Source organism: Elephas maximus, chromosome 8, assembly GCF_024166365.1.
Source record: "Elephas maximus indicus isolate mEleMax1 chromosome 8, mEleMax1 primary haplotype, whole genome shotgun sequence".
Classification (NCBI taxonomy): Eukaryota; Metazoa; Chordata; class Mammalia; order Proboscidea; family Elephantidae; genus Elephas; species Elephas maximus.
The window spans coordinates 92453651-92597829 of record NC_064826.1 but is presented as its reverse complement, the minus strand read 5'-3'; the positions used below and the strand labels follow the sequence as shown (position 1 = coordinate 92597829).

General features: G+C 46.2%; 1 protein-coding gene across 8 annotated transcripts; it reads right to left on the bottom strand.

Annotated features, from left to right (window-relative positions):
• Positions 1 to 57543: 57543 nt before the first annotated feature.
• ADCYAP1R1 (ADCYAP receptor type I) lies at positions 57544 to 127421 on the bottom strand. Of its 8 annotated transcripts, XM_049893774.1 has the most exons (19): positions 126998 to 127421; positions 113949 to 114073; positions 112675 to 112780; positions 98104 to 98211; positions 95132 to 95152; positions 94027 to 94068; positions 90732 to 90841; positions 89917 to 90014; positions 89262 to 89394; positions 87926 to 88079; positions 87510 to 87570; positions 86772 to 86841; positions 82641 to 82732; positions 79245 to 79328; positions 74913 to 74996; positions 74409 to 74489; positions 71304 to 71433; positions 69745 to 69786; positions 57544 to 68096 (listed from the first exon to the last, which is right to left on the bottom strand). In XM_049893774.1, the coding sequence occupies exons 2-19, from the start codon at positions 114000 to 114002 to the stop codon at positions 67908 to 67910; spliced, it is 1659 nt and encodes a 552-aa protein (XP_049749731.1). In that variant the 5' UTR covers positions 114003 to 114073; positions 126998 to 127421; the 3' UTR covers positions 57544 to 67907. The 8 variants fall into 8 exon arrangements, with proteins under 8 accessions (XP_049749731.1, XP_049749732.1, XP_049749734.1 ...); XM_049893775.1 differs by lacking the exon at positions 74409 to 74489; XM_049893777.1 differs by lacking the exon at positions 79245 to 79328.
• Positions 127422 to 144179: the final 16758 nt, after the last annotated feature.

Below are 144179 nucleotides of genomic sequence, written 5' to 3'. Positions count from 1 at the left end.
TAGATGTTCCTTTGAGTGGTGTTCTTAGACTCAACCTCATCTTCCTCAAGAATGGGAAGAGTAAAATACCTGTCACAAAGTTCTTGTGAAATTGTTGTTGGTTGCCGTTGAGTAGATTCTGACTTGTGGCAACTCCGTGTGTTACAGAGGAGAACTGTTCCTTAGGGTTTTCTCGGCTGTGATCTTAAGAGAAGCAGATCCTCAGATCTTTCTTTCGCAGTGCCGCTGGGTGGGTTCAAACTTTAGGTTAGCAGTCGAGCATAAAGCACTTGTGCCACCTGGAGAACAATTACATGACAGAATCCACATGAAGTGTTTAGCACAGCGCATGGTACAGGGTAAGCCCTCAGAAGAGGTACATGATTTTTTTACTGTGGTTGTTATCATTGTTAGTTTTGTGAAACCTGGCAGGATCAGGGTGGTGGAGGAAAAGAAGTTTAGGATGTTGATTTAGACATGGACTGTTCTCTCAGGAAGCCCAGTACAGACAAAAGGGGAAGGAAGACCCACATCTAAAAGGCTCTGGGGGAGGGGAGGGAGGAGTAGGAGGGATTCACCCTCTAGATAGCAGACACTTGTTTTTTTTTTGGTGGTGGGAAAGGTAACACTGAATGAGAGTCAACTGTGAACAGCTTGACAAGGTAAACAATGCTACTAAAATGTACACAAGAAAAAGACTATTTGATATTGCTATGGCATATGTGGCCTAGTGGTTAAGAGTCCAGCTGCAAACCAAAATGTCAGCAGTTTGAATCCAGTAGCCACTCCTTGGAAACCTTACGGGGCAGTTCTACTCTGTCCTATAGGGTTGCTATGAGTTGAAATGGACTCAATGGCAAAGGGTATGGCATAAGTAATTTTGAAACAACATCAACAACAACCAAAAAATACATGTGTGGGTGTATATGCATGTATGTAGGCATACATGTGTGTAAGTATGTATATGTGAGTATATCCCACTGCTGTTGAGTCAATTCCGACTCACAGCAACCCAATAGGATTCCCAAGGCTATAAATCCCTATGGCAGCATACTGCCACATCTTCCTCCCATGGAGCAACTCATGGTTTCAAACCACATGCATGTGACTTATGCATATATAGTCATATATGTAATAAAGCATGCAGGGGGCACCGTTACGGGTACTTCTTAGACATAACCAAACACCTCACAGGACTGGTTTTCTGGGTTTGGAGGATTGGGACCACAGTCTCAAATTTTTTTTAATTTAAATCTTGTCAAGATACTTGATATTGAAGAATGGTTGCTCCTTTTTCTTAGGTTTGATAATGGTATCCTGGTTATGTTTTTACAAAGATTGCTTATCTTTTAGAGTTATTTACTGAAGTACTTATGGATGAAATGATATGATGCCTGGGATCTGCATCTGGAAAAGGTTGAATATTAAGACGCTGTGGTCTGCTGGGATGTCTCCAAAATGTGAAGGAAAGGCACAGCAGTGTGCCTTGTAGCAGTGATCAATTATACCAGTAGGAGGCAGTGTGACTCCCACCACGTTGGCAGAGAAGGAGTTTTGCTACACTGAAGCCACCCATGTACAGTGCAGTAGCACCAGACCGAGAAGAGCAGATTGTGATGTGGAAGAATTCGGTCATAAAATTGGAGTGATAGTTGATCAAGGTGCATTGTAGATGACAAATCTTCGTTGCCACTGAGATCTAAGAATGAAGAGGACTTAGGTCCCTATCCTTGAAAACTTAATGATCTAGTAAATGGTAGAAACAGATAAACACTTATATACGATAGGGTCTACAATAGAAGTATGAAAAAGTTTAGTGGGGTTCAGGGGAGAAAGCAACTAACTCCATCTTAAGGAGAAGGATGGTCAAAGGAGGCTGCACACTCGAAGTGACACCTGAGTAGATTTCACATGAGATAAATTTACCAGGTTGGAGAAATATCATTCCCAGGAGTAGGAAAACGTACGGCAAGTTTGAAGACAGCAGGAAAGAATCCTCAGCTTCTTGTGGCTTCGCATAGCAGATGGCTCATAGCTCTGATTGTTGTCACTCCCAAAGGAAGGATTTAGGACACTCACATGACTACTTGTGTTAGTACTGACTCTTAAAATTGTTCAGTTATGGGCCAGTTACTGAATGAGCAAGATGGTAGAAAAATAAGCCTTCCTTTTGCCTTACAAAAGTACAAGGAAGTAAACTTTCAATATATGGAGCTAAAATGAACCAAACCAAACGAGTTGTCATGGAGCCAATTCTGATTCATGGTGACCCCGTGTGTGTCAGACTAGAACTGTGCTCTCCATACGATTTTCAATGGCTGATTTTTCAGAAGTAGATTTCCAGGCCTTTTTTCCAAGGTACCTCCAGATGGACTCAAACTTCCAACCTTTGGGTTAACAACAGCCAAGTGTGTCAGCTGCTTGCACTACCCAGGGGCTCCATGGAGCTAAAATAGCCACAATTAAATAACTTACTCCCACTCAGCTCCTTAGACATACAAGAACTTAAGAGGTGTTTGTAGCCAAGCATGTAACTTGCTGACCATCTCTATCAGTATTGCAAGAGCAAGGAGGTTATTGGTCACTAGAGTGTTTGAGTTTTCCACACAAATTTCCAGTCACCTTGGGCAACCACCTTGGATTGTTCTGTCATGCCATTTTTCAGAAAAGGCTCTTTGCTTGCATCTCCCTTCTTGCAATGAAAGGTGTTATGCTCCCTGAAAAATTCTGTTTTTACTTTAAATGCTCAGTTGGGAACTTTAAACTTTGTTTTTGATAACTCATTTGTAACTGAAGCTGAACAAATAGCATATGATCTCAATTCTATAAATTTTTCTCCTAGCTTCAAAGACTTCCGCTCCCAAGAGCTTGAATTCTGGCATTTTACACGACCACATGATTTGAAGGTGTTGGACGGCTGAGGGTAAAAATTTCCATAAGAATAGCATTCGGGGTGAAAATAGTTCCACAGTCATGATTGGTGCATAGCTTTCCACATTTCTGTCTGCAGTTTGGCTGCCCTCACCAGCCATTCTGGTGTTCACAGCCACCCAGCAGGAAAGAAGCTCAGGGCAGAAAGGAAAACAGTAAGAGGGGCTCCCCAGAATACAGAAATACCATGGAAATTCCCTCATGGTACCCCTGTAGAGTCTGCCAAATAATAGCATTTACTGGCCATTCACCATGTGCCAAGCACTAGGACCACCGCCCGTCTGTCAGTTTGTTGTACTGTGGTGGCTCGAGTGTTTCTGTGATGCTGGAAGCTATGCTCCTGGTATTTCAAATACCAGCAAGGTCACCCATGGTGGACAGGTTTCAGCAGAACTTCCAGACTAAGACAGACTACGAAGAAAGCCTCAGTGATCTATTTACAAAAATTAGCCAGTGAAAACCCTAAGGATCACAACAGAATATTGTTCAATATAGCACCGGAAGATGAGTCCCCTAGGTTGAAAGGCACTCAAAACACACAGTGGCCATAACAGGGGCTTAAGCGTATCAAACACCATGAAGATGCATGACTGGACAGCATTTCATCCCGTTGTACACGGGGTTGTCAGGGGTCAGAACCGACTCTATGGCAGCTACCACCACCAATCCACCCTCTATTTGGGAACGTGGGGGGCATTTTTAGTTGTTGCGATGAGTGGGAAATCTTTGGGACTAGAATTTATTGAGAGGGCTCAGGGATGTCAAATAATTCAGAATACATGGGACTGTTCTACATAATAAAGATTTACCTAATACAAATGCCAGAAGTGCCTCCATTGAGAAACTGCTAGACAGATTTTCGGTTAAATGCTCTCCTCTCTCAGCACTGTTGCCAGCTTTACTCATCACTCACCCCAACTCCTTAACACATAGACTTCTCATCCTGGAAGTCAAGAGATAATAAATTGGCCTCCATCCAACACCATGTTTCTTTGCTTTGTTCCATCAACATGTCAGTATCTTAAAAAAACAAAAAACAAAACCCACTGTAGTCAAATCAATTCTGAATCATAGTGATCCTATAGGTCGGAGTAGAACTGCCCCATAGGATTTCCAAAGAACTGCTGTTAGGTTTGAACTGCCAACCTTTTGGTTAGCAGCCAAACGCTTAACCACTGCACCACAGGTCAGTATCTTAATTCCTTCTAAATACAAAGAGGGCATTAGCACACTTTCCATTCCTTCTAACGCCCTCCTCTCTCAGCCTCCACGTAAGTAATTTGCTCTTGACCACTGTTGATTCTGCTGCCATTTACATTGTTTCTTTTTCTACTTTTCCTTCCTTCATTTCTTCTTTCCTTTCCTTTCTTCATTTCTTCCTTCCTTTCTTTTTTTCAGACTTCTCTCCACTGCTTGCTTCTAACCATACCACATTCCTGTTTGCTTATTGTTTGGAACACATATTTCTTCTGTAGCTTTTAATTTATCTTAGAGTTTGTCCTTATAGCTCTTTTTTATTCATGAATAATGAGCTGTTATCATTGCCTCAAGCTTTCCTTCCTCTCCTTTATACTGTCTTTTGCATGGAGTTCCATTTGCCCCCCAGAGATGTTCCTGGGCCCTCCATCAACTGTACAGCTCTTGTCCAAGGACTTCTTTCACTATCTTTCTCCTGTACTGTTTTTTTGTTTTGTTTGTTTGCTCTTATTTTTCCTTTGCATAAATTTCTATGAAAGGCCTGTGAGAGGCAATCATTCCTAACCCCTGCATGTTCAGCTTTCATTTCTGATAGGTAATTTCACTAGATATGAAATCCTGGGATCAAAGTCATTTTCTCTCAGAATTTTGAATGTAGTTCTCATTTTCTTTTAGCAGCTAGTGTTACTAATGAGATGTCTGATGCAATTCTGATTCTCATTCCTTTGAAGGTGATCTGTTTTGTTTTGTTTTTCTCTTTTGAAACTCTTGTTTTATCTCTGGACTTCTGAAATGTCACTATTTTCTATCCACATCCTATTTTCTCACATTTGATTGTGTGCTAAGGGAAGCAATAAGACTCATGTCTTTCTTAATTCTGAGAAATACTTTTCTGTAATTCCTTAGAAAGCTGTACCCATCTGCTGCTTCTCTTCTCTCTGTACCTTCTATTAAATGGATGTTGAACCTCATGTATAGATTCACTGCATCTCTTATCTTTTATCTTGTGTTTTCCACTTTCTGCCTTTGTTTTATATTCTAAGAGATCATTTCAATTTCATTTTCAAACCATTCTAGTGAATGTTTTACTTAAGCAGTCATGCTTTTAGCCTTTAATAATTCTTTCTTGTTCTCTGATTCTTATTCATGATAATAATAATGATAAGAATAGAAGCTTATTCTTATCATTATTATTATTATTGGTTTATTTTTTGTTTTTGCTTTGATTTTTACTATAATCCTCTCTAAGAATTATAATAGTATTTTTTACAGTTCTTTTTTTTTAACTTTCTTGAACGATAGGCATGCTCTCTGGGGTAAGCTGTTCCATTGTGCTCTCTTAGCCCTTTTTTATGCTACCAGTTTTTTTCTCAAAAATGTGATGGTCCTTGATTTTTTACATTGAAGAATAAAGGGCTGAATCGGTGGCTAGATGGATTCCCTTGGGTCTTGGGAAGATATATTTTCCTAACAGACGTCTCCTTTGAATGGGACCTCGGTAACATGGACAGGCTGTGTCCAGTAGCAGACTCTTCTCCAGGTAGGCTAGTGAGGTAGGCAGTTAGAAAAGGCCAGGCTATACCTGCCTCCACTTTTCCCCTGACAAAACCAGAAGCCCTAAAGAGCTTCTAGGAATCCAGTTCCTCCAGTAGGAACCAATGCCCTTCCTACACAGATAGTTCAATTTCGTTTCAGAGCTGACTTTTAGTTTTAGCCTGGGGCTGAAATCATTGTAGCCAGGCCCTCTGTAAACACAGGGGGTGGGGGAGGGAACTAGGAGAATTGGCTCAGCTGCTGCTCCAAATATAGTCCTTTAATTAATTATTCCCATTACTCCCCACAGCCAGATTTGCTCTTCATCTTGGCCGGTTCCAAACTTGGAACCCCTGAGGGCTGAACATAACCATGTAATACTTTATTTTTGGTTTTAAGTAAAATTGGGTACTTTTATTTCTCAGGACCCAGGACATTTAATTATAAAAATGTGCATGTTTTTTTTATACATACACATATACAAACATATATACATATACATATATAATTAATATATACATAATATGAATGTATATGTATGGTTAAATGAAATACATAGTTCAAGTTTATGTATCTAGATAGATTATATATGCAAAGTTACAAATACGTAAGTATAGCTATATGTGTGTATGTATAGGTAGATAGATAGCTAGATAGATGTATATATAAACCTACAGCCATCAACTCATAGTGACTCCATAGGACAGAGTAGAACTGCCCCATAGAGTTTCTAAGCAGCAGCTGGTGGATTTCAACTCCGACCTTTTAGTTAGCAGCCGAACTCTTAACCACTGCACTACCAGGGCAAGGATGGCAAGACTACATCTCACATACTTTGGACATGTTATCAGGAGGGACCAGTCCCTGGAGAAGGACATGATGCTTGGTAAAGTAGAGGGTCAGCAAATGAGAGGAAGACACTTAACGAGATGGATTGACACAGAGGCTGCAACAATGGGCTCAAGCATAACAACAATTGTGAGGATGGTGCAGGACCAGGCACTGTTTTGTTCTGTTGTAGATGGGGTCACTATGAGTCAGTATCGACTCGACAGCACCTAACAACAACAACATATATGTGTCAAGTTGATTCTAACTCTAATGACCCTATAAGACAGAGTAGAACTGCCCATAGTATTTCCTTCCATAGTGGAAGGAACCCTGGAGCCCTGATGGTGCACTGGCTAAAGCGCTCAGCCACTAATCAAAAGTCAGCAGTTCGAACCCACCAACCATTCTGCAGGAGAAAGATGTGGCAGTTTGCTTCCGTAAAAATTACAGCCAATGAAACCCTATTGGGCAGTTCTCTTCTGCCCTATAAGGTTGATGGCATCAAGTTTGTTTGTTTGGTTGGTTTTTTTTTTTTGGTTTTCATCTTTACAGAAGCAGACTGCCACTCCACATCTTTTTCCTGTAGAGTGGCTGGTGGATTCAAACTACTTACCTTTCTGTTAGCAGCTGAGCACTTAATCACTGCACCACCAGGGATCCTTTATGTATATACCAAAAGCAAACCCAGTGTTGTGGAGTCTATTCCAACTCATAGTGACCCTATAGGACAGAGTAGAACTGCCTACAAGGTTTCCAAGGAGCAGCTGGTAGATTCAAACTGTAACACCAGGGCTCCTTTATATATATATATATAAAACAGTATATGAAATGCCCCACAGGGTGTATATATATAGTGTGTATAAAATATGTTTGCATGTGACAGAAACTAAATTTTACCACATAAAGAATTACCATAAAATGAAACAATGGTTATTATTTCAAGAGTTTTAGAGCTCATCTGAAAGAACTAAAGAAAAAAGTCAAACCTTGAGTCACAATATTGAAAGATTCCATGGGCAAAATATTGAACAAAGCAGGAAGCATCAAAAGAAGATAGAAGAAATATACACAGTTACTGAACCAAAAATAATTCTCAACGATCAATCATTTCAGGAGACAGCATATGATGAAGAACTAATGATACTGAAAGAAGGATTCCAAGATGCACTGAAAAACAAGGCTCCAGGAACTGACAGAATACCAATTGAGATGTTTCAACAAACAGATGCAACACTGGAAGCGCTCCCTCAGCTATGCCAAGAAATTTGGAAGACAGATACCTGGCCAACTGACTGGAAGAGATTCATATTTGTTCCCATTCCAAAGAAAGGTGATCCAACAGAATGTGGAAACTATCTAATAACATCATTAATACCACACATAAGTAAAATTTTGCTGAAGATAATTCAAAAACAGTTGTAGTGGTACATCAACAGAGAACTGCCAGAAATTCAAGCTGGATTCAGAAGAGGATGTGGAACCAGGAGTATCAATGCTGATGTCAAATGGGTCCTGGCTGAAAGCAGAGAATATCAGAAAGGTGTTTCCCCATAAAAAGGTGTTTACTTGTGTTTTATTGACTATGCAAAGGCATTCGACTGTGTGGATCATAACAAATTATAGATAACATTGAGAAGAATGGGAATTCCAGAACACTCACTTGTGCTCATAAGGAACCTGTACTTAGATCAAGAAGCAGTCATTCGAACAGAATAAGGAGATAACCCAAAAAAAAACAAACCTGGTGCTGTCAAGTCAATTCAGACTCATAGCATCCACCAAGCGGTTTAAAGTCAGGAAAGGTGTATGCCAGGGTTGTATCCTTTCATCACACTTATTCAATCTGTATGCTGAGGAAATAATCTGAGAAGCTGGACTATACTAAGAAGAACGCAGCTTCAGGATTGGAGGAAGACTCACTAACAACCTGCATTATGCAGATGACACAACCTTGCTTGCTGAAAGCGAAGAGGACTTGAAGCACTTACTGATGAAGATCAAAGACCATGGCCTTCAGCATGGATTACACCTCAACATCAACATTCGACGGCACCTAACAACAAAAAAATTCACTCTTGTCTTTTCTCTTCCTTTTAGCCACTAGAACTGTTCCAAAAACTGTTGGAATTCCTGGACTTCTCTTGCTATATTAAAAATAATTGTTTTATTTCTATCTAAGTGAGTACCTTTAGAAGAAGGGTCATTTATATCAATAAACACCATTGTAATTTATAGGTCCATGATGCTAGGGCCACCTTTATGGATGCTGCCTCAGGAATTCAATTTCGTCAAGGGAGCTCAGAAGCCAGACATTGTACCACGCACAGAAATTTAGAAGTGACAGGTATTAGCCACTAGAATGCAAGTTGATCCATCAACAGTGAGAAATACAGTGGACCAGGAGGCTCATATTTGTGCAAAGTCAGGTTAAAATAAAAGCGTATTCTGCAGTGAGTATACAGCCAGATCATAACAATTCGGGTGATTCTTGGAAAAGTCTATGGGTAATATCGCGCAACATCTTTTCATCTACTTGTAGGGATAGCATTGCCAACAAATCTGCGGTATTCAGCTGCTAGCTTTCTCTATGCTTTGTACAGGTCATCTTCCTTTATTGTAACCTGCAGGGTATGCATACACCGAATACAGCCTGGGTAATCTAAGGGGTGACGATTGTCAGTGCTCTCTAGCTTGTGTTTGCACACAGCTGCAGACACGGTATACAGAGTCTTTGTGAAACTCGAATGACAGAGACAAATGCTGCTCGACAGCATTTACACACACCCCATTTCAAGAGAAGTGCTACATATCGATCAAGAAGGAGAAAAAATTCAGCTGTTGTCCTAGGCAATGGAGTTTCCAGTGAGAGAAGTGAAGGGTTAAGTTTTCCTTCTTTAGGCACCTCTCTCTTCTCTCTCTCTCTTCTTCTTCTCCCTCTCTGTCTTTCTCTGTCTCTCTCTCCCACATACACATACACACCTCCTCTCTTGGGGATTGATTACATCTCCCTTGCACTAATGCAGTAAACTGGCTGGGTCGTCTTTTCCATTGGGAAGACTCACTTCACACACCCACTAGAGATTTGGGGACTTCCTAGTTCTGATGCTGCTCCACTATCTCTGAGCCAGGGATCAACTTGTCTCCTCAGCACCTATTTCCTGATGCTTCCTTAGGTTTCCTTAGGTAATAGCTGAGTGACCTTATTCATTACACATAGGTTTAACTAGTTGCACATCCGGGGGATGAGGGGCAGCACCTGGTTTGCTCCAAAGGGCTATCGATGCTAATAATAACTGCAAACACATAAGCTACTTCTCTTACAATATCAGAAATCACTTTTTTATTTCATTTATTTTTCAGACTTTATTTTTTATAGTAGTTTAAATTAACATAAAAATTGAGAAGGTAAAAGATTTCCCATATACTCTGCCCTCAGCTTCCCTTACTATTTAACTCCAGCATTAGTATGGTACATTTGTTACAACCAATGAACCAATATTGCTGCTTTATTATTAACCAAAATTCATGTTATTCAGATTTCCTTAGTTTTTAGTATCTACCTAATGTCCTTTTTCTGTTCCAGGATCCCACCCTGGATTTCACATTGTATTTAGTTGTTATGTCTCTATAGGCTCTTCTTTGCTATGATAATTTCTCAGACTTTCCTCATTTTTGATGGCTTTGACAGTTTTGAGGAGTACTGGTTGGGTATTCTGTAGGGTGTCCCTCTATTGGAATTTGTCTGAATTTTTTTTTTTTTCTCATGATAAGCCCAGAGTTATGGGTTTCCGGAAGGAAGATCACAGAGGTAAAGTGTCATGCTTATCACATTACATCAAGAGTACCTACTATCACATGATTTATGACTGCTGATGTTGACCTTGGTCAGCGGGCAGGCGTAGTGTTTGTCAGTTTTCTCCACAGAAAAGCTACTCTTTTTTCCCCCTTTCCATGCTATACGCTCTGGAAAGTAGTCACTATGCACAGCCCACACCTAAAGATTAAGGAATTACAGTCCCCAGAGTCTTTACATAAATTATTTGGAATTCTTTGGCATGGGAGATTTGTCTCTTAACCCTCAAAAATCCCTTTTCAAAATATATTAAACAAGACAATATAAAGTTTTTTTTAAAGGAAGATATAATGCCGTTTCTCCACAATGTTACTGATCTGTCCATCTGAGACATATATATTTGAATCATTCAATCCATAAACCTAAAATTCAATTATGCTTATAGATATGCCAGGCATTGTGCAAAAAAGCTCAAAGATAAGCAGTAATATGCAGTTCCCAATTACTGGGAGACAGCTACCACGTGAAGGTCACCAAGGAACCAAGGAATGCCAGGACTACAGAAGCTGAAACAAACGAGGATCTTCCCCCAGAGCCAATAGAGACAGCCTTCCCCTAGAGCCGGTGCCCTGAATTCAGATTTTTATACTCCCGAGCTAGGAGAACATAAACTTCTGTTCTGTAAAGCCACCCACATGAGGTATTTGTGTTACAGCTGCACTAGGAAACTAAGACATCCCCCTCACTCCTCAGGTCAGTAAATGGGAAATCTACGTTTTCAGTTTCAATGTCAAAATCCTTGAGCACCTGTGATTCCTCTCATGTTCTCACGCTCTACATCCAATCTGTTAGCAAAGCCTGTCAGCTCTGCTTTCAAATACACCCCAGCCCACCCACTTCTCACCATCTCACTGCCCTAATGAGTCATCATAATTCCTTCCCAGAGCCATTCAATAGTCCCTAATGTCTCTTTGCTCCCTCTTGTCCCATTCCAGTCCATTTCTCACACAGTAGCCAGAATGTTTCTGCTAAAATGTAAGTCAGATAATGTGACTTCTCTGCTCAAAACTCACCAATGGTTTTCAGCTCAAAAAAGAGTGAAATCAAATCCTTTATTATGGTTACAGTATCCGACAGGTATATACCCTACAGAGTGACTCTTGATAGCCACTCTGCCCTCATTTCCAACTTTTCCTACCATTCCCCTGTTTACACTTTTCTAGCCATACTGACCCCCTTGCAAATCCTCTGGTATGTCAACACAGTCCCCTTCTCTTCAGAAGGCCTAGGACTTGCTGTTTCCTCTGCCACTTTGTATTTATAGGACAAACCCAACACCATCATAATCCATCATTTTAAGAAAAATGGTCTGTCAGATGGCGATAATGGTAGGGCAAACAATGGTCAATGGTCATCGAAGGGCAACATGGGGGGAGAGACCCTCTCTGCAGGTCCTGCCCTTCTGTGGTCTCTGGCCTTTGCTGCTGTCTCTCTGTCACCAGAAAAAAAAAAAAAAAAAAAAACCCACTGTCATCGATTTTTTATTGGACTCACAGTAACCCTATAGGACAGACTGGAATTGCCCCATAGGGTTTCCAAGGCTGTAAATATTTACGGAAGCAGATTGCCACATCCTTCTCCTGCAGAGCTGCTGGTGGGTTTGAACCACCAACCTTTCAGTTAACACCCAAGTGCTTTAATCACGTACTACTAGGACACCCTGTGCCACCACAGCTCCCTCTGCCCATCACACCATGGCCTAAACTCCTTCTGCCTACCCTTATCTCCCCACCCCGAAGGGTTTTTCATGGGGTTTGATTCGAGTGCTGATGGTGGCAATGGACTCCTTTAGTTAGGCTCTCTGTTTTTCCCACGGCAGGTGCAGGGTTGGGTTCAGGGAGGGATCTGGAAACATTCTGATTAATCATATTATCCAGATGAGTATGGACCTGTCTGCTCGTTTTTCCCACATTTTTGCAAGACAACAACATAATGTAATGTTTTGCTGAGAAAATGAGTTTTTTTTTTCCCTAAGAAAACATACAATTCATTAGGACTAGAAGAAAATCTGAATATCAAAACAGTTTAGAAACTGTGACATATTTATATCAGTTATATTATTCTACCTTATTAGCACTTTGAGGTAATCAATCAAACCAATACATGGCTAACAGATCAGCAAATATTGCTGTTGTCAACTAAGAAAACTCAATTTATAAAAGCTAAACTGAGAAGCCCAAAGCAGATTACATAAGGGAGGTTTTAGCTAGTTAATGTGGAGTGGGGATGTACACGTAAGCAAAAGGCCCATCCTTCCAAAGCGAATGTGAGGATTAAGCAAGGAAAAAGAAAGCTAACTCAAAATAGAAGTGGATTTTTTTTTCCCCCATTAATTAAAGCTATTTGATTTTTTTTTTTTTTATTCCTTTATTCTCTGGGTGGTTCCCTGCAAGACAATCAACTGTTAATAAAAAGGCAAGATGGTATTGGTATTTTATGTAATGGTAACATAAATACAGAAATTTAATCAGTAAATGCTTGATATAAAACTAGTTAATAAAACCAAACCCTCTCTTCTCCCAATAGCTTCTGCACAAGCTTTTCTGCCAAAGAACAATCTCGACAGAAAGTGCAAATGAGCATGTGGTTATCATGTAAGGAGCATGTTGTCCTCTGGCAGTTATCTGGCATCAAAAGAATTCAGCAAGAATGTTGAGAGTCTTCTTCTCTGGAAGCTCAGAAACAAGGATGCATTTTTTCCACTTGGAAATATGACTGATTTTGACCTATCCCTTTCATGACCAAATTATTTTCTGTTTGTAAATTTTTCGTGATGTAATGTTTTTTCATTAATAGAATGCATGATGAATCATTGAGTGATAAATTTTTGTTACGTGAGACGGATTTTTATAAATCTTACGTGGCACACATAGGTACCAATGGATTCTGGAGGTAGGATAGGTGGAATGAGGCAGGGAAAAACAGTTTTATTGTAGCAATTTTATTTTGAGTTGAAAATGTAAGTGGTACTTATTTGTACCAGTGGTCATGGAGTACATCGAAGACATGTGAGTCAAAAATATAAGTGGTACTTATCTGTACCAGTGCTCATGGAGTATGTCAAGAATGCATGCTTACACTTATTCACTCGAATATTACCTTCCCAATAAAACACGGGAAACAGTAAATACACTTAGAAGCCTTATTTCACCGTACAGAAGCCTAAAGAGAAAAAGTTTTGCACAATCACTCCACCAGGATGCATCACCTCTTACAATACCCTCTCACCACAGCAACATGGTGCTGACAACTTCCTTCTGTTTTACACGGTAACAAAAGTCCCTACCCCAAGGCCAGCAAATACTGTAAGTGGTACAGAAGCCTGCCAATAAACCTTCAGAGGTGGAAAATGTAAAGGGTACTTTTTTGTACCAGTGGTCATGGAAGGGCTAGGTGGTTTCCATTTTGTTGTTCGTGTGTGTGCTGGCATGGAAAGCTTGACAATGTTAGGCCAGAACCAAAGGCAGGAAAAATGAAGTTTTGTGGGTAGAAAATGATTGCTCAGAGACTCCACTGTTGAATATTGCAAAAGCCTACGGGAGGGATGCTTAAGAAAACCAGTGAGAAATCTTCATTTCTTCCTCAGAGTCAGTTCCTGTGTGCTTCCTGCATTTTCCAACTTCCTTTAAGGAAGAAAAAAAAATCCATTAAATGCCTCCTAGCACAGGGTCTAAAATACCCAGTAAAGTGAATCCCAACAGGTTCAGTTGAGATGTCTAGATGGCTCCTATAATCAGAACGAATTGGTTTAATAACCTCAAGTGCTGTTCTTCTTGCTTTGTTTTGTTTTTCTTTTTTAAACTAGCTGATTTCTGTTTGTGAATACAAGTTTATATCTGGGAAAACCCTCTTCTCTGCCCAGAGGTTTTGGGTATTTATGGGTAACCCAGACCTAGCCCCATCAAGTCGATTCCAACTCATAGCGACCCCATAGGACAGAGCAGAACTTCCTCATAGAGTTTCCAAGGAGCACCTGGCGGATTCAAACTGCCGACCGTTTGGTTAACAGCCGTAGCACTGAACCACTACGCCACCAGGGTTTCCACTTATATATGGGTAATTAAGAAACGCTGGTGGTGCAGTGGTTAAGAGCTATGGCTGCTAAACAAAAGGTCGGCAGTTCGTATTCACCAGGCGCTCCTTGGAAACTCTAGGGGCAGCTCTACCCTGTCCTATTGGGTCACTATGAGTCGGAATCGACCCTACGGCAACGGGTTACAGGGTATGGGTAATTAGGAAACCCTGGTGGTGTAGTGGTTAAGAGCCATGGCTGCTAACCAAAAGGTCGGCAGTTTGAGTCCACCAGGTGCTCCTTGGAAACCCTACAGAGCAGTTCTACTTTGTCCTACAGGGTCACAATGTATTGGAATCGACTTGATGACAACGGTTTTTTTTTTTTTTTTTTTGATGGGCAATTAAGGAGTCCCTGGTGGTGAAATGGTTAAGCACCAAAAGGTTGGCAGTTTGAACCCACCCAGAGGCACCTCAGACCAAAAGGTCATAGCCTTGAAATCCAGATGGAGCCAGTCTGCTCAGCACACATGTGGTCCTCATGGTCAGAATGGACTCAACGGCAACTAACAACAACAACATGGGTAGCTAAAGCTACAGGATCTCTTTGCGAAGTCATGCACACAGGAGGGCACAAACACACATGCACACCAAACTCATATTAAGAACCCCTGCTGTAGATAACTTTCCACAGTTCCTCACATTCCCACAGTTTTATAATATTTAATATGCATTCACACAAGCTTATACAAGTTGTAGAAAAAATAGAAACATTTCCAAGAATCTTGGAGGCCACATTCCTGAAAGGCACATAATGTAGATTTGAGTTCAGAAATGAAGCAAAGTCTCAGTAAGGGAGGCAGCACACCTGGGGGTGAGAACTCGCACCTAGGTTCATATCCTAATTTACCTGCTGGGTCACTAAGTTACTTTACTTCTGTGTTTAGGGCTGTTAAAAGAGGATAAAATAGCACCACCTCATAGAATAGGTAATGCCCAACTCTGCTGAACTGTATGCTCTCCCTAAAACTTAACAATGATTATTTCTGCTTTAATGATCTCAAGCTATGCACCCTTTGGAAACCCTGGTGATGTAGTGGTTAAGAGCTACGGCTGCTAACCAAAAGGTTGGCAGTACAAATCCACCAGGCGCTCCTTGGAAACTCTGTGGAGTTCCACTCTGTCCTATAGGGTCACCATGAGTCAGAAATGACTTGACAGCAACAGGTTTGGGTTTTTTTTTTTTTTTTGGATGCACCTTTTATTATTTTTACCCTTTACTATTTAGCTACCCTGTACTCTTTCTTTCCCAAACTTTAGGACTCAGGACACACAGATTTGTGAAAGGTGAAAGGGAGCTGAGAATCAAGTCCAGGGATATCACAAACAGGTGATCATCTGGTCTCTACTGAAATAGTTATTACACGACATCTAAGTTACCTGATTATGCTAAAATAACACTCCCCACCACAACAGAAAACCTTGCTGTTTCTTATGAAATGCCTTTCAAATTTGGGACAGGCATGGTTATAAGGACCCTATTCCTTTTATTAACCTGAAATCTTCCTCTCTTATAACTGCCACTACTATCCCTAGTTTGCTCTTCAGAAACGAGCAGAGTAAGTCTCCTTTTCTTTCCCGAATTAGAACCTAGAGGGTAGGAACATATTCATGTTAATTTTTTCATACCCCTGGCACGTGCACAGTGCTTGGCCCTGAGTTGGTGCTCAATTTTTTACTTAATTTTTATGTAATTCATTAAGACTTCAAATATTTAAAGACAGGTATGATGTTCCTCCACAGCCTTAAAGCATCTCCTCTTCAAGGCCAACCTTATTTGCTAAAAGCAAAGAACACTTGAAGGACTTGCCAATGAAGATCAAAGGCCAATGCCTTCAGTATGAATTACACCTCAACATAAAGAAAAAAATCCTCACAACTGGACCAATAAGCAACATCATGACAAACGGAGAAAAGATTGACACTTTCAAGGATTTCATTTTACTTGGATCCACAATCAAAACCCATAAAAACAAAAAAAATAATAAAATAAAAACAGCAGTTAAGAAATCAGACAACTCTTTGCACTGGGCAAATCTGCTGCAAAAGACCTCTTTTGAGTGTTCAAAAGCAAAGATGTCACTTTGAAGACTAAGGTGCACCCGACCCAAGCCATGGTGTTTTCAATTGCTTCATATGCATGGGAAAGCTGGACAATGAATAAGGAAGATGAAAGAAGGATTGATGCCTTTGAATTATGGCGTAGGCAAAGAATATTGAATATACCATGGACTACCAAAAGGACAAACAAATCTGTCTTGGAAGGTAATACAGCCAGAATGCTCCTTAGAAGCAAGGGTGGTGAGACTACATCTCACATACTTTGGACATGTTATCAGGAGGGACCAGTCCCTGGAGAAGGATGTCATGCTTTGGTAAAGTAGAGGGTCAGCGAAAAAGAGGAAGACCACCGGTGAGATGGATTGACACAGTGGCTGCAAAAATGGGCTCAAGCATAATGATTGTGAGGATGGTGTAGAACCAGGCAGTGTTTAGTTCTGTTGTACACAGGACCGTCAAGAGTCGGAACCTACTCAACAGCACCTAACAACAAAAACAACAGTTGCAGAAGAATGTGTCAGTCACTCCCAAAGAAACCCAGGCCTTCAGATGCCAATCATCAGGAATCACAATGGCAGGAGAAAAAAGAAGAAATTTGTTTTACCAAATGGATATCAAAAAAGAAGAAGAGAGACAGAGAGAAAGGAAGAAAGGAGGGAGGGAGGAAAGAAAGCAAGGAAGGAAAAAGAAGAAACTGCTTCTATACTTCTGAAGTCAAGTCACTACACAAATGTCTGAAACTTTGTTATCTTTCCAAGGAATTGCCGACAGGTTTAATTTCAACACAATTCTTGAAATTGCTTAGGGAGCCCAGGATAACTGGTTGTGCTATAAATCCATGATATAACAGGACAGGAGGGTTGTACGTCTCCTACTAAATGCTGATACTGGCTCCCAGATTTTCATATGATTGTTTTCAAAGGAAGTCTTTTATCTGAAGGATCAGATTGACAGGCAAAGATTTGAAAGCTCTTTTATCGACAAAATGGGTGGAGAAATAGAGGCATAATTAACTCCTTTGGCAGCTGATTTTTTTTTTTTTTTTTTAGACCTGTAATTTCACAACTCAGAATTTACTAGCTCTTTTTCTGATATGAGTCTTATTTCCCAGGTGATCAAACACGGTCTACCAACTTCTTCGTGCCATACTATAAATCAGTGAGAGGCTTGAAATTGGGCTGCCTCTGTGCGGATGGGACTCAGTCAGAGAGGACAGCAGCCTGCATCGAGTCTGACCTTCTGTGGGGCAGATGAAGATCTCCCAAGGGAGATAAAAGAATCAGAATGTGGCTGTAGGGAGACTCTGATGAGATCAAATGGCTGCCCCCATATCTACCATCTTCCAACAGCATGTATTTATCCACGTGTGAAAGAGAAACTACCAAAGTACATGAAACCCACAGACTGTTCCTACTTAAACAATTTCACAGAGAACACATATAATGCCAGGGGCAACATGGAGTGTATCCCCAGAGAACTTGGGTAGAAAGCTGAAGGGGTTCAGATAGCGTTTTCACCTCCTATTCCAAGTAGTGGTTTTGACTGGAAGAGAAAAAAGGCCAGGGTAACTGATCACTTGGCTACAGAGAAGATGTTGAAGAACACTTGGATTTCTAAGCTGCATTTTGCAATGCCAACACGGTAACTACTGACAAGAGGCAGAGTGCATCCAATGAGTACTGAGAAGAAAATTTTGGCACTGTATTTCTAAATGGAAACCCTGGTGGCATAGTGTTTAAGAGCTACAGTTGCTAACCAAAAGGTCAGCAGTTCGACACCACCAGGCGTTCCTCCGAAACTCTATGTGGCAGTTCTACTCTGTCCTATAGGGTCACTATGAGTCAAATCAATTTGACAGCAACAGGCAATAATCCTGAATGGAGCTAGAGGGCTTTAAATTGGGCAGGAGAGAAAAGTGCCCACATGAAATGGTAAAAGCAGAGTATGATGGAAGATAAATCAGCATAATACATAAAAAAGAACATCTGGCTTCTGCAGAAAGCACATAGAAACAATCCTAATCTATTAGTATTACTTAAATACAGTAGTGGAACAGAATATATTGTTCATTTCAAATGAACTTCATTTAATTTTTTGATAGGGCCAAATGAGATAATGGATACAAAGGGCCTGTCAATTAACATGCTATTCATTCATGCGTTGATTCCCTGAAGATTTATTGATTTGCAACTCCATGTGAGGTCCCATGCTAGGGGCTGTGGCTATGTAAGTAAACATAACCCCTTCTTGCTCTTAAAACGTTTATTAGCTCGTGAGTCCCCAACAGTATGTGCCATTTCGGAAAGAGATATAACTGAAGTCAGAGTAGAACTGCTCCATGGGGTTTTCTTGCCTGCAACGTCTACAGAAGCAGATTGCCAGGGCTTTCTTCCACAGTGCCCCTGAGTGGGTTCTAACTGATAACCTTCAGATTAGTAGGTAAGCTCAAATGGCTTCTGTCTCCCAGGGACCTTTTGAATGAATAACTGGTTGCTTTCGAGTCTATTCTGACTCATGGCAGCTGATGTGTTCCAAAGTAGAACTGCTCCAGAGGGTTTTCTTGGCAGTAATTTTAACAGATGCGTATCACCAGGTCTTTCTTACTCCTGAGTGGGTTCAAATAATCAACCTTTTGGTTAGTAGTTGAACACAAAGCATTCGCACCATGGAATGAATAGAAATCCTGTATGAGTTGGAATCAACTCAAGGCAGTGAGTTTGGTTTTTGGTTATTCTCGTTCTAGCTTTGTGAATCTATCAGAGGCTAAGGAAGCCTTGTTAAACTATCCAGATACAACAGTGTAATTGTCAATTTGTCCTCATACTTTTAACATTATGCTTAATATATATGATACTATGTTATTCTTTTCACAAGTGTTTTCAATCATATATGGTCATCGTGAATGTGTCCTCTTTAATGCGTTGGTTTTCTTAAATTCTGCTTTGTCTAAATTTAATAGAGTTACTCTAGCTTTCTTTTGGAGCCCTGGTGATGCAGTGGTTAAGAGTTGGGCTGCCAACCAAAAGTTCAGCATTTGGAATCTACCAGCTGTTCCCGGGAAACCGTATGGGACAATTCTACTCTGTCCTATAGGGTTGCTATGAGTCGGAATCGACTCAATGGCAACAGATAGCTGTCTTTTGGTTAGTGTTGCAGGGTGTACATTTTTCTATCCTTTAACTTTTAACCTTTCCAGGTTTTCTGTTTACTTTCTTATGAATCAGATAAACAGCTTTTTTTTTTTAATCCAATCTGACAAATTTCATCTTTTAACTGGTGAATTTAATCTATTATTTTGATCCTTGGTATTTTTTACTGATTTCTACAATCTGAATACTTGATCTATATTTGTCCCACCTTTCCTATGCTTCTCTCTCGCTCTTTTCTCTTTTTCTTTTTACAATTAATCAGCTTTTTGCCCCTTTCTTTTCTTATTGCATTTTGCTCCTTTACTGGTTTGGAATTTTTATACTTCTATTTATTCTGTTTTAGTGGTTACTCATGAAAATTCAGCATTCATGTTTAAGTCTAAACCTAAATAATATTTTAACCACCCTCCAGATATTTATAAGGACTTTAGATTATGCACATACTGACCTACATGCTAATGTTGCCCAGTATTTTGATTTTTTGTCTTTATTTTAACTTCACAAACTATAGGTTATTATTTAAACAATTTTTTTTAGATTTATAAACTTTATTTTATTTTCTCACCTTCCTTCTTGCATCTTAGACCAAAGACCTTCTGGGATATTTTCTTTCTACCTGAGCCAATGTTCCTCTAAAGAAGGTCTTCCAAAGGTAAATTATTTTTGGTTTTGTTTAACTGAAAATGTCTTTCAAGACAATTTTCTAGGTTGATGTTTTCTATCAGCAAACTGAAAATATTATTCCATTTCCTTCTGCCTTCTATTGTTGCTGCTGACATCTGCTGTCAATCCAACTGTGCTTTCGTAAGTCATGTCTTCCCTTTCTAGCTACTGTAGCAGTAAAAGAAATAGACAAATTCCTTGACCTCATGTAAGTTACCACCTACAGTCTGCTAGGAATATATAGATAATATACATCACAAGATTTAAGCTTATGAAAAACAAAACAAACAAAAAAAAACCCAATAAAGCCAGGTAAGAAGGAAAAGAAAATGATAGTGAGTTCTATTTTCTATACGATGGTCAGAAAAAGACCTCATTGGCAAGGAGCTATTTGACCAGGGATCTTACTAAAGTAAAGGATTTAACTATGTGGCTATCTGAAGGCAAAGTGTCCTGGGGACAGAGAACAGCCACTATAAGGGACCTGAAGTGGGAGCATGCTTGGTGTCAGAAGTACAGTAAGAAAGCCAATGTGGATGGAGTAGAGTAACAAAGGTGAAGAGTGTTAGGAGAAAATCCTGGAGAGGGAACACTGAGCCAGATCATGTTGGGTCTTGTAGGCCATTCGAAGGACTTCAAGAGTTTTAAGGACAGTAATAACACGCCTTGGCTTTCATTTTTCCCCATAGCCAATAGTTCTTTCCCAGTCTCTCTCCTCCAATTTAGGATATCTTACAACGATTCTGCCAGAACCATCATTTCTTACATCCCAGAACCTTGAGTTCCTTGGAATGGTCTACCGATAGACTGATTCTTTGTTGTCTTCTTTTAATCTGGCATTTTAAATCATGCATGAAATTGTTTCATGTTTCTCTAGTTCTCAGTACTGCTGTATATTTTATCTTATTTTATATTCACATACCCATTTCACTGAGATCTGCAAAGAAGGTATTACATACGTGTGTTTACGTCTTCATCTCTTTAGGAAATCTGATGAATAGCCTTCTTAAATGAGCACTGGCTCTAGTAAGAGATTCGTTAAAGGTTTCTTGATGTAGAAAGGTTATGCATTTAATAGTCTTTCTAGTTTATGAAAATCTTCTAACCTACCTGGTAATGAAGCAGCAGACAAACAACATCTGGGCAGATATTTATCTTGTTAAGTTAAACATGCAGCTGGCCCCTTAATTATCAACTGTAATTGACAACTTCATCATCTCAGAGCACTTTTCTGTCCGTGCCACAATGGTGCAAGTAATTGGGTAATAATTAATGATTCTTTAAGTGCATTATTTCCTATGAGTTCAATTTTCATTGTATGTTTATTTAAAGAGTAACAACTTTGTTCGTTTAACCCCTATAGGCGAATGTCAGAATGAGTGAATTGCCATGCTCATCACTAGTATATAAAACGTTCATCTATAGTTATTTCTGACTTTTTTTCCACTCCAAATAGTACTTAATTTATTTTCATTCAACCTTGTCAGATAACCATAAAATATTAGAGCCAATTATAGGGACCAAATGTGACATACATTCACAAAGATACTCACTGCCACATAACCAATAAGATGGAAATATGTAAATACATAAATGACCAAAATAGGAGAAAGATTAAGTAAATTATGGTACACAAGCATATGGAAAATTTTAAAATAATGGTTTTGAAGACAATGAAAAATGTTTATAATATTAAGAAAAAATAACATAAAGATCTCTGTGATTATAATTGCATGAAATATGCATGTTAATAAACAAATAATGGAAGGAAATATGTAGTTTACCAGTGCCCAGAAATGAAAATTATTTCACTAAAGTTAGTAAAATGCATGCTATCTTTTAAAAAAATATTTCCTTTACATTTTGAATCCGTAACACATTCCCACAGTACAACATCCGAAAGATTCAGAGGGGTAGGCATTGAAAATGTAACATCTGTCTTGGACCTGCTCCACCAGTGAACTTGTTCCATTTCCTAGAAGTAACTTTTCTGAAAATTAGGAACATTTGCTAGTCTTTTTTTTTTTTTTCAAAAACAGCCTGTGCATTTATAAAGGTAAGTACACATATTCTTTTTCCACGCAAATGCTAGCAGTAGTATTACACACATTGTTTCCCTCCTGGCTTTTTTCACACCATGGTGAATAGTTCCATGTCATTACATAGAAAGCTACTTAATGATTTTTATGGCTGTGAAGTTTTATTATGTAATTGTATCATAATTTATTTAACTGTTCTGTATTCATGTACATTTAGGTTCATTCCAGTCTTCTGCTATTTGCAAATGTACATGATAGCCAGAGTGATCAATTTAAAATGTGAATGAGAGCAGACTTCTGGTTGAAGGTATAGGATTATAAATTAGAGCTTCTCCCTTCATCTTCCTGGAAATCTTCGGAAGGTAAAACGGGAACTATAAACACAGAAGCCATAGACACTTTTCTTTGTAGCAATGGAGAAAAAGAGGAAATTTGCAGAGTGAAAGATCCCACACATGCCTATCCAGTTTATAGAAAAGAAATAAAAAGTAAATGAACTGATACACCAAATTCAGGGTCATAAGGAAAAAAAAAATTATCTAGTTTTATACAAACCTCTGACCATTCTTCTACAGAAACGTCTTGTAAATAGCTACTCCAAGAAAATTGTATACATTTCAAAGTTTAGTAATCATGTGTTTCTGCTTCTGGTAATGACAGAGTAGTTGATTTCAGACCAATTCTCTCACAAAAAGTGACTGGAAATACTTGGGAATATGTTTTTAAAATATGTATTTGAAGATATTGGAGAGTTACAAAGTCAGTGAAAATCTGAAGAACCAGTATTCTGGAGAGAAATAATTTACAAAGAGGTGACCCTGGCATTAATGTGGTACTGTTTTTCTGGTCAAAGAATGTGCTGATTCACAAACGATAGCTAAGAGGCAGAGAGGCTGAGCCATGGATTTACTATAGTCTTCCAAGACTAAAAGAAAACAATTGGAGTAGGGATCATGATGAACTTCCCAGGATTATGGTTGAGTGCCCTAAAGGACAGATACTCTAGGGATAGGGATAAACCGGAAGTAGACCACCTGTACTGGATTGATTTGTGTCTCCCAAAATATGTGTTGTAACTCCTAACCCCTATATCTGTGGATGTTATCCCATTTGGGACTAGGGTTTTCTTTGCCATGTTAGTAAGGCCCTATCAGTGTAGTGTATGTTTTAAGCCACTCTCTTTTGAGACATAAAAGAGCAGATTAGGCACAGAAGAAGGGAGACACAGGGGGAAGACCCACAGTATCTGAAGACAACTGAGGCAGACCAGTCTACAAGCCCAGGAACTCTAAGGATGACCAGCTACGGAAGCTGAGGCAAGGATTTTCCCCTAGGACAGATAGCAAGACAGTCTTCCCCTAGAGCAGATGTCCTGAATTCAGACTTCCAGCCTCCTAAACTGTGAGAAAATAAATTTCTGTTGGTTAAAGCCACCCATTTGTGGCATTTTTGTTACAGCAGCACTAAGTAATGAAAACACCATCCCTTACAAATATTGAAGCCCAGCTTCAAATTCAATCAACATCTGATTGAATTTAGATGATCTAATACCCTGGAAACCCCGGTGGTGTAGTGGTTAAGTGCTACGGCTGCTAACCAAAGGGTCGGCAGTTCGAATTCTCCAGGCGCTCCTTGGAAACTCTATGGGGCAGTTCTACTCTGTCCTATAGGGTCGCTATGAGTCAGAGTCGACTCGATGGCACTGGATTTGGGTAATACTACCCTATCTGCCTTTGTTATTATGTTGTTGTTAGATGTTGCCCAGTTGATATTGTGACTTATGGTCAGCCCATGTGCTACCAAACGCAAAATAAACCCTCTCTAGGCATAGGGTCACTATGAGTAGGAATCCACTTGACAGCATTTTTTTTGGCTTGGTTTTTGGTTAGGCATAGATAACACAATCTTAAGGGCAAACACCAAAAAGATAACATAGGAGAACATATTCATGAACTTGGGGTAGATGAAGATTACTTAAATAAAACTCCAAAATTACTAACCATAAAAGATAAGATTGGTAAGTTGCACTACAACAACAATAACGTCCATTCCTCAAAACATAAGATTAAAAGAGTGAATATGGAAACCATATAATGGGGAAAGGTATTATCAATATATATAATTCTTAAGAGATGTGTATAGAGAAAATACTTTTTATACCACCTCCAAATCAGTATAAAAAAGACTGTCAACTCAATAGAAAAATAGAAATGAGATTTCAATGGCACTTGACAAAAGAGGATACCCAAATATCAAAATAGACATAACAAGGTGCCTAGCATCATTATCCAACAGAGGAATAAATATTAAAACCATAATGAAGTATACCGCTACATACCCACGAGAATAGCTAAAATTAAAAAGACCAACAATACTAAGTGTTGGTGAGGAAATAAAGCAACTAAAAATTTCATATGTTGCTGGTAGGGATGTAAATCTGTACAGCCACTTTGGAAAAGTATTTGGCAGCATTTCCTAAAGCTTAACAAATATGTATACCCTGTGACCTAGAAATTCCATTCTTACATACATACCCAACAGAAACGTATGCATGCATATGTACTAAAAGATGTGTGTATGAGTGTCCATGTTGGCATGATTTGTAGTAACCAAAAACTGAAAACAGCCAAACATCCACAGTGGGATGGGTAAATAATTTGTATATTGATAAGACATGTAATTGATATTACATGTCCATATAAGTGAGCAAACCATTTCTACATGCAGCAACATCGATCTAAGACCTAATGTAGAGTAGAAGCATCCAGACATAAAATATGATTCCAGGCCATCTGATTCTATTTATATAAACTTCCAAAGCAAGAAAAGCTAATCTATGGTATTCAAAGTCACAACAGTAATTTCCTCTGGGGAGGAGAGAAAGAGAAGTGATTGCAAGAGGGCACGGGGGTGGCTTCTGGGTTCTGGTAATATTCTTACTTGATCTGAGTGATCGCTTGATGAAGATGTTTGCCTAACAATGACTCATCAACCTGTATACTTATGATTTATGCATTCTTCTGTTATGTTGGCTATATTTAAATCAATACATTCTTAAAAAATAAGAAAAATATGAGTTATCATAAAAGAAACAACAGAAAAAACTAAGTATCTGAATAGGAAAAAAATGAGCTCCTTCTCATTCTATGTATAAAAATTATTTCAAGTGAGATCAGAGACTTAAACATGAAACCCAGACCATAAAACTTTGAAAAGGAAATCCAAGAGAATATTTTTGTAACTCTAAGTGGGCAAGTATTTCTTGTACAGAACACACGCACACAAAAATGGGGCATGAAAGAAAGCTACAGTCTGATAAATTGGACTTGATCAAAATGTATATTTTTCACTCATTAAAGGACACCATTTAAAAAATGACATGCCACAGACCAGGTAAAATATTTGCCATACATGTATCCGAAAAAGGGCTTGTATCTGGAGTATATGAAAAGCCTTCTACAAATTATAATAAAAAAATAAACTAATCTTAAAATGAGCAAAAAATCAACAAACACTTCTGTTTCTTCTATAGCATTGATCTCTATGCTTTCTAGCTCTTTTAAGATCAGTTTTGGTACTTTGTGTTTTTCTAAATATCAATCAATTTCAAATAGGTGTTCAAATTACTTTCCATAGGGTTGAACAAAAATAGTGTTTTTCTGATTCTTTTAATTTCCTCTGGTTTTACAATGAGTCCCCCTCTACCATTTCTGGAAATCCTGGTGGCATAGTGGTTAAAAACTATGGCTGCTAACCGAAGAGTCGGCAGTTTGAATCACTATGAGTTGGAATCAACTCGACGGCAAAGGGTTTGGGTTTTGTTTTTTTTTTTTTCTGAATCTACTAGGTGCTCCTTGGAAACTATGTGGGGCAGTTCTACTCTGTGCTATACGGTGGCTATGAGTTGGAATTGACTCAATGGCAACGGATTTGGTTTGGTTTTTTAGTTTTATCATTTCTAATATGTGATTTTGGACATTTTCCTTTTCTTCAATTAGATTACCTAATAGTTTATGAGTCAGAATTGGCTCGAGGACAACTAACAACTGCAATTGTTTATCTATTTCTCCAACTTTTCACATAACAAATGTGCAATTTTGAGTTTCTTTAAAAATTTTCTGTTTTCCAATTTATTAATTTCACCTTTTAATTCTTTCCTTCAGCTTTTCTTGGACTCATTTTATTGGTCCTTTTCTAACTTTTGAGTTCAATGCTTAATTTGTTTTCAGTATTTATGTTTATGACCATAAATACTTGAGGTTTTTTTTTAATTCTTTCAAAATATCATTGACTTATACTATTTAAAAATAAATACACATAGATATGCACATGGTAAACTTTTCCAAGAAAGATACGAAGTCCGTATTCTATTTTCAAGACTACTGGAAACATATAAAAGGGAGATGACTGTATTTACCCTGCATTACTCTTTGGAAAATACCACAGAATAGCGTGATATCAGTATACCTTCTGTTTAAAAAATTGGGCTCTGCTACCTGGCAGCTGTCAGTGAAAATCTTGGCCTTTTTACTTAACTGATGTGTGAGCTTTGAGAGGTTACTTATCCTCTCTGAGCTTCTGTTTCCTTATCTGAGGAAAACAAGGATTTTTTTTTTTTTTTTTTAAGGTCCTTATTACATAGAGTCATTGAGAGGTTTAGTCCCTGGTTGGTGCAAAGAGTTAAAGTGCCTGGATACTAACTGAAAGGTTGGTGGTTAGAATCCACCCAATGACACCTTAGAAGATCTACTTCCAAAGGTCACATCCATTGAAAATCCTACGGAGCGCAGTCTGGCTCTGAAACACAGGGTCGCCATGAGTCAGGACTGACTCGAAGGCAACTGGCTTAGCTTTTGGGAGGATTAAAGATGAAAACCTCTGTGAAAGCTTATAACAGTGCTAGGCATAAAGTAAGTTCTGTTTATTTGTTTAATGAAATAAATACATATGATTACTTCTAGTTTATTCCAGAAGAATTTTAACACGCCAATGTTTCTTTTGCACAGAAGTTTGGACAAGAGGAGCTGGTTCAAACCAGTGACTGAAATGGTGCTTATTCATTCACTAAGTATTTGTGAGCCTCCATAGCTCCACCAATGGCTCTCACTGGCCCTTAGAATAAATTCTCCATTGGCTCCAATGGCTTCAAGTACTCTGCATTGGCCTTAGGAGAGAATCTAAACTCCTGAGTGCAACTCCGCACCCTCTGGCTTCTACTTAGATGTCTAACCACATCACCCCCTGACTCCTTTCCACCATAAAAATTACCTCCGGTTCCTCAATAAAGGCTTATTCTCTTGCCTCTCTGCTGTTTCCCCATCACGAGGTCTATCAACCTTAGTACTAACCACTGACCTTTTGTGCCATAGAATTCCTTGTTGTGGATCAATGTTAAGCAACATCCCTGCCTCTACCCACTAAATGCCAGTTGCAACCCTACACCCCCTTCCCCCAGAGTTGTGACAACCAAAACTGTCTCCAAAACTGTGACAACCAAAACATTGGACATTATCAAATGTCCCAGAGGGAGAAAATCACTGCTAACAAGAATTCTTTTACTCTCACTTGCCTGGCTAACTGCAACTCATCTTTGAGTTTTGAGCTTAGATGTCACTGTTGCATCCCCAGTGTCAAGACCAGTGTGCATGCAATCAACAAAGAGATGCTCAAACAAATGGCAGCATCATTCAGTATAAGTGGAGAGGAATTGATGAACCGAAGAGCTAGACATGAAGTGGAGCAGCACTCATTGGTAGCAGATTGGATAGGGGCGTGAGAGTTGTACAAGAAAATAGGACGACTCCTAAATTTATGAACTGACTGGGTAGATGAGACATTATTAATAAGGTTATTAGGAACTATAATAAAGAAGAGTAGATGAGGGTGGGAGAGTATGGAGTGAAGAAAATAATGGAAAGAAGTTTTTGGAAAAGATGATTCCAGATGACCGTCCAACAGGCCACTGGGGATACTCAAAAGGGGCAAGGGCTCAAGATGTGAGAATGGGAAGCAATTGCTCTGCCTTCTTTCTTTCCCAAAGTTAAATTTGTGCCCATAGAGGGGCCATCGCACAAACTTCCTCTCCCTCCCTCACCCTACCCCATACCAAACACACACACACACACACACACACACACACTTGTTTCCTCTAACTTCAAAATTATATAAAATTGTCGCTGAAAGAAATTTAAATTTTTAATGCAGTAGGGGTTGGGGAACAAGTGGGGCACAGAGAATGAGAATGAGAATGAGAATGCCAGTGGCAGAAAGAAGAAGCTGTCTTTAAACACTGCAAAGGCATCATTCTCCAAGAGCTCAGGAACGCACTTGAACCCGAAGAGCTGGTGCCATCTAGTGGCTGATTCTCATAAGCAGTGGAACTGCTACCTGCAGTGAGGACCAAAAGGGGCAAAGGTAGCTGGATGGGGAGGTTGGAGATGTCAGAGAAGCAGGAGAGGAGAGCGGTGGTGATTGGAAGGCGACAGGCATGAGCTGTTCTTCCGGGATCCAGATTCATACATACATCTTAGAAAAGAACACGTCAACTACATCAGGCTGCCTGTTGGCCGTCCTTCATCTGTAGCGGCCCCGCCCCTTGGAAGCTGGCTTCCCAGAGCCGGGCACTGCCCTGAAACCCTGCCCCCAGCCCCTGGCCCCGGCCACCCAGGGGCATTTCATTTGCCTGAACTTGTCTCCTTGATGCCAGCCTTGGCTGAGGCTTTCTCCCGATTATCAAGTCTTTATTACCAGTGCTTGCATATATTATTTCTTATTCGGAAATCCAACGAGCTTTTAATTAGAGAAGCAACAGGAAGAGATATTAAGCTATATTAATGCATCTGAAAACCCAGCACAGCTAAAAGAAAGACAATCTCATAGATAACAGCACTGTTGAAAATTACAGGAACAGCTTCCAGTAAATAACTAAATGGAAAATCCCAGAGAGGGTCAATTGCTGTTGGTTAATATTTGTAGCAAAGTACAGCACTTAATAATGCAGTTGTTTCCTATCCATGTGGGAGGAAACTAACAAGAACTGGGATTTCCACTTTAGATCCTAATTTTGGTTCATTTTTAACATCCTCAGATCCTGCAATAATGAATCTAATGAACGTTCCTCTTAGAAATAATTCCTTCACCATCAGCTCCCAGAAGAACGATTTCTAGGATCCTTTTCTTTCCAAGGAATGCCAGGAAGATGACCTTATCTCAAGACATTGAGATAGCTTGTTTATCAAAAAAATGGCCACAATTATTCCCCTCCTGTATTTGCCCCTGAAATCTGGGCTGGATTTGACCTGTTTTGTCCAATAAAATACAGTGGGAGAGACATTGCCAATTCTGAGACTGCGCCTCAAGAGGCCTCGCATGCTTCCACTCAGTCTCTTAGAACCCTGCCAGCTGCCAGGTGAACCACCCCAGGCTAGCCTGGTGGAGCACAACAGGCCACATGGAGCAGAGATGATCCATTCTAAGCTAAATCACGAAGACATGTGACAGAGTCCCCCCGAGATCAGCGAAGTCACCTACAGAGGCATGACAGGGCCCAGTAGAAACAGAAAAACCACCCAGCTGGTTGGCAGCTCAAGCTGACAATCAAAGAATCATGAGTTTAAAAAATAGTTGTTTTTTTTTTAAGACACAAATTCTGGGGTGATTTGTGATATAACAATAGCTAACTGATATAAAGGAGCCCTGATGGCACAGAAGTTAAGTACTCAGCTGCTAACAAAAAGGTCGGTGGTTTGAACCCACCAGTGGGTTCCACAGGACAAAGGTGAGGCAGTCTGCTTCCATAAAGATTACAGCTTTGGAAACTCTATAGGGCAGTTATACTCTGTCCTACACAGTCGCTATGAGTCAGCATCTACTCGACGGTAACGGATTTTGTGCTTTGGTTTCTTTCTTTTTCTTTTTTTTTTGGTTAACTGATACATTTATAGATAAATTGCATTTTAGAAAACTCATATTCCTGCCAGAGTGGGAATCCACGATATATTAAAAAAAAAAAAGATCAATCACCCCGATGAGACAGGCCAGGTGGGGTTAGGAGAGTACACTCCCTAATGTACCTAGTAAGGGTCTTCTGATTTCCCTTTGGAGTCATTTAACCCTGAGCATAACCAACTCTCTTCCATCTTCCACTAGCTAGTTAGATCAAATTATAGTAAACTATGATTCCTGTTATTACTAAAATATACTTACTGAAATTCTTATTTATTTCGCACCTTTGTAACAGCTAGTTTTGCTTACTCTAGGTTCTTTCTACTTCAATTTATATTGTTGTCTACAATAGGACCAATTCTTTTTGTTTTTTAAATATTTCTTTCAATATGTTTTTCCTCTGCTAAAAATTCTTCAAAATCTCCTTATTTCTACTACATAAAAAAGTCTCTAGAAACAAAATTAGCGAACAATCACATGAGCAAATTCTCAACCATACTTGTGATTGCTTTATCCTGGTGCAGTTCATCCTGTTCTTTTCCCCTCTTCTTTTCTGGAAATTGGTAGCTGGAGCCACAGGCTGGATCAGTTTCAGGTGTGACCCTTTGGCCAGACCAAGTGGTAATGTGTTCTTTCATCAGGAGAAACAGAATGTTTGATCGTGTCTTTTTCTGATGTCAGCACTCATTGATGCTCAATGTCTAAACCAAAAAACCAAGTCTGTTGCCATCGAGTTGATTCTGATTCACAGTGACCCTATAGGACAGAGCAGAACTGCCCCCATAGTGTTCCCAAGGCTATAATCTTTATGGAAGCAGACTGCCACATATTTCCTGTGGAGTGGCCAGTGGGTTCAAACCAACGACCTTTCAGTTAGGAGCTGAGCACTTAACTACAGTGTCACCAGGGCTGCTCAATGTCTAGATCCATTAATTTGGGGTGGGGTGCACAAAAGGTGATATTTGGAATTATTCCAAGTCCTCCAAGAAGCAGGTGTCATGATATGATTAAACATGCAAGTATTTTATTAGGGGAAGCATCTAGGTGAGAGAAAATGGAGAGAGACCAGGAGAAGGTGGAAAGAGCTATGAGACCAGGATGCAACCTTGACCCCGAGTGAAGGAGAGAGGAAGGGAAGGTTGGGCAGAAGCGCCTTAGACCTCTGTGCAGCCTAAAGAAGGTCTAGCAAGGCTGTTGGGGAATCCTCCTCGAACCAAAGCTGGCTGTCAGAGGAGTCCCAAATCTCCCAGGGACAAATCTTCCCATGAGAGGTGCGGCCTCAGTGCAAACAGTACGATGGATTTTGGAGCGCAGAAGCTGGAACCTTTGGTCAATTATGCCCCCGTAGTTAGAGGTCTGCAAGCCATATTCTCACCACTGCTAATACTCTATCATTTCTTTTTCATTTACTAGCTGGAATATTTTTATGAACATAGGCTTCCCATCTCAGAATACTATTTATCCTTTAGTTTCAAAGTGGCATAGTTCATATTAGAAATGCAAGATGAAATTCTTGATTTTTCCCCTTCATTTTCAAAATAGTGAATTTGTTTCTTATCATCTTCTGGAGATAATCATTTTGAACATAGATATATTACTATGAACTCAGAAAACATCAGCAAAGGATGACATCAGCCAGACTGAGGCATCTTTAGAAAGAGGCAGAGTTCAGGGAACTCCATTGTTTTTTGTTTGTTTGTTTGAAGTTTCCTTTATCACCAGTCTTGATTGTTTCTATTGTTGTTGTTGTTAGGTGCTGTACAGTCGGTTCCAACTCATGGCGACCGGATGTACAACAGGATGAAACACTGCCCGATCCTGCGTCATCCTCACAATCATTGTTATGCTTGAGCCCATTGTTGCAGCCACTGTGTCAGTCCATCTTGTTGAGGGTCTTCCTCTTTTTCAGTGACCCTCTGCTTTACCAAGCTTGATGTACTTCTCCAGGGACTGATCCCTCCTGACAACATGTCCAAAGTATGTGAGACTTAGTCTCATCATCCTTGCTTCTAAGAAGCATTCTGTTTGCACTTCTTCCAAGACAGGTTTGTTTGTTCTTTTGGCAGTCCATGGTATGTTCAATATCCTTTGCCAACACCACAATTCAAAGGTGCCAATTCTTCTTCGGTCTTCCTTATTCATTGCCCAGCTTTTGCATGCATAGGAGGCAATTGAAAACACCTTGGCTTGAGTCAGGTGCACCTTAGCCTTCAAGGTGACATCTTTGCTTTTGAACACTTGAAAGAGGTCTTTTGCAGCAGATTTGCCCAATGCAATGTGTCATTTGATTTCTTGACTGCTGTTTCTATAGATGTTGATTGTGGATCCAAGTAAAATGAAATCCTTGACAACTTCATTCTTTTCTCCCTTTATCGTGATGTTGCTTATTGGTCCAGTTGTGAGGATTTTTGTTTTCTTTATGTTGAGGTGTAATCCATACTGAAGGCTATAGTCTTTGATCTTCGTCAGTAAGTGCTTCAAGTTCTCTTCACTTTCAGCAAGCAAGGTTGTTGATGAGTTTCCTCCAATCCCGATGCCCCATACTCCTTCACATAGTCCAGCTTCTAGGATTATTTACTCAGCACACTGATTGAGTAATATGATGAAAGATTACAACCCTGACGCACACCTTTCCTGACTTTAAACCCTGTAATATCTCCTTGTTCTGTCTGAACAACTGTCTCTTGATCTATGTACAGGTTTCTCATGAGCACAATTGTTTTGGAATTCCCATTCTTTGCAATGTTATCCATAATTTGTTATGATCCACACAGTCAAATGCCTTTGCATAGTCAATAAAACACAGGTAAACATCTTTCTGGTATTCTCTGCTTTCCATCAGGACCCATCTGACATCCTCTTCTGAATCTGGCTTGAATTTCTGACAATTCCCTGTCTGTGTGCTGCTGTAGCTACTTTTGAATGATCTTCAGCAAAATTTTACTTGTGTGTGATATTAATGATGTTGTTTGATAATTTCCGCGTTCAGATGGATCACCTTTCTTGGGGATAGGCATAAATATAGATCTCTTACAGTCGGTTGGCCAGGTAGCTATCTTCCAAATTTCTTGGCATAGACGAGTGAGCACTGCCAGCATTGCATCTGTTTGTTGAAACATCTCATTTGGTATTCTGTCAGTTCCTGGAGCCTTGTTTTTCACCAGTGCCTTCAGTGCAGCTTGGACCTTGTCATGGACTGCATTATGTCCCCCCAAAAATGTGTGTATCAACTTGGTTAGGCCATGATTCCCGGTATTGTGTGGTTGTCCTCCATTTTGTGATTGTAATTTTATGTTAAAGAGGATTAGGGTGGAATTATAACACCACCCTTACTCAGGCCACCTCCCTGATCCAATGTAAAGGGAGTTTCCTTGGGGTGTGGCCTACACCATCTTTTATCTCTCAATAGGTAAAAAGAAAGGGAAGCAAGCAGAGAATTGGGGACCTCATACCACCAAAAAAGAAGTACCGGAAGCAGATCACGTCCTTTGGACTCCAGGTCCCTGCGTGAAGAAGCTCCTATTCCAGGGGAACATTGATGAGGAGGCCAACAGAGAGAGAATGTCTTCCCCTGGAGCTGATCCCTGAATTTGGACTTTTAGCCTACTTTACTGCAAGGAAATAAATTGCTCTTTGTTAAAGCCATCCACTTGTGGTATTTCTGTTACAGCAGCACTAGATAACTAAGACAGACCTCTTCTTTCAGTACCATCAGTTCCTGATAATATGCTATCTCCTGAAATGATTGAATGTCGACCAATTCCTTTGGGTATAGTGACTCTGTGTATTCCTTCCATCTCCTTTTGATGCCTCCTGTGTCATTTAATATTTTCCCATAGTAGCCTTCAGTTTTGCAACCTCTGTTTTGCAGGCCTGAATTTTTTATTCAGCTCTTTAATCTTGAGAAATGCTGAGCATATTCTTCTCTTTTTGTTTTCTGTCTCCAGGTCTCTACACATGTCATTATAATACTTTGTCTTTTCCAGCCACCCTTTGAAATCTTCTGTTCAGCTCTTTTACTTCATCATTTCTTCCATTTGTTTTAGCTACTCAATGTTCAAGAGCAAGTTTCAGAGTCTCTTCTGACATCTATTTTGGTCTTTTCTTTCTTTCCTGTCTTTTTAATGACCTTTTGCTTTCTTCATGCATGATATTCTTGATATAATTCCACAACTCGTCTGGTCTTCGGTCATCAGTGTTCAACACTTCAAAACTGTTCTTGAGATGGTTTCTAAATTCAGGTGGGATATACTCAAGGTCATACTTTGGCTCTCACGGACTTGTTCTAATTTTCTTCAGTTTCAACTTGAACTTGCGTATAAGCAACTGATAGTCTGTTCAGAAATTGGCCCCTGGCCTTGTTCTGACTGATAATATTGAGTTTTTCCATCATCTCTTTCCACCAATGTAGCCGATTTGATTCATATATATTCCATCTGGCAAGGTCTACATGTACAGTCATCATTTATGTTGGTGAAAAAGGGTATTTGCAATGAAGAAGTCATTGGCCTTACAAAATTCTATCATGCGATCTCCAGTATTGTTTCTATCACCAGTGTCATATTTTCCAGCTACTGATCCTTCTTCTTTATTTCCAACTTTCAAATTCCAATCACCAGTCATTATTAATGCATCCTGATAGCATGTCCAATTAATTTCAGACTGCAGAAATCTTCAGTTTCTTCAATTTTGGTCTTAGTGGTGGGTGTGTAAATTTGAATAATAGTCTTATTAAGTGGTCTTCCTTGTAGGCATATGAATAGTAGCCTATCACTCACAGCATTATACTCCAGAATAGATGGAGTTCTTTTTGGCAATGAATGCAACACCATTCATTCCTCTTCAAGTTGTCATTCCTGGCATAGTAGACCATATGATTGTCTGATTCAAAATGGCCAATAGCAGTTCATTTCAGCTCTAGGATATCAATTGTTTAGGCATTCCATTCCATTTTTGATGGCTTTCAATTTTCCTGGATTCATACTTCATGCATTCTATGTTCTGATTACTAATGGGTGTTTGTAGCTATTTCTTCTCAATTTCAGTCATGTCACATCAACAAATGAAGGTCCCGAAAGCTTGACTCCATCTTTTTTATTGAAGCCGACTCTACTTTGGGGAGACAGCTCTTCCCCAGTCGTCTTTTGAGCACTTTCCAAACTGAGGGGCTCATCTTCCTGCACTATATCAGACAATGTTCCATTGCTATTCATAAGTTTTTCACTGGATAATTCTTCCCAGAAGTAGACCACCAGGTCCTTCTTCCTAGTCTATCTTACTCTGGAAGCTCAGCTGAAACCTGTCCTACATGGGTGACCCTACTGGTATCTGAATACTGGTGGCATAGCTTCCATCATCAATGATGCTGTTTGTATTACACATATAAAAAAATTAAGAAATAATTTGTCCTATTTATAAATTATATGGGGCACACAACGGGGTAAAATCCTTCAGTAATAAAATAGATTAACTGCTATTATTATCTATACTATGCAGAAACTACTTCCATCAGGCTAGTAGGTAGTACTGCAAGATTTAGCCCCTGAATGTGTGGCTGTAGCCAGACCAGATTAAACCTGGCCTGGATGTTTGCAAGTCTGGTAAATGGCAAATGGAAATGATACAGCTCTTGTAAAGACAGTCGTGACTTAGGTAGGAGTTGGCTTCTGTAAGTAGGAGAATGATTTCAAAGACAGCCTCCCCTAAACAAAAATATCAACTGTGAAAAAGGTGTCTGAAATCCTAAAAACTAAAAAATCAAAAAGTTACAGCTTTGATCGGTTTTAAGGGCATGTCTTTTGGCCATGCTTTCATTATCTGTAGGGATGATAGTCTACTCCTCTGATTTTCTCTTATATCTTTTTTTTTTTTTCTGGGTTTTTTGTTTTTTTTGTTTTTTGTTTTTTTGTACTTTAGATGAAGGTTTACAGAAAAAACTAGCTTCTCATTAAACAGTTAACACACATATTGTTTTATGACATTGGTTAACAACCCTACAACATGTCAACACTATCCCTTCTCAACCCTGGGTTCCCTATTACCAGCTTTCCTGTCCCCTCCTGCCTTCTGGTCCTTGTCCCTGGGCTGGTGTGCCCCTTATAGTCTCATTTTCCTCTTTTTTCTTATAATAACATTGTATCCAATTTGGTCTTGATACTCCTCTATTGTTTAAATTAATAGGAAACTAGTTACCCTGAACATTAGAAAAAAGGGGTAGTTCAGAATAACTCTTCTAACTGCACAGAGCAACTTCTTTCTTTTTTTTTTTTTCTTGTGCAGTGTTCTAGACACTCCAGCTCTGTGCCGCTCCTTGAGTTGTTTGACACTTTCCTTGCCTTTGTTTCAGTTGTCCCTATCCTGGTCGATTTTGATTCCACTCAGCAGTTTCTCCTAGGTGTGGGGCACTGTCCTAGAAGTGTCCTGGCTGAGCAGTTTTGAGACCCCTTTCAGAACTTAACTACCACCCCTTCCCATCACCCACCAGTGGTTGGGGAAAATCCTCACAGTGTCAGGAGTTATCCTCTAGCTGTCCCATCATGCTTTCCAAGAACCTCACCAGTTGCCGTCAAGTTGATTCCAACTCATGGCAAGTTCATGTGTTTCAGAGTAGAACTGAGATCCATAGGGTTTTCAAATGACTATGACCTTTGAGAATCACATCCCCAGGCCTTTCCTCTGAGGCATCTCTGGGGAGGGTTGAACCACCAACCTTTTGGTTAGTAATCATGTGCTTAACAATTTACGCCACCCAGAGACTCCTTCCACAGACTGCCAGTCAGCTATTTGGGGGCTTTCCTGTTCTCAGGTCCATCAGATGCTCCATGGTCCCTTCTACTGCTTCCTGCACAGACATTGATACCACGCAGGGCCTGTGGCTTGGACAGTATGTCCCCATCCACTTCTGTTTTGGGGTTTATCAGGACACTTTGTTATTTGATTTGGTTGTAAAAGTATCCACAGGTTTCATATTTTTCTATCTAGCTGCTCTGTATATACACGTGAGGATTTAGAGAGATTTAAAATCTATGCCGCCACTTCTGCCTATATCCCAGAATCCTCCATGTCTCAGCATTTAAAACCCAATGCACAGTGCTCCCTTTTAATAAACAAAGAAAAAGAGCCACGCCCCTCCATAGAGATCTGATATAACCCATAAAAATCACAACCTTTCTACATATTCCCGTTAGCCAAGATTCCATCATGCACTGTCTTATATAGTTTTTATATCTGCCAAATACAAACGTTGATACTATTGAGCATGCCATTTCATACCACATCCTTCTCGCTACAGAGCCTGCCCCCCTATAGGGGGCTATGTGATAGCTACTGTTTGTTTGTAGCCATCCTGCCTCCCTGCCACAGTCATCTAGTGCTGCTGTAACAGAAATACCACAAGCAGATGGTTTTAACAAACAAGTTTGTTGTCTCACAGTCTAGGAGGCTAGAAGTTCGAATTCAGGCCTCCAGCTCCAGGGGGAGGCTTTTTCCCTCTGTTGGTTCTGGGGGAAGGTCCTTGTCATCAATCTTTCCCTAGCCTAGGAGCTTCTCAGTGCAGGGACCCTAGGTCCAAAGGACACACTTCCCTCCTGGATCTTTATTCTTGGTGGTATGAGGTCCCCCTCTCTCTCTACTCAATTCTTTTATATCTCAAAAGAGATTGACTCAAGATACAACCTAATATTGTAAATGGAGTCCTACCTCATTAACATAACTGGCTCTAATCTTGCCTCTTTAAGATCATTAAAAAAAAAAAATGCCTTCAAGTCTATTCATAGCGACCACATAGGACGGAGTAGAACTGCCCCATAGGGTTTCCAGTGAGTGACTGGTGGATTCAAACTGCTGTCCTTTTGTGTAACAGCCAAGCTCTTAACCACTTTACCACCAGGGCTCCCATTAACATCATAGAGGTAGGATTTATAACACATAGGATGACAAAATGGTGGACAATCACACAATACTGGGTATCATGGCCTAGCCAAGTTGACACACATTTGGGGGGACACAATTCAATCCATAACATTCCCTATCCCCTTCTTCTACTATGACATCCCCTGTCCTCTGAGGTAATCTTGCTGGGGCTGTCAGCCACAGTCCTCTACTTTCTTATTTGACTCTGAATGGGCCAATCATTATGTCCCTCCCTCTGGACACCATGATTGGCCCAAAATATGGGCAGATGACCTAAGTAAGGTCAATCAGATTGCTTCCCCAGAATTTTCCAAGTTGGACACAGTTGAGGTAGCTGTCTCTGCCTCTCAGATCAAAACTTATCAGGATGTAAGCGCTGGACTACTAACCGAAAGGCCGGTGGCTCAAACCCACCCAGAGGCATCTGAGAAGTAAGACCTGGCAATCTGCTTCGGAAAGATCACAGTCTTGAAAACCCTATGAAGCAGTTCTACTCTGCACATGTGGAGTTGCTATGAGTTGGAATCAACTTGACGGCAACTAACAACAACAATGCCTGGAACTTCCAGTGACAATCAGGTCCTTGCCACAAGGAGAAAGTCAGCTGGAATTAGGAAACAATCAGAGCAGAACAAAAATTCCAGAAGCAAGGAGAAGTGAAAAGAGAGCAAGAGAAAACTAGCATTGTTGAGTTTCATGTTTCAATCCCTGCAGCCTTGCTTCCTGAAGCTCATCCTTTGATCCTGGGAATTACTACTGTTAGGTGAGCCAGTAAATTCTTTTGATCCTTCTTAAGCCAATTTCATTTGGGTTTCTGACACTTGATACTGAAAGGAACTTGACTTTTGAGTCTAGTCTTCTGACAGCTAGAGGTGTGTTTCAGCAAACTGCAGACATTGGGTCTTAGTGGAAGGCAAAGGGAATGACAAAGAGAATACCCCCACCTCAGCCAGAAAACTGATGATTCTTTAGCTAAGGAGCAGAGCAGCTGGTGATGCTGCCTGTGATATTTGAGACCCCGCCCTGTGTTGGCTGGGCTGGGGCTTTGGGCTACTTGGTAGGAAAATTGTGGTATATTGGCTGCTTCTTTTGCTTCAGTAAATTTCTTCATGAAAGCAATATGGTTGGTTCAAACTGGCCCATCTGAAAGGAGGATAAAAACAGAATTCAGACTTGTAAAGAAAAGGCCAGAATCAGAGAATCAAACCTCTTGCGGAACTACAAAAGCTAAATGTCTGCTGGGTGCTAAGGCCTGTGTGAACAGAGGCAGAAGGTAGGAATATGGCAGGGAATAAGAAGAAACCAGATAGGAGGGAGGGGCCATCCCCAGCCCCCTCCTGCCCACTGCTGCAGTATGGCTGCCTGAAATAATGCCTGTCGCCACCATGGAGAGCCAGTCCTGGAGACAGGGTCTAGGGCAGGGAACAGATGGATTCTACCATCCCCCGCCAACCACAAGTCCATCGCTTAATCTTCAGAAGCAGAGGCCAAGAAAGTAGCGGTTCGGCTGACACCTAGGCTATAGCAAGAGGCAGTGGTGGTTCAGTGGTAGGATTCTTCCCTTTCATGCAGGAGACCTGGGTTTGATACCCAGCCAGAGAACTTCAAGCACAGCCACCACCCATCTGTCAGTGGAGACTTGAGTGTCACTATGATGCTGAACAGGTTTCAGCAGAGTTTTCAGACTAGAACAGACTAGGAAGAAAAGACCCATGTTGTGCCCGGAGTCACCCTGAGTTGGGGGCTGACTCAATGTCAACTAACAAAAACAAGGATATAGCAAGAGCTCTAAGGTCCTGCTGCTAAGGGACAGGAAGGGCACAGGCAGGATGCAGATTCAAGGGCCACAATGCAACCAAACCCATTGCCATCAAGTTGATTCTGACTCATAGTGACTCTATAAGACAGAACAGAACTGCCCCTTATGGTTCCCAAGAAGTGCCTGGTGGATTTGAATTGCTGGCCTTTTGCTTAGCAGCTGTAGCTGTTAACCACTATGCCACCAGGGTTTCCCACAATGCAACAGGATTCCCAAACTGGACGGTAGAAAACAGAGTTTCCCGGGACAAAGTCTTCAAGCAGATTTGCAGACAATTCCCAAAACTGGCAAAAAAAAAAAAAAAAAACCCTGGTTATCCCCAAGAACACTTCCTAGTTCCCAAACGAATACCAACAGAAAGTAAGCTATTAAACATAGCAGCATGGTCACGGGAAACAGGGAATGAAGGAAACCCGTCCAACAGTCAAACTTAAGAGCAGCCAGGTATGGTGAATGATGGGTTGGGGGAGGGTGGGACACAGAGGACCATAAGAATCTGGCAACCCCAATCTTTCTAGAAGCAGCTAAGAACATGTGCTGCCTGCAATGTGCTTCTGTTCCCATGACACCTATTTCCCACTTGAGCCAGGTCAGCCCAAGTACCAGTATCTCTTGAACCAAAGCTGGGATATCTGAGAGTATGACTAGGAATACTAGGCACTGAGATGTAGTGGAAACCCCAAGGATTATCATAGAAAGTAGGGAAAGACTTGTGTGATAAACTCTAACAGTCGAATAAAGAAAAGTGAGGGATGCTCAGAAAATATCTGGGAATTTGAGGATGCTGAACCAGAGAGTATCTGTATACCCAGCCCTCTGGGAACCCACTGTGTTGCCCTATATAACAGACCCCTGTGCCATCATCAGAGAAAGAGTCCTGGAAAATCAGACTATAGGAGCAATTATTCAGCATGTGTTGACAAGAAAAAATCAACTCAGGACTACCAGCCAACATGGCACCATAGACAGAAGCACCACGCCATCTCTCCACAGCATAGACCAGAAAAACTAAGTAAAACAGACAAATGTCATTCCTGGAACCAGAAGTGCCAAATGAAGAGATAAATAACTCAGCCAAGCACCAAATGGAATAAGAAACTGACAGAGGACAGAGAGCGAGGAGAGATACTGAGACAGATAGGGTTAACTGTGCTGGCTGAACAAAAGAGCTGTTAAAAGATTACCATCTAGAAGCTGGGTAAACAGGAACCACACCCTGTCAACATGAGTTAAGGCTAAAACAACCTGTGAATTACTATCTCCTTCTTAGTGTTTATCTAGTCCCTTCCCCCTTTACAGGCTCCTGCATGCGCAGAAGTACAAAGTGTGACTGCTATTTAACCTTCATTAGCCCTCCAAAGATGGTGATGTAGTGCCAAAGATCAGTGTACTTGTGCTATATCCCATTATAAGTGATGCCAAGGGCTGCGGAGAGGACTCCATCTTGAATATTGGAGGGTTCCATCTTGGATTTCAGATGCGTGTGCAACCCAACCTAATTAACAAGCACCGCCATTCTGAGAAATACCCGCCCCTTGAAAGAAGCCCACTAAATATTCATTACTCTATTGTCTCCACCAAACCCACAAAAGCCCTAGGCTTGCTTCCCTTTTCCAGTCAGTCTTTTGGAGAGGCTTAGATCCTCGCTGACTCCTTTTGCTTGACTCAAGCAAAATAAAGCTTGCTGAAGCTGAAGTTTGTCTTTGGAGTGTATTCTTACTAGGGAAAAGACAAGGAGCCTTTGTGTCAGATTGGCAATTGGTAACAATACCTGCCGAGGGCTCCATCAGCTAATGCAGCATGGATCCGCCATCTTGGACTCCTGTCGGGGATCGGCAGTCAGGGAGCGTGGGAAAGCAGCTTCTCCGAATTCCCAGCAGTAGACAGACCAGCCAGTAACCAGTGATACACACATTCCCACCCCCCATTCTCTCCCGGCTGCTCTACCTTCGAGCTTCCCGGCTGACCTGCGGTGGCTCAGCCACCAGGAAGTGCAGCGTCCATGCCGCTTGGATTCGCCCCACGCACATCGGAGATCCACAGACAGGGAGCGAAAGCAGCTTCAAGAAATTCCTAGTAGGAGACAGAACACCTGGTAAGGAGTGATATATGCTTTCCTAACCCCCGTTCTTCCTACCCCGCTTCGGCCTCCTCTACTTCCCGCCAGCCCCAGTCTCTTTGCTGGGAGGCAACTGCTTTGGCCTCAGGCTGCTTGGATTCACCCTGCCCACACTGGCCGGGCCAGAGGTGGTGTTGGTTCTTTCTGTCTCTTTCGGTTTCTTCTATGCCTCCTACCACCTCCCCCTCCTTTGTCTGGAAGACCTGGCTCCATGTGCCATCTTTGCTTCTTCTTGAAAGGCTCTGAAGCCACGCTCAACTGGGGAACCACTCCCCCGGCCAGCAACAACACACTGGTGGGATCCCTGGGGCTTTTTCCCCCCTTTTTTTTTTTTCACTTCGTTCTGTTTTGTTTGTTTGTTTTCTTTTTCTTTTCACACCTTGGGAGCCCCTTCTAGCCGGACTGCACTGCACGGCTTAGGAGCCACTCCCCCAATATGTGCAGCCCCATGGGTGGGATCCCTGGGGGTATTTCCCTTTTTTTTTTTTCTTTTCTCTCTTTTTCCCTTTCTTTCATTTCTCATTTCTCATCTCACTATACTTACCTTCTTTTCCTGTCTCCTGAATACCTAGTGCTGTGTGACATTTATACCCCTTCTAGCCAGGCTATACTGTGCAGCCTGGGAGCCACTTCCCCAGGCTTAGCAGCCCCACCAGTGGGACTCCTGGTCTCCCAGGGGCTTTTGTTTTCCAAATTTTTATCTAGTTATTTTTTTCTTTCTTTTTCCCTTTTTATTTTTGCTTTTCTCAGTTTCTCATCTCTCCACTCCAACAGCAAGTTCCCTTAACACTCTTTTTTCTTTCTTTCTTTGTTTTTGGCTCCTGTTTCTCTCTCCTCTCTCTCCTCTTACCCATACCCCTATTAGCACCATACATCACAGCCTCCCCTCTCTTTCTTGCCTACCTGCATCATGCATCAAACATCACACCCCCGAGCAGCACAGGCATGGCCTACTAGAACCTGCCCAGCCCTGATCCCTGGCCTGCCCTGTTGGTCCCTAGTACATGCCACAAACAACCCATCCCAGCCCCTCCCCTTCAGGGGACCTGCCCTGTTGCACCACAGCTGAATGACTGGCCCTGCCCATAGGGCAAGGAGGTGAAAAGTATCATGACTACAGATGAGCAAACAGCAAAGAATGCACAGCCTACCTGCTCAGACATAACCAAATAAAACAAATAAGCAGGATGAAACAAACAAATCTACAATCAAGAAACAAAGAAAATAACTGCTGAATGTCCCACGAAGACAGCAGACAATATCAAAATACATGAAAACAAAAATGGGACAGGATGGTTCTAGTAGGCATCCAAAATAAAACACCAGATGACTTCCCAGTAGAAGAAAAAGCATAGAACTACCTGATAGGGAATTCAAATCTCTAATATTCAGAGCAGTCCAAGATTTGAAGCAAAAAGCAGACAAAAATGAGGAAAAAACAGACAAATTTATGGAAAAGGAAGAAAAATTCATGGAAAACACAGACAAAAATATGGAAAAATTCAGGAAAGTAATACAGGAACAAAATGCCAAAATAAATTCACAGCTAGAAATCATACAAAAACAATTAGAAATCCAAAAGATAACAAGATTTCAGAAATAGACAGTGTTATAGAAGGGCTGAGAAACAGGTTTGAAATGATTGAAGGCAGAATCAGCGAAATTTAAGACAAACACTTGTATACAACTCTGTTTCAGGAAAAATCAGAAAAAAGGATGAATTAAAATGAAGAAACCCTGGGATTTATGTGGGATACAATCAAAAGCAAAAATTGGTGAGCGATCAGAGTTCAAGAACAGGGAGAGAAAATGGAAAACACAGAGAGGATCATTGAAGAATTGCTGACAGAAAACTTCCCTAATATCATGAATAATGAAAAGCTGACCATCCGAGAAGCTCAACGAGCCCCATATAGGATAGACCCCAAAAGAAAAACACCAAGGCATATCATAATCACACTCGCTAAAACCAAAGACAAAGTCCTGCAAGCAGCTCGAGAAAAACAATAAGTCACCTACAGAGGAAAAACAATAAGACTAAGCTCTGATTATTCACCAGAAACCATGCAGGCAAGGAGGCAATGGGATAACATATATAAAACCTTGACAGAAAAAAATTGCCAACCAAGAATAATATATCCTGCAAAACTCTCACTCAGATATGATGGAGAAATTAGGACATTTCCAGATAAACAGAAATTAAGGGAATATGTAAAAACCAGACCAACCTTATGAGAATTATTAAAGGGAGTTCTTTGGTCTGATAACAAACAACATCAGACCACAGCCTGAATCTAGGATGCAAGATTGTACTAGCCAGATAAAACCTATGGAATGAATTCCCAAGGACCATCCAAAACCAAAAGAATTGCAACAGGGAACCAGAGAGGTTAATCTGTAAAGGAAAACAATGTCAGAACAATAAAAAGAGGGAATAAATGGTGCAGGTATAGAACTTTCTAAAGGAGAGGAAGGCAAGGCGATACCAAGTAATAATGACTCCTTCAAGTCTAGGAAAATAAGAGTAAATTTCAAGGTAACCACAAAGGAAGTTAACAAACTTACTCATCAAAATATAGAAGAAAAACATAAACTCTCAATAAAAATAAATAAATCCACAAACAAAAGGAACTCAGCACAGGAGAGTAAGAGGAACAAAGAAGTGTTATAACCACAAAAAAAGCACTACAAAATGACAGCAATAAACTCACACCTATCAATAAGTACACTGAAAGTAAATGGCCTAAATGCAACCATAAAGAGACACAGAGTTACAGAATGGATTAAAAAAAAAAAAAAGGATCCATCAATATGCTGTCTACAAGAGACACACCTTAGAAACAAAGATGTAAATTTATTAAAAATCAAAGACTGGAAAAAAATATATCAAGCAAATAATTACCAAAAAAGAGCTGAAGTGGCAATACTAATCTCAGATAAAATAAACTTTAAAACAAAATCCACCATAAAAGACAAACAAGGGCACTATATAATGATTAAAGGGACGATCCATCATGAAGACTTAACCATAATAAACATCTACGCACCCAATGACAGGACTTCAAAATACGTAAAACAAACTCTAATAGCACCAAAAACAGAAATCAACAGTTCCACAATAATAGTAGGAAACTTCAACACACCACTCTCAGTAAAGGACAGAACGTCTAGAAAAAAACTCAACAAAGACACAAAATAGCTAAAGAGTACAATCAGCCAACTTGACCTCATAGACATATATAGAACGCTCCACCCAACAGCTGCAAAATACACATTCTTTTCCAACGCACATGGAACATTCTCCAGAATAGACCACATCTTAGGCCAAAGAGCAACCCTCAACAAAATCCCAAACACTGAGATAATACAAAGTATCTTCACTGAACACAAAGCCATCAAAGTAGAAATTAACAACAGGAAGAGTAAGGAAAAGAAAAATCAATTACATGGAAACTGAATAACACCCTGCTTAAAAACCATCAGGTAACAGAGGAAATCAAAGATGGAATCAGAAAGTTCCTAGAATCAAACAAGAAAGAAAACACATCATACCAAAACCTTTGGGATACAGCAAAGGCAGTCCTCAGAGGTCAAGTTATAGCACCAGATGCACACATCAAAAAAGAAGAAAGGGACAAAATCAAAACATTAGTTACACAACTTGAATAAATAGAAAGAGAACAGCAAAAGAAGCCCGCAGCCACCAGAAGAAAGGAAATAATAAATATCAGAGCAGAAATAAATGAAATAGAGGATAGAAAAACAATAGAAAGAATCAACAAAACCAAAAGTTGGTTCTTTGAAAGGATCAACAAAATCGACAAACCACTGGTCAAAAGAAAAACAGGAGAGGACACAAATAACCCAAATAAGAAATGAAATGGGGACATTACAACAGACCCAACTGAACTAAAAAGGATCATAACAGAGTATTATGAACAACTATACTCCAACAAATTTGAAAACCTAGGGGAAATAGAAAAATTTGTAGAGACACGCTACCTACCCAAAATTACACAAAATGACATTGCAAATCTGAACAGGCCCATAAGAAGAGAAGAGATTGAAAAAGTAATTTAAAAAAAAAAAAAAAACTCCCAACCAGAAAAAACCCTAGCCCAGATGACTTCACTGGAGAATTCTTCCAAACATTCAGAGAAGAGCTTACACCAGTACTACTCAAACTATTTCAGAACATAGAAAAGCAAGTGATACTTCCAAATTCATTCTATGAAGGCAGCATAACCCTGATACCAAAACCAAAGACACTACAAAAAAAGAAAATTACAGACCAATATCTCTCATGAATAGAGATGCAAAAATTCTCAACAAAATTCTAGCCAATAGAATTCAGCATCATATCAAAAAAATAATACATCATGACCAAGCAGGATTCATACCGAGTACACGAGGATGGTTCAACACTAGAAGATCAATCAACGTAATCCACCACATAAATAAAAGAATCACATGATCATCTCAATTGACGCAGAAAAGGCATTCAACAAAGTCTAACACCCATTCCTGATAAAAACTCTCAGTAAAATTTCTCAACATAATAAAGGGCATCTATGCAAAACCAACAGCCAACATCATTCTCAATGGAGAGAGCCTGACAACATTCCGCTTGAGAAGAGGAACAAGACAAGGATGCCCTTTATCACCACTCCTATTTAACATTATGTTGGAAGTCTTTTTTTTTTTTTTGGAAGTCTTAGCTAGAGCAATAAGGCAAGAAACAGAAATAAAGGGCATCCAAACTGGTAATGAAGAAGCTAAACTGCCCCTATTTGCAGATAATATGACACCAAGAAAATACAAAAGACTCCACGAGAAAACTACTGGAACTAATAGAAAGATTCAGCAAAATAGCAAGATACAAGATAAACATACAAAAATCAGTTGCATTCCTATACACCAATAAAGAGAATGATGAAAAGGAAATCAGAAAAATAATACCATTTATAATAGCCCCTAAAAAAAGAAAATACTTGGGAATAAGTCTAACCAGGATTGTAAAAGACCTATACAAAGAAAACTACAAAACAATACTGCAAGAAACCAAAAGAGATCTACATAAATGGAAAAACAAACCATGCTCATGAATAGGTAGACTCAACATTGGGAAAATGACTTCTACCCAAAGCAATTTACAAATACAATGAATGCAATACTGATCCAAATGCCAACAAAATTCTTTAAAGTGATGGAAAAACTTATCATCAACTTTATGTGGAAAGGGAAGAGCCCTCGGATAAGTAAAACACTATTGAAGAAGAAGAATAAAGTAGGAGGACTCACACTACCTGACCTCGGAAGGTACTATACAGCTACAGTAGTCAAAACAGCCTGGTACCGGTACAACGACAGATCCATTGACCAATGGAACAAAATTGAGAACCCAGATGTAAATCCATCCACCTATGGTCACCTGATCTTCGACAAGGGCCCAAAGTCCACCAAATGGGGAAAAGAGAGTCTTTTTAACAAATGATGCTGGCAAAACTGGATGTCCATCTGCAAAAAAAAAAATCAAACAGGACCCATACCTAACACCATGTACAAAAACTAACTCAAAATGGATCAAAGACTTAAATATAAAGCCCAAAACTGTGAAGTTCATAGAAGCAAAAATAGGATCAAGGCGAGAGGCCCTAGTACACGGCATTAACAGGATACAAATCACAACCAACAACGCACAGGCTACAGAGGATAAGCTAGATAACTGGGATCTTCAGAAAATTATACACTTATGCTCATCAAAAGACTTCTCCAAAGAGTAAAAAGAGAACTTACAGACCGGGAAAAAAATTTTAGCTATTACAAATCAGACGAATGTCTAATCTCTAAAATCTACAGGAAAATCCAACACTTCTACAACACAAAGACAAATAACCCAACTAAAAAATGGAGAAAGGAAATGAACAGACACTTCACCAAAGAAGACATTCAAGCGACCAACAGACACATGAGGAAATGCTCACGATCTCTAGCCATCAGAGAAATGCAAATCAAAACCACAGTGAGATACCTTTTCACCCCAGCATTACTGGCACGCATCAATAGAACAGAAAATAACAAATGTTGGAGAGGCTGCAGGGAGATCGGAGCTCTTATGCACTGCTGGTGGGAATGCAAAATGATATGACCATTTTGGAAAACAATATGGTGCTGCCTTAGAAAGTTAGAAATAGAAATACCGTACGATCCAGCAATCCCACTCCTAGGAATATATCGTAGAGAAATAAGAGTTGTCACACGAATAGATATATGTACACCCATGTTCATTGCAACATTGTTCACAATAGCAAAAAGATGGAAGCAACCTAGATGCCCATCAACAGACGAATGGATAAACAAACTGTGGTACACACAATGGAGTATTACGCAAGGACTAAGAACAAGGATGAATCTGAAGTATCTCATAACATGGATGCATCTGGAGGGCATTATGTTGAGTGAAATAATCACAAAAGGACAAATATGAGAGCACTACTGTGAAAACTCAAGAAAAGTTTTACATACAAAAACAATATTTGGTGGTTATGAGGGAGGGGAGTGGTGGGGATGGAAAACAATAGACAATAAAAAAAAAATTTTATAAGTGGTAATTTTGGTGAAGGGTAAGACAGTACACAGTACTGGGGAAGCCAGCGCAACCTGTACAAGGCAAGGCCATGGTAGGTCCATAGGCACATCCAGACTCCCTGAAGGACTGAATTACTGGGCTGAGGGCTACGGGGACCATGGTCTCAGGGAACATCTAGCTCAAGTGGCGTAAGAAAGTTTGTAAAGAAAATGTTCTATATTCTACTTTGGTGAGTAGCATCTGGTGCCTTAAAAGCCTATGAGTGGCCATCTAGGATACTCCACTGGTCTCACCCCTTCGGGAGCAAGGGAGAATGAAGAAAACTAAAGACATAAGGGAAAGATTAGCCCAAAGGACCAATGGACCACATCTACCACGGCCTCCACCAGACTGAGTCCAATACAACTAAATGGTGCCCGGCTACCACCACTGACTGCTCTGACAGGGATCACAATAGAGAGTCCTGGACAGAGCTGGAGAAAAATGCAGAACAAAATTCTAACTCAAAAAGAAAGACCAGACTTGCTGACCTAACAGAGACTGGAGAAACCCTGAGAATATGGCCTCCGGACACCCTTTCAGCTCAGTAATGAGGCCACTCCTGAGGTTCACCCTTCAGCCAAAGATTGAACAGTCCCATGGAAAAAAATAAGACTAAAGGGGAGCACTAGCCCTGGAGCGGGGACTGGAAGGTAGGAGGGAAAAACAAAGCTGGTAGTAGAGAACCCAGGGTTGAGAAGGGAGAATGTTGACATATCGTGGGGTTGTTAACCAATGTTATGCACACAACAACGTGTGTACCATTTGATGAGAAACTAGTTTGTTCTATAAACCTTCATCTAAAGTTCAATTAAAAAAAGAGAAAAACTCAACTGAACAGTCATGAATCTACTCTTAACCTTCTTCTGGATGGATCAGGCATCTGGAAGAAGTATAGGACAGAGCCTCCTTTTGTGAAAGGACAGCAGTGCTTCTTAAGGAGGGAAAAACCTGCCTCTAACAGCCACTTTGGAAATTCGTGAGTGTATTTTTTTTCTAAATTTTATTTATTTTGTTGTTGTCAAGAGTATACACAGCAAAACATACACCAATTCGAGTTTCTACATGCACGATTTAGTGACATTGATTAAATTCTTCAAGTCGTGCAAACATTCTCACCCTCCTTTTCTGAGTTGTTCCTTCTCCATTAATATAAACTCACTGCCCCCTAAGGTTCCTATCTAATCTTTGGAGTTGCTGTTGTCACTTTGATCCCATATAGATAGTTCTTAAAAGAGCATAATGCTCAAGACAGGCCTTTTTTACTAGTAAAGCTAAAGTATTGTTTGGTTTCAAGATGACTTCATAGGACATTTTTGGCTAAAGGTTTAAAGATTATCTCAGGGCAATTGTTTCAGGGATTCATCCACCCTCCATGGCTCTAGAAGGACTAGAATTCATGAGAATTTTAAATTCTGTTCTGCATTTTCCCCCTTTTGATCAGGATTCTTCTATGGAATCTTTGATCAAAATGTTCAGTGTACTTTTGATTGTCACAACATTTGGGGCTGGGATATGATTGGCATTTACTGAGCAAGGGTCAGGGAAGTAGACTTCCTGCAATGTGCAAGGAAGCTCCACACTATAAAGAATTGTCCCACATCCTGCACAACTTTCAAACTTACTAATGGTCCTTCATGTAAGTAAAAACCTGTTTACACTTAAACCTGGGCCAAGAACTCAAATTCTGTTTATACTTAAACAAATATTGTTTGGGGTATAGTTTTGAAACACATTGGATTTTCTCAAGAATGCGACTACTTAGTAAAGCAAGGGAGGATTAAACATTCTCTTGTTGCAATGGAGTTGACTTCCTCAGCGACAACGGCACAGCTAATGGTGTTTGAGTCACCAGTGCCTCTATAAAGCCAGAACCGTTTGTAGCCCTGTTACTTCCAACTCAGGAGACCCCAGGTGTGTCAGAGCAGAGCTGTGCTCCATGCGGTTTTCAACGGCTGGTGTTTCAGCAGCAGAACAGGCCTTTCTTCCGAGGCACCTCTGGGTTGAGTCCAACCTTTCTGTTAGCAGGCGAGTGCTTAACCATTTGCCCAGGGACTCCGGTACCTCTACAAGAGTCTGTAAGAGCCAGCATTTGTAGCTGCTGCATTTATGGCAATAAGATGTTTAGGTTCAGGTGTCTACTGTTTATGCCTTTTAGCGCTGTCAGGTGAGAGCGTTTATATATCAAATACATAATATTACAATTTAGTGCCCTTTCTTTCTCCTTGATATTACAGTTAGAGCAGGGTATTGCTATTTAAAAATTAAATAAATACATATATCATACACTTACATATACCATGAATTTCATTTCAGTAGAGTAAAATGGGTGTACCATCACAATGAGCTCGATTTTGCTGCAGAAATTCACAGCACTACGTTAATTTCTCTGGCTTAAAACAACAAAAGTTTATTTCTGGCTCAAATAACATGTCCACCTGTTCTTTGTCGTGACAGAGGGAACGGAACATGGAAAATGTTAGCTGTCATCTTAGTGCTGACGCTTCAGCAGGAAAGTAGACCAGCTCGCTTCTGTGCATAGTTCTTTGACCAATACAGGTCATACGATCACATCTAACCTCAAGGACCATGGGTGACTGCCCTGCTGCTCTATTTCTAGAAAGTGACAGATCAGAATATTTGTGAAAAGCCTGAACAACCAGAGTGTTATAAAAAAAGAATGTTGAGTTTTCTAGGATCTTTACCACTCTGAGCCCTATGTTAGGAAGATCTTATCACACACAAATTAGAGAACAATAAATTTGACTCTAAAGTCAGCCTATGCCAGGACGATCATTTGAAGAGGAGGTAAGATTTTAAAGTTGGGTGCTACGTAGTTATGGGAACGGAAAAGGACATTTCAAAAGTGAAGTGGGTGGAAAATGGGAGGAGACTTGAGAACTGAACAGGTTGGGTGCCTATTATGTACAGGCAGAAACTGATCACTGCAGGCACGATCTCTTCTGTGTAGAAGCCATTTGCCCTAGGTCATCCACTTTGGGACTCAAACGCAGTCCTGGCTAGCCCCAAAGCCTGGAGGTCTCTTTCAGTTACACAGGCAGCCTCTGAGCAGAAGACCACACTGGGCAAAGGCACGACGGCTGGATGGACATGAGGCTCGTCAAATGGAGAGAGCTCTGATCTGGCCACAGGGGATCGGAGGAGCAAGTGGGCAAGTAGGAATTATAATTATTGTCGTTAGCTGCCATCAAGTCAAGGAGCCCTGGTGGCACAATGGTTAAGAGCTTGGCTGCTAACTGAAAGGTCGGTAGTTCAAACTCACCAGCTGCTCCGTGGGAGAAATATGTGGCAGTCTACATTTATTCTGAAGATTCCAGCCTTGGAAACACTATGGGGCAGTTCTGCTCTGTGCTGTAGGGTCATAACTCAATGGCGACGGAATTTTTTTTTTTTTTTACAAGCCATCAAGTCAACCCCTGATTCATTTTTTTTTTTTCTATGCTCAAGGGGAAGAAACGCTGCCTGTTCCTAGGCCATCCCCATGATCGGTTGCAGATCTGACCGTTGTGATCCATAGGGCTTGCATTAGCTGATTTTCAGAAGTAGATTGCCAGACCTTTCTTAGTCTGGAAGCTCCACTGAAACCTGTTCAGCATCATAGCAACACGCAAACCTCCATTACCAGATGGGTGGTGGCTGTGTTTGAGGCATGTTGGCAGGGACTCTAACAGAGTATCCCACACAGAAGGCAAGAAATCTACCGCTCAACCATCACTGTCTCCATGCATTATGGAACCAACCCAAAACTCGTTGCCATCAAGTTGATTCATAGTGACTCAGCGACCCTACAGGACAGAGTAGAACTGCCCCATAGGGTTTCCAAGGAGCAGTTGGTGGATTAAAACTGCTGACTTTTTGGTTAGCAGCCGAACTCTTAACCACTGGGCCACTAGGGCTCCAGGGGTTATGGAAGACCCAGGAATTCATTTATACAGTGAAACCTGTGAGAGCCGGAACTTGACAGGACTGCCTTGTTTTTCTGGGTCTCAAAAGTTTTCTGCCTCTAACAGATTGCAGTCTTACCACTTTTCTATCGCTCGTTTTAGTGGAAAATAATTGAGTTTTCCTTCTCTGACAGATTTCCACCTTACACAGGTTTTGGCTTTCCCAAGTTTTACTGTATTTTCATAAATTTCATTAGTTAACTCCTGTGTAATAAGATTTGTTTAGTGCCCCTGGGGCATCCCACCAAAAAAAAAAAAAAAAAAAAGATCCATTGCCATCAAGTTGATTCTGATTCATAACGACCCTATAGGACAGAGCAGAGTTTCCAAGGAGCAGTTGGTGGATTTGAACTGCCAACCTCTTGTTTAGCAGCCAAACACTGTGCTATCAGGGCCCCACTCATGAAGAGCAAGAAGATAAATAAAACCTGCCCCAACCTCATGGAGCTCGGGAGCCAGAAAGAAGTTTTAGCTCCTAAGGCTCCAGGAAGGAATATTGGAACAAAGAACAGTGTGTGGCTCCAGGACTCTGGCTTGGAGAGTGGAACTGACAGCCATGCAGGATGAGTCAACCTTGGACTTCCAGAAAGGCCCACTTCACCCTACCCCAAAGCACATCTGTCAGGCGGCCACTGGTATTGGCTGCCTGCAATGGTAACCCTTACTTAGCATGCTGTCAGCATCCCTCATTCTCTAGAAGGCCTCTCTGCTCTGAATCCAGAGCCTAAATGAAATATTCATTGGTTTAAATGTTATCTGGAAAACCTAAAGAATGTTCTGAGATCCCAAATGTAGGCTTTGGAAGTTGTCATGGATTGAATTGTGTCCCCCCAAAAAATATGTATATCAATTTGGCTAGGCCATGATTCCCAGTATTGTGTGATTGTCCACCACTTTGTCTTCTGATGTGACTTTCCTATGTGTTGTAAATCCTACCTCTATAATGTTAACGAGGCAGGATTAGAGGCAGTTATGTTAATGAGACAGGACTCAATCTACAAGACTGGATTGTGTCTTGAGTAAATCTCTTTTGAGATATAAAAAAGAGAAGCAAGCAGAGAGATGGGGGGGCCATCATACCACCAAGAAAGTAGCACTGGTAGCAGAGCAAGTCCTTTGGACCCAGGGTTCCTGCGCGCAGAAGCTCCTAGTACAGGGGAAGATTGATGACAAGGATCTTCCTCCAGGGCCGACAGAAAAAACCTTTGCCTGGACCTGATGCCCTGGATTCAGACTTGTAGCCTACTAGACTGTGAGAGAATAAATTTCTCTTCGTTAAAACTATCCACTTGTGGTATTTCTGTTACAGCAGCACTAGATGACTAAGACAGAGTGTTTGGAAAATGCCGTAGTTTAAAAATAATTGTCCACAACAGGAACTCAGTGGGAATGAACACTGATCAAAACCTTAACCATTGGTTGTAAAAAAAAAAATTATAACTATTGGGAAGAAGGTTGAACTGAATCACCTGATTCCCCCAAGGGTAAGTTTTTGGAGACTTGTAGGAAAGAAAACTGGTGACGTTAACTTTTTTTAAAAGTTGCCTTCAGGTCAGCTGTGACTCATGGTGAACCCATGTGTATCAGAGTAGAACTGTACTCCATAGGGTTTTCAATTGTGGCTGAATTTTCAGAAGTAGATCGCCAGACCATTCTCCTGAGGCACCTCTGGGTGGACTTGAACCTCCAACCCATACATTTGCAGCTGAGTGTACTAACTATTTGCACCACTCAGGAACTCCTCTAACTCCTTGCCATGCATTATTGTCACTGTAGAACTTTTCTGAATTAATTTTATCCCATTTATTTTTATTGTCTGTTTCTCCTCACACCGGAAGTTAAGTGCCAGTGATAACAGACTTTGTCTATTCACTGCTGTATTCCCAAGGCCTGGAGGAGTACCTGGTCCACAAAAAGCACTCAGTCAATATGTGTTTGTGGAATGAAAAAATATCTTACACACCCAAATCTAACATCTAATATTCAAGGCAGGTTTTCCCTGACCCTGAAACTGGACACCATCCTTCCTGGACCTCTTCTACGGTACATGTCTTTGTCTGGACTCCCTGGAAGCAGAGCCTGATGTGTGCTCTGTCTGCACGGCACATGCAGACAGGCTATGCCTCAAACTTCCAGGCAGCCATACGACTGAGCCACTAGCATCAGCCGTTCATCCGTGATCGAGCTGGACACACGAGACACTTGTGGTGTTGGCAACTTGAAAGCCATTGTTATTATTTAGAGAAAGCAAACAGTAAATAATTAACGACAAATTCTCAAAGAGGAAATTACCCTTGTCCATTCTTACATTGCTGGGCAGGCTCACCGTGGCTCAGGTCAGATGCTGTGTTCCTGCCACCACTGCCGCCAGCTACCACCATGCTGCCCAAGGCTTCTGCTCTGCCACTGGCTTCACTGCACCTTGCCTCACTGGCTGGGAAGACCCCTGCACAGGAAGACCCCTGCACAGGGTCTCCCAAGCCTCTGCGCTGGGCCTCTCTAAGCCTCTGCTGCTGGCCTCCACTACACTACTGGGTGTGCAGGGCTTCTTTGCTGCTACACTTCCCAGGTAGACTTAGGCCTTTCTTGCCCTGCAAAACCAAGTGTCACAGCTCTTTTACTTCTGCTGGCAAGCCTCTTTCCCAGAGGCATCCGGCTCTGCCCTAGTGTAGGCAGACCCCTACAAATCATCTTCTGGGACACTAGATGGATGGGGTTGGGGTTCTACTCAGGCATCTCTCAGTTAAACAGACACTCCCTTCTCCAGGCAGTTGTCTGGAGAAGGGCTCAGGGGTAAGCCGTTAGCAGCCCACAGCCACAGCAGCTGAGCAGGTAAAGGAGTTCTGGGCGCTGCACCAACAGCGTCTGCCATAGCACATTTCCGTGTCTGCCTACTTTTAGAGTATTAACTTCGCTACAAACAATAAGCTCCCGGAGAGCAGGGATCCTTATCTCTTTCACCTTTGTATCCCCCATAGCATGGTAGGGAGGACATAGTAAATATTTCAACAAATGAATGGATATCAGTTAAAAACCAGTTGCCATGGAGTTGACTTCGACACTCATGGTGACCCCATATGTGTCAGAGTAGAACTGTACTCTACAGGATTTTCATTGATGTCACCTTTTGGAAGCAGTATCCAGGCCTTTCTTCTGAGGCACCTCTGGGTGGATCCAGACCGCCAACCTTTTAGTTGGCAGCCCAGTATATTTGCCCCACCCAGGGATTCCGAATGAATGGACAGATGAGTATATTAGCATTTACAATTAATTGTTTGAATCCTTAGACACATGCTCACTTCCTAAATGACACCAAAGACATCATCCTCATATTTATGTGGGCTTTGGAACAAAATGTTCTGTATGATCGGGAGAAAATTTAAATGTTTTTCATCAGCAGGAAATACATCGGGTTAAGCCACAGCACATTCCTCTACAGGCCACATTCTTTTCACAAGCAATTTAAGATATAAGCTTTTCCTCCAGATGTTAATTATAGTAAATATTTAACTTGCTATCGCCCCTCATTAACTCATTTATGAGTCATTGTGTGGAAACAAGCCTGGCGGCAAAGAAATCCCGGCACAGAGGAGCTCCTGTAATTTCCAGAAGGGGGCGCTGGGCTTCTATTGTTAACAGCTAAACAACCGACAGAGGGCAGTGCAGGCCTATGCACTGATTTTCATCTAAAATCATCAAGAACAGGGAATTTGTTTCAAAGCTGTTCTGGCTAGGGGAGGAATTGGCTCTCAACTCCTGGGCATGTTCTAGAGCTGCTACTTCACCTCATCGCCATTCAGGTTAAGTGACTGTAGTTGTGTCATGACATGCTGTAAGTATTTCTCTGCTTGTGGGGCAAATGAATGATGAAGCCACCTGCCAGGCCATTTGCAAAGTCCACCAGACATGTCTACTGCAATGTATGAATGTACATGTTTCACGTAGACTCACAGAACCAAGCGGGCAATCCCAATCAGGGATGGGGCTCCAGCCAGCCCTGGGGGCCCCCTCAAAGCCCGTCATGTGGGCACTCTGAGGGCTAGGGCTAGGCCGAGCATTTTGATTGCCTGAGTGGACCACCTAGGACCGTGTTTTCTTAAACTTGCCTGATGATGGAAATCACTCCATCCGCAACCTAATTCCTTCCTGCTTTATCCCTTTCACTACACTGAAAGGACTCCCTTTCAGCAAAACCCTTTTCTGAGGGCAAATAAGGGCTGCAAAATGACAGGTTTCTTTTCCAAGAAAAGACCTGTTCTACCATCTCCCCCATTGTTTCCAGGGCTGGTTCTGAGGCCTGGAATTTGCCCTCCCCTCCCCCTGGGAGATAGATGAGGCTTAGGCTTTCATGGGAGGATCTTCCACTGTTTCTGTCAACACTGGGGCCTAAGCATACCATGTCTCAAGCAGGGTTAGGTAAAATTATATACCATCAATAATAAAGACCAACTTAAAAGCAACCAAAGAAGAAAAAAGATCTTATGTCATTTTCCTCATCAGAAATAATCAATCCCAGTGGCAATAATAGTGTGAAGGTGCTCTTTACAGAGCAAATTATGCCTCTCCCCGCCCTCAAAAAAAAGACATGTTGAAGTTCTAATCCCTGGCAATTGTGACCATGACTTTGTTTGGAAATAGGATCTTTGAAGATGTTATCAGTTAACATAGGGTTATACTAGAGAAAGGTCCTAATCCAATCTCAGTTGTGTCTTTATAAAATAGGAGAAGGTTATGTGGGTGTGGTCAACACCACACAAAGCTTGCATCTGAGAATGAGGAAGCAGCTTTCCTTAAACAAAATCAGGGAACTCTTGGTAGAAGCAGTGGACAACAGAGGCGGAAGTGGCAATTACTAATATTCACTTTATTGACACATTCCTGGAATCCCTTAATGCCTTCATTATAATATTATCACAAGAAATGTCTTTTCAGTTTTCTCCACCTGACAGAGAGGGCAAAATGTTCCTTGTTCATTCTTAATGCCAAAGTCTCCCCTCAAAGCATCTACCACAGAGCACTCAATATGAAGTTTTTGAATGGAGGGGTAACTACCATCAACCTGGCGGGTTACTTGAATGCCTCAGGTGGCACATGACATTATGTGAAGACAGAAGCCTCAGAAGTGTACGTTTCTCTGCATTATAGTGTTTAGTCCTTTAAAACTGGTGAAAGTCTTCCAATGATGACAAACAAATCAACTTGGGTCATACTCAGCATTTCTTTTCAGGGACCTATCACTTGCATTGGCCTCAGAAATGTGTTTACAAGTTCTTAAGTGTTTGTAAAATTTTCAAAAGTGAGGTATTTATTGCCAATTAGTTAAGAATGCTATCTATTTCCAAGCCAACTTCTCCTCTATAGCATCTTCTCACACGTTGGGTATGTTAAACTAGCCATGAGTATTTCTGGGATCCAGCTAAGAGGAAGTTAAAGAGAGATCCAGTTTGAATTTAGTTGGTTACATTTAACGGTGTACGGCTGCTTTGTTATACATTTAGATTATCATTATCCATCCAGAAATACTTCCATTGTCCACTCAGCATTACGTACAAAGGTACAGGGCCAGAGATCATGTCATAATATGAAAGTATCCTACAGTGCCTGGCACTGTGAGTAGTGGTGGAGAACAAAGTTTGAAATGTATGGAGCCAGAAGTCAGTCTGTGGAAAAATCTTCCAATTATCAGATGTGCAAAACTGTAAGTAGAGGATTCTGTTCTCACTGATGCTGAGACCAAAGTATCAATATTAAAATACTTATTTTGATTAACCATGTGACTGATATATTTCAATGATGCGTATAGAAAATGATAATAAAAACTGTTTTTCAAACGAGAGGTGATCAAAGAGTATGCAGTCAAAAAGTGTAGGCAGAAAGTTTCATAGCAGTAATTAATACCTTCATTTATGTTATAAATAACCCGTAAAAAAAAAATGCTGTCAAGGCGATTCTGACTCATAGCAACCCTATAGGAAAAGCAGAGCTGCCCCATTGAGTTTCCAAGGAGTGGCTGGTGGATTCAAACTGCAAACCTTTTGGTTAGCAGCCAAACCCTTAGCCACTGCACCACCAGGGCCCCATTTTATAAATAGCAGTGATTATGTTATTTCTATGTTATTTCTCTGGACTTTGTAATGTTTATGATAGTTGTCAACTTTTTTCTTATTCTAAAATATAAAACAAACTAGTATTTTAACCTAATTTTTTAATTAAAATGTCTAATTATTCTTAAAGATCCACAAAATTACATGAGTTTTGGGCCTCATAAAACCCGTATCTGCCTTTGTTCAGATAAGATAAATAGGCCACACAAAGATTACATTCTCAAGTTGGTAACTTGGAACTGTCTGTGGTGCTGGACCCAAAGCTCACTTGCCTCTCTCCATGGTACTTACTCTCCATGGTACTTACATACACAAGTCCCTGCCAATGCCAATAGGTTGGGACCAGAGATGAAGAGTCAGGGATATCAGCTGAGGTCACGGTTAGCATTACTGAAAAGGATGCTTTTGCCCATGGAGGGAGTGTCTAAATATAAGAGGGTTGAAAAAAAAAAACTACAGGTGAATCCCAAGTGTCAGGGTAACGTGAAGATGGGGGCGCCAAGCTCAAGGAAACACTGAGTGCCAAGCCATATCTGAGTCCAGAGCAGGGAAAAGGGAAAGAGGTACTTGGAGTGAGTGAGAGGGAAGTGAGACAGGCAGCGGGGGCTCTGGCAAAGAAAGGGAGAGGACAGTGACTGAGAGGGCTGGCCATGAGAGAAAGCCCGTGGGAGGACTAGAACAAATTCTTCTCCCATTGAGTTGGTAGGAAATAATCTGACTGAAGCTGAGGTGTCAGTCCCAAATCCCCACTGATTCGAGAGTCTGGATGAGTTTGAATAAATGCAAAATGATGATTTCGTATGAGTCTTTTGGAGTGCATGAGTGTCAATTTTTTTCAATTTTGATTTTGTTTTAAAATAAGCACTCTGTGTCTTTAAAAATAGGAGTTGCTTTGGATAGTGAAAGAAGGTCAGTGCCCAGCCTGGGCTTAGGTGAGTTTAGGAATTTCATCCAGCTTCACCAGTGGAGACTCAGTCCCCTAAAGATGTGGCTGCTGCTATGAGAGTTGTGATCTGGCAGGCAACGGAATCTCAGAAGCCAGATAATTTCCACCAGAAACATGGGAAATATTCAGGAAGGACCATACCAGGGCCAGGGTGGGAGGATTTTAGATTAAGGCTGATACATGATTTTTCACTGAAATGCATTGGTGGTGCCAAGAGGTGACCAGAGATGAGACTAGGCTTTAACTGCCCCCCTCACCCCACCTATCCATCATCAACCCAAACCCTTTCCAAACAATCTAAGGAAAAGCTGTATGCCAGCTCAGCCAGTGCAGCTTCAAGCTTTCTTGCCCTCCCTTGGACATGCTAGACCATTCCATACCTCAGTGCATTCACCCCTGCTGATCCCTGGTGGCGAAGTGGTTGAAAACTACAGCTGCTAACCAAAAGGTCAGCAGTTAGAATCTACCGGCTGCCCCTTGGAAACCCTATGGGGCAATTCTACTCTGTCCTATAGGGTCACTATAAGTTGGAATCAACTCAGCAGCAATAGGTATGGGTTTACGGTCCCTCTGCTCTTCACCTAGGTATTTGCAGGAATCTTCCAGGAGATGGTCTAATGAGGCTGGGAAGCTCCAAACGCTGAGGTGTGTGGATACCTTCATCTCAGATCAGATGGACCTTTCCTGGCTGCCCACCCCATCCCCAGTTGTTATTGCTGTTGTTAGCTGCCATTGAGTCAGCCCCCAACTCATGGTGGCCCCAAGTATAACGGATGGAAATGCTGCTTGATCCTGTGCTCTTTCCCTGATTGGTTGCAGACTGGACTGTTATGATCCATAAGGTTTTCCTTGGCTCATTTTTTAAAGTACACTGCCAGGCCTTTCTTTCTAGTCCATCTTAGTCTGGAAGCTCCGCTGGAACCTGCTCAGCATCGTAGCAATGCACAATCCTCCCCTGATGGGTGGTGGGTCTGCATGAGGTGTACTGGCTAGGAATAGAGCCCAGGCGTGCACGCAAGGCGAGAATTCTACCACGCAGCCACCACTGCCCCCGCCCCATACTCTCTACCTATTAACTACTTTACTTTCTTCATGACACTTGCCTCATCTAAATTTCTTTCTTTCTTGCCTTGCTTATCCTCCCCTGTAGAATGCAAGCTCCTGAAAACAGGGGGCTTATCTGTGATGCTCACCAGTGCCTGAGAACACTGCTTGGCACACACAGAGTAGGCACTTAAGAAATTTTCATTAAATAAAAAGTAGATGGTCAAGAATTATTTACTGAATAGATAAAAATCACATACCCTTTTGCTACCATCCTCCTTCTAATACTATTGATACCTCTAAGCCTCTCCTTGGGGCCCTGGTGGCACAGTGGTTAAGCATTTGCTAACCAAAAGGTCAGCAGTTCGAATCCACCAGGCACTCCTTGGAAACCCTATGGGGCAGTTCTACTTTGTCCTGTAGGGTCACTATGAGTTGGAACCGGCTCAACAGCAGAAGGCTTTTTGCTTGTTTGTTTGTTTAAGCCTCTCCTTTAGGGAAATTCAGAGAAGAACGGTTTCAGAGACCAAAAACAATGATCTCTACAAGAACACAAAATCACAAGGACTGTCACCTGCTAAGGGCTGCCTCTATGACCCAGAATGAGCATATGAAGAGCATTTGGTGACTTAGTTTCACTCGCTGAATTCATAATTTTGCATCCTGGATGGAGGAAAAAAAAAAATTTTCTATGTTCAGACTAAAGGAATGGCTGCAACGGGCTATCCACCAGGGGGCAGTATAGTACGGCTAGGAGGCTCAGAAGTGCCTCAGTGGAGTTCACGTAAGGGCAACTGGCAGAACTAAAAGACCGGATGGGCAGGGAACTTACTATCCCCCCCTCACATAAATTAAAAATAGATGAGTTAATACGAAAGCAGAATCCACTCATGAAAGATAGCCGAGAGAGAGCACAGAGGACAGAGGAAGCCAGGGGTGATGCAGACATGCTCCATCCCTTGACGTGAAACTAGGTCCCAACAGTGAGATCAGCAGTTTTCCCAGTGCCAGAAGTATTGCCTTCGCTGCCGGAGCCCTGGGTTTGATTCCCTGCCAATGCACGTCCTGCACAGCCACCCGTCTGTCGGTGCTGGTTTGCATGTTGCTATGATGTGGTTTCAGCGGAGCTTCCAGAATAAGACATGTTAGGAAGAAAGGCCTGAAAATCAGCAAGGGAAAACCCTGTGGATCACAACAGTCCAAACTGCAAGCGATCATGGGGATGGCGCAGGACCAGGCAGCGTTTCGTTTCATTATACATGGGTCACCATGAGTTGGGATCTATGGGATGGCAGCTAACAACAGCAGTTCTGACCAAAGGACCCTCTGGAGTCTTTCTATGGTCCAGGCTGGAGACTGCAGTAGTTTGGTCTAATGTAGCAAAGTGGAGCATAAGTAGGATTGTCATATAGCCACTCGGTCTCTGGTTTTCACAGATTTGGGACGGGCCCTGTGCTCGCCGTGGGGCTGATGCAGCAACATGTGTTATTCTCAGGACTTTCTAATACTATTGCTATACTCATAAAATTTTACCTCCCAAAGAAGAATTAAAAAAAAAAAATCAGGTTTCCAGCCTCCATTGCAGCTAGGACACGGCCCATTCAATGGAGTCATGTGAGACTTGATTCAGGAGTGAACAACGTTGAGGAAAGAAGTTATATGTGGAATCTAACGTGCTGGTGAGAATGGCAGCAGAGCTTCCTGCTTTCAGAGACAGTGGCCATTATGAGGTTGGCTCCCTGGCACAGGAGACACCATCTGGCTGGTAGCAGCAGCTGTGTCAGCAGTTTCTTCCTTGGCTTTTTGGCATGATATGGTTTGGGACACCTTTTCTGGTTTCTTCAGCCTTGAGAGAATTTTCAAGCTGTCCAGCATCCCTTTCATAACTAACTCCTTTTCAGCCACAATTAACTTCTGCTGCTAACCACTAAAAATTTTGACTAATATAAACATGGGTATCGGAGTATGTGGCAATTGAAAGAACCTCAAGGAAGTGAGGGTTACCTAGAACTGGTTACCTGTTCCAGAAGGTCCTAGTGGCTCTGAATATCCAGCAGCATTAGGGGATGGGATTCTGGCAGCCCATGACACACCTAGAGTTAGCTGGAATAAAATGCCCATTGCAGGCAGGCTTAGGGAGATCCGGTGGTCATTCCCACTGAACAATATGAAGGCCAAGAGGCATCAAAGTCTGTGGAGTTGGCTTCTTCCATTTCTAGGAATCCAAGGCCTCCAAATGACCTTGATTCAATTCAAGTTGCATGATCCTTGCAGGTACTTTTGAGGTCAAGGCTCTTTTACTTTTCCAAGCCCATCCTCCTTGTCTTATCAATCTAAAAGGCCACAGAAGCTTGGAGATGAAATCACTCTGGAGTGATTAGATTTGGGAGGAGCCCCATCCCTTCTGCCACCTCTCCTCCCTGCCCATCCACTTCTATCAAGCCAACAGGAAAAATGATAAGACATTTATTGAATCATCTACAGCAGTTTGACACCCTTAAGATTCTGGATCAGGTTGTGAGCACAGCATTAATGGCAGCAGCAACAGCAGTGAGGTCTGTGGGGCTTATCTTGATCGTGGGAGATGAAACCCAGGCTGGTCCAGCTCCCACAAGTGAGCTTGGAGCCATGTCTGGGATGCCAGGGGCTGCACCACTCAAGCCCTCACAGGAGCAAAGCCACAGAAGACAGACATCAGACAAGACACGCATGCCAGACATCAAGTTCAAGGAAAGAAGGAATGGATCCCAGCCCACTTGAGAGATGTTCCAAATCCTTGAAAGATTCTCACGGGATCACATAGAAATGCTGAATCGCCCACATGGAAGTCTCCCCATCCTAATCCCAAGAGCAAGCTCAAACAGCTGACAAAGATAATACTAGAATTCTGTGTCTGCCAGAGCCTCCTGGCCTCCCCTTGTCCCTGATGCTGGTGGTTTTACAAATGCGACAAAGTTTAATCTGGGAGGGCTCAAAGCAGTAGATAAACAGCTAAGGGACTCTTTGGTGGGGCACCTTCACCCCAGTAACCAGCCCACACCTGTGTATAGTTTCCAAAGCACTTTTATACACATGGGGATGTTGACTGAACCTCATCCCTGGCCTGTGAGGCAGACCATACGAATCTTGTCCTTGTTTCTCAGATTAGGAAGCCAAGGCCCAGAGAGGTTAAGCCTTGGATTCCAACAGGTGGTGAAGCCTGAGTTAGAAAGCAGGCCTCCCCAAACCACACTGGCTCCATTGCCTTCCCTGCACCCAGAATCCTGAACAAACACTTGGTAGCTGGAGCCCTTCTCTTGTGCAAGGCTCAATGTTTATTGGATGCTGTATTGAGTGTGTTATTCTGGCTCATGTGCAAGGCTGTGCAAGTATCTGTGGGCCATTATAAAACATACTGAACACCAAGCTCCGTGCTAGGCTCTCCTGTTAAGTGTTTTCTCATCCACCCAATGGGGAAGTTTGATCTGAAGGCCTACAAGTTTTCTCCCACCTCTAATATTCTGTGAGTCTCCCCAAATCTATATGGGGAATGAGTCAAACAGCAGGTCGGTGGCAAAGCTGGGAAAAGCCCAGGTCCCCCATTCCCTGCTCAGAGCTCTTCCAACCAGCTCTCACAGTGCCTGTGCTAAAGTAGGAATTTATGGTGACAAATTACTCACTGCTTTCACTTTGGAGTGGCCGTGAAGGGGGAATGGATAATCACAGAATTCCAAACAAAGTCTCTTCCAGTTCCCTTCCTGGGACTTAGAAAGTCTGAGCAAGGTGAGCCAGTGGCTTTGGTGGGTGATGATGGATGCAGGGTATATTTCAAGATATTTCAAGCCTTGAGCCAGGCTCTATTCCCCAGAGAACCCAGTTCAGAGATTTTTAGAGAAGGAATCACTCTAGATCCTTGGCCTAGTTTCAAGGGGGCCACAGAGATGCCCATCGAGACAGAGAATGTGGCTGGCCTTAAGCATGGTGGGGATTCATGAAGCCCCCAGTGTTGGGGACCACCAGAAAGCCACAGAAGCACCTCAGTCCCACATTCTGACCCTATCCTGGGCTCCCTGATGGCCTCAGTATCCCTGACTTGGAATCCCATCTCCACTGGCCTAGAGTCATTCTCTAGATACTTCCATGGCTGGATAGTTGTGACATGGATGAGAAATGTCTTTGTCCCAAGCAGCATTCAGCCTCTCATGGGTCTGCATTTTGTTCTTTAGGATTACATAGAACAAAACTAACCCCCTTTGCAGTAATGATCCTCTAGAGACACGGAGTCAGGCAGCTCTAGGTCTGCTCCTCTCCAGCCTAAACATTTCCAAGTCCCTCAACTCTTTGTCACAAGACGTGAGTTTTGTTCCAGGCAAACACGTCAGTCCTACCTGGGATCTATTCTGTGTCAATGGCTGGTATTTAGACAGAGAGCTTCAAAGATGCAATGGGCTGTACAAACCATCTAGTCTTTTTGCCCATTTTACAAATTTGGAGACAGAGGGTCAGAAAGGGCAGGGTCTTACCTAAACCTCATGCTGTCCCCACACTGCCTGTGACCCTGAAGGCCACCTGCCTAAACCCCTGGAACATTCAGAACACACCAGGCACATCTGCTCACACGGCTGGCAGTAATTCACACACACAGAAAAACACACCAACAGGAACCGGAACCTCTGTGAGGATGCAGGCTCAGGGATCAGGCAGCAACACAGGCTGTGGGGGTCAAGCTTGTGTTTTTGCTATTTTGTGATGATGCATCTATAAAGTCAAGGGTTCTTCTTCCATGTGAAGCAAACCTGCTTATGGCGGCAGTGACGAAGGAACCATTTGACTGCTCCTTCAACCTCCTACTGCCCAACTGTCATGGAGCTCCACCACGGCCCAGTGTACAGCTGGGTCTGAACGTCATGATCAAGGCACCTGTTCAAACATCCACGGCCTGGTCCTTCCCTCTGGAACACAAACTGTTCCACCAGCTTCCCTTGTGGTGTCCAAACGGAAGAGAGAGTTTCCATTTCTAAGAAAGGGAAAATAAATAGCACCACCCAACACATACACATATACATATCAAGATTTTGGATTATACACACAATGATGCATGCCCTTTCACCTGCCTTGGCTTTGAACTGAACAATTACTGACGTGCAGACCCTGGAGAAGCATTAGAAGCCAGTGCCTCATCTCACAAATTGGGAAACACTCCAAGCTGGAGTGTTGTGTCCACAGTCACAGCAATCTGAGCCTGACTGGGGCAGATCCCAGATCTCTGGACCCCAGGCCATGGCTTCCTCCAAGCTGCCCAGGCCCCTAAGGGTGTCCAAAGTGTGAGGTGGCCAGTGGACGCTTGCTTGGGTAATACACATGGCCCCCAGAGTGGGGTGGGGGTAATGAAGTCAGGTGCAAGATGGCCACTGTGCACCCCATGGTCAGCCTGAGTCACCAAATGTGCCCAGGAAAGGTGACTGCTCCTTTCCTCCCTCTGTTTTGTCAAAGACTCAGTATCCAACTGTACTTTTCTGGCCAAGGACAAGGGCTCATCTTTAAACCACAGCAGTCAAGCCCTTCGCTAGTCATCGAAGGCCTCTCCAGAAACATTTCCACCTGTCCCTTAGCCCCTTCTTCTTTATAACACAGCAAAGCAACATCTCCCTCTACCCAAATTCCAGACACTCCAGAACACGATCATGACAAGTCCGCACACATATTTGGACAGTAACAACACCAAGAGCAGATGTGGAATTAGCTGGGCCCACATAGGGCCATAGAAATCCAGCCCTCATCTCTACCTTCCCCAAACCTAGTCCTGCCTTGTTTTAAATTCTTAGGTTGTGACTATGCAACTTGCAGCTGGGGAGCCAGCCATTCCTCACTCATTAGCAGCATCTGCTTAGTGAACATGGTGGGCATGGCTTCCTCTCCAGACATTCTAGAGGCCCCTGGTGATCCAATGTCAAGGGTACACAAGAGGGCAGTCTTTTCAGAGGTCTCAGAAGTTCAGTGGTGGAGTTCAGGATGGAGGAGCTAGTGGCTGGGGCTTCTCATTGTCCATGGTGGGTGGGGGCAGGGCGTGCCCTGGATTTGGGCTCATGGAAGGTGCTTCAGGATTCGCTAACATCACAGGAAGGCGGCTGGTTCATTGGTTCAGCCTAGTCATGGCTTTCACTTGAGAGAAATGGGGAGGGGGAAGGCTTAGGGGCCCTCTGTGGCAGCCACACTGGGGAACAGCGTCTCTGAGGCAACCATCTTTCACCTTCTGTAGCCGATGCTGGGAGTGGGAGCAGCAGAAGGGTGGCTACCAGCTGAATCCCTGGCCATCTTGGCAGGAAGGGAAGCAGTGAAATGACAGAGACATGAAGGCCTTCTTCCATTGATCCCCCAAACTCCTTCCATCTCCTTCCCATCAGATCCGTATTTCTGGCTCTCAGATCTTCTTCTTGGGCCACATGAAAAGCACCAGAGCTTTCCCTGAGCCCCTGCTCAAGCTGAAGCCTCTGAATGGAAGAGCTCTGGAGCTGTTCCACAGCCCTGATATCCAGGAGCTGGGCACCTGGACACCAAGACATTGGGTGGGCACCAGGAAGCCTCTGGACTGGCCACCACGCTGCACCTCTGGCAGGCTCAAGGGCCGGGCCCAGTCATGGGAAGGGCAGTCCGTGATGCAAGCCGACTCACACGGAGGCCACGCCCAGAGTCAGACAGTGATGGGGGCTGCAAAGGCAGGCCCGGCAGGCCCCCCCAAAAGCAAGATCTCTTTAGCTTCAGCTCACAAAGCCTCACACACAGGATCAGACCATCACTGAAGCTGGTGGAGACACAGTGGGGTGGAGCTGGGGAGCAGGCCAGAAGTGAGCAAGGTCACTGGGCAAAGGGGCATGGGATGTGGCAACTTTTCCAAATCTGAGTAATATTTACATGTCTGGGGTCAGGGCCTGGGGTACCATGGTGGTGGGGGCCAGTGTCAAAAATGGGGAGGTGAAATACCAGTCTGCACCCTGCATCCTCCTCCCCCCACAGGGAGCCAAGCTTCAAGCCCAGGGCCTACCCGAGGAGAAAGAAGAGGCAAACATGCTGTGGGCCACCCGCCTGCCTGCCCACAGCCCCAGCCTGTGCTATGGAGGAGAGGAGGAGGGGAGGGCGGGGCTCAGGTGGCCAGGTTGTCGGCCGGAAGGCCCGACATGCGGATCTGGGAGCTGCTCTTGCTCAGGATGGAGAGCTGGGTGCCTCCGTTCACCCCGCTGCTGGCCAGGGATGGGTGTCGGTGTTTGAAGTCCGTGGTGAAATAGCGGTTCACCTTCCAGCTCCGCCACTTACGCTTGATCTCTGCCTGCACCTGTAAAGAGAGATCTGGCAGTCACTGCCATGCTCATGGTCTCCACCACCAGGCCTCTATGCTGGCATTGCCACCGCCAGCACCTCTCCGCTCCCCACTGACTCCCAAGTGCAGCTGTAGCCCTGAGGTCACCAGGGAGGCTTAATACAGTTGCAGAGCAGGCCTTAATAGCCCTTTGTGAGTTGCTGTTTGAGCAAAGGCCCCTAACGGCTTACTGTGGTCTATGGACCTCTGCTTCTGGCATTTAACATTTCTACAGCCAGAGTCTAGCCCTTGGGGTCTTTCAGGGGATCTCTATGAAGCAGCCCGTCAGGGCAGGTGGATCAGGGAAGGATCTCACTCTCAGCTGACCATCAAGCACAGATTATGATAACCCGGGGGAGCTTTCAAATACCCAGATGAAGAGATTTGGGATCAAGCTCCCAAATGAGTACATTAAAATCTCTGGGGTAAGACCCAGGCATCTTCCCAGGTCCAATTCCAGTGTGCAGTCAGGGTGGAGAGCCCCTGAACAGTGCCCTCTCTGGGTGAACAGGGCCCCATGTAGCTCTCAGCACAGCGAAGGGGTGCAGGGTGAGTTTCAGCCTCTACCTCAGCCAAGTGCCTCTGTGGGTGCAGAACTGCCCAGCTGTAAGTGGACCCCCCACCCTCTCCTTTACCTCCCAGTCCTACAGGCCCCGACTGTTGTCAGCTGACTATTGTCAGCTGACATCCAACTCATGGAGACCCCATGCACTATGGAAAGAAACGCTGCCTGTCCTGTGCCATGCCCATGATGGCTGTAGATTGAACCAGGACCTTAACAAGATGCATGGATTCCCCCTTCCGTGTCCTAGCTGGGCAGACCACCCTGGAGGGTCCTGTCTGTCCTAATCTGACCCTCCTGTAGCTGGTCTCCGAGATCACTGAGCCCAACCTTCCTGTTTCTCAGATGCCAAAGAGAGGAGGGGCTTCCCGAGGTCACCAGGTCACACAGCTAAGACCCAGGCACTGAGGCGCTGACCCCCCCACTCTCTGAATCCATCCCACTCATCAAGCCCCCGCCCCTGTCCAGCACCTCTGTTCTGGTGTCTGCGCAGAAGCATCACCCCAAACAGGCTAGACATAAACAAGTCATAGCTCTGGAAATGAAACCTTACTAGAGGGTGCCAGGCCTCTCCCCCAGGGCCTTTCCTAAGTCTCCACAGTTCCCACTCTACCAAGGGACTGGGCAAGGCAAGCTGGCCCAACACTCAGCACCTCTACCCATCACAGCCTCATGAACCATGGGTACCACGTCCAGGCCCATGCTCTTCCTTGCTATCAATTCCTCCTCACTAAGGTGTGTCTGGTGACCACATATCATGAGAGCCCCCCCCCCCAGGGTGATCTGCCCTCTGCAGAGCTGATGCCTCCCCTGCGGGCAGCTCTACCCAGAGGTGGGGCCTTAGCTGCACAGCAGGCAAAGCAAGAGAGGTTCTGGCCCAGGGCGGGGGTGTCCACCATATGCTGGGAGCTTCTATCCCCTTCCTCCAGGTGCTGGGGCCCTGGCAGAGCCCCAACCTGGGGAATAAACTCCTCTGTGCTGCCAGCAGACCACTCACACCCCTGTCTACTCCCCAGCCAGCCCCATATCCTCTGCCAAGAAGCCAAAGGGCCAGGGTCTTACCTCCCCATTCAGAAAACAGTAGAGAACAGCCACCACGAAGCCCTAGGAAGAGAATACAAAAATAAACCTGAGAACGCTAGCAAACAATCTTTCAGAATACTGCATGGGGTGTGTGTGGGAGAAGGGGGAATACCAAGAAGCAGAAAAGTAACAATTGCCTAGATGACCTGGATGGGGGCACCGCTCCTGGGGGTCTGGGGTAAGATGAGACAGTTCTGCTTTGTGAAGATGGGCACACTCATGAAGCCCAGTGGCTGCTCAAAGTCCCCTTTCTACAAAACCTTTCTACAAAACCTCCCTGAATGCCCCAGCCCCCACTGGCCTCCCCAGAAGCCCCAGTCCTGAGAGCCTGAGTTCCCACTGCAGCTGGTACTGTTCTCTGGTTTCCCCAATCAGCCTGCAGGCTCCCTGAGGGCAGAACCCCATCTCTTCTTCCTCTGTCCAAGACAGAGCAGACCTGTGCCATCTTTATCCTCCACCTCCCTCTACCCAACGCTCTTGGACACAGCACACACAAAACACCACGCGGAGTAAGCACTTGGCCCAGAGTAGGTATTCAGCTATTCTACATATATTTTGTTACATTTGGAATTCTTTCCTCATCACCAAACAAAACGATAGGATTTTCTCAAATGCCACAAATCGCTTCCTCTCAATCACTGTCCCTCAAGATGTCACTTGGAGGCAATAGAGGAATGAAGACACAGGCCCCAGAATATGTCAGTGAGAACAGAGACAGGAACCCAGGGCTTTGCCTAGAAAGCTCCCAGCCTCATCAAGACTAAGGACGCTGAACAGGTAAAACGACACGGAATTAAAACGGGGGCAAGGGAAGATTAAAGTCGGATGCACAGAGTAACTTTCTGACCATGAAAATCCAATGCTAATGTAAACAGTTGAGTTAGGGAGAGACGCTGTATCCTGGAGACACTCAGGAGAGTCATCCCTGCCTTTATGGGTCCACTCATTCTCCTTCCATTCACATACTCCTCACACATTCTCTCACCAGTCTATCCACTCCTTCACTCACTCGTTTACAGCCCAGCCTACTTATTCCTTAGCTCACTGAGTCATTATTTCAGTCCCTGGCTTCATTTATTGATGCATTCATTTGCTCATCCACCTCTTCAGCTCCTTCAGCTTTCTGTGGCCAGGTCCTATGCTGGGGACCCCAATTTGGGTAAGATGGAGCTCCAGCCCTTGTGGAGTACATGGTCTATCACACCAAAGTCAGGCTGTGGACATCTCTTGAGGCCTCTGCACCAGGCAGATGGTGAGTGATGGGGAGCTGCCACCTTAGGTCGCCCAAGGGTGGCCTGCCTTGGATATCCAGAGGCAGGGTCAACCAGACATTCATGTGTCTTCTTCCCCAGAGGAACCCAGAGGGTAGAGAAAGCAGAAATGGCTCTCTCAGCTCTCCACATCTATTCTACTCCCTCTTAGTTCAGAGGTGGGAATACTGAGACCCAGAGTTTAGGTTAAAGAAGTTTCTAGAAGAACCAGCTGGTCAGAGGCCAGGCCCCTGGTACCTGTGAGTTCAGACCTTCATACCCACCTACCTGGAAGGAGCCCAGGCCCAGCTCAAACACAAGTCTCTCCCTCTTGCTGACATTCTCTGGGGAGAAGGCGAAGACCGTGTAGTGGATTCCAAACAGCGGAATGAGCAGCAGGGTGGAGCGTGCCAGCCGTCTGTCAGGAGAAAACGAGACATTTGCTGGGGGGGGGGGGGTGCTGGGGCTTGGGACCAGAGCGACTGAAGGCAGAGAATCCCAACCCCAGGCCATTTCTCTCCCTCTTAGCTGAAGCCCTGTTAATACCCTGCTGAGACAGGCCCAAGGTCATTCCCACCTAACCTAGCCAGCACAAGGGACCCAGGAGAGATGGTGGCCGACAAGGTCCAGGGCTTCCCTGGGTTATTCTGGGGGGATATCCCCCAGCCTGGAGGGCACCCCTCCCTTAAGCCACGTCTTATCCTATGGAGGCCCCTGGAGTTGGGCACCACTAAAAATGCACATAGGAGTATGCAGTTCAGAGACCCCCGTGTGGTGTGCAAAGTGAAGTCAGGGCAAAAGCCATGGACGGAGCCAGGAAGGCTTTAGGTACCTGGTGGGTCCTCAAGCAGAGCAAACATTCTCCTACTCTGCAAAGTGGTCCCGTGTGCTTGAAAGAGCGGCCCAAGGCTTCACAGACAGTAGGCTTGTCTGACACTGGGGCTAGATAGGGACACTCACCAGGTGCGAGGAGGTGCTGATGACAGGGAGAGGGAGTGCACAGGTGCTGGGCCATAATGGGAGAGACTTGGGGTGGACTCAAGGAAGAACTTACTGATCCTGGGCATAAAGAATCGCCAACTAAGTAGGAGGCATCTGCTGTTCAGGAAAGTGTGAGTCAATGAAAGAGAAGATGTCAGCTCTGAGGTGTGGGGCAGGGGAGGAAGGGTCCAAAGAGACCACTGTGCCTTCAGAGACTGGCTCTTCTGGAGCTTTCCTACCTGGGAGGGGCTCCTAGGCCCACGATTAAGACTCCAAGAATGTGTGCATAAGCATGTGGACTGTGTGCCCCATGGTGGGAAGGTGTTCCCAGAGGCCCTACAAGGCTGGGACCCCATCTCTGCCCACCCAGCATACTAGCTTCTTCTGGATCTCCCCAAAGAGCCCAGTCCTGGGCTGAAGAGGTGGTCAGCCCACTCTCCATGTCAGCCCAGGTCCCCCTGAGGGGTGAGGTGGGAACAGGAGGTCCAGCTGGTCTCAGAGGGATGGACAGCTGGGTGTGGGGGCAGCCAGTGGATTTGGGGCAATTACACTGCCCCCCTCCTCCTCCACATCCCAGAAAATGTTCTATAACCAGTTCTGTTGAATGTGGGGACTCTGGATTTCTGGAGAAGCGGAACCATGGGCCCGTGTGAGGCCCATGGTGAGTGGGAGAGGGTTAATGGGTTATTGAGAGAGGACAGAGGGAGGCAGAGGGGAAGAGAAGGGATGAAGGATGGAGACAAGGAGGGAGTGGCCTAAGGAGAACTTCAGGTAGGCCAAAGCTCAGCCTAGAGAGAAGGGGTCCCTGGGGTCAGGCGCCCTGCCCATCCCACCCACCCCTGCTCCCCGGCTGCCTCAGACATCTGTCGCCCACAAAGATATATTTCACAGAATCCAGGGTCTGAGTGGCCCCTGCTCTGAGCCTAGACACAGACCTGGAGTGGACAGTCCTTTCATCCCGCCTCTGTCCTCTCTCAGGTTGTGCCTCTTTGAAGGCAGGGGTGGTGCCCACTCATGTCTGTTATCATGGTGAGCATGAACTTGACACTTGGAAAATACCTATTCCATGAAGGAAGGAACGAATGGACCACCAAAACCAAAAAAGCAAACTCATTGCCACTGAGTCGACTCCAACTCACGTGACCCCATATGTGTCAGGGTAGAACTGCGCTCCATAGTATTTTTAATGGCGGATTTCTTGGAAGCAGATGACCAGGCCTTTCTTCCAAGGCACTCTGGGTGGCCTTGGACTGCCAACTTTTTGGTTAGCATCTGAGCACTTAATGGTGTGTGCACCCAGGGACCATGGAGGCTGGAAAAGAAGGCTCTGAGCCATAAAACAGCATGGCCGGGAGCTCCATGAAGGCAGCTGGGGCCTTGCTCATCTCTGGGTGCCCAGTGCCTGGCACCAGGAAGACAGCAGAGAGTGTGTGTAGAAGGAATGAACTCTGAAGCAAAGAGGAAAGTGGCCTGGAATTGCATTCCCATGGATATCTTGGGGCTCCTCTGGGGCCCTGCCTAGAGGAGTCACTTTAAAAAAAGAAGCTTAATGCAAGGGGCTAAGGAAGGAAAGTTGGTCTGGAACATGACTATGGAGTCAGCTCCTGCGTTCCTCCCTCCTGGCTTCCTCTCCCACAAACAGGACTGCATCCATACACTTGTGCCTGCAGTTTGCAAACTGCTCTGGGAACCAAAAGGCCAAACTTCTCCAGCTCTCATGGTAGCATCAGACAGAACAGGCTAGAGTAAGTAACGGTGACCTTTTGGGCACAGGCTCAGGCCCTTCCCAGCCACAAGACAGAGTGGTGACTGGCAGCAAAGGTGTCCTATAGTATAGCTCAAGGGCAACGTCCCTCCCCATCAGCCCTGCAGCAGCCCCAGCATAATCAGGGACTTCTGCCAGGGACCTAGGCCACTCCTGTGGCCCTATTTGCAGGCAGGGCAATAGGGCAGACAAGGAGGTCTCTAGGGCTCGGGGGTCTGGAGCCTCTACTTCAGGGTTAACCAGCTGCCTTGGAATGGGAACATAAGATCCTTCTTTGAGGGCAATGACAAAAATTACCGTATGACCTGACTAGCTCAGAGAGACAGTGACAGAGGCTTGGCTCCAAGTCCTCCTGCCCTGAGGGACCATCAATGGGCAGAAGAGGCCATAATACCAAGAAGAATGTCTACTGGTCAGAGCTGCCCAGATAACAGTGGGCTGCCCAGGAGGCAGTGAGCTCCCTACTTAAAGAGATGCCCAAATAGAGGCTGATGCTCCCTCCCAGGAAGGCATTGTGACAAAGCAGTTCAGACTCCTGGGTTCAAATCGTCTGCCTGCCAATCATGTGGCCTTGAGTGAGTCACTTAGCGTCTCAGTGCTTCGGTTTTCTCACTTGTAAAATGGGGATAATACATTCAAGTACCCACCTCGCAGAGTTGTTGTGGGCATTAAATGAGTTAATGTCAAGTTGGCACATAAGAATGCTGTATCGCTGGAGGCTCCCTGCCCTGTGCAGGGGGATGGATTGGATGAACTCAAGCTCTAAGACTCTTAGAAAAAATTTTGCAGTTGCAGGGACTGAAGCCCAGGGGAGTGCTGGGATTTGCAGAAAGCCACACATCGCAGAGGCTGCAGGGCTGCTTGCTCCTCAGCATGGGCCAAGCCCCGGGCAGGCGGCCCCCGAATGGCCACAGTTCCATCCTGCACCCTCCCCTCCCGCCCACGGCATCTGTTGCAGAGAACTCACAAGACACCCAGAACGTCAACATGCAACAGCTGGGGATGGGTTGGGCTGGGAGGCACAGCCTGCTCTCCACTGGCCTCCAGCCGCCAGGCAGGACGGCGGGACACAAGCTTCAGGCGGCGGCAGCAGCATGCGTCCCCCTCCCCTCCAGGAGGCCCCGGCCACAGCCATGGCCACACACACTTACAGAGTAATGGTGGACAGTTCTGACATCTTGCAAGAGTGCTGCTGAGCCCGCTGTGGCTTGCAGTAGCATTTCTGTACGCAGCTGCTGGATGTGACAAGATTAGCACTTCTGTCAGCTGGGGACATCAGGACAGTGGAGGAACTGGATTGGATTTAGGTCAACACAGTTCATGGGGAGGATACAGGAGGTGAGGGTGTGGAAGGGGGCCCCTGCAGTCATGGGGAGAAGAATGAGGAAGCCAGGGGCCAAGACAGGGTCAGCTCTGAACACAGAAATGCAGGCTCATATGTGCACACACGTGTGCTCAGAAACACACACATGAGCACTCATGCATTGCCCACCAACAGGTGGGTGGGTTGGGAGTAAAGGAGTGTGCTTGGAAGGCAGGGTCTGGACTGGGTCTCATGCAGGCAGCCAGAGGCTAGGCTGTCTCCAGAGTCAACTCCAAGCTCAGAGCATGGCCTTGCCAGAGGTCACTCAGTGAGATGGTGGTCAGAAACTCATGCCATGGACCTCACGGGCTGCAGAGCTTGGCCTGAATGAGCCTTGAATCAGGCCAGTTTGGGGTTTGGCTGTGAGGGTTGACTGGGGTATCCACTGGTCTTGCTCCCCTACATCTCTCACTCTTCTCCTGCCATGCCACACCATCCTCTCAGAGCCCCCAGGCACCTCAATGTTAGCCATACAGGAGGAGCAAAGGCGGTCCAGGTCTATGATTGCACTATCCAATATGGTAGCCACTACCCACATGTGGCTGTTTGATTTTTAACTAAAATTAAATAAAATTTAAAATTCAGACCCTCAGTTGCACTAACCACATTCCAAAGGCTCAATAGCCACATGCAGCTAGTGGCTGTCATACTGGACAGCACAGATATAGGACATTTCAATCACTTGGAAGAGTTCTACTAGATGGTGCTGAATTAGACTTTTTAATACAAGTTCAAAGGGCAGGGAATGAGGCTGAGGAGCACCACTGGACACTGCTCCACTGTCTCTAGAAAGGAGTCATCTTCTGGAGGGGCCACAGGTGGGCTGGGAGCCAGTCTATCTCTACATTCTACTGGGAAAGGTACAGAGCTTCCATCCCCTCACAGGGTTCAAACTGACTTTCTATCCCTTCTGGCCTCCATGGTCTCGCTGATGCCTGGGGTGGCACAAGCTGTGGACACTTCTTTCCCTTCTCTGACAAACATGTAACAGGTAGAGTAAGAGCTGTGCCATCTTGTCAAACTGCAAAGCAGAATTGCCCACTTCATAAATGCTCCTCAGGGAGGCTCCTGGGACTTGCTGTTGGATTGATAAATCTGATGTGGCTCTGATGCAAAGGAGAACAGACACACAGAAAGAAGAGACCCCTGGTGCTCATAGATTTGCTTTTTGTGATTCGTTCCCTTTGAGGGTAAGGCCTGAAGGTCCTCAACATGTGCTGTGTTATTTGACTAAGGCAAAAACCTGAATCATATACTTCAAAGATGGAGACAGCTGTGACAGCTCCCCCTGTACATGTTCTCTTTGCAGTTCTGATTTCATAAATGGCACCTTTCAATTCATACTCCACTGTGAGTGGGCGCCACTGTCCCCATTTTACAGAAGATGGAAGTGAGAGATATTATGATGCTTTGCTGCTGGGAATATGGAGATGGACCATCAGCGTCAGCGCCACCTGGGAGCTAGTTAGAAATGCATAATCTTGGGACCACCCCAGACCTGTTGACTCAAAATTAGGGATTTAATAAGATCCCCAGGTAATTCATATGCATATGAGAGCTTGAGAAGCACTATTGTAAGGTACTCATATAGCTGAGAAGTTGCTTCTTGTGTCCTTAATGAATGTCAAAGGTCTGTATTATACACATACAAAGACAGACACACACATAAGTATGTATGCTGCTCTTGACAATTAAAAGGGATTAATTGGGAATTCCAGAATGAAAAAAATATTCTATTCTTCAAATTTGTTATCTGTCTTGCTTAGAATTTGAAAGCTTGGATAGTCTCTCTTATAGCTAGTGACCTTACTGACTCCTTCATCCTTTGCCTTGGTAAACCACAGAAAGTAGGGTCTAGGTGTCCATGACCTCCAGACCCCAGACGTGACCTCCTATGTGCCCAGTTAAAGCCCCAGCCCCAAATTCTAAAGCCTCAGCTATTCTCCTCTGAAACCTCTCTTTCTTGAGCTCCAAGACTGTTCCTGCCCCTCCAGGGTCCTGGCTACTTTGACAGGAAATGTAGGCTCCTCTGACTTCTTGAAAGTATTCTATAGATCTATGAGTGACAACTTTGCTGGACAATCCTGACCCCTGGAAAAGAATGCGTAGCTCTGATGGGAAAGAGAGGGGCATAACAAGGAGCAGGAAGGGGCTGAAGGAAGGACCTGAAATCTGAGAGGCTCCTGGGGGAGACCAATGTAGAGAAAAAGGGAAGGAGGCCCCTCTCCCACACACTCCCCCTTCCCCAAACCTTCAGCGTTTCTGTGCAAAAGCCATAGGACTCCCTGAAAAGAACTAGAACAAGATGGTGGCAAGGAAGCCAGAGGAAGGGGTATAAGAAAGAAAGAGATGCCAGAATTTGATAAATCAGAATAATTAGTGAAAAGCGAAAAGGAATTGAATCAAGAGGAATAGAGAGATAAACTTAGGCAGGCTGATGTGACAAATTCTGAGTTGGATTCAAGGGAAGATAAGAAAGTCCGATGAGGGTGTTGGGGTGGGAGCTGCCTGGAGTGTGGTGTCAGCCTGAAGCAGAAGGCTGGAGACCCTACGGCAGGCGTAGGGCCCATGTCCACATCTGGAGGTCAGGGAGCCCTGGCTTCTAGACCTGGCCTTTCCATGACTTTGCTGTGTGTCTGCAGAAAATTCAAAGCCATCTTCAGGTCTCAGCTCCCACATCTACACCCAGGTACCTGGTCCGTGGTTTCTACGGGCCCCTGCTTGTCTATGCCTCCGGCCAACCACCAGGAATGCCTCAGTGCCCTTTGTGTGAAGGGCTGCTGATTGCAGCCCCAGAAACAGTGGTGGGACCCTAGATGAAGACACCTGCAGGGGACCTTGTGATGGCAGCAGCCCTGTCTTATCCACCTCAGTCGTCCTAGTGATCAGCATAGCTCTGGACAGTCAGCAGGTCTACAGAACATGGTTTTGAGGTGAATGTTCCCCATAGGCCCCCTCCCCCACTGCTAAGCTGCTGCATACCCCAGCACCCCAGCCTAGTGCCCAGGGAAGCGCTCCCCATCACACTGGTACCTCAGCCAGAAACACAGCTCAGCAGATCTCAGGAGAGTCCTTGCCTACCACCCCTCCCACCCTGAGGATGGTGAGGGGAGTCGGGCCCCTGAGCTCAAGGTCTCGTTTGGCCACTGACTAGCTGGATGACCTTTGATGGTATCACTTTCCTCCCCTGGCCCTCAGTTTCTCCATCTGAAAAATGGGGCAAAATTTTCCTGCTGCCAACCCCTAACAGGAGTTGTGAGGATGGGATGCTTTCAGGCTGGGGGTGGAAGGTGCTTTGGAAGTGGAAGGAGGTGCTCCATGCAGACTGGGAGCCCCTGGCTGTGGGCTGAGTTTCTGAAGTGAGAATTTGCTGGCTGCACTTCTCCTGCCTAGCCAAGGAAGAGTGTGTCCTTTGGAGGTGAGGACTGTCCCACCCCGCACCTGCCACCATCACAACCTGCTGAAGAGTCTACAGACATCACAGGGTCTGTTCTGCTCTCCTTCCTTTACCCTGAGGGGCCATGGAGACTGTTTAGTGGGGCCCCAAGGGGAGAACACAGATGGGCTCTTCCCTCCCCCATCCAGACCCAAACCTAGACCCGAGATGCTCCTTCCAAATGCCCATCTTGCAGCGGGGAAAACCCACTGGGAATGAACCCAGGAGATGACGTCTACCAGCACAATTGGTGTCTGCCCCTGAAACCTCACCCCTCTTCTTTCTGAGCCCACTGGTGTCTCACAAACGTCAACTCTGCTCCCTCCAAAAGACAGGCTAACCCTGCCTCCAGACTGAACGCTGGCCCCAGCCTCAGGCTGAGCCCTAATCCCTGCCCCAGACCAAGTCTGACCCTGAGTGAACAATGCTGACCCCAACCTAGGTCCTGACTCGGTCCTATCTCTGGCCACTGCCCAAGTCTGACTCATCCCTACACCAAGCCTACCCCATGCCAGCCAGTCATTCTACCAGAAGCATCAGGTGATAGAGTATGATGGCTCAGTGCCACCCTCCCCCCGGAGGGGCCCCAGCCCCCAACAGGTCCTTCTGAGGCTGGGTCAGGAGCGCCGTCTCTGTCTACGGAGGACAAGCTCTTTATCATCTGAGCAGCTGGAACCAACCTACAGGAAAGGGAGTGAATGCTGGTCTGAGGGCAGAGGCAGGGAATCCTCTCGGGCTTTCTTGGGGACTCCCAGGCTTAAATTTGTTCTGGAAACAGAGGAAAAAAATCAGAGACCTGTTGTGGGCAGAACCAAAGAGGCTTCTCAGCCCAATACATGAGTCTGGTGCCCCAAGAGGCCTTTGGCACCTGGAATCTCCCTCTGCCACCATGCCTTACCCTCTCCAAGCCCCCACACCCTCACCAGTATAAACACCTTCCAGCTCAAAGCCAACTCCCCTTGCAAGCCTTCTGGGGTGGGGGTCACCTTTACACAAGGCTGGAACCCACCAGGGCCTCTTCTTCCAGGAAACCTTATTCGTATACTTGCTTTACACCATCTTCCCATCTGTAAATTTCTTGAGGGCAGGAATGATGGCGTAGTCAAGCTTGGAGTCAAGGGCCTGCCTGCATCTGAGCTATGTCTTCACTTCTTCCTACCGGATTCATTTCACTTCCCTGATAATTAGCTCCCACAGCTGTAAAGTGGGGATTACATTTGACAATTGATGACCTATCCCACCAGATTCACTGAGTGGTTGTGAACATTAAATGTGCATGAGCCGAGTTGTAAGTGTTTTTAACAGCTGTGCAGTTCTTAGCAGCACTGTCATTTTTATTATAGCTGACATTCGCCAGCAGGGTCTCCTCAACCCTGAAAACGCTCACGCACGTTGCTGAATTCAGTGGGATCAAGTTGCTCCCCTGTCCTGTGGGAGCCCTCCCACCTGGCTTGCAGACCACATCCACATGAGTTTTTAATCTTTGGGGCTTAAGATTAGCAGAGGTTTGGCTTTCTGTAAAGAAAATATCTGCTGAGATTGCAAGCGAATTGTTTTAGACTGTAGAAGGAAACCAACCAGCTGGTTCTTTAAATATCCCGGGACTTACACCACCCTCCCATATGTAAACCATGTGCTAGTTACAAATGGTTTTTATCTATACTCTAGGAAGGCCTGACAGGACGCTACAACTCCCACTCTGTGACTAACTTGAAAATCGTAGCCCTACATTTCTCTGTCTCCAGACCCCTGGGCGTTCTTGCTGCCTGGAGCAGGATGCCTGAGCTGACGACGTGTGTTCAAGGCTCAGAAAAAAACAAAAAACCAAACCAGTTGCCAGCAAGTTGATTCTGACTCATGGCCACTCCATGTGTGTCAGTGTAGAACTGCTCTCCATAGGGTTCTCAATGGCTGTGACCTTTCATAAGTAGATGGCCAAGGCTTTCTTCCAAGGAGCTTCTGCGAAGACTCAAACCACCAACCTTTTGGTTAGCAGCCAAGTACGTTAAAGGTTTGCACCTCCTAGGGACTCCCAAGGCTTAGTCCAAAACTAAATCAAACCCATTTCTGTCAAGTCAATTCCAACTCATAGCAACCCTACAGGACAGAGTAGAACTGCCCCATAGAGTTTCCAAGAAGCAGCTGGCTGGTGGATTCGAACTGCTGGTCTTTTGGTTAGCAGCCAAACACTTAACCACTGCACCACCTTAGAGGCCCTCCGTGTATCCCTACACTGGCAGAGTGAAAGTCTTGCAGGGTCCCCAAAGAAGAAGCTCCAGAGGACCTCAGAAGAAGAAACAGATCCTACCAGGAAAGGGAGGGGACTGGGGCTGCTAGAGGTCAAATGAGACATGAGGCTGACAGGGCTACTCACCGTCTTCATATGCTGGAGATGACTGTTAGTTAGGGACCTGACCCAAACACGTCTCAGATTCACAATCAAGCAGGAGAAACTGAAGTCACGAAAGGGTAGTTTCTGACACTGGACAGGAAGGTAGGGAGTAGCAGGGCCCTGGTTTTTAAAATGCTGGTGAAGAAGTCAAGAGTGATCTCTCCTGGGCAGGTCAGTGAGTGGCAGAGGCTGCTTGCCTGGCCTCACAGTACAGGTCTCTGAGACTTTATGACTGGCATAGATGAACTATTTTCTACTGCATAACATATACATAGAAGCCGATAGTTTGGTAAAACTTGCAGAAACATTAAGAAGGAAAAAGACAGTAAATGGAATGTAAAAAAAGTCTTTTCCAATGTAATGGAATCGTTGTGCATGTAGGACAAACATCGCTGAACAACCCAGGCCCTGTGCCAATCCCCCACCCACAGTGGAAGGGCTGGACAGACAGACAGACCAAGAACATGGAAGCTCCATGGAGTTTTAGGGGAAGATCTGGGATTTAGTCTCTGAGCAGCTCCTGACATCCCTCCCTCTAGGAGAATGGCTGGGTGGTAGGAAGCCCTCTGCTGGGGTCCCTCCCCTATCCCACTTCTTGTCCCAGTGAGCAGTCATCAAGGTTCTGAGCCCCAGGTTGGGGTCTCTAATGAAGGTAGGACCAAGCACCCAGTGATGCTGTGAAACTATCCTGGCTCCTTCTAACTTTTGTCTTCTGAAGGAACTGAATAAGCAACACATATGCTTCTACATCATGCATGGACGGACCCTCCAGGGACACCTCCAGAGTCAGACTGTGCCCTCCCAGCCCCTCCAGCCAACCACAGGGGATAGGTCTTCCTCCTTAGCATCAGAAATGTCCCATGCCTCACACACCCAGCTGGTCATGATCTCGCTTCCAAAGCCAGAAAGATGAGGTGGAGGAGCTCTGTGGGACTTCAGAATAGGATAAGGGTTTGGAGAGGGATGGGGAAGAAAAAGGAAAGGAAGAAATCCCCCAGGATAAACTGTTAAGGACGTGACTGCAAAAATGTGTCTAGGAAATCAAATGGCCAGGAAAAGAAAAAGCTCTACACTCAATGTTAAGAGGTTGCCTGAGAAGCCCATTGGTCCCAAACAAATCAGATTTTCGTCTGTTCAGGGAAAAGGGGATTGTAGAAATAGGGTCAACACAGAAGTAGAGCTATCCTGAGGGAAGGTGGAGAAGAGAAAGAATCATTCCTTTCTCACACCCAGACCAGTGAGACCCTGGCTCTCTAGTGGGCGCTGAGCAACTTCTGCACACTAAGCTGGGGCTGGGGACATCAGACAACTGTGTACCCAGTGGTGCTCATGAGCTTCCCACAGAAACTAGATCCCCAAAGGAAATCTAACTTCTAAACAATCAAGACACTAAGAGCCCTCGGGAATCTGATGTTTTCCATCTTGATTTTCCTAGAGTTATGCAGGATTGTTCGTCTCTTTCCCTCTTTTCCCTTCCATGTAATGACCATGCAGATTAGAAGCCCTGGGCTGGCTGGAGGTTGGGAGGGCAACTATATTTTGAAGGCACTTTAATCAAAAAAGAATCTTTCAATTGCCCATGCTAGGTCACCTGTCATTAAAGCCCAGTCCTTCTCCTGCCTGTGACCTGAGTGTGGGGCCCACAAGGCTGGTGGGAGTGGCTGAAGCGTCTACACAATGGTACTTACAAGTAGATGCTAGACTCGTTGCCTCCCATGTCTGGAGACTGAAGTTTCTGCACAAGAATGACGATGATGCCAATGAAAAGCACAAAGTTAACCTGAGGAGCAAAGAAAAAACAGACGGAAATGACTCTGGGCAAAGACTTTCCACACTCCTGTCTCTGCATAGGCTGTTATTTCCCAACAGTGCCCCCCACCCCACACCTATCAAGATCCCATCTAGCCTTCTAATTCAAGATGGCAGCATGAGAACACTTGTTTATCTCTCCAGCCTCCACCAATATCATTGAAATGACAGAAGAGAGAAAAGAAAAAAGAATTCCATAGTAGTACTGAGAAACAGAAAAGAGTATCCTGAGTAAGCCACAAGATTGAGCAGTTTCTACAAGAGAAGGAACAGATGGAATCAGGATGATGGAAAAACTACAACCCAAAACACAGAGAAGAGGCTACTGCAGAGATGAGGGCTGCCCTCTAGAGAAACTTTTTGAGTTCAGAGTCATGCAATATGGAGAACAGGAATGGACGACCACAGCTTTACTAATTAAAGGACTGCCTGGAGAATAGTGATAGCAGCAGCTGCCTTCAGATAAGGATCAGGAACAAAAGCTCTCTAAACAAATTGGGGAGCCGTGTTTACAGTGAAAAGGGAGGAGAGAGGGAACAAATAAACAGAAACTGGTACAACGAGAGAACTACGCATCCACATCTTTGGGATGCGGCCAAAGCAGCACTCAGAGAAAAATGGAGAGCCTAAGCCTAACTCATTAAAAAGAATAAATGCTGAAAATAAAATAATTAAACATTCAAACGAAACAACTATGGAAAAATTACCAAAAATTTAACATATAAAAGAAGAAAGAATTAATATAGCTAAAACTTCAGAATAAACATGATAAACAGTAGACTTGATCTAAAAAAACAAAATCTTAATTATTTGTTTTGCAGAGCAATTAGAAAAATAAAGCACGATTTAGGAGGGCAGGATTGTGACATCTTGTCCGATGCATTCTAGGTAATCTACCTAGAATACACTCAGTGTATACTGCTAAATGCATGTGTCCAGCAATCTAAAAGGAGAAAATGCAATTAAACAAATTTAGGGATGAGAAACAAGGCAAGACAACCTATGCATGGAATATTTTTAAATTACAGAAAGAAAATCAAACAAAATGGGAAAATATGAATTAACTCAAGAAGATTTAGAAAATCTGAGTAGACCATTGACTTCAGAAGAAATTTAAAAATACTCAAAGAATGTGCTAAAAGGCACCGGACCCAGATTTTTTAGACCCAGTTTCACAAGGCCTTCAAGGAAGATGTAGAATAAAAAGAAAAATCTCCCAAACTACCTACCTGTGAGGATAGATAACAGACCCTGCTACAAAACCCAGGCATGGACAGAAAACACACACACACACCACTAACCACAGAACTCACAAACGGCCATGCAAAATCTCTAAATAAAATGTTACCAAATAGAATTTAGCAGTGCATTAAAAGAATAAACAGATCATGGTCATAAAGGTTTTATCCGAGGAATATTAAAAATCCAAAACTCCTACTAATACTAGTTACATTAACGGATTAAAACCATATGCTATCATTATCCCCTGTAAGACTGGCAAACATTAAAATGGTCAGTAATACAAATGCTGACAGACATGGGAGATGGCACTTTTGAACCCTCCCAGCTCATGGAAGGCAATATGATATCCATGAAAGTGTTAAATGTATGCACCTTTGTCCCAGAAATTACGCTCCTAGGGATTTATCCCAAAGAAATATTCACGGGTGCCCAAAGATATACACAAAAATATTCACTGTAGTATTGCTCATAGTGAAGAAAAATTGGAATTTACAAATTTCTATCACTAGGGGAGTGACCATTTCAATAAACGTCTCCAAATCACATTTGGTAAGACTCAATACCCATTCCTGATTTAACAACAACAACAAAAAAACTGAAACAAGTTAGGAATAGAAATTTTTCTAACTCAATGAAGGGTAACTGCCAAAAACTACAGGAAACATTCTCAAGAAGAACAAGGAATAAAAGTGTAAAGATTCAAAAGGAAGTGCAAAAACTACTTTTGTTCAAATTATATAATTTTTCTATCAAGAAAATCCAGGAGAACCAACTAAAAAGTAATTAGAATTGGTAAGAGAGTTCAGAAGGATAACCAAAAAAACAAACAAAAAAATACACAAAAACCAAGAGCTACCGCGTATAGCTACTGACGTCCGCAGTAACCCATTATAATATATAATGACAGAATGATCCCTAGACCCAATAAAAGTGTAAACTGAAAAATACTTTTAAAGGTAAACTTAACAAGACCAAGAAAGCAAGCTAGAAATGTTTACCCAAATGACTTTATGAAGGAAGACTGAATAAATGGAAAAGCGTGTCAGGCTCTTGGAGAGGAAGACTCAATGTTTTAAGAAAATCAATTCCCCTCTATAAATTCAATGCAGTTTCTCTAAAAATCTCAACCAGAATTTTTTGAAACTTGACAAGGGTATTTGAAAGTTCTTCTGAAAGAGTAAATGTGCAAACAATTTTTGAAAAAAAAAAGAATAACGAAGGAGAAACGAACATACCAGATATCAAAACGTGCTTTGAGGTTTATAGTAACTAGCACAATGGAGTATTTGCCACGGGAATATGTAAATAGATTAGTGACAGAGAATAGAGAGTCTGGAACCAAAGTCAAGTACAGCATATTGAGTGTTGATGATAAAATGCCATTTCACTGTAATAGAGAAAGGATGGACTATTCAATAAAAAGAATTGAAAAGGCGGAATGTGTATCCATTTAGAAAAATAAAATTAGACATCATTTCAGACCTGGCAAAGAAATAAAATTTCAACTGGATTAAAGATGTATATATAATAATCCAGTCCACAACAGTATTGTGAAACAATTAAGGAAAATATTTTTATCTTTTAGGCTGGGAAAGTCCTCCATAAACAAGAAATAAAGTTCAGAATTCATAAAGAGAAAGGCTGACAGATTTGACTGTATAAAAGCTATGCAGTCTTGAAAATGCACTTACGACATGTATAATGGATGAAGGGTTACTACTGTCCAAACAGTAAGTTAGACAACAATTTGCTAGAAAAATGAGCAAGAGAAATAAATAGGTAATATCCAGAATAAAAAACAAATTGTCGATAATACTTGAAAAAAAATGCTCAGCTGTATTACTAATATGGGGAAATGCATATTAAAACAATGAGCTGCCATTATCCTCCACAAGACTGCATAAAAATTTAAATGATCATTACAAGTGGGTGGCACAAGTGGTTTGCGATTGGCTGCTAACCTAAAGGTTGGGAGTTCAAACCCGCTCAGTAGTGCCACAGAAGAAAGACCAGGCAATCTGCTTCTGTAAAGATTACAGCCAAGAAAACCCTATGGAGCAGTTCTACTCTGTAACACAGTGTCGCCATGAGTCGGAACTGACTTAATGGCACTGGGTTTTAGATAGATAGATGATTAGATGATAGATAGATAGACAGACAGACAGGTAGACAGACAGATAGATAGGTAGATAGATAAGATAGATAGATAGCCTGACGCAATGATATGGGGAAATGGGCAATACCCTTCTTAAAAAAAAAAACCCACTGCTGTCGAGTTGATTGCGACTCATAGAGACCCTATAGGACGGAGTAGAACTGCCCCACAGAGTTTCCAAGGAGTGCCTGGCGGATTCGAGCTGCCGAACTCTTGGTTAGCGGCCATAGCACTTTACCACTACGCCAACAGGGTTTCCAATTCTTGAATGGTTTTTAGAAGGCAATTTGGTATCCGAAAATTTAAATGGATATACCGTCTGGCCCAGCAATTCCACTTCTAGGTATTTATGCTAAAGAAATATTCACATATGCTCAAAATTATGCACAAAATTATTCCTGCTAACCTATCTCATAATGAGGAAAGATGGAAAAATAGAAATGTCCAACGCTATGGGCAGAGCTAAATAACTGATGCATCATATTACAGAATATGACACAGCCATGATAAAGGAGGAGGTTGGTTTGTGTGATTACCTTTTATTTTCCCTCCTCACATGCTTTTCTGCCCAGGCCCCCATCTTTTCCTTCCTCCTCATCCCAAGAATACTCACCATTATCGAGCCAACCACAGGGCCTTTGATCACCCACCACAGAGCCGTGTTGTCATTCATATCCCAGCAGCTGAAAGACAGACAGATGGAGATACAGACATAGAGAGAAGAGAGATCAGGCCAGGGGCCAGGACACCAGCAGGACAATGCCCCCCACTCCCTGCGTGTCACTTTCTCCTACAGCTCCCTGTAGGGGTGCTGGCTGGAAGGAGAGATCTCAGGCAGCTGCAGTCCCAGCCTGGCCCTGCTTCTTCAGGTGCCCTTGACTTGTGCCTTGTCTTTTCCTCTGCTACCCTGCCAAGGCATCCCTAATGCACTGCCCACTCATGTAGCCACAAGAAAGGGCAGAGAGTGGAGCCTGAGTCTGGGGTCACCAATGGGCTCCTGGGAAAGGGCCCTGTTTCTCCTTAGACCTAGGGCTCTCAGAGGTGTGACCTCACCCTCAGCAACAATCTCCCCCCACCTCCTGGAAAGGAAAACAGACACCCTGATCTGGGGCCCAGAAGCAGAAAGGGGCTCCAAAACCTTGTACATTCTGTCACTGGGCTCACGGTTAAGATGTCTAGGTGGGTTCACCTGAGGTGGGTTAGGGCTCAGCTGGTACCCAGAACTAGGGGTCTGGGACCAGAATTGGATGGTTGGTTTGGGACAGTGAACCTGAAGTCAGGTCAGTGACTGAGAAGTCCTCTGAAAGACTCTATCTGTGTTCTGGGCCCTGGCTCACTGAAGTGTACTCACCCCGTGTCATCGAAGTGGAGCCTCAGCACAGCCCACACTGTCACACACACAGTTGGGGTCCCTGGCAGAGCAGAAAAGGAGCCTCAAAATAGGAAAACCAATATGCCCAAGTGTGTCCCTAAGACTTGGGGCTCTGATGGATGGGTACATGCCTCCCACTCCAACCTGGGGTTCCTGGGGACCATAACTGTCCCTCAGACCAAGTGTCTCTACTTAGACCCAGAGTTCCTGGCAGCAGGCCAATCTTCCCACTCAAATGGACTCCTGGGCATATCTGCTCCCTCAGACAGTGGGCTTCCTCAGGGTAGGAAGAGCAACAGGTAGGTCCAAGAACCAGCAGTCTGCCTCAGCCTAGGGGAACCAAGGACATACCTGGCCATGAGACCCGACCTGTCTGGCCGACTCAAATGACCTACCCCAGCCAATAATGGTGTACCAGTAGAAGTATCTTCTCTCAGGGAAGAAGGTCTCCACCAGCAGGGTGAAGAGGTACAGGCCCTCAATGAACAGCCAGAAGTAGTTGGACACCACGCAGTAGTGGAAGAAAATCATGACGGCCTTGCATTCCACCTGCAGGGAGAGACTCATGAAAATGTAGCCCAACAGGACTGCCCTTCAGCTCTGGCATAACGAGGGCTAAAATATCCAAAGGACCTGAGAATCAACATTCTTGGATTCAAAGAGTTTAACACTCCAGCAGCCTATGCTCTGTGAGCTGAAGCTCCCCATGGAGGCACAACTACACGTGAAGGAAAAGGATGAGTGGACGAACACAGTCCCCCTCCCCTCCTCAACTCCCATACTCACTCTCCCCCATTTTCCTGCCCCTCCCCCAAGCTCCCACAGGTAAGGCCAGTAGAAGAGAAGCAGTGCATGGTCCCTGCAGAAAGGTCCCTGGTATAAAGAGAATTCAGATACCACATGGGTGGGGGATACCCTGGCTCCTAGGAATTTCACTCATGGATGGAAAAAAAAAAAAAAAATCAAACCTATTGCCATCAAGTTGATTCTGACTCATAAAAGTGTGCCTGCCCAGGACAAGGCTCTGAACTCTGGACTGTTCTTTCTATCCTACCACATCAAAGCCCATCTTCTCTGTGCACCACCTCTGCAAAAGATATGAGAGCTGGGGGATGGCCTGGCAAGAACTCAAGCAAATCAGCACTCAGCGCTGTCATGGGCTAGTTATATGACTAGGAACCAGTCAAGCCCTCTCTGTGAGCCCGTCTCCTCATTAGTCAAATGAATCTATTCCCATCTGACCTTCCTCAACTGTTCAGCCAAGTACAACATACACCAGAGAAGAAGTGGGTAACATTTTGGCTAGAAATAACATCATACAGAGATTTATTGGCTATAGGAGTCCCTGGGTAGTGCGGCAGTTAACATGTTCAGCTGTTAACCAAAAGGCTGGCCGTTCGAGTCCACCCAGAGGCTCCTCGGAAGAAAATCTTGGAGATCTACTTCTGAAGTACCAGCCATTGAAAACTCTATGAGCACAGTTCTACCCTGACATGCATGGGGTCGCCATGAGTCAGAATTGACACAATGGCAAATGGTTTGGTTTTTAATAGCCTTATGGGTTAGTCGGGGTTTCCACGTAAACTGGGGGCAATGCCTTACTCTTCAGGAAAACACTGGGATAGTGAAGTGCCAGGCAATCAGGGAGAGAGTTCTCCTCCTGATGGGAGGTTGGGGAGCCTTCCTGGCATGGGCCCTCAAGCCTGCAGCACACTGGCTCAGCTCACTCACAGTGGAAATGAAGCAGTGATTGTTGTCCTGTTCCGCATACAGGATCCAGTCTTTGATGAAGACAGAGATTGCCCTCAGCATGAATGACACAAACAGATTCATGTGGATGAAGTTGCGAGTGCAGTGTAGCTTCCTACATGAGAAGACAGGGGAGGAGAAAGCAATGAAGCGGAGAACCCAGAAGCATTTCAAAGTCTTGACTCTGGAGTCTGCTTAGTGGCAACTCCACGGCTTTGTCACAGTGGGATCCCCCCCACTTACACCACCCCCTTTTCCACCTCTCTAGGTCCTTACTCATTTCCTGGCCCCTGCAATCTGGTACCACTGCTCCACGTGGCCAGACTTCCTCCCTCCTGTGACCGACCTCTCTCTCTCTATCCGAGGGAGAGAAAAGAGCCCTAGACCAAAGGCGAGGGATGTAGGTCTCCTTGCCCAGGTTCTGCCTTGCTGTGTTGCCCCGGATGAGTCAGTTGTCCTCTCTGGGGTCAAGTTTCCCATCTGTTATCCTAAGGGTGGAGGAAATGCCTTCCAAGGGAACTTCCAGGACTGAAATCACTGGGACAAGTGGGGTGGAAGAGACAGAGCAAGGCCTCTGAGGCCTTGGTTCTGAGCAGGGGTGGGGTTGTGGGTGCATCAATGCTGCTAGGGGTCTTACCGGAAGCGACACAGGATGACCATGGCAGTGGTGAGGGTGACAAGGGACGTGCTATAGCCAACTGTGTACAGAGCCTTCACCGACAGGTAGTAGTAGTCCTAAAGTAGGACACAGGACATGTAGGGCTCCACATGGTGCCTTGCAAGGCCAGGCCACCAAGTCCCCCTTGGAACCACACCCAGTCCCCCATTACAACCAAACAGTCTCTAGGGCCAGGACCCACCCACCTCCAGCCCACCACCCATCTCCTCTTCCCAATCTCACCTCCTCCACACCCCCAATCAGTGCCTCCACCTCCACCTGACACACCCCCACCTGCACGGAGCTACTTACTCTTCTCTGGGCAGTGCCATGCACACACAGCAGAGGCTTAATAAATGCTTGTTGAATCCAAGAATTTTATTCTAGTATGGCAGGGGCACTGACCAATCAGAACAGGCACCAGCCTTAGAGCTGGAGAAGAGACCAGGAGGCCCCCTGCTGGGCCCAGTATTAGCCCTTCAATTGCTGGATCATTAGGAGGCCCAATGTCCTGGAAGAGGAACCAGGCTGGCGGGGAACACATGGTGGGGTTGGGGGTGGGGAGCTCAGGCAGCACACCAGCTGATTCTCAGCCCAGGCTGAATGAATGAATATCCTCTCCTTAGTGTATCTGGCTTGGGTACACAGTAGGTGCTCATGAAAGCTGGCTGAATTGCACTCACTGCCCAAAGAGCTGAGCTTGCTGCAGTTCCACCAGGAGTCAAGGTCCTGGGGAAACGCCCCTCCACCCCACCCTTCACCCTACCCCTCCACCCAGCAGGGCAGACACTCACCTGGTCCCCAGTCTCGGATTCATACTCATCAAACCCACAAGCATCAAAGTAGTGAGGGAAGGGCTCAGACCAGCCGTCCTCCGTGCAGTTCCGGCTCACCACCCCCATGTCTGCAGTGAACAGAGAACTCGGTAAGGCAACGAGGGGACTTCAAAGGGCCCTGAAATTCTTATTAGAAAGTTACTTCTTAGTGGGAATTCCTGGAAGCCCATGTGCCCATCTAGAAAGCATGGGAACCGAAGTCTCAAAAAATCCTCCACTGTCTGGGACAATCAGTGACTGCTGATGGCCTGGAGCTCACGAGCTCTGCCCTTACTAAGGACACCCCAGGAGGGTGAGAGGTGGGCAGGGGACAAGCTGATATCTTAACAACAAGGGGTGAAGGGACCGAGCCAGACTGAATCCAGCATCCCTGCTTCCCTCTCTTCCAGAACTAGCAAATGCTAGGGGAAGACCTGAGCCGTTGGGTCAACACTTCTCAAACGTCAGTGTACACAACCACTGGGAGACTCAAAAGCAGCTTCCTGGCCCAACACCCCCAGGGATTCTTGTTCAGTTGATAGAGGTGAATCCCAGAATCACCCCAGGAGACTGTGAGGTGCTGTCCTTCCCACACCTTGAGAAGCACAGCTCCAGGTGATGCTTGCACCTGGAGCTCAGAGCCTCCCAGCAGCTGCAATATCCTCACCACCGGCAGGGACAGACAAATGAGGACCCGGCCTTCGTGAACACGGCACCAGGCCTCCACTAACCTAGCAGGAGATCTGATTAAGATATCTGGTTATGCTTTAAAAACAAAGTTTTGCCTTTCAGGCCTTGGGGTCTGTTTCCTGTCACTAACGTACTATAATTTTCTTTTGATCAACTTTAGAGGTAATTTTGTGGGACTCCCAAGCGGGCAGGACCAGTCATGGCCATTAAGAGTCATTTGCTGGCTGCAGAGTAGGCTCTGGGCTGTTTTTCCACTGTGCCTGAGGCTGTTTTGGCCTTTAATGATTGTTCCTTGCATTCTCCTCTCCCCTGACTGTCTGTAACAGTAAGCCGGAGATGTCCAGAGGAGGCTAGCAGGCAAGCAGCCCCCTTTTACTCCAGTCCAGCACCTGTTCCCAGACTGGCTTCCAGGGAGTTTGACTGGTATATCAGGATGGGGGAAAATCTCACTTTATAAGTGGGGATGGTTCTCCCCTTGGTGTTGGTGTTGTTAGTGGCCATTGAGTCAATTCCAATTCATGGCAGCCTCATCTGTGCGGAGTAGAACCGTTCATAAGGTTTTCAAGGCTGTAAACTTTCAGAAGCAGATCACCAGGCCTGATTTCCAAGTAGCCTCTGGGTGGGTTCAAACTGCCAATCTTTTGGCTAGTAGTCGAGTCTTTAACCATGTGCACCACCCAGGGACTCCTCTCCCTTTCATAGTACTAAAAAAAAGGGGGGGTGGGCTTGCGTTCGAGTCAATTCCAACGCATAGTGACCCCATATGTTGCTGCAAGTAGACCTGTGTTCCATATGGTTTTCATGGCAGTGACCTTTCAGAAGCAGATTACCAGGTGATTCTTCTCTTATCTTATCTTGCCTTTGGATGGGTTCAAATCGTCAACCTTTTGCTAGCAGTCTAGAGCTTAACCATTCGAGCCCACCAGAGACCCCCATAGGACTCAGGGACCAGGAGATTATATACAGTGAGAGACACCTGGAGAAAATGAGCCCCTGCACCGATGTTGCTGGGCAGAATTCTCCTCTCTGTGAGCAAGGGCCATCTCTGGGGACTCAGGACGGAGGCACAGAGGAGATCAGTGGAGATGTTCAGGCAAAAGGCAGCGGCCTCTCCATTTTTCCAACTTGTGTGTCCTCATTGTGTTGAGCTGGAAGGTCTGAGGCCAGTTCTCTTAAGCCAAGAGAGCCAGAAACTCACTCCCAGGGTCTTTGGAAGCAGCAGAGAGTGACTGAGCTGTCCCTAAAGCAGTTCTCCCCAGAGCGGGAGCCTGTCTCCATCACTTCCCCAACTGTGAGTTCTCTGACACAAGATGCAGGAGGTCTGGCAAGCCCAGCGAGAGAAAGGAGCTCACTCCTGTCCCACAGTGTGATGCCAAACTCTGGTTTCTTTCAGCAAAGCCGCTTCAGGCTTCTCCTGGCAACCTCCTTCCCAGTCCCTCTGAACACCCCTTTGAAAACTCTGAATGTCCCAGGGGAATCGCTGCTTTGGCCAAGTCCTGTCCCTTCCCTGGGCCTCCTTTCCTCTCTGCTGTGCCCTTAAGAGGGTGGTGGGAAGAGGAAAAGGAAGCTGCTTGGAAACACAATAATAAAAATGTCCTAGAGATAAAAGCCGTTTCCTTTCCTTTCTTTTCTTTCTTTTTATAACACATACAGTGTGGGCTCAGAAAAGTATAAATCGTTTTGTTTGGGACTGTTTCATGAATTTGCACCTCTATTGTTCTGACAGAAATCTCTAGCATACAGAGTGCTCTCCAGATTGACAAAACCCCGCACTGACTGTGCCTACTCCATGAGAACTGCCTAGGCCGTTTCGCTCCAGCAACTTCATAGGGGACAAGCGATTTTTAGAGTACAGAATGTTAGGGCAGTAGTTTCCAAAGTGCGACCTCCCCAGGCCAGCCCATCAGCATCATTTGGGAGACTGGTTAACCCAAAAAATCAAATCAGTTGCCTTCGAGTAGATTCCGGCTCACGGCAACGTCGTGTGTCAGAGTAGAACTGTGCTCCGTAGGGTTTTCAAGGGCTGATTTTTGCAAATAGATGACCAGGCCTTTCTTCTGAGGTACCTCTGGGTGGGCTCCAACATCTAACCTTTCAGTTAGCAGCTGAGAGCTTAACTGTTTGCATCACTCAGGGATTTCTGGGAGAGTGGTTAGAAATGCAAAGTACCAGTCCCTGCCCCAAGCCCTGTTAAATCAGAAATTCTGGCAGTGGGGCCCAAGAATCTATGTTTTAACACGCCTTCCAGGTGGTTAACATGCACAATTAAAGTTTGAGAGCTACGGTCAGTGTTCAGAAATTGCTAGGGACCATCTAACCCAGGAGTTCTTCACTTAAGTCCAGGAAGGAGTTTTAAGAGATCTGAAACTCCCCTGAAATTGTATGCAAAATGTTTAGTGTATGTGCTTAAGTGCAAGTTTTGGTGACTAAAATCCACAGCTTTAATAGAAAAGGAAAGCAACTTGCCAAAGACCACACAGCCACAGAGGGGCAGAGCCTGGCCAAAATGTGGGTCCCAAGCTCACAGGTCGGTAGAGCCCCTCCCTCCAGCCAGTCCACCATCAACCCCAGCTTATTCCCTTACCCGAGAGATCCAAGGAGTTACTGTCAGCGAAGTCAAACTCTCCTGCAAAATACAGATATGGCATGAGTCAAAACTCCAGGTTTTTCAGCGTGCCAGGGCTACCCACTGTTGACTCTCTACCCTGGAAGGCCAAGGTTGCCCCTGGAGCCAGATGTGGGCTCTTGACCAAGAGGCAGCATCACACACAGCAGGTGCACACCTTTCTGACACGCTCACTGCACCTTCTAAAGCCAGCCTCACTCGGTTCACATTTCTCTAATGCTCAGGCTAGGCCATGACTCAGTTTCCCCTCTGGAACCACAGGAAATGGGACACTGTCAGTCAGGAGGATGTAAAGCGGAGGGCCTCTGGAGCACAGGAGGAGTGGGAGGAAATGGAAAAGGATAACTGGGTCTTTTCAATAAAGGGGCAAAGAACAGAAGCCTGGTGCCAGGGCTTGGGGTTTCTTCTTTGGTGCTCAACCCTCCATCTTAGCCTCCAAACTGCTGTCATCAAAGGGAACCCAGAACTCCAAAGACTTCATTCTCACAACATTTTTCCTCCTTTCACTACTACAGTATTTATTCCCACTTCTGACCTTTCCTCATGCCAAATCCCTTACTAGCAATGAAGCCCCATTTCCACTTCTCAAAATCCAAGGCCCAGCTGGTAGGCCACCTTCTCCAGGAAGCCTTCCCCAGTCTCTTCTTTATTCTGTCTGCATGCTGCATAGTTAGGTCTCTCTGTTATCTCACTTGCTGTGCATCCCAACTTCTCGGCCACCAGTGATGTCAGTATTTGTGTGGACTCATGCACACATTGAAGCTTGAAGGTGTACACAGGCATGTGCCCGTGTGAACATCTGGGCATGTTCTTCAACCCTTCCATTTCTGAAACTCATCCTCCCAAACCAGCCCATGGGTGCCCTAAGGTAAGCACTGTGTCTCCCATTTTCCTGTGTCCACCACTCCAGTATGCCCAAGGGGGGATGAGCTCAGATAGGGGCAAGAGGGCAGCATTCCTCCCCGAACCGATCCCCGCAGCTAGACACTGAGATCTCCTGATGCTGGGTTCCCACAGGATGGACAGATGGACAGCAGCCTGTCCTCACCAAGGTTCCTCTTACCGATGGTTCCGGTCTCCCAAGCTGAAACAGAGTGAGAGAGAACACAGAGGTGAGTAAGGAGATGGAAGTTGGGGTCTGCTCTCACTGGGCCCCGCTGATCACTTTCCCTCTACCCACCCCCCTGAAACTAGAGAGAGACTCTTCTGGGGACCCAGAAGGGAGGAAGACTACAAGCTGGGGACTAGCTGCAGACACTGGTGACTTGTACCTCTTCCTCCAGATCAGGAAAAACAGAGTTCGAGAGAAATGAGTAGGGCATTGGAGAGCAGGAGAGAGATGAGCACTACAATACCCCACAAAGAGACAGCTACTACAGGAAATGTGAAATTCAGCCCTGAGCTACCAGGGAACCAAGAAATCAAATGAGAAATTGCGCGCCCTCCCTTCTAAGCATTTAAGGCAAGTCTCACTAATCAAGCTTTGGGAATAAAGGTGCTCAAAGGCCCTGCCTTACCAAACCCTGCAAATAGCAAGCTCACTGTGGCATTACCAGTGGGGAGGGGGGATTCAGTCTGGAGAAAAGTGTAGCTGAAGCAAACCTTGTTTCACTGTTGATTCATTTTGTGTTTTTTCTGTTGACAAGGAGCAGTCTTGGTGTGGTACCTGACACATGGTAGATGTTCAGTAAAGTTTCAATAAATGACTGAATAAAAGGAACGTACGAATGAAGTGATTCAGGTGGTTTCTACGGAAATGAATCAGAGACGGGCTGCATCCCAGCCTCCACAGGGCCTGCCGCCCCTAGTCTCAGGCACCCTCAGCTCAGCATCTCCTTGTTGGTCTCCTCTTTCGAATCCACTCCCAGTTCCAGCTTTGGATCATACCCAGTCTCCAAGCCCTCAGGATGGGAGAGTTTAACTGTCACCCTCCTTCTGGGCTGGCAGGAGGCCTGGAGGTGGGAGGTGTGGCAAAGAGGCCCCAGAGAGAAGGTGGGGGGAGGCAAGATAGTGTATACCACCCATAAGCCTGCCTTCTCTCATCTTGGAGTCCCTGAGTGGTACAAACAGTTAATGCACTTGGCTGCTAACCAAAAGGTTAGAGGTTCAAGTCTACCCAGAAGTGCCTCAGAAAAAAGGCCTGGTGATCTACTTCTGAAAAATCAGTCATTAAAAACCTTATGGAGCACAGCTCTATTCCGACACACATGGAGTCACCATATGTCAGAATCAATTCAATGACATTGATTTTTTTTTGTTTTTTTTCGTTTCTCTGGTTTGAGGACTGGAGCCAAAAACAGGGGCCTGGGGCCCCAGCATGGCTGCAATTTCCCTCTGCAACCTCCTGCAAGTGCCTTTCCCTCCAGGACAGAATCAAAGTTGCTGGATTCCAAGGTTAGAAAGAGAATTTGCTTTTTGCCTCTCACGGGACAGAAAGAGCCTGTCAGGTGAGCCTCGTGAGCAGACTGTGGCAGACAGGACTCCTGACAGAGTGGAGCTTGGAAGCTCTCCACTTGGAGGACTTTGGCCTAAGCCTTAAGCAGATGAAGGAGGGTGCCAAGGCCCAGGTCAGAAGGGACTTGTGTATGGCCATGCAGCAGACTCCTCCTGATCCCCCCAGGAACCCTAGCCCTCCATCTTCCTCTAACTGACACCCCAGCCTAGGGCTCAGGAGTCCACGGCTTTCGGTACATCACCTGCCTAGAGCCCAGCCCCACCATCTCTTCCTGCCCAGCCCTAAGTCAGTGCTATCAGGGTCTGGCCCTGCCTCCCTTGACACCCATGAGCAGTGGTGGGGAGGATCCTTCCCAGAGTCACAGTGGACATCAACCTTCCTTGGGCTCCACAAGGCCTTGGATGAATGGCTGGAACTGGCCTGGGGAGCCACTGTACACACACCCAAAGGGGGGCCTGGGGCTCAGGACAGTACCTGAGTGGGTCTGTGTATATGTGGGTGTCTTTGTGTCCAGCTGCCTTCTTCATATGTCTCATTCTACCAGTGAGCACCTCTGTGTCAGTATGAGTGATGATGAGGGTATCAGCTCACATTTATTACTGAACATTTAAAATCTGCCAGGCTCCCCAAGCTAAGTCATGTCCATGTGCATCACTTCATTTTATTCCTCATAAAGCCACCTGTTATGGATTGAATTGTGTCCCACCAGTCAATTTGGCTAGGCCGTGATTCCCAGTATCGTGTGATTGTCCACCATTTTGTCATCTGATGTGATTCTCCTATGTGTTGTAAATCCTGCCTCTATGACGTTAATGAGGTGGGATTATCGGCAGTTATGTTAATGAGGAGGGACTCAATCTACAAGATTGGGCTCTGTCCTAAGTCAATCTCTTTTGAGATATAAAAAAGAGAAGCAAGCACAGAGACATGGGGACCTCAGTACCACCAAGATGGAAGTGCCAGGAGCAAAACCCATCCTTTGGGCTCAGGGTCCCTGTGTTGAGAAGCTCCTTGACTAGGGGAAGATTGAAGATAAGGACCTTCCCCCAGAACTGATAGAGAGAAACCCTTCCCCTGGAGCTGACGCCCTGAACTTGGACCCCTAGATTGTGAGAGAAAAAACTCTTTGTTAAAGACATCCACTTATGATATTTCTCTTGTAGCAGCACTAGATAATTAAGACACCACCTGTGAGGTAGTAACCACACTATTCTTAACCCCCTTTTACAGGTTAGGGACCTGGGGTATAGAAAGGTGAATTACCTTGCTCAAGGTCCCTAGGATGGTAAGTGATAGAGTCAGGATCGATCCAATCTGAGAGCACAGCCTTGCTCCTACCAGGGACACCAGCATCTCCACATGCACCTGGTGCCACATCTGAGGGACACCTCCATGTCCCTGTGTATGCATGTGTGTCTGTGGTTTCATCTTCCCCACCAGCATGTGAGCTCCGGAGCAGGGAACATCTGCTGCCAGAGGCCACTGGTATTCTGGACGCTTGATACCCAGGAAGGCCTGGGCCCAACCTTGCAGAGCAAGCAAAACCGAGTGTGTCCTGAAGCCCCCTGGGCTAAATATACCTTGGTCTGGGTTGAAGATTCGGAAGAGTTCAGGGCAGGTGACGAGGACCATCTCACCCACACGGGCAGGCTTCCAACAAGTGATGTTGTCCCACATGCCAGGGCAGCCTGTGAGGAAAACAACCACAGTGAGCATGGGCTCAGCCATACACACACACACACACACTCTCTCTCACTGAGGGAAGGCTCACATACACACACACACTGAGAGGAGCTCTCTCTCATACACACACACACGCGCGCACACACACACACAGTGAGAGAGGGTTCACACATACACAATACTGTCTGAAGGAGGCCTCACATACACACACTGTCTGAGGGAGGGTTCACATGCATACACACACTGACCTCTCTCTCTTACACACACACACTGAAGGAGAGTTCACACACACAGTGAGGTGGTGAGGTGGCTTGTTGGATGTGAGCTGGGTGGGAGGCAATATCAAGCTTGACGATCAGATTTTCCGGCCTTGGGACTACATGCATCCTTGGATCCCTCTGTCCACCATCCACTCTCTCTTCCTGGCCCTGCATACCTCTCAGTGGGGCTCTCTGCACTCCCGTCTCCACCTCCTCACCTCCTCTTCGTGTTTCATGCTTATAGTCTGATTTCTGTCCCCTCCCCTCCACTGAAATGGCTCTTACTGGAGTCACAGTCACCTCTTAACTGACAAATCCAGCCAACATGTTCAGCTCTTACTTTACTGGCCACACCTGGCCACACCCATCTCAAGGGACACCATCTCTCTGGGACCAATTCCTCTGTCAGCTCCTTTATTGCAAATGCTGCCGCCGCCCTGACCTTGGCCCACCTGCCCCACTCACCTTGGATAAAGTCATCACACTCATGGACTAAACAACCAGAAGACTTCCAATCCTCCATCTCCAACCGCTCCCTGAGGGCTGACTCACTCGCCAGTGGCCTGCTAGACACTCCCATTTTCAAGGGCCAGAGACTCACCTGCTAAAACCTGGTTGCCTGGTCCAGCCTCCAGGTGGCAACCTGGGAGTCCTCCTTTTAGCTCTGTATCCAATCAGTCACCAAGTCCTGCTTGTTTTACCTCTAAATATTTATGGGATCCACCACCTACTCTCTGTCTCCCCAACCTCTAATTATTTTTACTTGGACCATGGTGACAGCCTCCTGAGTGGTCTCCTCACTCAAAGTCCCCCACACCCATAAAGCTGAGAGCAGTCTTTCCAAAATGAACATCTGGCTGTGTCCTATTGCTCACCACCATTATCGGAAACCTTCCAGTGGCTTCCTAGCTCCCTCATATACCTTAACGTGACACCTAAGGCCCTCTGTCCTTCCTCATGGCTCAGCCCTCCCACTTCTTGCTTTTCACTCCAGCTTAATGGGAAGTGGGTGAAGCCATGGGATGGGAGAATCCACCAGAGAAAGGGCATAAGGCCAGAAGAGTTTGGAGGAGAGAGCCCCCATATTTATGAGGTGGGCAGAGGAATCACACGTAGTGAGGAAATCCAAGGCCAGCAGCCAAAGGTATAGGGAGGGAGCAGGAGTGTGGCAGGTCAGACAGCAGAGAAGACAGAGTTCCATAAAAGGGCCATACCGTGCTGAGGGGTCTATAAGGATGGGCTGTGGAGGGGGTTTCTGTGCCAGAGAAGGGAAAGTGGGGTGACTTCCAATGTTCCCCTCACTAGGATGTTGTGAGGATGAATTGGCTCATACACGTAGACCTCTTAGGGCCTCCCTGGGCTGTCAGCATTTAGTGCCTTGCACTATTGTTATTATTACTATTATTTCATTATTGCAATTAGGTGTCCCTGGGAATCATTTCCCTGAGAGGCCCGGCTGGGAACTGGAACAGAGCCCTCCGAAGTGAGAAGGGGGGAGGGTTGCTCACAGGTCACAGAGGGAGCCTAGGTAGGGGTTGCTCAGGCAAGGGGCCTGGGCATCCTCACATGCTCATACCCTCTTTGTTGGTGTCCCTGACTCCTGGGTGTTGTTTGCACTAGAAGGCACCCCACAGCTTCTGGGTGCAGACAACCCTGTCCCTCAGAATTCAGACCTGATGATTTTGGAATTCACACCAGTTACATTGGCAGATAGCCTCCTGCTCACAGAATGGCAGCATGTGGGAGCCAGAGCACCATGGAAAGTTTTAAGTACCACAAACCAAGAATGCGAGGGAACTGAGGCCAGAGAGGGGAAGACGGGCCCCAGTGTCACAGCAATTATTACAGCGGGATGTCAAGCCAGCAAGTGGCTGCCTATGACACCATGTCCTTGAAAGAGCCCCATCGTTGGCTGCCGTGTCCCGTGTTGACTGTGGATTGGCCGTAGAGTGTGGTCTTGTTGGGCTCATGCCCCAGGAGCCCTGGCCAGCAGATGTTCCCTTGATGTGGAACAACAGGCCCTAGCACGGCCAGCTGCTACTGCCAGCTGACGTTTCTTAAGGTCACGGGGGCACTTTAGATGGAGTGAGCAGAATCTTGAGGGTTGAGGGTCAGGGAGGAACGCAGGGGTCAGGCAGGATGATGGAAGATGAGAGGGGGACCCCAGGTTGGGGGAATCATAGGTGCAGTGGCAGGGCGACAATACATCTCTTCCTTCAACAACTATTTACCGAGCACCTACCATATGCCAGGCACCATCTAGGCACCAGGGCTACGGTGGGGAAGAACACAAAGCTGTGGAGGTGATGTCTGAGGCAGAGGAAGGGAAAAAGGCAGGGTTTCCCCTCAGCACCTACACCGGAGGCCACAAGACCTGAGCTCTAGTCTATTTCTGCCACAGGCTCACTGCAGGACCCTGGCAAGTCTCCATCCCCTAAGACTGCCTTTCCAGGTGCCAGTGGGGGGCTGGCTCTCTAGTGACTAGAGCTCAATTCTGGACCAAAGACTCACTCGAGACCTGCTGGTGCCTCAAAGGATGGCTTGGAGGAGACTGGGGCTCCCTTCCCTCATCCAAGGGGCATCTGCCACGGCTCCCCCGTTCCCATTCCACTCTGCAGCCCTGGCACTGTCAGGGTCCATCCCCCACAACTCTCCAAGCCCTATTGGTGCCTCCTTCTGTTCCACAGCCAGGGCTCCCTTCAGAGACTAAGAGGCCTAAGGATATCTCCAGCCACCCCAGGGCAGGTGGAAGCCTAGAACTAGATCCCATCCCCAGGGGCCCAAATTCCAGTGTCCCTGACCTCATCTGGAGCTCACAGCCCCTGCTCATCCCTCTGGCCTGCATCACCAGTGTTGTGAGAGACTCACAGCTGCCTCCTCAGGGTTTCCCAGGATGCCTACCTGCCCATTTCTCCTGCAGCTATCACCTCCTAGCCTGACCCAGGCAGAAAGAGAGATAGGCTTTCATCTTCTCTCCCCTCTGACAAGACCAGATCTGGCCTCAGATCTGATCCCTCCAAGGGCTCTTTCCCTGGAGCCTAGGAGGGTAGGAGTTGGCTCCTGAGAGAGCCTTCAGTTTTTCTCAACCAAAGGGTGGCAACTTCTTTTCCTTCCACTCACACAGAATAAATCCAGCTTCTATATCCTCATCTTCTCCACATGCCAATCCCAACAACACTTCCTTTTGCAGGGACTGGGAAATTTCAAGACATCTCATCTCCTTCTTCTTCTGATTTTCCTTCTCTACCATCTCTTCCTTCCCCTCTTCCTCCTATCCTTTTTCTTCTCACTTTCTTTTCCCCCTCCCTCTCTCTTATTCATTAATTTATTCAAGAAATATTTAGTGCCTATTCTGAGTCGGGGAGCCCTGGTGGTGCAGTGGTTAAGAGCTATAACTGCTAACCAAAACTTGGCAGTTCGAATCCACCAGTCACTCCTTGGAAACCATATGGGGCTGTTCTTCTCTGTCCAATAGGGTCACTATGAGTCAGAATCAACTGAAAGGCAATGGGTTTGGCTCTGGGTTTTTATTATGAATCAGAGTCCCTGAGTGATGCAAATGGTTAATACGCTGGGCAGCTAAATGAAAGATTGGTGGTCAAGTCTACCCAGAGGCACCCTAGAAGAAAGGCCTGGGGATTTACTTACAAAAGATCACCCGCTGAAAACCCTGTGGAGCACAGTTCTACTCTTGACACACATGGGATTACCATGAGTCAGAATGGACTTGACAGCAACTGATTTTTTTTTTTTTTATGATTGCATTAAACAAACAACAACAAAAAAACCGAAACCCATTGGCTTCGAGTCAATTCTGACTCATAGCAACTCTATAGGACAGAGTAGAACTGCCCCATAGGGTTTCTAAGGATCGGCTGGTGGATTCGAACCACTGACATTTGGTTAGCAGCCAAGCTCTTAACCAATGTGCCACCAGGGCTCCATGACTGCATTAGGCCCACCCAAATAATCCATCTCAAAATCCTTAGTTACACCTGCAAAGTCCTTTTTGCCACTTTTGCCATGTAAGGTAACATATTCACAGGTTTCATGGATTAGAATGTGAACATCTTTCGGGGCCATTATTTGGCTTACCACAGAGGGGTTTAAGGAAAAGAGTGACATGCTCTGATTAGGTTGGGAAGATAATATATTTCAAGGGCAGAAAAGCAGAGTTGGCGAGACCTGTTAGGATATGACTATGGTTTGAAGTGAGGGAGCAAGGGTTTGAGTTGGAGTGATAGCAGCAGAAATGGAGAAAGTTTTGCATAGGGTAGAGTCTGGAGGCAGGGCTGACAGGGCTTGATGACAGACTGGTTGGGCACGGTGAGTGTGCTGAGCTGTTTATGCTCACCGGAACACCAGGACTGAGTTTTTGCCAATGCTAAGTGGGTGAGAGTCATGAACTGTGCTCTAAGACACCCCTCGTAAGCTTTCATACCCTTCCTCTCTCTTCCCTTTCAGCAGCATGCTTGGAGGTCACATGTTGAGAGCAACAATGTTCCAAGATGGAAGGAGCCTGGATCCCTGCATGGCTGTGAAAAGTGGAGCTCACCTCCCATCTCTGGTGACTCCACTGGCCGGTGAGGTACGCAAGCAATAAATAATACTATGCCAAGTCCCTGAGATGTTAGGGTTTATTTGTTACTGCAGAATAGTTTAGGCTACCCTGACTAATATAGGGAAGTGGAGGGAGGTAGCATGGATGTCACCCAGGTTTCTGGCTTTAGTGTCTGGATGGGTAGAGAGATGGGTGTGCCATTTACCCCAGTGGGGAAGACTGGAAGAGAAGCAGATGTGGTGGAGAATTAGGTGAGGTGGGGTATGTTTTGTTTGAGATGGTGCTGAGAGCAAGTGGAGACAGGTTTCCAAAAGGCAGTTAGATAACAGTCTGGGGTCCAGCCAGAGAGGAGGTCAGAACTGGAGAAAGAAGACTGGGACTGGGAGCCCAAGGATGCTGTTTAAAGACATGGCACTGGAGAGCTCGTTTGGTGAGAGGGTGTAGATCAGAGCAGAAGAAAAGAGACCCTGGCCTCAAGTTCTGAAAAATGCCAGCGTTTAGAATGGGGATGGTAAAGAAGACTGAGAAGGGGTGGCCAGGGCCACACAAGGAAAACGAGAGAAGGCCAGTGACACGGCAGCCAGAACAGAATGCTTCGAGGAGGAGGACAAGTTCATCAAATTCCACTGAGACACTGAGGAAGTCTCCCTCCCCCTCTGCCTCCTCCAGAGGAATGGGAAATCCGAACAGGTCCTGCTCCCTGGGAGAGGGAGACCTCTCCACTCTTTGACACCCAGAACCAAACCCATTACCATCGAGTCGATCCCAATTCATGGAGACCCCCATGTGTCACAGAGTAGAACTGCCCAGTAGGGCTTCCTTGACTGTAATATTTACAGAAGCAGGTCACCAGGCCTTCCTTCTGTGGAGCTGCTGGGTGGGTTTGAACCACCAACCTTTAGGTTAGTGGCAGATTGCAAACTGCTTGTACCACCCTATCTCCTTACTCCTGACACAGGCCCCCACAAAACCTTTCTGTTCATCTCTACCCTTGTACCCCACCTCTACACTAGACCTGAGACTGTGGAATTTTATCCCAGGAATTCAGGCGCCGGGGGGATTCCTGCCTCGGATGGAAGAGTGCTGTGGAGAACCTCTGGGGCTGCTCCCCCGGAAGACATTATACATAAAATAGCAAGGAGTAGCAGTGATTTGTGACAGCAGGTTGGGGAAAAGTCCATTTAGGGAGGCTGAATTCTGAGAAAATGCAAAAGCTATTAGCCTTTAGACTGGAACAAAATCAGGAGCTAAGCCCGGGTTGTCATGGCAATGATTTTGTCAGGTTCCACAGTGTTCAAAACTTGTGAGACCAGTGGCATCAAAAGGATTCAGGAAAAGCCACAGTCCTTCCTTTGAGAGGCCACCGAGGGTACTTGGGTATGGTAAGAACAAGTCCCCCATTTTAGGATGTGATTCAAGGGAAAAAAATGATCCTATCTGCTGGGGTTTACTTTACAGCCAATGTTTCTGTTCCCCAAATGAGGACTACTTATGAGGACTGGGGGAGGGGAAGAAGAAGGGGGGCACTAAAGAAGCCTCAGTGGCGCAGTGGTTAAGAGCTAGGCTGCTAACCAAAAAGTCATCAGTTTGAATCCACCAGCCGCTCCTTGGAAACTCCACGGGGCAGCTCTACTCTGTCCTATAGGGTCGCTATGAGACAGAATCGACTCAAAGGCAAGAGATTTACAAAGATGTAGCAGGAGCTCTAGTGGCAGAGTGGTTAAGCACTCAGCTGCAAACTGGAAGGTGGACAGTTCAAACCAACCAGTCACACCGAGGGAGAAAGATGTGGCTGTCTGCTTCTGTAAAAATAACAGCCTTGGAAACCCTATGGGGCAGTTCTGCTCTGTCCTATAGGGTCACTATAAATCCAAATCAATAGCAATGGGTTTTGAAAAGATGTAGCCCTCTCCTCTGGAAGTCTAAAAAGGCTGGAGCAGTGGTTCTCAAAGTGTGGACCCCTGACCAGCAAGGGCACCTGGGAACTTGGCAGAAATGCAGGTGCTCAGGTCCCACCCAGACCTACTGAATCAGAGTGGGGGAGAAGGCTATCCCAGACCAGGGGATTCTGATGCAGGCTAAACTGAGGGAACTGCCAGGCTAAAGGAAACACGGTATGGGCAGAAATGGAATCCTCGGTCAGATTTGGCCTCAAGCTGTCCAACGGATACATTTCTCAGAGTGAGGGGCCTTGCTGGGTGCCCAGAGCTCATGCAGTCTAGGAACACCTTGGGGTCCACACAAGAAGCTTATCTTGCTCCACAGATGAGAAGCCTGGGCTTGGCCCTGAAGTGGCTCCCCCTTCCTCCAGGCTTCTCCTCTTCTCCTCAGAAAGGTACAGGGTGGGAGTGGAGGTGGGGGCTGGGACAAGGCCCTCTGCACCCTAGACAGGGCTCAGAGACCAGGTCCAAAGAGCAATAAGCCAGTGTTCTCATCCTCTTTCTAAGCTTCCTTCCTCCTGCCCCTGCCCAGACCTCCTCAGGCCTCCCTCCTCCATCTTCTCCAGAGTATGGGTGACCCCCACGAAGACTATACCTGGCCAGCCCTCCTTAAACCTTCCAGGCAGATAGATGCCCACAGCCCTGCAAAGAGAAAGCGCAGGCTGGCCCTGCCCCAGGTGGGCAGGCAGGCAGGCAGGCAGGCGGCCTGGGCTGAGCAGAGAACAAAGCAGCCAGCCCAGCAGGCGGTGCCCATGGCTGCATGGGCCCTGAATGAAGAACAGCAGAAAAACCAGTTCCCACGCACAGGAGTCCTTCTTCTCTCTGGGCACCAAGCACTGCAGCAGAAAGGGCACTCCCTGGCTGGGCAAGGGAGCTGGGCCCCATCTCAGAGCTGGCCCTGTCCCTTGCTGTTACTCGACCAGGGGACTGCCACATCTGGTCATCAGCCTTCCCATGTGTCACATGACAGGTTGGACTCACTGCTGTCTCAAGTCTCATTCAGCTGTCAGGGGTTTGGAGTGGGAAACAAAACCACTGGTCCCAGTAAACATCTTCAAAATATGCCAAGGATGTTGCAGGCAAAGCAACCTAGTCAGCAAGCTTGCTTTCATGCCACACGGCCACCTCCTTACCTACCATTTTACCCCTTTACAGTTGCCTCCTGAGCTCCAATACCTCCTCTCAGCACGCCTGCATCCCTCAGCTTCTCCTCTGAGGAATACTATACGTCTTACTATCCCACGTTCTCCCTGGAAGAGGTTCCGGCCCCAGTGAGGAGTAAAGGTTTGCGGGAACTCAGGTGCCTTCCCAGGAGCCCCCAGACCCAGCCTCACCTCTGACAAATTTGTATCCTCATTTCCACTGACTCGGTTTATTGGATTTTAAAGATATGAGGACACACGTGAAATCTATAAGAATACATATATATACGTTATAATATATTTTTCTATATAAGCTTAGGTCCCTGAGTGGCACAAATGGTTTACACTAAACTGCTAATCTAAAGGTTGGTGGTTCAAACCTACCCAGAGGCACCACAGAAGAAGGTCCTGGAGATCTGCTTCTACAAAGATTACAGTCAAGAAAACCCTATAGAACAGTTCCACTCTGAAACACACAAGCTTGTCGTAAGTCAGAACTGACTTGATGGCAACTAACAACAACAACATGTATAAACTTATGTATAAATACGCAAAAAAAAATGTATGTAAACACTGTTGTGCAGTCCCATTCACAGGCACTGGAACAAGCTGCTGGGTTTCCCTTGTTCATTTCCAAGTGCATTTCAGGGACATCTGCTGACCTTTAGCCAAGGTTCTAGGCTGAGGACCTTAAGGAGACAGAAGGGTCAGGGAAGGTATAGGGAAGGGCTGCAGAGGGGGGACTGGCCTCCTCAGTATACCCCAAGCACAAATGAATAACCTAACGCATGACTGCAGGTGCTCTGTTACACTCAAATAGGATTCGGGCTAGGACTGAGCTCCAGGCCTCTGTCACTGAGACTGATGGCCTGGATCACCCGTTCCCTCGGGGGGCTGCTCTCTGGTCTGAGGTAAGGGCCCTGGTGGATGCTGTTCTCTGGCCAAGCCAGTGGATTTCAACCTAGGCTGCACTTTAGAATCATCTCAAAGCTTTTAACACATACCTGCATCCAGCTTCCCACCCCCAAATACTGATGACCTTGGTCTGGAAAGGGGCCAGAACATCAGCATCTTTAAATGGTCCCCACCAAAACCAGTGGCCATCACGCTGATTCCGACTCATGGCCACCCCAGGTGTGTCAGAGCAGAACTGTGCTCCAGCAGGTTTCCAATAGCTGATTTTTCAGAAGTTTATCGCCGGGCCTTTCTTCCGAAGCACCTCTGGGTAGATCTGAGCCTCCAAACTTTTGGTTAGCAGCCCAGTGCATGAACCATTCACACCCCCAGGGACTCCAAATGTTCCCCAGGGGTTCTGATGTGCTGCACGCACGATGAGATGAAGTGCTGCACGCACGATGAGATGAAGTGCTGCCTGTGTTTCACGAGCCTGTTTAATCTGGGGCCAAGAAGTCCGGCTCAGCTGGAAGGGCAGCGATGGCCTGCAGGGCAGGCCTGGGGCTCTCAGCATGCATGCAGGGAAAATTAAGCCCCTGACAAGCCCTCCCCTGGCCACTGACAGCAAGGTCAACAGTCTCCCAGAACTTCAGCATTGGAAAGGCACCCAGAGGCCACCTGCTCCAAATCCCTCTTTGAAGAGGGGTCCTCCCTCCTCAACTTGCAGGTATAAAGCCCTCCCTAAGAATGAGCCAGAGCCCTCGTGGCACAGTGGTTAAGAATTCAGCTGCTAACCAAGAGGTCAGCAGTTCAAGTTCACCAGCCACTCCCTGGAAACTCTATGGGACAGTTCTACTTTGTCCCATAGGGTGGCTATGAGTCAGAATTGACTCAAAGGCAATAGGTTTGGTTTTTGTTGTTGTTGTTGTTGTTTTAAAGGATAAGCCAGGGTGGGGGGTGCCATTTTGTGTCAGCCTCCCTCACTGGGCCCCCTTTCTTCCACCAGAGCTGCATAATGCTGGGGGCTGGGCCAGCCAGCCAGGCAGGCCCACAGAGGCTGAGGCCTTCTGCTATTCCAGTCCTTAAAAAAAAAAAAACGCCCTTTGGTCTTTCCATAGCTACGCAAAATGCAGGCCTTCGGGGTGCACTTAAGGCCCTGCTCTCCTAAAGTCTCTCTCCAGCCCCACTTCTACTTCCTCTGCTGTTGAACATTTCACTCACTCCAGCAGAGGGGAAGTAGGGATACAGTGAGTAGGGGTGTGAGTGGGTGCGAGTGTACACATGTGAGTGTCTTCACTCCTCTTCCAGCAGCAATACGACACAGTGGTGAACAGCACAAACTCTGAAACTACCCAAATGCAGATCTTGGCTACACCTTGCTGACTGTGTAAGGCGACCCCACGTGCGTCAGAACAGAACTGTGCTCCACAGGATTTCGGTGGCAGATTTTCCCTAAGTAGATCACTTGGCCTTTCTTCCAAAGCGTCTCTGGGTGGATCCAAACCCCCAACCTTTCAGTGAGCAGCGGAGTGTGTTCAATATTTGGACTACCCAGGGACTCCATGTGAACTTCTAGGTAACAGGCAAATAACCTCAACTCTCTGTGTCTGAACCGAACCAAACCAAACCCGTTGCCGTCAAGTCGATTTCGACTCATAGTGACCCTGAACAGTCTCTTGAAAAATAGGGGCAAAAACTCTATCCAGCCCATAGGTCTGCTGTGAGGTTTAAATAAGCTGATTATGAGTGTGTGTGTAAAGATTTAGAACCCGGAACCTGGTATTTAAGTGCTAGCTATTACAATTGCAAACCACCGTACTCACTGCACTCTTTCTGTCTTCATTCGCATCATCTCCTACCTGGAGCTTGCTCTCCTACCTTCCTTGCCTCTCTGTCTGCCCTCTGAAGCCCAGATTTGTCCCCCATTCCTCCCCTTCTCTTCCAGAAAACGTCCCCAGGCTGTTCCAAACTGCACCATCCTTTTTCCTAGAGGGGTCTCTAAACTTCCTCAGAAAAACTCAGATCCAGCACAAGATGAGAGACATCTAAGGCACTCAACACTATACTACTCTTCTTAACGCAATGTATTTGTTGAATACTTAGCAAATGCCACACACTGTCCTTAGCACTTCCCATGGATTTTGCCATTTAATGCAATAATCCTATGAAGTAGGTTTTTTTTCCTCCATTTCACAGACAAGAAAATTAAAGTGTTAAGTTCATTTTACAAGGTCCTGTGGCTAGTGGCTGGGGAGGCTGGGACTCAGAACTTGCCATTCTTCAAAGGTAGTGTAGCCTGTTGGTTGAGGGCACAGACTGCCTGAGTTCAAGTTCCACCTCTACATCTTATTGGATTGTGTCCTTAATTGAGGTACATAACCTCCTTGTGTGTCAGTTTCCTCTTCTATAAAATACGGGTGATAATGGGCCCTACTCCCTAGGTTGCTGTGGTGGTACAACCAAGCACTAGTACAGTAAGTGGCACATAGTAAGCCTGTCTAAGTATTGGCTATTAACATGACCCATTGTCCCTCATTTTAAAGTAGTCCTGAGGCTCAGAGCAGAAAAAAGCCCTGTTGTTGGTGGCCCACTTAGGCCAACAGTCTCCTTTTCCACCTGATGGCTGCCCTTTGACTCTGCTTAATTAGGCCTCAGCTGTATGCTATAAAGCCCCACCCCTGACTCAGAGGGGCATTTAGGGAAGAGGGGGAGAGATCTTCTCCTCAGGCAGACCCTGGGAAGGGGCTGCCTCCCCTCCCCTTTAGGCACTCAAGGTTAGAGAAGAGCAGTTTCCTTACCCCCAGGATAATCCTTCACACCCTGCCCTGCTCTAGGCCCAGCCTGAATGCCACTTCCTCCTCCCTGATCCTGCCTCCTACAGCCCCAGAAGGGAGTGCTTTCTCCCTCCACTGAATTCATTCCCACAGCACTAGCTCCATCTCTCCTGACTGGCTCACCTCTCTGAACTACTAATCAGAGCAACCAGAGTGCCAATTTCTCTCTGCATTCTTCTACCCCTACCTTACCCCCTCTCTGCCCAGCCCAGACCTGCTTCCAGCTCCTTTGGTGGCTTGAATGAGTGAGTGAAAGGGTGAGGGGAAGGAATAAATGAGAGAACCGAAAGAATAAGAGAATGGATGAGAGAATGGACAGATGGGTGGGTTGATGGATGGATGGGTGGGTGGGTGGGTGGGAGACTAGATGGATGGATGGGTGGGTGGGTGGGTGGGAGACTGGATGGATAGATGGACAGATGGACAGATGGACGGATGGACGGACGGATGGACGGGTGCATGGGTGCATGGGTGGATGAATGAGCTTCGTAGGCTCAGGGTTCCCTGTCCAAGTTCAGGTTTGGGGGTAACCTGTGAGTCAAGGCCTCTGAGGCAGGGCTAGAGGAGGGTCAGGTGAAGTCTTGGGGAGAACTGTAGGATGTCAGCCAAGTGGGAAGAGCCTGTGGCGGGGCAGCCTCTGCTGGCCTTCCCACCAATTCCAGGGGTGATGGACATGAAATATATATATACCTATTCCCTGGACCCTCAGCCTTTCCAGAAGTCTCCATCCTAGCCCCACCTCCTAACCCCACCTACTCCAATTCAGGGTCCCAAATACAAGGAATTACCCACTGCCCTCCCCCAAAATGTCAGGCTTACGCCACCTAACCCTCAGCCAGGTGCCCCCTAAAGTTCCCTGAGAATATTCTCTCTGTCCATCCAGCCCTCCATTCTCACCTGCCAACCAAATACCTACCCACCCCTCAGGCCTAGCTCAGGGGTTCTCAGCTCTAGTTCCTCATTATAATCACCTGGGAAGCTTTTAAAACTTAGTAGTGACCAGTCTCTCTGATTTAATGCGTTGGGTGTGGCTTGGGTACATTTTTTAAAAGTTCCCCTTGGTTTGAGAGCTAAGGATCTAGTTCAATTGCTACCTTCTTCCTGAATCCTTCCCCCCTCTTCATGAAGAACTCCTCTCTCCCTCTGCTGGGCCCACCAGGTGGGTGCGACCTCCTCCTAGCACTGGCCTGGCCCCTCCTGGGAGGGTCATTCATCCACACACCTCTCTCTCTCATGCTTCTACCAGGATGTCTCTAGGGGCAGGCTTGTATCCTCTCCTCTCCCTAGCCTGGGCTCAATGAACAGGTGTGGGATTAAAGTACACGGCAGCTGTCCCCACAGGCTCTGCCCCCACCCCATCTCCCGCCTCTATCCTTCCCCCCTACACACTTTCATTGCACAACACAAATATATCTGAGCCAGAATGACCATATCATGCAGGAAAAAGACCCTGGGCTAGGAGGCAGGGCACCTGGATTCCAATTCTCAATCTGGCCCACCCAGTGTGCTAAACAGTCACTTGCCCTCAGGGCTTCATTTCCCACCCACCAAACAAGTGGTTTGCACCAGATATCCTTTTGGCTTCTCCAACTGTCTGCCCATTTGGACCCTTCCCTGCCTCAGTCTCCCCAGTTGGTGGGCCTTAGAATTGACTTGCTACCTCACTACACTAGCATTGGGTTAGGGCTGAGCAAGAGCAGGGCTGGAAGGAAAGGTCTGCAAGGCCAAGAGAGGTTCCATTAGCAGGCAATGTTCACTGAGAAGCAACTGGCCAGGGAGCTAGGGCCCAGTGGGACTATTACATCTAACTGGACTGCAGATTAATCAAGTATTTAAACAGATGGTACTCCAAAGAGTTCCCCAGCAAACAGGGGAGGATCTGAGGGGAAAAGTGGATCCCTCTGTCCTGAGTGAAAGCCCAATACTCAGCCTGCTGTAGAGCCGGCCCACCAGCAGCTGAGACATAAGTGAGGCTGGGGAAGTCTCCAGGGATGCCTCTACCTGAACACCCTCCCCCCTCCACACACACACACACATACACACACACTCAGACCCTTCCCCTGGCTTTACTGGGAGTCAGGAAACTGAGGGAGCCTTTGTTCCCATCTGCACAGTGCAGGAGGCAGGAGGTTATGGGGAACCACTGATTCTCAGCCAGGGGCCGTTCCACTCCCTTGGGACACTGAGAAATGTTGGGAGGTGTTTTTTGGCTGTCTTTGAGATCAGGCAGTGTGAGTGGCATTTAGTGGAGATGGGGCTGAGGATGCTAAATGTCTGCAATGCATGACTCTGCCTGGCACAATGAAGCATTACCTCTCCCCAGAGGCTACCAGCAGCCCCAGGAGAAGCACTGCACCAGACAGCCTTCAGGACTGGGGTTGCTGCTGCTGCTTTGTTCTCTGACTTCTGGTGGAGTAAGCAAAGCAGGTGGCAAAGGTCCCCCCACCTCCTGCCCTGGGTTGACCAGGTGCTGTCCAGATCAGCCACTGGCAACAGCTGTGTCCCTGCTGCCACCAGGCTCAGGCTGCCTGTTAACAAGCTGTCTGACAGCTTCTGCCTAGCCCAGGCATCAGCTCTCTCCCAATCCCCATGGGAGAGAAGGCAGCCACATTCAGCCACTCAGAACAGCCTGGCAGGCCAGCCCGAAGGAGGGTGACCCCAGTGTCACTGCCCAAAGCATATCTAGGATTCCATCATCCCAAAGGGCTTTCTGAAGGACCCAGGGACCAGTGGTCTCCAACACTCTCTAAGGAGCTGCGCTAATGGCTGGGAAATCAGTTCCAAAGACTGCCTGGGAAGTGGTGGGCATACCACGCCCTCCCCGCCGCCCCTCTCACCAGGGGAGGAGTCGTTCAAGCCCATCAGGTCATTTGCCCTCTGGATCTTCTCCAGGCACACGGCTTGCTCCTTCTTGAAGATGCAGTCAGAGTGCATGGTGGTGACCTGCAGGAGACACACAAATGAGTGGGTGGGAGGGGCCAGAGAGGTCCATCAGCAAGCCTGGCTACCTAAGCCCCAGGGCAGTGTCCTATGGAGGAAACGTAGCCCAGAGAAGATGAGTAACTTGTCCAAAGTCACACAGCTAGCAGACAGTAGAGTCAGGATTCAAACCCAGGAAACCTGGCTCTAGAGACCACTAGGCTACTACTGCGCTTTAGGGGAGCATGCTAGAGGTAGGGGAGAGGATAGACTGGAAGTGCATCCCCACCCCTCTGGGGATCAGGAAGGAGGCATACTACCCAGGAGCTGCAGACAAGGCATCCAGAAAAGTCCAGGGGTAGCTTTCAGTAAAGGGCCTGCTCGCCTCTCTCATTTACTCTTGTCCCATTTTACCGAAGAAGAAACTGAGGCTCAAAGGAGTTAAGAAACTCCTGCCCAAGGTCACACAGCTGGGTAGTGAAAGATATGAATTCAAACACAGGACCAAATGACTTCACAGCCCCTGCTTTGCTATCAGGACAGCAGCCTCCTAGTGCTCACTTTAACTCAAAACTCCAGTGCAGGGATGGTTCCGTAGGGGGTATCAGTGAGTGCAGATCCGGCCCAACCCTGACTATTCACAGATGTGTAGGTGGCTTCTAGAAGGAGGGAGGGGCCATTCTGTGGTCACACAGTGAGTCAGGACTAGCACCCAGGGTTCAGAGAACAGCCTCACTCACTGCTGTTCTGAACTCCCAGCTTAGGTGGTGGTGCCAATGCCCTGGAACCATCCCCCTGACCCTGCTCTTCCTCAGGGAGAGACATAAGCAGTGGACAGGCTTCTGAACTCTAACTGGATAGAGCCTCATGGGTTGGACAATGGAAGATCAGAAGGGCCTTCTGAAGCCCTGGTCAGGGTGGCTGCATACAGTTGAGCAGGACCTGCCCTGCACAACTATAAAGGTGGCCAGTCACATCACCATCATAACAGATTTACAGGGTCTTGAGTAAGGGGTCCCTTTTTTAATTCTCACAAAGGCATTGTATGGTCCAGTGGTGATGCTGCCCCTGATCAACCTAGATCCCAGAGACAGCATCCAGGTGAACAGAGCTTGGCCAAGAGCACACAGAGACAGAGGACTTTCGGGGAGGGGGCTCCAGCTGGTGGTGGTGGGAGGGTCCTGGCCCTTACCACAGGCAGCAAGAAGAGAGCAGTCAGAGAGGTCTGCAGGACGCTGGCGGCCATGGTGCTTCTCAGGCAGGAAAGGAGGTGCAGGTCTTACACTCCCGCAGCTGCTGCCCAGTCCCCAGGTGTCTCTAGGTTAGAGAGAATGGAAAAGCATGACTCCTGCGGGTCCAGTGCAAGAGGGAGGGGCAGAGACATCCTGGATCCAGCCAGCTCCCTTTCTCATTACCCCTTCCCTACCTGCAGCCAGGCTTTCAGCCACCAAGGGTAATCCCACCTCCATGCTTTCATCCATGCTGTTCTTGATTCTTCTGTATGTCAAACACTTGCTGAGCACCTACCCTATGCTGGGCACCATGGATACAGTGGGGAGCGAGGCTAGCCTGAGCCTCCATCAGTCTAGTAGAAGAGTCTGGAATGGCTTTCTCCTCTACAGAAAATACATTGTCCCCCCCAGTATGTTCATTCTCCCCTTCTTCCACAGTGAGAGTTGCAGCTGGGGCATGTGTGTCCACCTAGAGACTGCCAGACTCTCTTGCTCTCGGGTGTGGCCATGTGATGAAGTTCTCACCCGTGGAACGTGGATGGAAACGACGGTACCACTTCTGCACCCCATGTTCATAAGGTCAGTGCATGCTCTCCACTTCTACTCCTTCCTCCTCCCTCCATCCCAAGTGCTGGCCCAGCTGTGACCGTGCAGACAAGGACTACACCTGAGGGATAGGAGTGACATTCGAAAGGAACCAGGACACTGAGTGATCTCATGGAGCCAAGCTGTTGCATCACCCTGAATGGCCTCCTCATGTCCAAACGGTTCCGTGAGAAAGAGATAAGCTTATATCTGACTTAACTCACATTAGAGGGCCACATCGTTACAGCTGCCTAGCCTTGTAGCCTAATAAATACACCCTCCTTTCACCCTACCTCGACCAACTCATCCTGCAAGAGAAAGCCTTTAACACCATGCTGTACAAAATGAAGTAAACGCAGGACTGCCTGGGGGGGGTCTGTGAGGACTGGAGAGCTGGAACTGTTAGTGACGACCAGACTGGTCACAGAGCAGGAGACTGGGGGAGTGCGGGTACATTCCCAGGGAAGAGTCTGCCCTGCTCCTGAACTCAGTCATTAATGCATATACCCTTCAATCCAGAGATCCCACATCCAGGTGTCTACTCTAGAGAAATATTTACATGTGTGTAAAAAGAAATGCAGTAAAATCTATGAAAGCCGGAAGCTCTGTAAGGCGGAAACCTGTCAGAGAAGGAAAATGCAATGGGAAAGTGGTAAGACTGCACTCCGTTAAAGGCAGAAAACTTGCAAGACCCAGGGGAAAAAAAAAAAAAAGTCCTATCGAGTTTCGGTTCTCACAGGTTTCACTGTATCTGTAAGCAGACTCGCTGCAGCACAATTTAAAATAACCACAGCAAAATGGGGCAGCAAAGTGTCCACGATGCAGGCACTGTTAACTAGGACACGGCGTGGCCACACAGTGGAATACTAGGCAGTTGTTAAAAAGATGGAGCGGGCCGTATCAGGGCACCATGAGCCCACAAGTGCCTGTTCAGGAGGCATGTGGGGTTAGAGCAAACTCCTTCACCTGAGTCCCCACCACCTGTCCTGTCATCCCCCACCAGTGGGCAGAGCTGCCATTACTCCCAAGTCCTTGGTCCCCCGATGCTCTGCCTAGCCACACTTCCCTCCCTTTCTAGCCTTGCCTCCCTCACATTCCCTCCAAGCTCAAGCTGGTGACAAGCAAGAACCAAAAATTAGACAGAAAACTGGCTACAGGAAGGCTCCACAAATGGTGGCCCTCGTCTTAGCTGTCCCCTCCTCTGCCTGCCCAGGCCTCACTCAGAGATGCTGAGGAAGGCCTTGGATGTTCCCCAGGAGATGTTCCGGGAGGCCCAGGGGGCCATGGGCACCCCAATGCACAGCCCACACTGGACACTCAGACCCCAGCCTCTATACCCCATGTAGGCCCTTCAAGCCGCTTTCCTCTCCAGCACTCTGTCCTGGTGGCCACTGGCTGCCTTTGGCATGAGCTCCAGGCTCTGGCCTCAGCAATCCCCAAGGGCTTGGTCACCTCCACCACCTTCACCAGCCCAAGGCCCTACCAGCAGAGAGATGACAATCCTGACCCACCTGGCTGGAACGGAGGAAGGCCTGGCCCCACTAACCCTCAGCAGAAGCTGAAATCATCCTGGCCAGTGAAGGGTCAGGGAGGTTAACGCAAGGCAGAAGTGGTCTAAGATCTGGGCTTGCCTCTCTTGCACCTTGGACAACCACAGGTCAAAGGCCAGTGAGGCCTGAGGTTAAAGAGGTCTCCAGTCTGGGCAATGCCCTACCCCTTGTGCCTCCAGCACCCTCTTTAGCTGCTCTGGTTTGGGGAGTGCAAGCAAGTTGGTCTGGGTTCTGGCCCCATCGTGTGGCCACAGTCTGGGCCCTCTGCTTCTTTGGGTCTCAGCTCCCTTGGCTGATAGAAGACCTCCTTGTCTCCGTTCCTTACGGGCCTACTTCACAGCTAGCAGGGCCCAAACAGGAGGAGGAGATGAGAAACGGGTACATAGCACATGCCACAAAACGGACATACAGTGCTTCCTTCCCTGATGCCACCAGAAACAGCCAGCCAGCCCAGTGTCTGTCTCTTGGGAGAGATCTCTGCCCTGGGGCAGAAAGAACACTTCCTGGAGAAGGAGACTTGACGAGGTGAAACCAACACTCCTTTCTCTCAGCAACAACCAAGAAGGCAGCAGCAAGACCCCTTTGGGCCTTGGCTCCTCCACGTGGAGACTCGCCACCTCCTCCCCTGCCCTGCCCTGGGTTCAGACAGCTCAGCTCATGTGGCGCCAGGCTAATACCCAGCCCAAGTGAATTAGAATCAGGTGTCATCATTGCTTAAAGCTTCCAGATGACTCTCCTATGGAGAGGATTATAAAGCTTCTGGGGGTTTTTTCTTTGTTCATTTTCTGCTTTTTTTTTTTTATTGTGGTAAATACATAAGTAACAAAACATTTGACATTTCAATAATTGTCATATGTACAGTTCAGTGTCATTAATTATGTTCATCCTGTTGTTCAACCATCACCATAACCATTCCTGAATTCTTCCCTCACCTTTAACCGGGTCCCCTAAGCACTGAGCGCCCTCCGTTTTCCCTCCCCCGCACTCACTCTTGCTAACCACTAATAAACCTTGATCTCTGTATACCTTCCTATTCTAGATGTTTCATATAAGTGGAACCATATAATACTTGTCCTTTTGTGACTGACTTATTTCACGCAGCACAATGTTTTCAAGGTTCATCCATGTTGAGACACGTACCAAGACTTCATTTCTCTTTATGGCTGAGTAATAGTCCATTGTATGTATATACCACCCCTTGTTAATCCATTCATCTGGTGGCGGACATTGAGGCTGTTTCCACCTTCTGTAAAGCCTCTGTTTTAACCTGTATTAAGACCAAGGGAGTCGACAGAGAAGAGCTAGTGGCCTGAACAGCTCTGGTGGCTCTAGAGGGCAAGCAGGTGGTGGGAGCATGCAGAGAATGGGTTTGCGCTTTGAGGGCTGGCTGATTTCCATTTTCTCCTCTTGTCTCTCTGTCTGTGTCATACAAACACACACAGAGAGAAAGAGAGAGAGAGAAACAGGTCCACGGGGATGAGCAGAAAGCTGTGACAAGCCCACAGAGCCAAAGAGACATTTATCCCCGGAATACCTACCTGAAGGTATCAATGCATATACCCAGGATGGAACACACAAAGGTGAGATTCCTTCAGGAGCCAACCCAACCGCCCCCCCCCCACCCCCGCCACACACACTTTCAGAAACGCAGACATAGGCACACTCACAGAGCAAGGACATGCAGATGCAACCCCACAGCGACTGGGCTGCTCTGATATTTTTATCAGTCTTTATATATGACCAAGATAAGGCACACACACTTACACGCTCACCCCACAAAGACGCTCCAGTGTAGAGAAGCAATCAGACACATTCAGATTCAGATTCGGGTGTACCACGGAAGTACCCAGACTTGCAGAATGCTCATCACGGTTCCAGGCCTCGTGGCTTCTCAGCCACAGCTGCAGTGGATTACAAACAAGCAGGAGCAACGTCCCCAGCCCCCTCCCACCCCAGCTCCCTGAGTTGTCAGCAGGCTGCTCCAGCAATGATGTGAACCAGGAGAAGGGTGTGCCCCAAGTGAGTGACGCAGGACGAGGGGTTGAGGCACCCTCAGGGTCCTTGACTCCCATTGTTGCCCACTTTCTTCACCCTCCCCCAACCCACGGTACAGTCTACCTCCTGCACAAAATGGACAAAGACACTTACTCACCAGTTCCGAGGTTGTGAGAGAGTGCCTGGGAGCCCCTGGGCCTTTGCCTTCCCACACCCCATCTCAGCTCGGGGACCATCTTATCCAGCCTCTCCAGGGCATGATCTCTTAGCCCCTCCTGGCACTCCTGCTCCCACCCCCACCCCAAGGCCACCCTACACCATTCCCTGTGGATAATGCTAGGTGACTACGATCTTACCCCGCCTGCCCCAAACCTATGCTCCTCTGGGCTACCAATATGGCTCCTCTGCCCCAGGACAGCCCTCTAGGATTTGTCCTCTGGGTCTGCCATTCTCAGCCTTCTTAGCTGTTCTTCCTTCTCCATATCCCAGCTACCTCCCTCCTCTGGACTCCCCCAACCTGTCAGTGACACCCTCATGGGACAGGGAACAGGGCTGGGCCCAGCCACTGCAGCCCAGGGTGGAGTCCTCCCCTCCCTGGGGATGGACAACAGTCTCTTTCAGCCCAGCTAAACAAGCAGCTTAGAAAGACCTGGCCACCCAGTATCCCCTGGCACTCATTATCTCGTTCTCCCTGCCTGCCTGCCTCCCTGCCTGCCTGCCTGCCTCCTTACCTGCCTCCCTGCCTTCCAGCCTTCCAGCCTCCCTCCCTGCCTCTCTCCCTCTTCCTCTGTCAGCTCTGCTGGGGCAGCTGGCTTTTGCAACAGATCACAAACTGTTTAACTCTACTTCCTGGTATTTAGTGCGGTGAACTCAGGGACCATTTTGTCAGTTTTTAGACTTATGACCTTGAGCAAGCCATACCTTTTCTGTGCCTCAATTGTGTCATCTGTAAAATGGGAATAATAGTAATACTTACCCCATAGATCTTACTGTGAGGAGTCTACAAGTTCATATAAATAAACCTTAGAGTATACTTTCTCCTCACTTATCGACTATCTCATTATCAGACATTTCACCTTTACAATAGTAAAAAATCTACTATCAGTGTATTCTGCCCATTAATGATGTACGTCTGGCAGTAACAAACACCGAGGTGAGAGGCAAGAGTAACACTGGCTGTGATGGTTATGTGTCAACTTGGCCGGGCCATGATTTCTCCGTGGTTTAACAGTTATGTAATGTTGTAATTTACCAGTTATGTAATGATGTAGTCTTCCACCATTTTGTGATCTGATACGGTCATCTCTATTTTCGCATAATGCCAATTTCACATAACGACCTGGTCTTTGTAACCTAACCATGTCGATAAGTTAGGAGAGGGTGTATAGTATAGCCTGGGACCTGGTGAGGGCCTTACATGTGTTAACTATTACCGTTATCTTACTACTTTGGGTTCAACCTTTTAGAACCTAATGGAATACTGTCACTTCTACCCCCACAGCCCTGTGTCACATTCAAAATGAGAACAGCAGGCTTTACTTGCTAATGGTTAACATTTATTAAACTCTTTTCTGAGCATTAAACTTGCATTAACTAACTTAACCTTCCCAAAACCTAAGAAGTAGGTACTAGCATCATCCTCGTTCTATAGCTGAGGTGAATGAAGCACAGAGAGGCTAAGCAACTTGCCCAAGGTCACACATCGAGTATGTGGTAGAGCTGGGAAGTATACCCAAGCAGTTGGCTCCAAAGCTTGTGCACTTCATCCCTACAGTCCTGCTGCTTTCTGTTACCAGTAAGGAGAATCAGCACAGAGCCACAGGTACCCATTTAGTGACCTGCCTCATGCTTTTAGGGGCTGGTCAGGCCCTCTGCTATCTCCACCCACATTTCTCTATCTGAAGCATCCACCATAGGAACAGTCAGTTATAGACATGGCATTTTAGACATGAAATGGACTTTAAAGGCCACATTCCCACGGTACAGCTGGGTAAACTGAGGCCACAGAGGAGGTGACACTTCCCAAGGTCACACAGTATAAAGCATTAGTACCCCACCAGGCAGCAAGGGTCTGTATGGCAGATACCTGGACTGGGGGAAGCTCAGGGACCCCAAAGGCACACGAATCCCCCTTTCAGACCCAGGAAGGCCCACCCTCCTCAGGACTTACAACCCCAGCGGTACCCAGGGTGGGACGTGACAACAGACCCATGTCCTCCTGTCACCCACTGCACCAGGCAGCTGTCCTGCACACGTGAAGGCAGCATCATCAGGCTGCACACGAGAGCAATGACTTGCCAGGTTTGCCAACTTTCCACTTCTCTGAATGGCAGGGGCTCACAGATCCTCTAGCGATCCCCCCATTGCCGCAAACCAGGCAGGGACCTCTGCAGCACCCCAATGGAGGGTGGTCTGGCTCCTGTGCTAGGAAACTCAGCCCTCTCCAGCAGCTGGTCCCTAGGCCCTCGATGGGCAGCTGATGTCCTCCACGTCCTGGCCAGCCCTGAGAAGTACATGCTTCTTTGCCTAGTGGAAACTCACAGAGGTGGAGGACAGCACCTCACCCTCCCTCTCCCTTGGGCCACACGGCCCTGGGTCCCTCACCTGCCCCTCATGGGACTGGGACCACCTGAATCACCTCCTGTGGGAACCCTACAGCTGTTCAGCACCCCTCCCTTCACAGGACAGCACCAAGACTGCACACAAGACAGAATATGGCCCAGGGGAAGCGGACCACTCACCCCCTTTGCTCTCAATGTGCTCTTTTTATTAGTGAAACCTTAGCATGTCTCCTCTGAACCCCTGGCTTCCTCCTCAGCTGGAAGGAGGAAGGGAAGGCTGAAAGTTGAAACCACTGTCCCCTGCCAACTCACCCTTCAAACCAGGGAACTGAAGTTGTTTCTGGGAAGGAAGGAAGGAGGAGCCTCTAGAATCTATTTCCTTCACAAAGAGGCCAGAACGGTTAAAGGGCAGAGCCAAATGCCTGGGTGAGGAGTGTCTCAGCAGCCATGGGGTTAATCATCTATGCGGAGGCTCCTCTTTGGTGTTCAAACCTTCCTCCTCCAGAGCCCTGACCACCTGGGTTCTGTTCACAGTAGGTGACAGGAGCCAGGGCACAGGAAGGGACCCTGATGATGATCTCACCCAAGCCCTGCATTTCACACAGAAGAAACAGGTTCAGGGAGCCTAGCTCAGGGCAGGGAAGGGCCAGGCTGCAGTACACACGTGCAGTTGGAGTTTGGGCTCCAGGAGACCAAGAGACCCTCCCAAGGTCACGCTGTGAAGTCCTTCTCTCTGAGTAACGAGGAGCCCCTCACACACTCAACAGTACAGGGATAGCTCCTGTCCTGGGGGATTCGTGAGGGCTCTCCAAAGACTGAGCTCCCCTGGGCCAAGCAAGAGGAAAACAGAGGAGAAAGAAGGGAAAAGAAGAGCAGAGGATAAAAGTTGGGGGGAAGAGAAAGGCAGGGAGAGAACTGATGGAAGGGGGCTGGGAGGCATGGGAGGGAGAGCAAGGGGAAGGGAGAGGAACAAGAAGTCAGAGCCAGGGGAGGCAACTGTTCGTGGATGATTTATAAGATAATGTCTCCTGAGCATCTACCCAGCAGGAGACATGGCTCCACCTTATGGACTGAATTGTGCCCCTGCCGAAGATATGCTGAACTCCTAATCCTTGTACCTGTGAAGCTGACCATGTTTGGGGAAACAGGGTTTTTCTTTGCAAATGTTATCAGTCAAGTTAAATGAGGTCGAACTGGAGTAGGGTGGGTCCTAATGTTAAGCCCTTCTGAGCAGTGTTTTATAAAAGGGGAGAATAGACAAGAAAACAGGGTAGCACACGGCGGGCGGAGGGGGGGTAAGGGAGGGGACAGATACCATGTGACCACAAAGGCAAATGCACCTAGAAGCAGCAAAGGAATGCTAAGGATGGCTGGCAGTTACCAGGAACAGGAAGGAAGCATGAAACAGCCCCTCTCTCAAAGCTCTGAGAAGGATTTGTCGTGGTAGATACCCTAATACGGACTTCCAGCCTCCAGAACTATGAGAAAACGAATTTCAGTTCTTTGAAGCCACCCATTTTGTGGTCTGCTGTTATCTCAGCCCTAGGAAGCTAAGACACTCCAGGAGAGGAGGGCAGGCCAGGCTGCCAGCACCTCTCCATTCACACCCTGATGCCTTGTGAGCCAGCACTCTCTTCTGGGTGGGTGAGCCCCTGAAAGGACGTCCAGGCCCTGGCCCCTGGGACAGGAGCAGGCACTCTGATGGATGCCTGCTGGATAATTTGAGAAGTGACTCGGGGCATGGCAAAATATAAGAAGGTGGGAGAGAGAGTAGAGGAGAGGGTGGAAGGCTCTGGTGCCAGTCCCTGGAGCCCACGAAGCTGAAACGGGCAGGGGCACTAAAGAGTGTTCCGCTTCCTGTTGAGGTGATAACCTTCGGAAGGCTGGGAGCAGAGTGGAAAGGGGAACTGCGGGCAGAAGACCCACAGTGGATGCCGATTTCTGTATCCAGGATAGAGGCAATGGGGCCTGGGCAGGACAAGGGCAGCTGGACTAGAAAGTTGGGGACAGAATCCAGAGGCGTCGGAAAGGAGGAGGGAGAGAAGTTTGCATGGCCCACCTCTGAGGAGGTAGGAGAAAGAAAAGGTCAGGAGGGGGCAGTTGGGAGGGGAAGAAATACAAGGTAAGACTTGGTTTACTGCACAAATCTGAAATCAGAAGCTGAGTAATTCGGAGGGGCCCACGAAGCAGCCATGTATTTTTTCTCAGGCAACCCTCCCCGGTGCACGTTTGTCAGAAGGAAAGGTGTGGACTGCTAAAGCAACGCATGGAATCTGCAGAGAGTTGGGATGAGAGTGTCTGGCTAGCCTTCAAAACTAAAGTGTGCCCCCAAACACCACCTTCAGGAAGCCCTCCCAGGCTGCACCAGCCCCGCTGACCACTCCTCTCCTCTGAGCTCCCCCAGCCCTGAGATGATGAGCCTGGGCAGTTTCAAGTCTTGTCCTATCCATTGTGAGTTATGACTCTTGTCTGGAAACAAGGGGGGTAGGCCCAGGTTTCTCTCTGGTCTCACTCCCAGTGGAGGTGGGCACACACCTGGGCACAGAGGGTGAATAGGAGAGGGACTCAGGAAGTATTTGGTGAGCTCAAATGACTTCACTCAGTTTTTTATTCATGAATGTTTTTCCCAGCTGTCCTTAAAAAAAAAAAAAAAATCAAACCCATTGCCGGAGAGTCAATTCCAACTCACGGCAATTCTACATGTTTCGGAGCAGAACTATACTCCATGGGGTTTTCAGTGGCTGTAACCTTATGGAAGTAGATCGTCAGGCCCTTCTACCATGGTTCCACTGAGTAGATTCAAACCATTAACCTTTCCGTTAGCAGCCAAGAGAAAACTGTACCCCCCTCCCCCACCCAGGGACCTTAGGGATCCCTAGGGTGGGAGATCTATCCCACTGGTACAGTGGAGGCCTATCTGGAGTAGGGTGCTATGGCCAGGCTCGGAGCTTCTCCTTGGACTGACCCATTACACAGATAGGCATCTGAACTCCAGGAAGAATGGAACAAAATATTCAGGTGCCAGTGGCAGCTCTTCGGCTCTCAGCTCCAAGCCTCTCCCTTCTTCAACCATTTCTCTTTTCTAACCTTACGACCCAGAGATCGGCAAATCCTTCCTGCAGGCCATATTCAGCCTGTCACCTATTTTAGTACAGCCAGCAAACCAAGAATGGTTTTTGCATTTTTAAATGGTCAGGGGAAAAAAATCAAAAGAAAACTCATATTTCATGACATGCGAAAGTTGTATGAAATTCAAATTTCAGTGTTCCAAGTTTTATTGGAAGCTAGACATGCTTATTTGTTTACACTACAAGAGCCGCTTTCAAACTACAAGAGCAGAGCTGAGCAATTTCCATAGAACATATGGCCGACAAAGCCAAAAATATTTATTATCTGACCTTTTACAAAGGAGCCCTGGTAGTGCAGTGGTTCAAGTGCTCAGCTGCTAACCAAAAGATCAGCAGTTAGAGCCCACCAGCTGCTCCTCAGAAGAAAGATGTGGCACTCTGCTTCCATAAAGATTTACAGCTTGGAAACTCTATGGGGCAGGTCTACTCTGTCCTATAGGGTCACTGTGAGTTGGAATCAACTCGATGGCAGTGGTTTTTTGTGACAGACCCTTTACAGAAAAAGTTTGCGACTCCTGGTCTAGCCTCATGCAACACACACACACACACACACACACACAAACACACACACACTTCCTCCATTCAACATGTATCCGGACTTTTCTATAAGGAAAATTTCTGTGGCCTTCCTTGGGCAAATGCCTGTGGGTGCCCAGGTGTGTCCAGATCTGTGTGAGAGGGTGTGTCAGGATGTCCATTTGTCTTTCTGATGTGTTTGTCTCTGTTTTGCCCCAGCTCCCTGGCAGGTGTCATGGGAGGCCTACATGCCTCCCTAACAGTGTGTCACTCCCTCCCTGTGTGTCACTGCGGGGGTGGCTGTCACTGTGTGCTTCTGACGGCATCCACACGTGGCACAAACACGTCGCAGCTAAGGAGTTTCCAGCTCCAGGTTGCCAGGCAGCTAGGCCACTAAGCTCAACCCGTCCAGACCCTGAAGTCTCTGACTCCTCTGTTCAGTGGGGGTCGAGGCCTCCAGCCCCTCCACCGTGTAGAAAGCCCTCAGGCAGACCTGACTGGGGCATCAGGCCCCTTCTCACATACCTCCCCAGGACAAGAAACTCACTGCCACCCTAGGCATCAGCTCCCCGGTAGGTGGCTCTCAGGTACACAAGGCCTTCTGGCACCAAGCTGAGCCCCTGCTTCTGTGCTTGGCACACCTCGACTCTGTCACCTGGCAGGCAGCACAAGGCACCATTCACTATCAGTGTCAGCCTTCTACCAGTGGAATCTTCATTCCTGGGAGCTCAAGCCCGAGGCCATGTCCCCATGTAGAAAGCCACCTTGTGGCCTTAACTCATGTCTTTCCTACCTGTTAGTGGCACATATTGATTGGTAAATACACATTTTGTGAGCTTATTTATTCAACACAAATTGAGGGGGTGTTCCACAGGAGGAGCATGGTAGAGAGGAGAGGCTTAGAAAAAAAGGATGGCCCCCAAGTGTTTCTCCAATCAACTCCCTGCCAGCCTGAACCTTACACAAAATAGGACAGCCATGTACCCTTTCAGGCTGGATGGCTCCATAGAGGCTCCCCACAGACAGCTCCCCTCGCTGTACACATGGGTAACAGACCATCTGTGGCAGAGGAGGAAAGGGACCAGGTCTCCTTCCACCTCCCTGGTCACCCCACAAACACACTTGTTGATGAATTGGTTGGAAGATCTGGCTCAGGGCCTGCTCCAGTGTGCTCTGCCTCTAATTTGTATGTTCAAATTTCAGCTGCTGTCCAGACTGGTGCCTCTGCCTGCCCTCCCCAAGGTCACTGGGGAGCAGGAACCTCAGGCTCAGCTTAGGACTGGGGGTTCCACCAGTCCCACCTGTACCCAGCACCAAACTCAGATTGGAGCCTCCTGAGAAAACCCGGGTGCTGTCTGCTGACCCCACAAATGCATGGACATAGTACCCAGTCCTCTTCAGACGCTCACTGCCACCCCAGGCCTGTATCCTGACCTTCAGGACGCCTGGCTGCCTCGGCCCAGACTGCAACCCCAGGCAACCTAGCCTACACAGACTGTGTCACCCCTCCCACCCTCCCTGCCATACCCACAGGGCTGCTCCCAGGAAAAACCAAATGACTATGTCCTGTTTTTTTGTTTGTTTTGCTTTGTTTTGCTTTTTTTGGGGGGGTGGCTTTATGGAGCACTACAAGGCTGGGGGAGGCAAAAAGGGAGACTGACACATGGGCACTAAAAGCATAGGAATGGTCCCAGAATCAGTAGGGCTCCGCCACCCCACTGGAGGGTCTTCCAAAGGGAGCCTGAGCCCCTTCCAGTGGAAAGGCACCACTCCCCAGCTCCACCGTGAAACGCAATCCGTTTCCGGCTAAGCTCCTTCATCACGGACTAGCTCCATCTCGTAGGGCCCTGGTCCCCTCTGACCTCCACCTCCACCCCACCTGTAAGGTCCTGCCTAAGATGTGGCCTCTGCCCCCTCCCGCAGCTGTCGAAGGAACCTGTGCCTTTAAGGCGGCCAGCAGGGGTCTGGCAAGGGGTCTTGGGCGCCCCACCTCAGGCGCCTTTCCCCAGCAGGCCCCCTTAGGGCGTTTCCTCGAGGGACCACCAAAGCCCGGGCATCCCAACCCCAAGCCCTCCGCACCGCAGGGAATCGAGGGACGGCGCTCTTTTGCACAACCCCGAATGTAGCACCACAGGAAGGCATTCTGCGCTAGCTAGCCGCAATACCCTCTAACCAGCACATCTCTTGCCCACTCCATTAGGGTGACAGTATTCAGCCCCCGAGGACCCTCTAGCTTCGCTTTCCCTATCCGCGTAGGATCGTCCTTTCGTCTCGGGGTGAGGGAAACAGGTCGCTCTGAGTCCCTTCGGCCGCAGTGCCCTCCCCGTCCCTGGTGCTCCCTTCGCAGCACGGGAAGGGGCGTGAGGTACTTAGGCCGACCCCATCTCCCACGGGGTCTGCAGGGATCGGTCGTCCCAAGCACAGCCCCCAGAATCAGACATTTTTTGGAGGGGGGCGGTCAGACTGATACACAGATGGGAGCAACATTGGGAGGAGGCTTCATTTCGGATTCAGGAGATGTGCCCCGCGCTGGCCCTCGCCCGCGCGGTCGAGGACGCGGCTTGCGGAGACCGCCAGAGCTGGAGTAGGGGGTCAGAGGTCCCTGAGGGACGAAGATTCTGGAGCCGAGACAGGGGATCCGTGGTGTGGAATGAGCGGCGGGGGTGGCTTTTACCTGGTCGCAGGGGGCTTCCCCGCTGGACTGCGGAGTTGCGATCGGCCTGGAGCCCCGGTTCGCCGCCGCCCGCCGGACCCGCGTCCGGGGCGACTCTGCGGGCAGGGCGCGCAGCGGGCGACCTGCTCCCCGCGCCGCCCGGAATGGAGAGCGTGCGTGTGCGCGGAGAAGCGCGCGCCGAGTCGGGTCTCCGCGTCGGTATGTCGGGGGCGGCCGGTGTCCGTGTGTCTGTGCGCGGCAGCGTGTACGTGTGCGCACGCGGGGACCGCGCTCGCCTAGAGCCTCTGCCGCCGCCGTCAGTCAGCGCCGGGGGCCGGAGAGCGGCGCCCCCAACCTGTCCGCCCAGCCACCCAGCCGGCTCCGTCCTGACAGAGAGGCGCCGCCTCCGCGGCGCAGGCAGGCTGGGGGCTGGAAGGAGGCGCTGGACCACCGCCTCCCCCCGCGGACCTCTCAGGCCGGGGGCTCGGGTGCAGGCCAATGAGCGCGCGGGGGCGGGCTTAGGGATGGGGAGTGAGGGGGAGCCAGCCCGGACCCCGCCCGCTGCGCTTGCTTGGCCTCGCGGCAAACACCAGCAAGAGCTGCGGAGCCGAGGCCTGGGGATGAGGATGCGGAGGCGACGGACCCCTCCTCTGGAACAGAGCTTCCGGGGCTCGGGGTCGGGCCTTCCCCGGCGCTCACCGCCCTCCTTCTGACCCTCCCGGAGATACCCAGAGCCAGAAAGCCGGCTTCCTTCTGCCTCTCATGTCCTGAGGCTGTCAGAGCCTGCCCTTTCTCCTCCTCCAGGTAGCCTTCCTTACTCTTTGCCCCCACAGTCTGGGCCTGAGAGGGTCAGCTAGCTTTGGGTGCCTGCCTGGATGTCCTTAAATGTCCCTCACAAAAAGAATGCTCTATGGTAAGAAAAGAGGGGGGTGGGATTACAGGACAGAGGCGACTTAAATAATATGGCTCTAGAGTTGTTTTTTTTTTTTTAGTTAAAAGCGCTTGGCTGCTAACCGAAAGGTCGGTGGTTCAAACCTGCCAGCTGCTCCGAGAGAGAAAGGTGTGGCAATCTCTTCCGTAAAGATTACCCTGTAGGACAGAGTAGAACTGCCCCATAGGGTTTCCAAGGAGCGGCTGGTGGATTCGAACTGCTGACCTTTTGGTTAGCAGCCTGAGCTCTTAACCACTGCCCACCAGGGCTCCTCCATGAAGATTACAGCCTTGGAAACCCTATGGGGCAGTTCTGATCTGTCCTGTAGGATCCTTATGAGTTGGAATCATCACAAGGGGTTTGGTATTTTTGATTTAGACTGCCTGGTCCTCAGTCCCCGTGGAACCACAGTCCTGGTCTTGACAGCAGTACTAAATAAGAATGGGACATGCCTCCCATAGTAGGGTTGCCAGCTCTGATACTGAATAAGTTACTATTGCTACCGTTACTGTCATCTTGTGCAACCTCCTGCTAGTAAAAAAAAAAAAAAAAAAAAATGGGTAAATAGAGGCTTAGAGACCTAAACAGACCAAAGTCCTGTTGCCAGTGGATGGTGGAGCCAAAGTCTGGCTAAGAGCAGTTATCCACTTCCAGGCGAGGTACTCACCCCTCTGTGCCCCGCAGCTGCTCCCCACCTACTCTGAACTGTTTGTTCACTACCCCAGGCTCCAGCTTCTTGAGCACCCACTTCATATCCCCAAACGTGAGTTCTGCAAACACGCTATGTCCTTCGCCGTTGAAGTAAGATCTTGGCCAGCCTCCCTGTGGGCCCATGTCCTGAGTGTGGCACCTTGTTGAGAACCCTCAAGGAGGAGAGAGAAGAAGGAGACTTGGGCCTCCCCTTGGAGGACTTCCCTGACTTCTCTGAGAGGACCTGTGGGTGGGTCATGAGTCAATAGGGAAACTTTAAAGGAAGCACCTGAGGCCCAGAGAGACATGAGTTCTAAGTCCACAGAGGAAGCTGAAGCTTTCTCTTCACTGCCCAAAGGTGGTGCAAAGTTTGCACTCAAGTACTAATGGAAAGGTTGGTGGGTTCTAGCTGCACCACAAAAGAAAGGCCTGGTGATCTGCTTCCATAAAAATTACAGCCAAGAAAACCCTACAGAGCTCAGTTTTACTCTGTAACACATGGGATCATCATCGACTTGTCAGTAATGGATTTGTTTTGTTTTGTTGTTTTCACTACTCAGTGAGCACTGGCCCTGCTAGAACACCACATTGCTGGTCTTCATGACTCACATTCCTTTCAGCCCAGGAAAGCTTCCTGGAAGAGTAAAATCCTAACCCTTTGTATCAACAAGGGAGCACCTAGATGGCACAAGTGGTTTGTGCTCAACTACTAACCTAAGGATTGTTGGTTCTTACTCACCCTCAGTAGCTACTGTGGAAGAAAGGCCTGGTGATCTGCTGCCAAAAAGATTATAGCCAAGAAAACCCTAGGGAGCAGTTGTACTCTGTAACACGTAAGATAACTATGAACCATAATAGACTTGGCAGCAATGGGTTTAGTTTTTGGCTTGGTATCAGCAAAGAATGAGACCCTATTCGAGGAGAAGTGAGGGCTGGTGGAGAGAAGAGAACAGGGTGCTGTTCTAGAGTCAGACAGACAGACGGTAAAATAGGATCTCCCTCTGAACCTGGCTATATCTCTTCCTAGCTTGGCCCTCTAACCCCTGGAAGCCCACTACCTTCACCTGCCTCTGACACGGATGTTGTGAAGATCAAATGAGATGCTGTGTGTGATAGTGCTCTGTAAACTGTGAAATGTGGTGAGAGTGAAGAAGAGAAACATAGCATGCAGGACGGGGGCCTGGGAGCGTGGGGAGGACTGGAGACCAAGGTCACTACCGTAGGCCTGCTCCCTCTGGAAAAATCGATGTCGGGTTCTGGATGGGTGCCCTTCTGGCTCTGAGGTTCTGCACTCATGTTTATTCTCTTCTCCATACTCTGGGTTCTCCAGGCTTCACTCTGGGTTCTGGATCCCTTGCTCTTTCTGCGTAGCTGTATGCCTTGGTGTGGACTGTGAGCTGGCTGGCCTGGTGCCAGCAGAGTAGGGCTCAGGCCATAAGGCACACCTTCTTCTCTGCCTGTGCAGCCAGTTGGGCAGCAGAGGAAGCCAGCCATCCTCTGCTCACACTCATCCCCTTTACCTCTTCTCTCTTTGATTCAGGACCCATGAGCAGGGGATCATCTCCTAGCGGAACAGACCCCCAAACTGTCAGGACCCCAGGTATACAGTGATATTTATATTCCCAAGGGTACGAGGGGGGCAGAAACCCAGCTCTTGCTCTGCCCACCACCCACCAAGCCAGGCACTGACTTAGTTCATCTAAAATGACATCCACCTGGAGGGGGCACCTCTTTCTAATTTCCAGCAACCTGCTGTATAGCTAGCAGTCCTTGTAGACTTGGATTCCAAGCCCAGCCCTGAGTAGTAGCATTGGCCCAGGTAAGACATGGAAGCAAATATGAGAGCTGGGACTGATGAGGGTTGTCTAGCCCCCTTCTCTGTGGGCTGAGCCGAAAGGGGTAACGGGACTAGCACAAGACAGACAGGTAACTTTCTTATCTGACTAGACACTATTATGGATTGAGTTATGTCCCCCAAAATATGTCTTGGAATCCAGACCCCATACTTGTGGATGTAATCTAGTTTGGAAATAGGTTTTCTTTGTTATGTTAATGAGGCCATAGCACTATAGGATGGGTCCTAAACCTAATCATCAGATTAGACACAGGACCAAGCGTCAACAGGGGAAGATAGATGCCATGTGAAAATTGCCAAGGAAGTAAGGAACATAGGGGCTATACAAGCTAAAAAAGACAAGGATCTTCCCCCAGATTTGACAGAGAGAAAGGCTTCCCCTAGAGCAGGTGCCCTGAATTTGGACTTCTAAGTCTTCTGAACTGTGAGAAAATACATTGCTGTTTTAAAGCCACCCACTTGTAGCATTTCTGTTACAGCAGCACCAGCAAACTAAGACAAGGACTAAACCTGATGCCTGGTGCCCAGTTAGTGCTATGCTGCCTCATGGGCTACCACACAATTTGGGAAGCTTTTGTGCCCCTGACTGTTCCCTGCCCATTGCAGGCATGTGACTCTGGTCTCAACAATCTTGGGTCTTCTTGAACAGAAGCTACACCAATTCTGTATCCCCAGACTGGGCCTCCTCGGGCCAGGGTTTCCCTCTTTTCTGCCCTAGTCTAACACAGTAACCAAAAACCAAACCCATTGCCACTGAGTTGATTCCAGCTCATGGTGACCCCATGTGTTACAGAGGAGGGTTTTCTTGGCTGTAATCTTTATGGAAGCTAATCCCCAGGATCTCAATCCTGCTGTGTGGGTTCAAACTGCCAGCTTTAGGCTAACAGCCAATCACAAACCACTTGTGCCACTCAGGGACCACCAATGTGGTAACAATGCCTGTCTTAGCCATCTAGTGCCACTATAAAAGAAATACCACAAGTGGATCACTTTAACAAAGGGAAATTTATTTTCTCACCATCCAGTAGGCTACCAGTCCAAATTTAGGGCATCAGTTCCAGGGGAAGGCTTTCTCTGTCAGCTCTGGAAGAAGGTCCTTGTCATCAATCTTCCCCCTGACTAGGAGCTTCTCTGCCCAGGAACCCGAGGTCCAAAGCACACGCTCTGCTCCTAGAGCAGCTTTCTTGGTGGTATGAAGTCCTGTCTCTCTGCTGGCTTCTCTCTTTTATATCTCAAAAGAAATTGGCTTAAGACACTATCTAATCTTGTAGACCTCATCAGTATAACTGCTGATAATCCATTTTATTACATTATTGTGATAGGATTTACAACACATAGGGAAATCACATGAGATGATAAAATGGTAGACAGTCATATAAGTGAATCAAGACCTAGCCAAGTTGACAGATATTTGGGGGGGCGGGGGGGGGACACAATTCAATCCACGACAGATGACAAAATGGTGGACAACCACACAATACTGGGACTCATGGCATAGCCAAGGCAACAGACATTTTGGGGGGGCACAATTCAATCTATGATGGTGGCTAAGAAATCAGTTTCATCTCAAGGTCTTAGAACCTTGACCTTCTAACCAGCCACCCTCCCACTCCCCCCCCCCGCCCCATTCCCACCTCATCTCACTGGCTTTGAGAAGGCAGGAGGCTTAAGCACCACCCTCGGGAAAGCCTTTCTCCCAGAAGACCCCTTGAACTGGCTTCTCTCTCTTGGGGAAGAAGGCTGGGTTCTCCTCCCTAGCTTTTTCTACCAGTGCTTACCACCTCAGCTACTTCCCACAAGCCAGCCAGCCAGGCGGGCAACAGCTGAAAACTATGGGTTTTAATTCAATTTTCTGAGACGTGGCTGAGAGAGATGGATGCCAGGCTGCCCTACCCAGCATTCGTCTCTCCAGAGCAGCAGTTCCCTCCTTTGACTCCTGTCCCCCCACCCGCCCTTGGCTGCTCAGGCAGGGAGAAGAGCCCACGTGAGGACACAGAGGTGTTTTCATTGTAGACAGCTGACATTACTGAACATGCTCACTGTGTCTGAGGCCAGTGGTTCTCAACTTTCCTGGTGCTACAGAATCCCCTGGACCACTTTAAAAAATATCCGTGCCCAGGCCTTACCTCCAGAGAGAATTAGACAATTGGTCTTTGGTGACACTTAAGACGAAGTATTTTTTCAAGCTCCACCAACATTGCAAGGTGCATCCCGGATTGAGAATTGCTGCTGAAGACCTCTGCTAAATGCTTTCCCAAGGTGGTCAGAAGCTTCCTGCAGGTCAGATACACCCTACCCCCTGCCCTCACTCACAACAAGGAATCAGGAGGCAACATCCTCATCAGTTGAGAAAGTGTCATCCAGAGCCTTTCCAGTGACCCCAAAGACCCTCACCCTCAGGATTCTTGGGATTCCCCAAAGAACCCTAAATTCTAAGTGCTGCCTTGATCATTTAGCATCCCATTTCACAGGTGAGGAAACTGAGGCTCAGAGAAAGGAAATGATTTCCTAAAAGTTGCAAGGCTAATTAGCGGTAGAGCCAGATCTTAAGACTTTTATTTCTATGACCCCTCCCCTGAGCCATGATAACTCTTAGAAGGGAAGATCCATTTCTAAGAAGTTGGAAAGTGTAGGTGTGTTGGGAGTGGGGTGAGGGAAATAAGAAACTCCTTGAAGTCCAGAGTTAGAGGGTGTCTTAATTATCTAACCCTGCTATAACAGAAATACCACAAGGGATGGCTTTAACGAAGAGAAATTTATTGTCTCACAGTCTAGTAGGCTAGAAGTCCAAATTCAGGGTATCAGCTCCAGGGGAAGGCTTTCTCTCTCTGCCAACTCTGGAGGAAGGTCTTTCTCATCAATCTTCCCCTGGACTAGGAGCTTCTTTGCCAGGAATCCCAGGTCCAAAGGATAAACTCTGGTCCTGGAGCTGCTTTCCTGGTGGTATGAGGCCCCCCAGGCCCCCCGCCCCCCGCTCGCTTCCCTTTCCTTTTATCTCTTGTAAGATAAAAGGTGGTGCAGGCCACACTCCAGGGAAACTCCATTTACATTGGATCAGGGATGTGACCTTAGTAAGCATGTTATAATCCCACTCTAATCCTCTTTAACATAATCTAATCTTGTCACATAAACCACAGGCAGAGATCACGATTTATAACACATAGGAAAATTACAATCACAAAACGGACGACAACCACACAACACTGTGAATCATGGCCTAACCAAGTGGACACACATTTTGGGGGACACAGTTCAATCCACGACAGAGAGAAAGATACATGTGAAGGGCCGAATGCCTTTAATCTCCCTTCATGTGCACAGAAACATTCAAGACTCCAGTATAAGTGCATTCTCAGGCCCAGAGTAGCACACATCCAAATATACGTACTTACTGGTATTGGGGAAGTGATGCTAAAAGCTATGCCACAGGTATTTCAAATACCAGCAGTGTCACCCATGGTGGACAGGGTACAGCAGAGCTTCTAGACTAAAACAGACCAAGGAGAAGGTTCTGGTGGTCTACCTCTAAAAAATTGATGAGTGAAAACCTTATAAATAATAGCAGATGAAAACATTCTGCATCCCACTTTGAAATGTGGCGTCTGGGGTCTTAAATGCTAACAAGCGGCCATCTAAGATGCATCAACTGGTCTCAACCCACCTGGATCAAAGGAGAATGAGGAACACCAAGGTCACATGATAACTATGAGCCTAAGAGACAGAAAGGGCCACATGAACCAGAGACTTACATCATCCTGAGACCAGAAGAACTAGTTGGTGCCCGGCCACAACCGATGACTGCCCTGACAGGGAGCACAACAGAGAACCCCTGAGGGAGCAGGGGATCAGTGGGATGCAGACCCCAAATTCGCATAAAAAGACCAGACTTAATGGTCTGACTGAGACTAGAGGAATCCCGGCGGCCATGGTCCCTAGACCTTCTGCTGGCACAGGACAGGAACCATTCCCGAAGACAACTCATCAGACATGAAAGGGACTGGACAGTGGGTGGGAGAGAGATGCTGAGGAAGAGTGAGCTAATTATATCAGGTGGACACTTGAGACTGTGTTGGCATCTCCTGTCTGGAGGGGGGATGGGAGGATAGAGAGAGTTGGAGGCTGCCAAAGTTTTCACGAAAGGAGAGACTGGAAAGGCTGACTCATTAGGGGGAGAGCAAGTGGGAGTAAGGAGTAAGATATATATTAACTTATATGTGACAGACTGACTTGATTTGTAAATGTTCACTTGAAGCTCAATAAAAGTTAATAAAAAAATAATAATAATAATAGCAGAATATTGTCTAGTATGGTGCTGGAAAAAGAGCCCCCCCAGCCTGGAAGGCATCAAAATACAACTGGGCAAGAGCTGCCTCCTTAAAGTAGAGTTAACCTTAACGATGTGGATGGAGTAAAGCTTTCAGGACCTTCATCTGCTGATGTGGCACAACTCAAAGTGAGAAGAAACAGCTACAAACACCCATGAAAAATTGGAACATGGAATGTATGAAGTATGAATGTAGGAAAATTGGAAGTCATCAAAAATGAAATGGAATTCGTAAACATCCATATCCTAGGTATTATTGAGCTGAAATGAACTGGTATTGGCCATTTTGAATCAAACAATCGTATGGCCTACTATGCCAAGAATGATAAACTGAAGAGAAATGCCATTGCATTCATTGTCAAAAAGAATATTTCAAGATTTATCTTGAAGTACAACACTGTCAATGATAGGATAATATCCATATGCCTACAAAGAAGACTAGTTAATATGACTATTATTCAAATTTGCGCACCTACCACTAAGGCCAAAGATAAGGAAATTGAAGGTTTTTACCAACTTGTGCCGTCTGAAATTTATCGAACAAAGAGATCAAGATGCATTGATAATTATTGGTGAGATTGGAATGTGAAAGTTGGAAACAAAGAAGGATCAGTAGTTGGTAAATATGGCCTTGGTGATAGAAACGATGTTGGCGATCACATGATAGAATTTTGCAAGACCAATGACTTATTAATTGCAAATAACTCTTTTCAACAACATAAATGGTGACTATACATGTGGACCTCACCAGATGGAATATACAGGAATCAAATAGACTAAGTCTGTGGAAAGAGACTATGGAAAAGCTCAATATCATCAGTCAGAACAAGGCCAGGGGCCTACTGCAGAACAGACCATCAATTGCTCATATGCAAGTTCAAGCTGAAACTGAAGAAAATTAAAACAAATCCATGAGAGCCAGAGTAAGACCTTGAGTATATCCCACCTGAATTTGGAGACCATCTCAAGAATAGATTTGACATGTTGAACACTAATGACCAAAGACCAAATGAGTTATGGGATGACATCAAGGACATCATACATGAAACAGGCAAGAGGTCATTAAAAAGACAGGGAAGAAAGGAAAGAGTAAAATGGATGTCAGAAGAGACTCTGAAGCTTGCTCTTGAACATAGAGTAGCTAAAGCAAATGGAAGAAATGATAAAGTAAAAGAACTGAACAAAGATTTCAAAGGGGGCAGCTTGAGAATATACAGTAAGGTATTAATAATGAAATGTGCAAAGACCTGTAGTTAGAAAACCAAAAGAGACAAATGTGATCAGCATTTCTCAAGGCGAAAGATCTGAAGAGAATGTTCAAGCCTCCAGTTGCAGTATTAAAGGATTCTATGGGCAAAATATTGAATAATGCAGCATCAAAGGCAAAAGGAAGGAATACACAGAGTCACTGTACCAAAAAGAATTGGTCAACATTCAACCATTTCAGGAGGTAGCATAGAATCGAGAATTGATGGTATTGAAGGAAAAAGTCCAAGATGCTGGAGGCACTTACTTGTCTATGCCAAGAAATTTGGAAGACAGCTATCTAGCCAACTGATGAGAAGATCCATATTTGTGCCCATTCCAAAGAAAGGTAATCCAACAGAATGTGGAAGTTACCAAATAATATGATTAATATCACATGCAAGTAAAATTTTGCTGAAGATAATTCAGAAACGGCTGCAGCAGTATATCAACAGGGAGCTGCCAGAAATTCAAGCCAAATTCAGAAGAAGACGTGGAATGAGGGATATCATTGCTGATATCAGGTGGGTCCTGGCTGAAAGCAGAGAATACCGGAAAGATGTTTACTTGTGTTTTATTGACTATGCAAAGGCATTTAACTGTGTGGATCATAATAAATTATGGAAAACATTGCAAAGAATGGGAATTCCAAAACACTTAATTGTGCTCATGTGGAACCTGTACACAGACCAAGAGACAGATGTTCTAACAGAGCAAGGGGATACAGTGTGGCTTAAAATCAGGAAAGGTGTGCATGAGAGTTGTATTTTTTCACCATACTTATTCAATCTGTATGCTGAGCAAATAATCCGAGAAGCTGGACCATATGAAGAAGAATGGGGCATCTGGATTGGAGGAAGACTCATTAACAACCTGCGTTATGCAGATGACACAATCTTGCTTGCTGAAAGTGAAGAGGACTTGAAGCACTTACCAATGAAGATCAGAGACCACAGCCTTCCGTATGGATTACACCTCCACATAAAGAAAGCAAAAATCCTCACACCCGGACCAATAAGCAACATCATGATAAACAGAGAAAAAATTGAAGCTGTCCAGGATTTCATTTTACTTGGATCCACAATCAACACCCATGGAAGCAGCAGTCAAGAAATCAAGTGATGTATCTCACTAGGCAAATCTGCTGCAAAAGACCTCTTTCAAGTGTTCAAAAGCAAAGATGTCACTTTAAGGACTAAGGTGCACCTGACACAAGCCATGATATTTTCAGTCACCTCGTATGTATGCAAAAGCAGGATAATGAATAAGGAAGATCAAAGAAGAATTGATGCCTTTGAGTTATGGTGTTGGTGAAGAATATTGACTATACCATGGACTGCCAGAAGAACAAACAAGTCTTTCTCAGAAGAAGTACAGCCAGAAGACTCCTTGGAAGCGAGAATGGTGAGACTGTGTCTCACATACTTTGGATATATTAAGAGGAAGAACCAGTCCCTGGAGAAGGACGTCATGCTTGATAAAGCAGAAGGTCAGCAAAAAAGAGGAAGACCCTCGATGAGATGGATTGACACAGTGGCTGCAACAGTGGGCTGAAACATATCAACAATTGTGAGGATGGCACAGGACCAGGCAGCGTTTTTGTTCTGTTGTTCACAAGGTCTCTGTGAGTTGGAACTGACTCAATGGCACCGAACAACAACAACAAATTGGTATACATGAGTATACTCTGCACACGTACACGTAGGTATTCCCACCCACATAGGCTTATTCGCATGGGTCCAAGCGTGCACGTGCACGTGCACACACACACACACACACAGAGGCACCATTCACACATTTGCAGTATGAAAATACATCTTTGCTACCAAGATAGAGATGTTTTCTCTCCTGCAACATCTCAGGCCGGCAGCGGGCCTGTCTGGAGGCTTTGCTTCATCACTGTCAGGCACTTCTTGTTAGGCAGTGACATTTCCCATTCACCTTCCCTATGCCCTCCCCACGGACTCAGCTGCTTACCGATGGGAGCTGAACACGTTGCAGGGGCCCGTGGGTGAAGGAGAAGGATATATGCCGTTTCCATGCGGGTTTCTTTTCTTAGCCTTTTAGCCCTTTCCACACCCCCTCTTCTGTCTTCTGCACACCCTAGATGTTGTGCGTATTACTTTCCTGCTGTAGAAAGGACCCCTCCGGGGTATCCTGCCAATGGGCCATATTGTGTGCGTTCAAGAGCCATATTACACCTGTCCTGCTCTTAATTAGGAATCCCTGAGTGGTGACAACAGTTAATGTGCTTGGCTGCTAACCAAAAGGTTGGAGTTCGACTCCACCCAAAGGAGCCTCAGAAGAAAGGGTTGGTGATCTAATTCCAAAATATCAGCCTTTGAAAACCCTATGTAGTACAGTTCTTCTCTGACACACATGGGGTTACTGTGCTTGCCATGAGTTGGAGTCTACTCAAAGGCAACTGGGTGCCCTCAATTGCTAGAGGCCAGTTCACTCCCCTAGTCTGGTTCCAGCTCCTGCTGGGGTGGACACCTGCAGCCTCTTACCCTGGGTCCTCCCTAACCCCTCATAGTACCAAAGACAAGGCCAGGTCCCATTTGGTGTTCTTCCAGCTTCCTCACAGCCTGGCTTGGCCACTCACAGAAGAATAGTGCACCCTAACCCAACACAGTTTCTGGCTTTAACACACAGTCTCAGCGAGCATGGAGGTGTGGAAATTACAGATAATTTGCGTGGGAAGAGGCAGTCTGCGTGAGGCATGGATACAGCCGTTCCCAGAAAAGTAGCTCAGGATAATATGGGGCCTGTGACAAGCTGAGTCCTGCCTCAGTGTCGTGCAAACGATGCTGATAATTATATTAAAATTAGGGCAAATAAAACGTTTTTTGACGACCAACTTTGGGTAGCTTATGAAACAATCGCTTGCCATGGCTGATGAGAGAATTGTCTGTGAGTTATACACTAGGGAACTTGGGTTCTAGGTTCTCACAGGGCTGGGAAGATGGTTTGAGCCCGTAGTTTGAGCCTAGCAGGATGGGGTTGAGCAGAGGCCTTGCACACACTCAGGGGCAGGGTCTGTATATTTATTTTCTACTGCTGTGTAACAAATTGCCACTCATAGCAGCTCACAAAGACACACATTTATTGTCTCACAGTTTCTCTGGGTCAGGAGACTGGGCGAGTCCTCTGCTCAGGGTCTCACAAAGCTGCAATCAAAGTGTCAGCTGGGACTGTGATCTCATCCGAAACTCAGAGTCCTCTTCCAAGCTCACCTGACTCTACAGAATTCAATTCCTTATGGTTGTAGGACTGGGGCCCTCAGCTCCTCAAGGCTGCCCACTGTTCCCTGCCATGTGGCCCCCTCCACACATGACAGTCTGCTTCTTGAAGGCAAACAAGAAGAGAGTTTCTGCTGCCTCTTCCATTTCTGCCCTCTAGACCCTGTTTTAAGGACTCATCTGATTAGCTCTGGTCCACTCAGGATAATCTCCTTCTCCATAAACTTAAAGTCAACTCATTAGGGACCTTAATTACATCTGCCAAATCGCTTCCTCCTTGCCACATAACTAGCCTAATCATGAGATTGAAGTTCTTTTACGTTCATAGGTTCTGCCCACACTCCAGGGAAGGGGCTTATGTAGACTGTGCACCCCAAGGGGCAGGAATCTTGGAGGCCATCTTAAATTCTGCCTAACACTATTCATATGTCCTAGCTTCTGGAATGGGTGGGCTAGTGTGGGCGCAATTTGTAGATTGAAGCTCCCTGAGGTCAAAACCTGTAAAAGTCTTGTTTGATAGCCAGTGCTGGCCATAAAGTCAGTGCTCAGGAAGTATTTATTGATTAAAAAGGTGAATCACCAACCTCCACCTCCACCGTCCACCACCCATCTGTCTGTTCATTGTATGGTGGTGGCTTGCGTGTTGCTGTGATGCTGGAAACTATGCCACCAGTATTTTAAATACCAGCAAAGTCACCCATGGTGGACAGGTTTCATTGGAGCTTCCAGACTAAGACAAATTAGGAAGAAGGCCCTGGTGATCTACCTCTAAAAATTAGCCAGTGAAAACCGTGTTATCACAACAAAATATTGTCCAATATTGTGCTGGGAGATGAGACCCCTAGGTTGGAAGGCACTCAAAATACACCATGGCCACAACAATGGACTCAAGCATACCAACAAGCTTGATGATGGTGTAGAACCAGGCAGTGTTTTGTTTTGTTGTTTACAGGGTCACCATGAATTGCAACTGGCTCGACAGCAACTAACAACAACACCTCCATTGTACAGGTGGGAAAACTGAGGCCTGGAGAAGAGAAAGGACTGTTTCAAGTCACCCAACGCAACAGATGACAAAGCTGAAACAATAATAAGCACTTTCATATGCCAGGCACCATGTTCAATTCTTTTCCTAGCTACTTGAAGAGGTATATAAACAATTATAAACATAAAGTTGCGTGATTAGAAATTATGATGACTCCAGGTTTACAGATGAAATCTCAGAGAGGTTAGGTAACTTGTCCAAAGATACTGCCAGCACATTAGCAAAGCCAGGACTCAAGTCAGTCGGTTGGATCCCAAAGTCCATGATGCTCCCTTTCCTGAACTTCCTGGGCCAAATGGCAGACTGAGAGCAGGGCTAGGAGGCCAGGTGTGTGGGGACAGTCAAGCACGCTTAGCTACTTTCCTCTGGTGCATCTGCCCACCGCTCCTTCTTCCATCCCAGGGGAATGAAGTCATCACTCCTATTTCACACTGGCCACCCAGGGACCGAAGAAGGGGAGAGAAGTGTTTCCAATTACTCATAATTAGCCAGCCTGATTGGTCCTGTCACAAGGGGATTGTCTCTTTTAGCTCATTCCTTTGTGCTCTGATGACACTTCTCCCAAAAATAGGGGACCCATGACAGTGGCCTGGGAGGAGAGGACACAGGAGAATCTGACTGGGGTGGGTAAGGGGCCTTTTTATGACTGCAGGGACAAATGTCTCTCTGAGCCTGCCCCTTCCCACCAGATCCCCAGGGAAAGCCATGCTCCAGCCCCAGAGCACAGATACTTGTCCTCGATATGGGAATAAGGGACCTTGGCTGACTCCCTGAGGGTCACATCTGCCTTAACGCTCTTTCCTCAAAGATCCACGTGCATTGCCCTCCACCTACTTTAAATCTCTGCTCAGTGTCCCGGCCTTCCCTGTGAGGTGGCACCCACCTCATCACTCTCCACCCCCTTACCCTACATTATAACACAGAGTTTAAGCATGGAGTTTGGAGCCAGACTGCTTGGGTTCAAATTGGGTCTGCCACTTAGGCAAGTTATTTAACCTTCTGTGCCTCTGTTTCCTCATCTGTAAAGTGGGGCTAAACAATGGTGAACACTTCTTAGCATTATTGTAAAGTTTAAACAAGGTAATAAATGTAAAGCACTTAGAACGGTGCCTAACACATAGTAAGCACAATATAAGTATACTCCTTTAACTGCTCTTTCTCCTTCTAGCACCCATCACCATCTGAAATATCACCTATTATTGGTCTGTTTGTTTAATATCTGTCTCCCCCAAGAGAATGCAAGCTACTTGGCCGGGGGGGTGTCTTTTTTTTTTTTTTTGGCTCATTGATTAATTTCCAGCACCTAGAAGAGTTGGCAAATGTTTGTTGAATGAATTAATAAATCCCACCTTCCCTAGCCGCAGACAGCAGCTTCGCTCCCCTCCACACCCTTCAGAAGTTGGCATTTAAAGAGACCAAAAATGGAGCTTCCATGGCCCCAGTATCTCTTAGCTCTTTACACCCCAATTCGGGGCCACAGACTCCATTCCTGGAATCACAGACTCTGTCATAAGACAATAGCCAAATCTTATAATACAATTAAATGGTCTGAGACCCCTGTCACCAAATCCTGGAATTCTAGACATCATAGATCCCTAGAATAGACTCCAGGACTTCAAGAATTCCAGAATGGAACCCTGGAATCTTAGAATATAATCTGAGAATGGCTGATAGGACCTAGGAATCTTGGACAGGAAGCCCAGAATTTCAGGAGAGATTCTTGGAATTGGATCATTGGGAGAATCTGGTGAGACCAGCTGGCTCGTTTCACGGTTTCTTTGTTTTGTTTTGTTTCTTTCAAGATAAAAGCCAAGTGGTGCTGGAGTATGCTCAGAGCGGAGGAGCAGGGTGAGGGGCCAGGACAATGGTGGGAAAGGGCTCCCTTGTAAGGGTTGCTAGGCACTGGCGCAGGCCGAGCCAGAGAAGAAAATGAGGCTGGCCTGAGTAGGTAGAGCCAAAGGCTGCATCCTAATCAGGATGCTGGCTGAGGAAGGGAGGGAGGGCTTGGGGGCAGCATGCAAGGAAGCCGGCACGGCCAGCCATAATCCCATTACAGCTGTCGGTCCAGCTGCCAGGGTTGGCTGGCCACCAGGCCCTGGCGGTGCCCTCTCCTCCTCCAATCGCGAGCTTGGGCTGCCTAGGGTTTTGAATTCAGGAGGTTCTCCATCTTGTTCTGAAGTTCTTACCCCAGAGCAGGGGTCTGGCTATGTATTGGGTCCCAGGGGACTAAGGGCCAGCAAGAGGAAGATGATGAGGGAGCTAGGGAGCAGAGGAATCCCTCAAGGAAATGGGTATTGTGGAACATTGACCCAGGACAAAATGGTGGCATTTTGTGAGAGATTTTGGATGAGACAGAGCTGCAACTACTGGAGCTTTGGTCTTAGTTCCACATCGAGAACTGGCTCAACCACAGCCTGAGCTCTGACCTAGGACTGGCACCAAACTCTGACCCCATCTCAGATGTGCCTCTAATCCTGGCATCAGAACAATCCACTGCCCTGGCCACAGGCTGGCCTCTAAGCCTAACCCAAGACCAAGCCCCAATTCCAGCTACAGATTCCTTCAAACGATACTTAAATGAACCCACAGGCCTCTGTAAACATAGATCTCAAAGATCCAAAAGATCTGTAAAATCAAGCTGATACATGCTGGCTTCCATTTGGAAACCTGCCTCTGCAAAGAACTGGGCTGATCTCCCTCCCTCTCAAAGCCCAGAGCAAGCTGACTCTTGCCCTCATTGGTGTGGGAGGGTCTCCTGGTCCAAAAGTAGCTCTGTTCCAAAGGCCCACTCTGGGATCTTTCCAATCTGGGAGAGAGAATCCGGAAGGAGGTCTGTGGACGAGGAACTTAACCTGACCCAGGGTCTCTAGTCTAACTCCTCCAACCCTGCTCCACACTCTACCCCCAGCGAATGGTGATGGTGGCTATGATGATAATGGAGGTGGAGATAAAGACACCAGTGATGAGAGGGAGTAGACAAGGTTGGAGGTGGAGGTGCCGACCTTGGAGATAGAGTTGGATGAGTGGTTATGAAGATGGCCCTGGCAGTATTAGAGGTGGAGATGCTGACCCTGGTGGTTTTGCAAATGAGGTGGTGATAATGATGAGTATCCCTAAATCTGGCTCTAGCCACATACCCCATGTAGGACTCCAACTTTTCTTCTTTTCCCTCAACTGCACCCCTTCCATCCTTTCTGCCACCCACTTTTGGCTTTGACTTGCCTTGTTTTAGTGTTTTGTTTTTCCTTCACGAGCCTGGAGCTTTTTGAAATAGCAAATAAAGCTGTGTCTGCTTCCTCTCCTCCTAACATTTCCAAGATGGGGGAACAGCTGCCTTCTCCCCGTCGATATGGCTGCACAGCAGAGCTGGAGGCTTCTCCACTTTGGTGCTTACAATGTCCCAGAAAGTTCAAAGGAGACCTCTCTGGAAAAGATGAATGGATCCAAAGACCTCTCAAAGCTCTAATCAGCTGGGTGGAGAAACTGCAGCCCACCTTCCAGGCATCGTGACAGTTACACTATGAGGGGGCAGTGTGGCCAGCCTCACTTGGTCTCTACACCCATAGAATGTCAGGCTCACAGGGAAAGACGCTACATACCAATTGCAAACCTCCTTGCTTGATGTCTCACCAAAATCTCTGTGTTGTGGCTAATTTTCGTCTAATAAGAAATGGAAGTATGCAGTGAAATGAACTCTCGTCTGGGGATGAGGAGATCTGCCTTCTAGCCTAGGTCGTGACACATCTAACCAATGCTTCTGCCACGTAACCCCACATTCATTGCTCAAGGAGGGCGGCACTGTAGGCATTTTGGTTAAGACAGTTCTCCTTTATTGCCAGGCTGTCCTCTGCAATGGAAACCATTTAGCATC

What these genes read in the sequence shown, in the direction of transcription:
- ADCYAP1R1 (XM_049893774.1), bottom strand. Translation starts at nt 114,002, where the DNA reads ATGGCCGCCAGCGTCCTGCAGACCTCTCTGACTGCTCTCTTCTTGCTG. An exon ending in AATCTTCAACCCAGACCAAG is followed by an intron (nt 95,153 to 98,103) that starts GTATATTTAGCC and finishes ACTCTGTTTCAG; the next exon opens with CTTGGGAGACCGGAACCATC. An exon ending in ATCACTGCTTCATTTCCACT is followed by an intron (nt 88,080 to 89,261) that starts GTGAGTGAGCTG and finishes CTCTCCCTGCAG; the next exon opens with GTGGAATGCAAGGCCGTCAT.